This window comes from Neovison vison, chromosome 7 (genome assembly GCF_020171115.1).
Source record: "Neovison vison isolate M4711 chromosome 7, ASM_NN_V1, whole genome shotgun sequence".
Taxonomy (NCBI): Eukaryota; Metazoa; Chordata; class Mammalia; order Carnivora; family Mustelidae; genus Neogale; species Neogale vison.
This window is the reverse complement of record NC_058097.1, coordinates 100671321-100812006: the sequence shown is the minus strand read 5'-3', so window position 1 is coordinate 100812006 and position 140686 is coordinate 100671321. Positions and strand designations below refer to the sequence as shown.

General features: G+C 49.9%; 5 protein-coding genes, 1 long non-coding RNA gene and 1 pseudogene across 7 annotated transcripts; all 7 read right to left on the bottom strand.

Annotated features, from left to right (window-relative positions):
- Positions 1 to 32449: 32449 nt before the first annotated feature.
- MMP27 (matrix metallopeptidase 27) lies at positions 32450 to 42994 on the bottom strand. The gene is made up of 10 exons (XM_044257777.1): positions 42862 to 42994; positions 41891 to 42129; positions 40709 to 40857; positions 40488 to 40616; positions 37818 to 37979; positions 37518 to 37638; positions 36137 to 36267; positions 35190 to 35349; positions 34306 to 34409; positions 32450 to 32978 (listed from the first exon to the last, which is right to left on the bottom strand). Exons 1-10 carry the CDS (start codon positions 42961 to 42963, stop codon positions 32743 to 32745), a joined length of 1533 nt encoding a protein of 510 aa, XP_044113712.1. The 5' UTR covers positions 42964 to 42994; the 3' UTR covers positions 32450 to 32742.
- A 3029-nt stretch (positions 42995 to 46023) lies between these two features.
- On the bottom strand, positions 46024 to 56649 carry MMP8 (matrix metallopeptidase 8). The gene is made up of 10 exons (XM_044260608.1): positions 56405 to 56649; positions 54168 to 54412; positions 53390 to 53538; positions 53186 to 53311; positions 50328 to 50489; positions 49862 to 49979; positions 49036 to 49169; positions 48359 to 48512; positions 47582 to 47685; positions 46024 to 47419 (listed from the first exon to the last, which is right to left on the bottom strand). The coding sequence occupies exons 1-10, from the start codon at positions 56528 to 56530 to the stop codon at positions 47319 to 47321; spliced, it is 1419 nt and encodes a 472-aa protein (XP_044116543.1). The 5' UTR covers positions 56531 to 56649; the 3' UTR covers positions 46024 to 47318.
- Positions 56650 to 68177: 11528 nt separating this feature from the next.
- On the bottom strand, positions 68178 to 74435 carry LOC122913961 (interstitial collagenase-like). The gene is made up of 10 exons (XM_044260606.1): positions 74313 to 74435; positions 73654 to 73898; positions 73414 to 73562; positions 73077 to 73202; positions 72154 to 72309; positions 71875 to 71992; positions 70274 to 70407; positions 69540 to 69702; positions 68541 to 68644; positions 68178 to 68370 (listed from the first exon to the last, which is right to left on the bottom strand). The coding sequence occupies exons 1-10, from the start codon at positions 74433 to 74435 to the stop codon at positions 68261 to 68263; spliced, it is 1428 nt and encodes a 475-aa protein (XP_044116541.1). The 3' UTR covers positions 68178 to 68260.
- A 9372-nt stretch (positions 74436 to 83807) lies between these two features.
- Positions 83808 to 97292, bottom strand: LOC122912252. Of its 2 annotated transcripts, XR_006385588.1 has the most exons (5): positions 97030 to 97292; positions 95777 to 95830; positions 92929 to 93090; positions 92171 to 92271; positions 83808 to 84451 (listed from the first exon to the last, which is right to left on the bottom strand). It is a non-coding gene; the product is annotated as an uncharacterized LOC122912252 (long non-coding RNA). The 2 variants fall into 2 exon arrangements; XR_006385587.1 differs by lacking the exon at positions 97030 to 97292 and having other exon boundaries at positions 95777 to 95901.
- A 2150-nt stretch (positions 97293 to 99442) lies between these two features.
- Positions 99443 to 102885, bottom strand: LOC122913432 (annotated as a pseudogene).
- A 4083-nt stretch (positions 102886 to 106968) lies between these two features.
- Positions 106969 to 121805, bottom strand: MMP1 (matrix metallopeptidase 1). Its single transcript, XM_044257776.1, has 11 exons — positions 121795 to 121805; positions 113940 to 114036; positions 113253 to 113497; positions 113014 to 113162; positions 112650 to 112775; positions 111909 to 112064; positions 111678 to 111795; positions 109879 to 110012; positions 108301 to 108463; positions 107668 to 107771; positions 106969 to 107487 (listed from the first exon to the last, which is right to left on the bottom strand). The coding sequence occupies exons 1-11, from the start codon at positions 121803 to 121805 to the stop codon at positions 107387 to 107389; spliced, it is 1404 nt and encodes a 467-aa protein (XP_044113711.1). The 3' UTR covers positions 106969 to 107386.
- Positions 121806 to 130697: 8892 nt separating this feature from the next.
- On the bottom strand, positions 130698 to 138449 carry LOC122913960 (stromelysin-1). Its single transcript, XM_044260605.1, has 10 exons — positions 138306 to 138449; positions 137517 to 137761; positions 137278 to 137426; positions 137024 to 137149; positions 135095 to 135259; positions 134770 to 134914; positions 133832 to 133965; positions 133287 to 133446; positions 132070 to 132173; positions 130698 to 130850 (listed from the first exon to the last, which is right to left on the bottom strand). The coding sequence occupies exons 1-10, from the start codon at positions 138405 to 138407 to the stop codon at positions 130750 to 130752; spliced, it is 1431 nt and encodes a 476-aa protein (XP_044116540.1). The 5' UTR covers positions 138408 to 138449; the 3' UTR covers positions 130698 to 130749.
- Positions 138450 to 140686: the final 2237 nt, after the last annotated feature.

Below are 140686 nucleotides of genomic sequence, written 5' to 3'. Positions count from 1 at the left end.
CTGCAAACAGCCTGACGACCAGGCGCGTCGCCTTCATGGAGTGATGCTGAACTTCGGGTCTGGAGTCGCCGTCTTCTCGGGAGCCATTGTCTGCTGGCTTGGTTTGTCGTTTCTCTCCACGGGCTGTGGCCGTAGCCGCAGCGGTCATGTTTGATGACAAGAACAGGATACAGCGGCCCCAGAAGAAAAGGCTTACGATTGGCCGTGCATGTATTTTCCCCACGTCTTCAGCACACCTGTCCTATGAGGCAGCATTTCCACAGAACTCTGTTTCAGGACGTAGCTCCTTTCATTTGGGTGATTTGTCGTATTTCCGTCCCCCGGACTAGATTCTGAGTTCACGGAGTCCCATTCCACTCACCTCCGATTTCCCATCGCCACGAGAGCGGTACTCGCCGCGGAGCATGGAGCAAGTACTCAGTCTATCAGATTCGAGCAGCAGCCAGGACACCAACTGGGAGCCAGAGTCATGGTCCGAATTCCGAAATCTTAACCGCCCCCCCGCCGCAGCCCTGAGCATCCAGGATCTTTTTTAGATGTGCTAATTTGCAGTTTGAAGCAGTTTAGGTGAAAAATATAAGCAGCTGCAGCCGCAGAGGAGACGAAGCAGCACTTCTGCAGGCTGTAATCAGACGCAGGGCTTGCTCTCATTACAGCTCCCGGCTGGGCGCGGGCTCGCGGGTCCGCGCGGTGCCCCGGGCTCTCAGGACTCAGACCGTCTCAAAAGGGCTCTATGGAGGCAGGAGTTTAAATGTCTATCAGCGATCGCTGACCCTAGAGTTTTCTTTTAAAATATCCAGGAAAGGAAGGACACGTAGAGGCAAAGTTTTTTTTTTTTTTTTTTTAAATAAGTAACATTTTTTCTTTTAAAAAAACGGAAGTGTAACTAACATGTAAACTTGTATTAGTTTCGGGTGCATGGCATAGTAATCTGACATTCTCACAGGTCGCTCAGGGCTCACCACAATGAGGGATGTCTCCCTGGGTCACCGTACAACATCATTACAATATTATCGACCCCATTCCCTGGGCTGCCCGGATTGAGAGGTACAAACTTCCAGGTATGAAGTCATGAATAAATATATTGTACTTGTCTTTGTGGATTAGGGTTTAGCCATCTGCTACCTTTATTCTCCTTGGTTCTTCCTTCTCTTGCTGCTTCTGGGGGTGCCCTGAAACCCTCTCTTTTTTGAAGGGCACTTGAAACCCCCCACTTCTCTACCATATGGAACGTCACCAATAGTCCTTGTTTCTGGAGCCCAAGCCTGCAGGATGAGGGCCATTCCCAGCTTTGGTTAAGATGTTTATTTCAGGACAAAAGCAGCGCTTTCCCAAACAGGGATTTTGGGGACTGAGACTTTTTCTTCATCTCATTACCTTCCCATGCACTCCTCCAAATAGATGAATGCGTTCCTTTACTCTTTCAACATACTGCTTCCGTTCCAGAAATAGGGCACAGGCCTGTTTCCTCTCTCTTTGGTCCCCCGCTCAGATCAACACCCATCATCTGGCTGAGGACCCGGAGCTGATGACAGGGTACTAAAAAAGGCCAGGCCACTCCAGATTGCAGCATTCACGGGCTGCTGGAAGTGCTGGTGACTCAGTTCCTGGGGTCTGCCCGATACCACCATTTGCAACGCAAACTCCGCTTTATCATTACTGTTTTTAAGTCTTCGCTGCATCCCATCAGATTTGTAGGTTTTCCCACTGACTCACTGTGTCCTATTCTCAGACTTAGTAGAGGGGGGCTGTTCCTTTTTCTCTGCTCTTCAAGGCTGGAGGATTCTGAAGGTCAACACAGTGTGTTGCTGGTTGACTGATTTCCCTTGTCACATCAAGGTGTGTAGATGGTACCGGCTCTCACTATTTGGTTGTGGACTTCCTGGCCTGTGGTCTTGAGAACGACTTTTGGTAAACATGATGGTACAAGTACCAGTCACTGTGCTAAGGGAGTGGAAGGGGAGAGGAAATCTTAGAGGTGGGAGTCAGGAAGGCTTCCTGGAGGAGGGGGCTATCGGGTGCCATAAAGCTTGTCAAGGAGAAGGCCAGGTAAAGAGGACAGGATGGTAGAGGGAGGGGGTTCCAGGAAAACAGAAGAACAGGTGCAAAGCCCGACAGTGGAAGAGAACACGGCCTGTTCAGGCAAACTTGTTGAAGTCTGGCGTGACTCACTCATCACACAGGCTGGGTAAGTGAAGGATGAAGAGGCATCAGGCATCAGTCACGCTGGGCCTTGTGAGTCATGCTAAGAAGATGAGAGTGACGAGAACTACCTAAAGGTCTTAGATAAGGAATGGCATGACTAACTGTATATTAGAGAGCTTACCCTGGCCTTGATGTCAGAAATTAGAGGCAGTGGGACTCCCATAGCTGGATGCGCAGTAAACCCACAGAGAAGCTGGCGGCCTGAACTGAGGGGGAGGAATTAGATGAATTTGAAAAATGTCAATCTGGTAAAATGGACAAATGAGACATAATGCACTGCCGCTCCCATCATATCTGTAGTTAAATTATGCAACAAAACTTGATCTACCCAGTGGAATTAGGGGCTATAGCCAGGTCTTGGGGGAGCCACAGTGAGGAGTAGACAGTTTGCTTCTAAATTGACCTAGAGGTAGAGTGACCAGGTTTCTGCCACACGAGATCCCTGTCCTGCAGGTATTGTGGGACTGGACTGGACTGCAGGAGATGATGGGCAGGCCCAGGTTACTCCCTGTCTCAGCACTGATCAGAACCGACCTGAACCACTGTGACTCCTTCTAGAGTCCATGTTTTAAAAGGATCATAAGTGGAACCTCACAGAGAGGAATCAGAAAGTAAGAAGTGCTTAAAACATATCAGACAAAGAAGAGGACAAAAAAGTTGACTTTTTGAGAAGGGGGAGACACATGCTAGTCCTCCTCAGATACCGGCAGTGCTCTTAGGTATGATCTGTGCAGCTTCATAGGGCTGACCCGGGATCAGTGGCGGGACAGAAGTTCGCAGGGGATGGAGAGTATCTCCTCCGGAGATATAAGCCTGGTGCTGGCTACAGAACGGAGCAGTGAGCGCCCTGCCCTTGCGGGTTTTCAGCAGACCAGGCTGGGACCTCAATAGCCCCTTGGCTCTGAATGCATCACACTCTGTCTCCAGGGTTCCATTGCCTTTTCCTCTGTCTGTATCACATGGTTCTCTCTCTTCTAAAGGGTAACTGTGGGTGGATTTAGTGTTTGCACTAATAATCCTGAATTTAGTTGCATCCACAACGACTCTTTTTCTAAGTGAGGTAACATTCGTAGGTTTTAGTGATTAGGGTGTGGATGTATCTCGGGGAGCCGTTCTCCCGCCCACCACAAGTTCCAGGCCCTGTAGCAGAAGTAAGGACCCACCAGCGTTTCCTTTTCTTACGTGTCCTACACAGGTGAGCTCCTGGTCTTCTTCCCCTCTTCACCACTTTAGAGTCATCTTATCTTTACAGAGTCCTGTACAGATCAAAGGACACCAAATGGAAAATGGGACCATGACATGACTGGGGGAGAAGGGACATCGGTCAGAGATCCTGGTCCTGGAATGAAAGCCACAGATAATAATAAGACTTTGGGCTATTTTTTTTTTTTTTATTGCTAGGACAAAGCATGAGCATGTTTTCAGTTGGATTAGGGGTGGTGAGTCCCATCGTCTCATAGGAGCATCTGCTTTAGAAGCGTAGCATAGAAGAAGGGTGGATACTGGTGTAGAGCAGATAAGGAGACTTCTCTGCACATTTTCATCTTCTGTGACTGCCTGGTAGCTGAACTTTTATCCTCTGTTTAGGAGATTCCCTGCTTATGAGGCCAGATCAGCCTCCAGGGTTGAAACTGAAAATGCCAAGCATTTGTTTGCAAATAGGGCATGGTCAGTTTTTCCACACAAGGACAGGGGGACTCAGGTGCTGCCCATTCACTTCGGGGTGTTGGATATCCGTGGTTGCAGCTACTTCCGGCTCCCAGGGGTGGACTGGAAGACATTCTAGGACAGCATCCGCATCCAGTGGACGTGTCCTTGACAGTGCGAGCCCGGCTGACTACGTCCAGTCGTGGTGATATAACTTCCCTACGGAACAAGTTTTATGGCACATGTGGGTTTCTTGGCTATTGTAACCTTCAAGTTATGAATTCCATAAGCTACCTCACGTGTTTTCACCACATCTCCTTTCTGTTCAGTTAGCCAGAGTTTGCTTCTTATGCTTGCAACTAAATACCCTGACTGATACAGACAATGGGTTAATTTTATTAAAAATACAATAAATAGGGGCACCTGGGTGGCTCAGTTGGTTAAGCTGCTGCCTTTGGCTCAGGTCATGATCCCAGGGTCCTAGGATTGAGTCCCACATCAGGCGCCTTACTCAGTGGGGAGCCTGCTTCTCTCTCTGCCTCTACCTGCCTCTTTGCCTGCTTGTGCGCTCTCTCTCTCTCTCTCTCTCTGAGATAAATAAATAAATAAATAAATAAAATCTTTTTAAAAATACAATAAAGTGAAGGATATTGTCCAGAAAATAGGATAAAAATATGAAGACATAAAAAAATAAAGGGAAAAAATAAGAAAACTAGAGATCAAACCAGAGGAATGAACATCTAACCAAAAAGAATTCCAGAAAGAGAAAGGTGAGAAAACAGAAAGGAAGAACTTATTAGAGAAATAATAAAGGAAAATGTCTTGCTTTTGAAGGCGGAGAGTTTCTAGAGTTTCCAGTTACCCAGATACAACAAATATGCCACACCAAGGCATATTACTTTGAGATTTAGAAAAACAGATAAAGATAGAAAAAAAAACAGATTATAATCAAATGACTGGGATTCAAATGGCTAGACTACTGGACTGTAGAAGATGGTAGATGAGTGTCTTCAAAATTCTAAGGGAAAATGACTTTAATGTAGGCTTTCATACCCTACCAATCTATCAATCAAGATACAAATCAAGAGTAAAAAAATCACTTTTCTGTGTATCCTGTCTCTGGAATTTGCTGGAGAATATGGTTCAGTGAATTGATACAGTAAAGAAAGAAAAAGACATGGTATTTGGGAGTCAGAGGAGAGACTATAGAAGAGAAAAGGAAAGAGAAAAGGGAGGTTTTCGGATAAATAGCTGAGCCTCAAGGTTAGAGACCTACTAGCTCAGGATGGATGCCTTCATCCTCAGGGAGGAAAAAATCGAGCTAAATTAAATGGTTGGATGGAATTTGAGTTGCACAATTATCGATAGGCACACACCAAATCAGCTGGAACATGTGAAAGAACTTGAAATGAGTACGTAGAAAATGAAGCAATGAAAGATAAAGCAATAACTAACTTTTAGGAAAAAAAACCTTTTCAGGAACAAAAGTTGTATGTAAATGAAAACTTACTCAGCAAACTATTTTGACTTTGAAGTAGTCATTATTTACATAGTCAAAAACCTAAACTGTTGATTTAATAAAAAATTGTGGTATGAGTAAAGAGAGGGAAAGGGATCGATGGAGATGACACACTTGGAGAAACTTGAAAAGGTTGGGATCTCATGGGGTTCTCACGCAGCGTGTGCACCTTACAAGTCTGGGGTTCAGGACTGCGGTTTTCTGTTCATGAAAACTTCTGCAGAATTAAGTGGAGCAGCTGCAGACCAGGAACCAGCGCGCGGTCAGGGCGCCTGTCCATTAGCGCTGAGGCAGCCTTGAGGTCCAACATCCCCCATTAGGGGACCGGGGACTGCAGGGCCAGGCACGAATGCTGTAAGACTGTTCCTCTCTGTACTGCTGGAAACAGAATGATTCCTCACAAAACTCTGAGTCTGAACATGGCTTCGGGAGGTCCTTCCAAGGTGACATGTCAGCCAGTAGCTCATCAGTGAGTGGATACTTACTCCAGAAGGGATCTGTCTACCTGCTTTGGTGAAGGCGAGCGTCATCCTTAGTTCTACACATTGGATGGCTTCTTCCCACTCTCAGATAAGTGTGTAGATCATGACGTACTTTACATGTATTGCTTTTTTTACCAGCATAGCAGCCCTCTGAGCTACTGCTTATTAAGCCTTTATTAGACTCCAGGCATTAAAAATAGCGTAACTGCAGCTCCATTAGGCGAGCACTGCTGGGCCCATTCTACTGACAGGAGAACAGGCAGAGAGGCCTGGCCTGCAGGAGCTCACCAGTCGGTGGAGAGCAGAGCCAGGAGGATGGGGAGCCTGGACTTCTTGCTAAGCAAGTCTTGTTTCTTTCCAGCACTGTTGCTGTCTCCAGGTTTCCGTCATTGCAGCAAATTCCAGTCCTTAAGCCAGAAGTCTGGCGGAATATTCTTCAGTAGGACCCTTGCCCTCCCCACGGTTCTACCCTCTCTCCTCTCCATGTGTGTAACCCTCACTTCCTTTGGGCTCTTGAAACCCTGTGAGATCTTCTGTGTGGCCAGTCACCAAATTTACGAGTCTGGCAAGCACAGTTCTTTTTCTCAGGAGACCCAGTTCTCTCCTGAAGACTCGTCTGTATGTGACCGGAGGATAAACTCAACACCTGCGCAGGGTCGCTGACAGCGGCTGAGGGGCTGGCGGACGGGCCCACGGGTGCCTAACCCTGCATTAGCGGAGCATCTGGGCAGCACACGCGCAGACGTCCTCCCTTCCACGTTCCGGACTCGGTCTTGGCCCTATCATAGCTAACGCATTTGGATCCCTACTGGAAAGGTATGTTTTAAAATGGAAACATGGTTATTATGTCTAATTTTCTGTCTCTCTCACCCCTAGGTCTTCCAGGCAGACCGAGATTTCCACATCCTTCCTTCTTTGGAAACTGTAATTCTCTCTTTCTCTCGTTTTCTCTCGCTCCCCCTCTCTTTCTTTTCAGGCAACTAGACTCTGTCACTAGATATTATAACTGTTGGAGTTTTCTTCTTTAAAAAATTGTGAACACCCGCACTTGGATATGAGAGCAGGTATCCCGAGGGCCAGGGGAGGTTTTGTAGGGCTGTTGTGCTTTTCCATTTGTGCTTTTATGTATTTTGTAATTAGGAAAAAGGTTACATAAAAATGTGCTTTGGGGGCACCTGGAAGGGTTCAGTCAGTGAAGCATCTGCCTTCAGCTCAGGTCACGAGTCCAGGGTCCTGGGATGGAGTCCTTCATGCGGCTCCGTGCTCTGCAGGCAGACTGCTTCTCCCTCTCCCTCTCTTGCTCTCCCCTGCTTGTGCTCTCTCTCTCTCTCAAATAAATAAACAAATTCTTTAACAAGTGTACTTTATTTCAGACTGTGCTTATTAAAATGGAAGTGAACATCTCCACAGCAACACAAAAGCACCAGGTTATGCCTGAATCTGATATATTCATGTTAAGCAAATACAGACACACAGTGAAATAGCCAAATTCAGATGAATTTTTAAGCAAAACCGGGCATGTTTAGAGGTATTTATAATTGCAAATCTGATTTGTACTACACCTGTAACTCCTTTTTGTCAATAAAAAGTATTTCCTTAGGGAACCTTGGAGGGAAATTGTGAGAAGCCATGGGTGTAGGGGATGTGATCAGGTAAACCTCTTGGAATGTTCTAGAACATTTCAACATGGATAGGAGAAGATCAATGGCCCTGAGATCCCTTTAAGTCCAAGGTTTTCTAAATGCCTTTAAAAAGGCGTGCAGGGCCTGGGAAAAGAAGGAGGAGACGGAGCAGCAGCGGCGGGGGCAACGGTGGCGGCAGCAGCAGCAAAGAGGGACGTTGTATTTCCAGTTCTGAGGGATTTTCCTGTGAGGAAGATCACGTGTGGTAACAAGCACTGAACTTACACAGCAACTCGAGCACGAGATCAGGTCCCGCACTAAACGATGCTTTTCGCGGGGAAAATGCCCTCCCCGACCGCTACTAAAGTCCATCACGTTTCCTCACGGTGCAGTCATGCCCGACCAACTCTCCAGCCGAGGTCTGGAGTTCAAACCTTCTATTTAAGTGGCATATTCCAAGCTCAGATCCGTCTGACCTTGCGGCCGAGACTACTTCCTCATGTCTCTGGAGCCGGCGTGACAGAAGAGGGTGTGGGAGGCCCCCGCCTGTGCAGCCCCAGGCCCCAGTCCGCCAGGACCACAAGGAGCCCTGCACAGGGTCGTCCTCCCAGCACTGGTTTATCATGGGGCAGCACAGTGGGAAAACTCAGCAAAAGGCAGAGGCGGAGGGGGCAAGTCTTGGGGAAGCCAGGGTCCCCTTTCCATCCTGAGGGTCCTTTTCTAGAGGAGCCACACAGACACACTTGAATCTCCTGGCAGCAATGTGTGAAGTGTTGTGCACCAAGGAAGCTCGCTCAGGAGCGGCAGGAGCGCCCTCTGCCCCCTCTGTCCCCTCTGCCCAGTGTGTCCTCAAATTCCAGACTCCCGCAGGGAAAGCAAGGCATAAGCCCTGTTATTCGTGCAAACAGTCTAAGCACAGGGAGTCTTTCTCAACCATTAATGGTGAGAACCCTTCCAAAAATCTAAGTTTCTAGAAGCCAGCCAAAAGCCAGCATTGCAAGCAGAACTTTCTAGGGTCGCCGTTCAGGCCTGCGATGTCAGCTCTTTCCTGCACAGTGGTCCTTCAGACGTTCTCCGAATGAGAGGTTCTGGCCTTGCCAGCAAGGGAAGGACCTCTGGCGTTTTCGCTGCTCTACAAACTTCCCTTTCTTTCTAAACCAGAGACGATTACAGCTGGAGAATCCGTAGAAGCTGTTGTTTTTAATCCTTCAAAAGGGGCCAACTAAGCGGAGGCGTGTCCCCAGGAGCCTCACAGCTGGGTGCAGGTAAACAGCCACCAGGCGATCCCTTACCACAAGCCGACGTCTGCCTTAAGTATGTGTTGGAGCAGGAAAACACCCATGTAGAAGGCTCCAGTAAGCACTTAGAGGCAGCCTGCTGGCGTCCGGACAGGGCTAAGTGCTGATTTCAGGTCGAATACACAGTTATCACATTAAACGGTGTTTACCTGCCAGGACCCGATGGTGTCTGGCCGGCCACCTCCCTGAGGCTCTCTCTCTCTGCACCTGTGTGCTGTCTGGCCCTCTGGCTCCAGCCCTTGGGCCTGCCTTCCTCCTGGCTATGGGCCCCCGGGATAGGTCCTAACAACCCTCACCCCAATAACAACACAGTTGCCTTGTTTCTTTCCCCTTCGCATACTAGCATCTCTTGGGAAAACCAGGTAGTACTGGTTATCCAGGAAGGGAACGACGCAGGCAGGAGAATGGTCCGCGGGAATCACCGCTGAAACGCTGAGCGGGTCGAACTAGACGAATGGCCCCTTCCCAGCCTCCCAGGCACTTGGCAGAGAGAACTAGGGTATCCGTTCCTGTGTCTGCCCTGGCATTGCACACAGCCCTCCCAACCCCTCAAGACTGGGGTATAGACAGACACCCCCTTCCTCCTGGAATACAGTCTTCAGGTTACACAATAAGGTACCGTGCCCTTTCTGACCACAACTGTATGAAACTAGGAATAAATCACAAGAAAAGAACTGGAAAAAACACCATGTGGAGGCCAAACAGCAGGATCCTAAACTACTGGGGTCAATGGAAAACCAGAGAAAAGAAAAAACGTGTGGAGGCAAACGCAAATACGGTACCAGCGATCTCTGGAACGCCGTAAAGTTGGAACGTGCCTGACTGGCCCCGACATTCACAGAGATCATGAAACCAGCCATCCGTGTGATTTAACTGTTATGAACGTCCCCAGGTCGCCTTTGTCTGCTGCAGTGAGAAGCAGAACGCACCCAATGACAGCGGGGCCGCCTCCTTCAGCGCAGAGCAGCAGCCGGCACGAGTCAGCACATAGCTGAGTCCTGGGACGTGCCACCGCGCTGTGTTTGTGCCCAGAACATGCACCAAGTGCGTGTGAAGTCACGGTTAACCCGCATCTCACATGACGTGTGGGGGACCACACACAACATCCCCAGCCTGTGGGCCTCTGTAATCCGCAGGGAGGGGCCCGGCTTCTCCCCATCCCTAGTCTGGACGTAGGAAAGTGTTCAGTCTCTCATTCCCAGGATAGAATGTTCAGGACTGTGTCTTCGCTGTGATAAATGTCGACAATACAAAGACAACTGGCTCTCTGGAGAACAACACAGTCGAGGGAAGGGCATTTTTCTGAGGAAGCATGGTTTTCCACAACAGGAATGTGGGGGGGGCTGGAGTCCAGTGACGGACTCTGGAGTCCAGATCTTATCTCAGTGCTCCTGTGTTATGACAGTTTGATTCGAGAGGAATATAGCTTATTAATTTGCTCAAATAATTAAAAATGCTGATTTACAGAATACATTTCTCCCGATATTCTCCCACCAGTGACTAACTTTATTCTTCCTCCCCTACTCCTGTAGTTCTTTTGGATTTTTGTTTGTTTGGTTTGCTTTCTTGCTTTTAAAATTGTGGCAAATATCTCCTAACACGAAAGTGACCTTGTTAACAAATTACAAGTGTTTCCAGGTCCGAGAACATCGTGGCACAGTGGACCATCTCCTTCATTCCTGGAAGTCCAGGCAAATAGAAACAGAGCAGCAGGGAGGACACTGTTTACCAAGCACTGTGGGACACTCAGTATTTTAGATGAAAGATGGACACACATTTAAGACTTGTTTACATTATTATGAATTGGGAGAATTGGCCAATGCTTCGACCTCACTTGGGCAAGCAGATGAAGCTGACGTGCATGCTGTGGTCCCGTGATCACACGTGCCTGTGCTGTGGTCACGTAAAGCATGGAGAGCCAGACTACAGCGCGTTCAGTGGACAACGGCATGTGGGCACAAGCCGTGGCCCAAGGTTTGGAAAGTGTGAGTCAGGAGGACAGGGACGGCCTTGGGCTTCGGCACGTCTTGCCCTGTGGAGTCCGCAAGGATGCGGAACCTCCTTGAGCCTCAGCCCTTTTCCCAGTCAGAGGCAGGAACACAAACCTCCTTCCCATGCAGCAAGGGTTAGAGACCCTGTTCCTCATTTCTCCACTGCAGCTGCCACAGAGCAGAAACCCAGTACTGCTGAGCATCAATTGAATCCTTACCACGTGCCCAATCTATGTATATACTGAGCCCATTCTCCAGAAGTAGATAAAAACCTGGTAGGAAATGAGCCATTATTAGCTCCTTCTTTGCCAAGCAGATGGGAGCGGAGCAGCAGACTGAAAGGACATCAGATCCCAGTTCAGCGAGAAAGTCACCAAACCATCCCAACACCTAGACTCAACAGGAGATGGAAGAGGAGAAGAGCAGCAATGCTCGGAACAGAAGATCGACCACTTTCTGGAAGGTGGGACGTGCGGAGACGTGAACCCGAAGCGACGGGAAGATAGACCGTGGGGGGAGGGGCCGGCTCCGGGCAAGCGGCGGAGCAGCGGAGCACAAAACCGGAACTTTTAGAGTCTGCTCCACGGAGGGAGGGACGGCGCTGCAGAGGCCAAGCAGGGGTGAGCCCTTGGGGGCCAGTGTGATCTCAGGACCCGCGGGGTCACAGAAGGATCAGGGGTGTCTGAGTGCGGCAGAGCTGCCAGGGATGGGAGCGGGGAAGCCGCTGCAGAGACGGAGTCCAGGGGGGCTATCAGCTCAGGGTTACCGTAAACTGTGATCCAAGGCACAGTCAGGCCATTGCTCTTCGAGCAGGGACCCCACAAGTGGCAGATCCAGGAGACTCCCCTTCCTTGTCCGGGACAAGTGGCACGGGAGCACGGCAGGATATGCAGGCTCCAAACGGGGCTGTGCACCAGACAGAGCAGCTCGGTCACAGGCCGGGTGAGCACAGAGCGCGGCCGGAGACCAGGGAGACGGGAGGGACTGACGGCTTTTCTCCGAGAGCACTCGGGAGTAGGGCTCGAGGTCGGGGCTCCTCCGGTGGGACACTGGGCGGCCGCCATCTTCATTCCCGTCCTCCAAAGCGGTACGGAAAGCGATCAGGGAACAAAAGCTGCGGAGTGCGAACCTGCGCAGATCACTTAGCCCGACCCCTGGCAAGGACATGCGACAATCACTGCAACAGACACAGACGATCAACAAGAACATCCAGCCACGACCAAGCTCACCGATCAAGGAGAACTGCGAAACTCCAGAGGAGGGGAAAGCAACACACAGAATTCATGGCTTTCTCCCCGTGATCCTTCTTTTACAAAATTAAATTTTTAAATTTTTTTAACTTTCCCTCTTTTAACATTTCCTAACCAGTTTATCTTAACCTTTTTAAAAAATTATTTTTAAACCTTCATTGTTGTAGTCATATTTTATTCCTTCTGTGTACTTAACCTTACTTTTTGTATACATATAGGGTTTTTTCTTTAAAATTTAGGGATACAATTTCTTCCAATAGATCAAAATATACTCTAAATCTAGTGCATGGCTTGTTCTAGTATCTTGCCTGAGCACATTCTCTCCTCTTTCTTTTTTTCTTTTTCCAACCAACTTATCAATTCCTTTTTTTAGATTTTTTTTAAAATTTTCATCTTTACAGTCATATTCCATCCCTTCATCATGTTTACCCCTATTTTTATATATATATGTTTTTCTTTCTTTAAAATTTCGGGAGTTAGTTCTTGTAAGAGATGAAAATACACCCAAAATAGAGTGTGTGGCTCTGTTCTATTCACCAGTCTAATCTCTCTCTTTCTCTCTCTCTCTCTCTCTCTCTCTCTCTCTATATATATATATATATTCCTCCCCCCCCCCTTACTTCTCCCTCCAGTTTTGAGTCTCTTCTGATTTGGTTAGCATATCAAACTACGGGTTTTCTGGGTTCTTTGCCACCCTTTGAATATTTTATTCTCTCCTTCATATATTCTTTTTTTTTTTTTAAAGATTTTATTTATTTATCTGACAGAGAGAAATCACAAGTAGGCAGAGAGGCAGGCAGAGAGAGAGAGAGGGAAGCAGGCTCCCTGCAGAGCAGAGAGCCCGATGCGGGACTCGATCCCAGGACTCTGAGATCATGACCTGAGCCGAAGGCAGCGGCCCAACCCACTGAGCCACCCAGGCGCCCATCTCCTTCATATATTCTTATCTGGATAAAATGACAAGGCGAAAACTCACCACAAATAATAGAACAAGAGGCAATACCAATGTCTAGGGACCTAATCAATATGGACATTGGTAATATGTCAGATCTAGAGTTCAGAATGACAATTCTCAAGCTGCTAGCTGGGCTTGAAAAAGGCATGGAAGATATTAGAGAAATACTTTTTGGAGAAATAAAATCCCTTCCTGGAGAAATGAAAGAACTAAAATCTAACCATTTATTTATTGAAATAAAAAATGCTATTAATGAGGTACAATAAAAAATAGAGATTCTTACTGCTAAGATAAATGAGGCAGACAAGAGAATGATATAGAAGACCAAATGATGGAGAATAAAGAAGCTGAGCAAAAGAGAGACAAACACTACTGGACCACGAAGGGAGAATTTGAGAGATAAATGATACCATAAGGTGAAACAGCATTAGAATAATTTGGATTCAGGAAGAAGAAGAAAGAGAGAGGGGGGCAGAAGGTACGCTGGAGTGAATTATAGTAGAGAATTTCCCTAATACGGTAAAGGGAACAAGTATCAAAATCCAGGAGGCACAGAGAATCCCCCTAAGAATCAATAAAAATAGGTCCATACCCCGTCATCTAATAGTAAAACTTACAAGTCTTAGTGACAAAGAGAAAATCCTGAAAGCTTCTCAGGACAAGAAGTCTGTAACATACAATGGTAAATATATTAGATTGGTAGTAGACTTATCCACAGAGACATGGCAGGTCAGAAATAACTGGCATGATATATTCAGAGCATTAAATGATAAAAATATGCAGCCAAGAATACTATATCCAGCTAGGCTATCATTGAAAATAGAAGGAGAGATAAAGAGCTTCCAGGTAAAATAAAAACTAAAAGAATTTGTAAACACCAAACCAGTCCCACAGGAAATATTGAAAGGGGTCCTGAAGCAAAGAGAGAGCCTAAAAGTAGCAGACCAGAAAAGAACAGAGAGAATAGACAGTAACGGTCATGTTACAGGCAATACAATTGCACTAAATTCATATCTTTCAATAGTTAATTCTGAACGTAAATGGGCTAAATGCCCCAATTAAAAGACACAGGGTATCAAAATGGATAAAAAAACCAAAACCCATCAATATACTGTCTACAATAAACTCATTTTAGACCCAAAGACACCTGCAGATTGAAAGTGAGGGGGTGGGAAACAATTTACCATGCTAATGGACATCGGAAGAAAGCAGGGGTGGCAATCCTTATATCAGATCAATCAGATTTTAAGCCAAAGACCATAAAAGAGATGAGGAAGGACACTATATCATACTTAAAGTGTCTGTCCAACAAGAAGATCTAACAATTTTAATTATCTATGCCCCAGACATGGGAGCAGCCAACTATATAAACCAATTAATGAGGAAATCAAAGAAATACATTGACAATAATACAATAATAGTAGAGGGCTTTAACATCCCCCTCACTGAAATGGACAGATTACCCAAGCAAAAGATCAACAAGGAAATAAAGGCCTTAAATGACACACTGGACCAGAAGGACATCACAGATATATTCAGAATATTCCAACCCAAAGCAACAGAATACACATTCTTCTCTAGTGCACATTAAACATTCCCCAGAATACATCCTGGGTCACAAATCAGGTCTCAACTGGTACCAAAAGATTGGGATCATTCTCTGCATATTTTTGGACCATAACACTCTGAAGCTAGAACTCAATCACAAGAGGAAAAATGGAAAGAACTCAAATACATGGAGGCTAAAGAGCATCCTACTAAAGAATGAATGGGTCAACCAGGAAATTGAAGAAAGATTGAAAAAAATTCATGGAAACAAATGAAAGTGAAAACACAACTGTTCAAAATCTATGGTACACAGCAAAGGTGGTCCTGAGAGAAAAGTATATAGTGATACAAGCCTTTCTCAAGAAACAAGAAAGGTCTCAAGTTCACAATCTAACCCTATACCTAAAGAAGCTGGAGAAAGAATAGCAAAGAAAGTCTCAACCCAGCAGGAGATGAGAAATAATAAAGATCAGAGCAGAAATCAATGAAATTGAAACCAAAAGAACAGTAGAACAAATCAACGAAACTAGGAGCTGGTTCTTTGAAAGAATTAATAAGATTGATAAACCCCTGGCCAGGTTTTCAAAAAGAAAGAAAAAGGACCCAAATAGATAAAATCATGAATGAAAGAGGAGAAATCACAACCAACACCAAAGAAATGCAGACAATTATAAGAACATATTGTGAGTAACTATACGCCAGCAAATTTGACAATCTGGAAGAAATGGAGGCACCCCTAGAGACATATAAACTACCACAACTGAACCAGGAAGAAATATAAAACCTGAACAGACCCCAAACCAGTAAGGAGACGGAAGCAGTCATCAAAAATCTCCCAAAAAAGAGCCCAGGGCCAGATGGCTTCCCAGGGGAATTCTACCAAACATTTAAAGAAGAATTAATACCTATTCTCCTGAAACTGTTCCAAAAAATAGAAAAGAAGGAAAACTTTCAAACTCATTTTAGGAGGCCAGCATTACCTTGATGCCAAAACCAGACAGAGACCCCATCAAAAAGAATTGCACACCAGTATCCTTGAGGAACACAGACAGGAAAACTCTCACCAAAATTCTAGCCAATAAGATGCAACAGTACATTAAAAGGATTATTCACTACAACCAAATGGGATCTACTCCCGGGCTGCAAGGTTGGTTCAACATCCGCAAATCAATCAAGTGATACAACACATTAATAAAAGAAAGAACAAGAACAAGAACCTGTCAACAGATGCTGAAAAGTATTTGACAAAGTACAGTATCCTTTCTTGATCAAAAATCTTCAACGTGTAGGGATAGAGGGCACATACCTCAATATCATCAAAGCCATCTATGAAAAACTCACAGTGAATATCATTCTCAATGGAGAAAAACTGAGAGCTTTTCCCCTAAGGTCAGAGGTCAGAGGTGTCCACTATCATCACTGCTATTCAACATAGTACTAGAAGTCCTAGCCTCAGCAATCAGACAACAAAAAGAAATTAAAGGCATGCGAACTGGCAAAGAAAAGGTCAAACTCTCACTTTTTGCAGATGATATGATACTCTATGTGGAAAACCCAAGACTCCACTCCAAAACTGGTAGAACTACTACAAAAATCCAGTAAAGTGTCAGGATATAAAAATCAATGCACAGAAATGAGTTGCATTTCTTTACACTAACAGCAAGACAGAAGAAAGAGAAATTAAGGAGTCAATCCCATTTACAATTGCACCCAAAACCATAAGATTCCTAGGAATAAATCTAACCAAAGAGACAAAGAATCTGTACTCAGAAAACTATAAAGTACTCAGGAAAGGAATTGACGAAGACACAAAGAAATGGAAAAATGTTCCATGCTCATGGATTGGAAGAACAAATATAGTGAAAATGTCTATGCTACCTAAAGCAGTCTACACATTTAATGCACACCTTATCAAAATACCATCCATGTTTTTCAAAGAAATGGAACAAATAATCCTAAAATGTATATGGATCCAGAAAAGACCCCAAATAGCCAGAGGAATGTTGAAAAAGAAAGCAAAGTTGGTGGCATCACAATTCCGGACTTCAAGCTCTATTACAAAGCTGAAATCATCAAGACAGCATGGTACTGGCACAAAAACAACACGTAGATCAATGGAACAGAATAGAGAGCCCAGAAATAGACCCTCATCTCTATGATCAACTAATCTTTGATCAAGCAGAAAAGAATGTCCAATGGAAAAAAGACCTCAAATGGATGAAAGACCTCAATGTGAGACAGGAATCCATCAAGGTCCTAGAGGAGAACAGAGGCAGCAACCTATTTGACCTCAGCTCTACCATCTTCTTCCTAGGAACATTGCCAAAGGCAAGGGAAACAAGGGCAAAAATGAAGTATTGGGACTTCATCAAGATCAAAAGCTTTTGCACAGCAAAGGGAACAGTCAACAAAACCAAAAGACGATGGACAGAATGGGAGAAGATATTCACAAATGACATATCAGATAAAGGGCTAGTATCCAAAATCTATAAAGAGCTTATCAAACTCAACACCCAAAGAATAATAATCCAACCAGGAAATGGGCAGAGGACATGAACAGACATTTCTGCAAAGAAGACATCCAGACGGCCAACAGACTCATGAAAAAGTGCTCCACATCACTAGGCATCAGGGAAATACAGATCAAAACCACAGTGAGATACCACCTCACACCAGTCAGAATGGCTAAAATTAAGAAATCAGGAAACGACAGGTATTGGTGAGGATGAGGAGAAAGGGGAACCCTCCCACACTGTTGGTGGGAATGCAAGCTGGTGCAGCCACTCTGGGAAACAGTATGGAGTTTCCTCAAGAAGTTAACAATAGAGCTACCCTGCTACCCAGCAATCACTTAAAGATACAGATCTAATGATGTGAAGGGGCACATGCACCCGAATGTTTATAGCAGCAATGTCCACAATAGACAAACTATGAAAAAAAAAATAGACAAACTATGGAGAGAACCTAGATGTCCATCACAGATGAATGGATAAAGAAGATGTGGTATGTATACACAATGGAATACTATGCAGCCATCAAAAGAAATGAAATCTTGCCATTTGCAATGACGTGGGTGGAACTAGAGGGTATTATGCTTAATAAAATAAGTCAATCAGAGAAAGACAATTATCATATGATCTCCCTGATATGAGGAATTTGAGAGGCGGGGTTGGGGGTTGTGGGGAGGGGAAAAAATGAAACAAGATGGGACTGGAAGGGAGACAAACCATAAGAGACTCTTAATCTCATGAAACAAACTGAGGGTTGCTGGGGGGAGGGGAGTAGGGTAGGGGGGTTGCGTTAATGACACTGGGGAGGGTATGTGCTATGGTGAGTGCTGTGAAGTGTATAAGCCTGACCTGCACCCCTGGGGCAAATAAAAGATTACATGTTAATAAAAATAATAAAAAATTAGAAATAAATTCACTGCATGAGAGAGGACTAGAGGTTAGCAGAGAAGCCTCCATGGGGCACAGCGAGGTCTGAGAGTCAAGAGGGTCGCATCTGACCCTGCACGGACTCTCTGGTGGGCTTGATTCAGGATTTGCGTTCTTGGGAAAAGCAGAGAGAGCTGTTTCAGCAGGTGAGTTCATTTACTTTCATCTGAAATACGTTTGTTCCTGTGCTCCTGCGGGGTGGGGGGGTGCATTGGGGTGCAAGCTCAGCCCCTGCTGACCGGGGACCTGCGCACACGCGCATGGAGGCCGGGTGCGTAGATGCCTGGGGCAGCGGGTCCAGGGAGGCAGGCGGGGGTGGGTGCGGGGGAGAAGGCTCTGGGCCTGATTTGTAAGATGGGAGGCCCGCCTGGAGGCGGCTTGGGGATTTCCTGACCTGCTGCTCAAATGCTCTGTGGAGCCACTGCCACCTGGTGGCCGAGGGAGGAAGCACGCCTGCTGGCCTGGGGAGGCTGTGAGGTCACTGCACAGCTCTGCCGGTCCCAGTCCCAATCTGTGGTCCCTGTGCAGTCATTAGTGCACCCTTGCAAATGTCCCCGCTCTGAATTCCCGCCATCTCGCTCCTGCCCAGGGGCGTCTCTGCTCCTAGTGCCTCGAGCATCACCGAGGAAACTCCTGCAGATATATAAGCCTTTACACACAATTCAGTCTTTCTAAAGGGAAAAAAAGGCGCTTATTATATATACTACATATACATTATATAATATATATTAAAATAAATATAAATCTTTTAAAAAAGATTTTGTTTGAGATAGAGCAAGAGTGAGCGAGAGACAGAGCACAGGCAGGGGCAGCAGCGGCAGAGGGAGAAGGAGGCTCCTCACTGAGCAGGGAGCCCGACGTGGGGCTGGATCCCAGGACCCCTGGATCATGACCTGAGCGGAAGGCAGACCTTCACAGACTGAGCCCCCCAGGCGTCCCTGTTATATATTATTCTTGACCTTATTTTCTTCTCCCTCAGTGTCTTTAAAACTTTTTGAGGCAACATACAAATCAAATGTTAAATATTAAATTGAACATGGATATCTTTTTAAAAAAATGTAAAAGGATCACACAAAGTTGAAAAGATTGTGCAGAGAGGACCTGTGTACCTTTCCTCCGTTTCCCCTAATGATTCCATCTTAGGAAGCCAGGAAATGATGCTGTCACGTTTGTAGGGTTCCCGCCATCCCACATCCCCGGCAACCTGTAATTGGTTTTCCATCGCTATAATTTTGTCAATTAGAGAAGGTATCACAGTTTGTGACTTTTTGAGATTTTTTTTCCCACTTAATGTAATGCCTTGAGAGCCAGCCAAGTTGTTGTGTCTGTTAGTAGTTTATCCCTTTAAGCTGATGATTGGTGTTCTAGCCACGGAGGCACCCAAGTCTACCTACTGTTCGTCTATGGAGGGACATTTATGTTGTGTTCAGCTTGTGGTTACTGTGAGTAAAGCTGCTTTATCGCTTCTAAATGGAAGGTGAACAAAACAAAACACCCCACCCAAGCTTTCAAATACAGGACAGCAGACTGGTGGTTGCCAGACGCAGCAGGAGGAGGGGGTGGGCGAAACGGGTGAAGGCAGTCAGGAGTTCCAAACTTCCAGCGAAAAAATAAATAAGTTACGGAGCTCTCATGTACCCCATGGGGACTGTAGTTAGTAAAACTATGTGAATGTTGCTATGAGCATACATCTTAGAATTCTTCACTGCAAGACAGCACGAGCAGGGGGAGCAGCAGAGGGAGAAGCAGACTTCCGGCTGAGCAGGGAGCCCGACGTGGGCCTGGATCCCAGGACCCTGGGATCATGACCTGAGCTGAGGGCAGCTGCTTAACTGACTGAGCCACTCAGGTGCCCAAATTCAATTTTTTTTTTTTTATTTATTTGACAGAGAGAGATCACAAATAGGCAGAGAGGCAATTTCTGGGTCTGTGCTTTATGTGGGAAGAAAAAAGGTTTTAACAAATCTTCCGTGTCTTCTTGGTACCTTCACGGGCTGTGTGGCCTACACCAACCCCAGAGGAAGAGAACCTTTTTACTCACTGTTGTTGGGAGAATCTCAGGCCCGTCCCGTCTCGCATGAGGAGCCACACGGTCTCCCTGGGGATCCACCTGAAGGCTGAAATCACAGAAACCGGGTTTGCGTGTTTCCCTCTAACAGGCAGCGGGGCCACAGGAGCACCCTCTCAGCTCACTCGGGTTCTCACTAGTGCGCACACGGGCATTTTTAAATTTTTAAAATAATTTTAAATTTTTAAAATAATGCCGAAGATTCAAAGATTTAAATTCAGAAAACAGTGAAAACCAGACTTGACAGGCTGGCGGCTCAGGCAGGGCTGGGACAGCGTGAGCAGGTGTGCGCTCCCCAGCGGGGGTCCTAGAGCGCCCGGTCCTGTCACCTGGCTGGGTTCTCCTCTGGGTGTTGACCTCAGGGTTCTCCTACGGGCCAAACCTGGTCTTTTCCCCGGATAAACGCCGTGGAGAGGAGTAGAACCTCACCGGGTGCAATCAAATTCTAGAACTTTCTCTGAGGAGATCAGCCTTGTCAGGGTGCGCCCCGCCCTTTATTTATTTATTTAACACTTGTACTTTTTTTTTTTTTAAAGATTTTATTTATTTAACAGAGAGAGAAGGCAAAAGAGGGAACACAAGGAAGGGGAGTGGGAGAGGGAGTAGCAGGTTCCCCGCTGAGCAGGGAGCCCTATGTGGGGTTCGATCCCAGAGTCCTGGGATCAGGACCTGAGCTGAAGGCAGAGGCTTAACGGCTGTCAGGCGCTCCCCACCCTTTTTCCAGTGTGTTTTACTCATCAGAGCAGCTTGGAGTTAAGGCACCATGTGCTCGCCCGCAGGAGCTGGAGGACGGAGTGGGCCGGAGATGCAAGCCTTCCTTGGGCAAGCCTGGCCACGGGCTGGTCACGCCCCTCCCCCCACTGCCCGGGGCTGCCACCAGCGCCAGAACCCTACCTGTCACGCAGAGCCTGGGGGGCAAAGACAGAGGAGGAGACCCATGGCAGCCCTCCTTGGCAGGAAGAGTAAGTCAGGAATCCTTCTTCCCTCCCCAGAGGGTCAGACGGCTCCGGGACAGGAACGCGCCGTCTGTGCCAGCTGCCTGCGGAGTCGTCTGTACGACAGCTTTTGTGAGGTCCTGGCGCTTCACCCAGATTTCCCAGCCCTCGGAGCTCAGGCGGGGCTGGGGCCTTTCTGGGAAAGCTGTTTCACAACTAGCTTTAATCCCTGAATCCGGCATTTCCGACCGACGCCGCCGAGCAAGGATGGGACCCCTGAGGGGCTGGCTCGGGTGAGGGAAACAGAAGGCGCCCAAATGGGGTCTTTCCGACGCTTGCTGCTCCCTACTGCAGCCGCGGTTATGGAACCAGGCTCCGGAGCAGTCAAGGGCGGGGAGCTGCGGGGCCGGGCCGAGGCCAGGATCGTCCTCCCCGGCTGAGAAGGCACTTGGGAACTGAGAGGTGCTGGAAGCTGCTGCCCAGGCCTTGGCAGGGCCACAGGCCGAACCAGCTCCTCTCCCCACCGCAGCCCCTTCTCCCACAGCGGGGCGCTTCCTCCCAGCTTTATAGGACAAGCCCCGGGCACACGGGCGCAGGCGTTCGCTGAAGCGGCCGCACGTGTGCTGGGCCGCCTGGGCTCGTTACGGCTGGTGGGGCCGTCTGTGCAGCGCGTCAGGGACGATGAGAACGAGGCCTCCCGCCCCCCGGCACAGCCTGCCACACGCACCCGGGGTGAGGTCACGGGGGCATGAGCAGGAGGACACAGCCTCGTTGGCCCTCTGACGGGCCCTCCCTCCGCCCGCATAGCCTCAGAGGCCTTAGCAGGACGACAGGCAGGAGGGAGGCCCCCACACGGAATTATTACCCAACAGGCAGCTGCGATCCACAGGAACCCCAGGGAACCTCTGCGGCAGAAGTCAGTGCTGCTCAGACACTCCACCGGCCTCATGGGGGAGCTCGCTGGAAATGCAGGGGCTCAGGCCTCACCCTCCCCAGACTCTGACTTAATTGGTCCAGCAGAAAGGAGCCTCATTATCAGAAATTCTCTGACATTAAAAAACTTTTATTTTTATTTTTTTGTTTTTTACAAAGAATACCCCCTACCTGGGGTGAAAATACATCTGGTTAAGTACAAAATATAGTTTTTATCATATAAAAAGATAAACAATTAAAAAAACAAAAAAAAAAATGAAACCACCTTCAGCCCACATACTTTCTCAGCAAAAGATGGAGCTCAGTGCTCTGACACAGGACAGTGAACAAAGTGCTAAGGCTAAGGGTGACTGACCAAGTGCCAGGGGCTGCAGTGAGAGAGGACTGTTGATACCCTTGCCTCCTAACACTGGGCAGAAAGGGAGCCCTGTGGGTTTTGGTGAAGACCCGTCCTCTTGTTTCTCATGGCAATGTCTGGAAGCTCTGATCACAGTATCAGGGGCATCTTGATCTAGAGTTCCTTCTCAAGTGTGCAGAAGTCACAGTGGCCAAGGCTGATAGCAGCAACCCTTCTCACAGAATTATTAGAATGACAGAATTCTATACACTGGGACAAAGTCTCAAAAGTGAGGAATAACATGATATATATATTTTTTGTCACTGTGCTTACCCCTAGAAACCAGTAGACCAGTTTTAGCTTACATTTGAGATCAGGGGGAACAAAAAAAAGAAACACCCAAAATTTGACAGGAACTGAAGTGCTAAGAATTATCACCTCAGAATCCATTCCAAGGAGTCACATAAGAAAAACACATTCTCCTGCATGAAAACATTTGCCAACAGGAGAACACAGTGCAACAGGCTCTAAAAATGGCTTTTAAGACCTTTGGTGGGGCATAGTTACAACTGCTTTAAGCCAGATTAAAATATATTCTAAGCAAAGACAACCTTAGAGCCTTTTCTCTTTAATTCACATGGGAAGTTCTCTCCTAAGTTCAAACCAAATCAGCTCTGGAAGGTTTATACTTTGTTTTTTCTCTCTATAAGTGTAAAAACAAAGGGCAACACCTATTTTAAGAACCTTCTTGTCCCAAATTTTTGGCCATGATATTTTCCATTATCAGAAATTCTCTAAAAGCTCCCAGAGTAATTCTCATTGTGCATTGCTGCGGAGCCAACGCTGGTGTCCCACGCCTGGGGCTCAATCTCTGTGTTGACATCCTAATCCCCAGTGGGATGGAACTTGGAGGTGGGGTCTTTGGGAGGGAGGTGGTTTAGATGGGTCAGAGGGCAGGCCCAGTGATGGGATAAAAAGACCCCCGAGAGGGGAGCGCGCTCTCTGTGGACACTGTCAAGGGAGGGTCCTGTGACGACATCACCAGGAAGAGAACTATCACTGGAAGGCAGTTGCTGGCCCCCATGGTCCAGCCCCCAGGACTGTGAGAAATAAACATTTGGGGTCGAAGCCACCCATTTAAAAAGAGAAGGAAACAAAGAAACAAACAAACTGCGAAGTGCATGTTCTGTTTTCCAGGAGAAAAGGTGGTCCCAAGGTGCAGATGGTTCCCTGGGCAGGACGCTCCCCCACCCTTCTGCAGACGGGGGCAGGTTTCAGGGGTCAGCAGTGGCACAGGGCCCAGGAGCTCAGGCCATGAGTTCTAAGTGGCACCGCGCGAGCAGGGAGCTCAGACTGAGATGCCGCCAGTGCGGGCGGAGGGCCAAGAGACACCACAGGGCGGATAGGACAAGATTCCCAGCAGCTCAGGGAGAGGGGCCAGGAGGGGCGGGAGGGGCAGTGGGGGTCATCCTGGGCTCCAACCAAGGGCCCCTGACCGGCCAGAAGAACGGCCAGGCAGGAGTCTGAACACAAATTCTTCCTTTAACTCAGCTCATCCAGGATCTTTGCCTTCCTCTTCGTAGAAAGCATCCCCCTCGCCAGCATTTTCTTCTTAGGCCTCAGCCTTGTCTTGAGAACCAAGTAAGATCAAGAGGTGGTCAGTGAAACAGTAACTTCTCATGGTCATGGCGTCGTCCCCTGCTCCCAGAGTTCGATGCCAGGACTCGGCAGGCCAGTGTTTGGGGCTGCATTTATGACCATGGAATAGTGGGGTCCCAGGCGGACAGCTGAGACCCAGCCCCCGGGGCCCCACTTCCTCTGACAACTGCATGCCGAGGGCATCTCTGTGGACGGGCACCCCAGGTGCTACCGCCTGCCGCTCGCTGTGCCGTCCGATTGCTTAACGGGGAATGCACCACGCTCCTTCTTTCTCCTTTACACGCATTGAGAAAAGAAACCACAGGAATTGCGAAATCCAGCTTTGGTGAAACGTGTTGCAGAAGAACCAGGAAGCCTGTGCAATTGAGCTGCCGCTGCCGCAAGCCTGGGGCGGGTGGAGCCCGGTTCCTACAGGTGCACAGACCACCACGCAGGGGGAGTCTGTTCCGTGGTGTGTGCGGAACGTGCAGAGGCCCGTGCTCTGCGGGAGACGGCAGACACCGGAGCATGGGAGGGGCCGTGGGGGCTGACACTCGGCCGTGATCCTGGGCAGGCAAGCTAAGGCCTCAGAGCCTCTTCATGTGTGAAACACAGCAGCGGCCACTCCTACAGGACAAATGAGACAGCTCTGGGCAAGCTGTGTCCTGTGTTTGGAGATGGTCACCAGTACAATCGCTTAAAGTGTCCTTACAGAACCGGCTTCGGGGGACCTGGGGGGCTTGGCCAGTTAAGCGTCTGACTCTTGGTTTCTGCTCAGGTCGTGGGATCGAGGCCCCGGGGGGCCCTGCGCAGGTGGAGTCGGCTTCACGTTCTGTCCCCTTCCCCCTTGCCCCCCAACCCAACCTGTTCGTGCTCTCTCTCTCTCTTAAATACATAAATAAAATCTTACAAAAGAAAAATTAAGAAAGAAAGAAAAAGAACTGGCTTGAGATGAGTATCAGTGAAATGAAGGACTTAAAAATCACATTTTCTGCTAAGGACGGAGACCTAACCACGTGGGCAGGCCTGGGGCTCCTGCCTTGCGCCGGTAGGCAGGTTGGAAAGAGGCTCCTCCTCTGATGGGAATGTAGCGGCTGTGGGGGCCCTCGATGACCTCTACTCGTCGATTCTTGAACGGATTCTCTCTGTGGTTCCTGAAGTCCCATCCTCGTAGAAACAGTGTCAGTGAACTTAGTAATACTTACTAAACAACGTCTCAGAGACCCCGCAGGCCAGAATCCGGCTGCAGACCGTGTGCGAGGAGGTGGGCAGAGCTCCCCTCCATCACGGAAAACAGTTCTCCTCAGGAGGGCACGACGGAAGCCTCCTCAGGTGGTAAATTTTCCTGCATTAAGGACAAATATATTTATCTTCCCACGATTTTACTGAGACCGTGACGTACGGTTGGCACGGCTGACTTCGCATCCTGGACCGACCCCCACGCTGACCATCCTTTGCTTCAATCTGGGCAGCTGGGGAGCTCGTGCCTGCCTGTCCATCTGTCCCTGTCCTACAAGACGTGCCTGCTCTGACCAGGAGGGTCGGCCGATGGGCTGGGAGCGGTGGTGAACCTCTCAGGGCAGGCCGCCTGGGGACCGACCCCAGCAGGAACCCGTGCCCACGTGCCCCCGTGCGATTGCTGTGGGGCCCAAACGTACAGCACGGCTCACCTTCGGGGTGCTGATGACGAGGAATGGATTTCCAGCCGCTTCTCGTCCCTCTCTGGGTCGCCGCCCGGGGGGCCTGACCCGATCCTGGACTGGATGGACACCCCACACTCAGCCTCGCCTCTGAACCTCTGACCCACGTATCCTCTGCCTGCTGGAGCCTGGGTTTTCGCTCAGAGCTGCTCCTCCCCGGGCCGGTGGCCCAGTGAATGCACGCTCCGTTCTCCCAGCTGTCTGGGAAGAAGGCTGGCTTGCCCTTGACTCCCGTCTTGAGTCACACTGCGGCCATGAGACGGGAGAGCCCGTCCCGTCGTGGCCCCCTCAGGGCACCCCTCATGCTCTTTCTCTCGGCGGCCAGCATCACTGGCGATGCTCGGCGCTTCCCGTCCGCCTCCGGTGTCCGCAGCTGCAGGATCTTCTAAACCCAAGTCAGACGATTACCACGTCGCTTCTCTTCTTGAATCTCTCTAGCTTCTCAGGTCGATAGGATGACCTGGGAGCCCCCCATGACGGTCTCACCGCGGCTCCTCCGACTTCATCCCTTCCCCTCCGTCTCCTCCTACCCAAGTCTCTCCCCGGTCCCAGGAGCCTCTTCACGGCTACTCAGCCTCAGGGCCTTTGCATGGAACTGTTCTTCCTGTGGCACTCTTTTCCCTGAGGCATGGTTTCCTTGCTCTCTCCTTCAGATTTTAGGACTCGGGTCTTCACCAAGAGCTCCACGTAGCTCACCCCAGACATCCCACACGTGCGCACCGTACTGAGTATTAGTGACATGTCAATGGGAAAACAGAAATCACTGAGTATTGGAAACGGGGGACTGACTGCAGCAAATTCATTCAAAGAGCGATGGAGGAGGCCGAGAAGCCAGAGGGGACAGTGAAGAGCCCAGAGGTGAGAGAGGGACCATATCACCTGGCCAGAGCAGAAGCTGGGGCCCTGCAGACGCAGCCACCAGGAGAGACACTGCCGGCGACGAAGGGGAGACGGTCCTGCTCTCCCGCCGGCCCCTGGAGGAACGCACCCAGAGGCGGCCCAACCTGCAGGGGTCCCCCCCAGTCGCCCTGACCCGGATCCTGCCCAGCAGGGCCCAGCCTGCTCCAGGATGTCTCTGAGCTCCTGTCAGCTGGACATACTCCCAGTTTCTGGTTTGTTTGTGGTTTCTCTACCATGACCAGCACCGGGGGCGCAGGAAGCCTGGGGCTCTGCGGTTGGGAACACGCCAGCATCCTTGGCTCTGGAGCAGAGCGTGGCACTTGGAGGTCCGCGGTGAACGTCCAAGGGGAAACGCGGGCCTCGCAGACCAGGTGACGGGGTGGAGCAGGCCCCGAAGACAGGCCTGTCGAACTGATGAGACTGAGCCACGGTCCCGCCACCAGCTGGGTGTTACGTGAAAACGAGAGCCGCCTTTGCCGAAACCCGACTCAGCACGCTCTCTAACACGAGGCTCCCAGAAGGTCACGTTCATCTTGAGAACCCTGTAGCGTGTGATGCGCTTTCGTATGTGACCCTTCAGACCCCGGGCTCCTACTTCCTGCGCACTGTCCACGCCTGAAACCTTGTTTCTTCCTCGCGGGTTTGTCCACTTGAAGTCTTCCCTCTTGGGTTCTTTTGCTTTCTAAGTTTTAAAAATAGTTCAGGAAATCTGAAACACTGAACTCAATTTGTCAGAGAATAAGTAAATAAAACAAGCTTGAAAATAAGTCTTGTACTATTTATTGCTAATAAAATTGAACACCATAGTTCAGAAATAAATAGACAAAAATAGTTTATCAACTCTCAGGATGAAAACCAAGTCTGGCTTTATGGTCATTTAAGCAGTAAAAGCCACACAAAACTTTGAAGTGTGGTCACACAGAGACATTTCTCTGTTCTGGAAACTTCTCCCTCTGAGGGAGTCTTCATTCGCGGTTGCCTGTTCTGTCCAGGCTTTCCTGATCTCCTCTAGTGAGTCCTGTCAGGGAAAGTTGGGTTTTTGTTTCCCTGTGGAAACTTTAGGTAGATAGTTGTATCTGGGACTTAGAATGCACACTTAGCACCAATGACCCTGGGACCAGCTTGAGAAAGTTAGAGGTATTTTTTAGCTACTGAACTTCCTTTTTAGGAAGACAAACAATACCTGAAGACAAACAAGGGACTGAATTTCAGCCTAAAGATAGGTCATGTGTTTAAAAGATCTTCAAGACTGAAAGAAAAACATTCTTCCATTTCCCTGTGGAACAAGGGACTCATTCAGCTGAGCGTGGACAGAGGGTCCGACCTGACAAACAGGGGACGACAGCTAGTTCCTTCTTCGTCTGCAGGCGAGAGGGCGTTCCAACGCCTTCTGTCTGTGTGAATCCACTCGTGTTCCCTGTCCGTGGCTCAGATCTCCAAAATGCATAGCTCTTGTCCACACGGTCCTGTCATGTTGCTTTTGAAGCTCTTTCTTTGTTTCCAGACCCGATCCCACCCTGGAGAAGACCGGCTCACACAGCAAACTGAAACAAAGTCTGCCCCTCTGGTCAATTTGTTCCCAGTAACTGGACGGCACGGCTGGGAAAGAACTGCTTCCTGCTTTATTCCAGTTCGGGGAAACTCTGAGATCGGCTTCTCATATTTCCCATCGCTTGTACCTCAGGATAAATCATTCATCTCCCCTAGTAACGATGGCGCATGCTTGTCCAGCACGTGCTCTGCTTGAAATCCTAATGTCACCCCTTGTCCTGAGCATGGATCTCTTCCACAGGTGGAGAAACTGATGCACAGAGAGCTCAGGAACTTGCCCAAAGTCCCACAGCTGCTAGGTGGACAAGGTGGACCATGTACCTGAGCCGTCCGGCTCCAGAGCCCATGACCTGCCCAGCCTCCAAGCATGCCGAGGGAAATCCAGATGCTTTCTGCATGAAGGAAGTGAGCATGTATTCTGTGCTCTTGTCTGGGAGCAAAACATATCACTTAAGCTGCTTTTCCAAGAAAGCAGAGGTCTTGATGGCACCAGGAAGAGAACAAATCAAAGTTAGTTTCACTGCTACACATTCCAAAGGAAAAAATAATAGGAACGTGGGTTCGTCACAGAAGACAAAGCGGGGAGGGAGTTAGACCGAGGAGCAGGGGCTGAAGGCCTGGACGTGGCTGGGAGGGGGCTTGGCTAAGGGACAGTTGGCTGGTGGAGGGTCTTACAATCATCTAGGGTTTTGGAAGTCAAGTTTACTTATGTTTCAAAGGCTGAGTGATATCACCTGACCTCTGGGTTATTCTTATAAATGTCTAACATAGCTCTCATAGTCAACGTGTATTCCTCAGAAAACCGTGCTTTTAGATGTTCCATTGGGTGTAAAATAGGATTGTTTTTATAATTGAATCGTGTCCTCTCCTATGGATCAATATTTTTCCTGAAAATCGCAGAGAAAGTACCTGCCTGTAGCAAATCTGAGTGCAATTTCGGATGCCCCTCCAAATTATAATATCACAGGCATTTATGCCACAGACCTGAGAACAGACGCGAGGAAACAAAAGATGGTCAAACAGCAATTGAGGGTCGACTAAGCACTACGCCCCACTGCTCTTGTTAATCAGTGACACTGACGCAGAATTAGCATATAACACAATTCACTGATTTAGTGCAGTCTGAACAAATATACTCAGCAGTGTCGCCACTGCCCCAGTCATGACATAGAACACCTCCGCCTCATGTCCACAGTCGCGACGCAACATCTCCAGCCTCATGTCCACGGTCATGACAAAGAACATCTCCAGCCTCACATCCACGGTCGCGACACAGAACATCTCCAGCCTCATGTCCACAGTCATGACAGAACATCTCCATCCTCACGTCCACGGTCGCGACACAGAACATCTCCATCCTCACGTCCACGGTCGCGACACAGAACATCTCCATCCTCACGTCCACGGTCACGACACAGAACATCTCCAGCCTCACGTCCACGGTCGCGACACAGAACATCTCCAGCCTCACGTCCACGGTCGCGACACAGAACATCTCCAGCCTCACGTCCACGGTCGCGACACAGAACATCTCCATCCTCACGTCCACGGTCGTGACACAGAACATCTCCAGCCTCACGTCCACGGTCATGACAGAACATCTCCAGCCTCATGTCCACGGTCATGACAGAACATCTCCAGCCTCATGTCCATGGTCGTGACACAGAACATCTCCAGCCTCATGTCCACGGTCATGACAGAACATCTCCAGCCTCACGTCCACGGTCGTGACAAAGAACATCTCCAGCCTCACATCCACGGTCGCGACACAGAACATCTCCAGCCTCATGTCCACAGTCATGACAGAACATCTCCATCCTCACGTCCACGGTCGCGACACAGAACATCTCCATCCTCACGTCCACGGTCGCGACACAGAACATCTCCATCCTCACGTCCATGGTCGCGACACAGAACATCTCCAGCCTCACGTCCACGGTCGCGACACAGAACATCTCCATCCTCACGTCCACGGTCGTGACACAGAACATCTCCAGCCTCATGTCCATGGTCATGACAGAACATCTCCATCCTCACGTCCACGGTCGTGACACAGAACATCTCCAGCCTCATGTCCACGGTCATGACAGAACATCTCCAGCCTCATGTCCACGGTCATGACAGAACATCTCCAGCCTCACGTCCACGGTCGTGACAGAACATCTCCAGCCTCATGTCCACGGTCATGACAGAACATCTCCAGCCTCATGTCCACGGTCGTGACACAGAACATCTCCAGCCTCATGTCCCTTCACGTCCAGTCTCTGCCCCTATGCCCCACCAGTGGCGAGCAGTGATATGTTTTCTATCATTTCTCTTCTATCTTTTCTAATTTGTGATATAAAGGGAATCGTGTGAGAATGAGTCCTCTGTGTCTGGCTTCATTCACTTACCAAATGCTTTTGGGTTTCCTCCTTATGGTTGCACGTGTGGTTTCCCATCGTCGGGATGGATGGACCACAGTTTATCCATTTACCGAGTGACGGACACTTGGGTCATTTCCAGTTTCAGCTGTCATAAAGAAAGAAAGCGATCACTGACATTTATGAACAACCGTTCACATGAACGTGTTTTCATTTTTCTCCAGTAAGCATTTAGGAATGGGGTCATAGGTCACATGGCAAGGAAATGTTTAGTGTTACAAGGACTAACCCAACTCTTTCCTGAACTGCCTGTCTAATTTTTTGTTATCACTCCAAGGGAGTTCCAGTTACTTTCAGTCTTTTTGAACCATTCTACTGAGTATGCGGCAGTCATTGTGATTTCAATTAGCATTTCCTAAAGGATTAAGATGTTGAACATCTCCTTATGTGTTTATGCCACTCAGATAGCAAATATTCTGGCCATTTTAAAAAAAGGGAGTTGTTTGTCTTCTTTTTGGGTTATAAGAATCCTTTCTATATTCAGGATATTTAATTCATCAGGGTTTTCTTCTATGGTTCATGCTTTTTACGTCCTATCTCAAAATCTCTGCTTAAGGCCACAAAAATTTTTAAATATTTTCTTCTCAAAGTTTTGTATTTTTGATTTTTCTACTAGAGGTCTGTGGCTCCTTTTGAATTAATTTTTGTAAACCATGTGAGGTAGGGATCAAGGTTCTTTTTTTGTGTATGTATAAACATTTGATTATTCCAACACTATTTTTTACACGACTGACCTAGTATCTACTGTATTGTAAGTGTTAAGCTGTACTCTTTAAAGTTTACTTTCTATTTCAAATATGCAATAACTCTTTCCTAAATCCCTTTCTAAAGGAATCTGGGAACAATGAACCCAAGGTAGGGAATGCGACTGTAGGAATTCCCAAGATTTTTCTATGCGTATTTTCTTTTTTTTTTTCCAATTTATTTATTTTCAGAAAAACAGTATTCATTATTTTTTTTACCACACCCAGTGCTCCATGCAAGCCGTGCCCTCTATAATACCCACCACCTGGTACCCCAACCTCCCACCCCCCCGCCACTTCAAACCCCTCAGATTGTTTTTCAGAGTCCATAGTCTCTCATGGTTCACTTCCCCTTCCAATTTACCCAAATTCCCTACTCCTCTCTAATGCCCCTTGTCCTCCATTCTATTTGTTATGCTCCACAAATAAGTGAAACCATATGATAATTGACTCTCTCTGCTTGACTTTTCTATTAGCTGACACCTACTCAACCTATCACTGCATCAGAATCAAGTTCAACTGACAGCTCCCCTCTTCTGGGTCAGAAAAATCATGAAGAGCTTAACCAAGCTTTTAGCTGTAAGGGTGGAAAGGTAAAATCTAACCATTAAGAATTTAGAAATTCAGCAAGGACATGGTATAACCAAGAGGACAGGAACTTCCCATCTATGGGTTTCAGCTCAGGTGAAAGCCAATATTTCAAACACGGGGAAGAAAAGTATATATTTCTTGTATACGAGATCACTGTGTATAAAATCTGATTTTAAACTCTCTAAGAAATGGTTAAATGCACTGGCTTATGCTTGGGAGGGTGGAGGGAACGGTACTTTCCTTCTCCTACTGGTTTCCTAAGTGTTGGGGGACCACCTGTCATGTAAGAACTTTAGTATCTTTCTAGGCTCTCTCTTCCCTTTGGCAGGTAGAATAACTTATTTGATGGTGAATTCAGGAACAGAAATGCGGCACATGCAGCTCTAACCTCTTTCTTTCTCTCTGGGCTCCAAGCAACCTGTAGAAGGCTCACCTTCTTGTGGACACCTGCTTCTTTCCAGCTCTCCCCACGACTTGTGTGCAAGTACATCTTATTCTAGAATTTGATATTAGGAAACTAGCTTATCCATAGGTACATTCACTAATGTAAGTTTTATCAGTAAAAAAGGTAGCATTTTGCTGTCCGACCTGAGCACTATTTCTCGGTGGGTTCAGAATAGGGGTAGGGAGGAGGGTTCCGTTTGTAGGGCCTCCAACTGCACAGGTCCAGACAAAATAGGTGCTGAAGATTGGTTTAATAACGTCTGCAGTATTCAGTTATAAGACACACTCCCTTCTTCAGGTTCACAAAGCATAAAATAGGATTGAAGCACAGTGAGACTTTGACACATCACAACTTCCTGTAAAAAGCATCAGGCAGCTCAGGACACCCACGGGATCTTTGTCCAACAGATACCCAGAGTCAGGACCGGCAACGTGGGTGACAGAACAGCTCTGCTCCACTTTGAAGCAGAGTTCAGATTAAAAGACCTCTGGTGGTTTATTTTAGGTCTATGAATTTATTGATAACTATAGATTTTTTTTCAGCACATGAACAAAGCTGAGAATAAGCAAGTACGAACTCTTATGATAACACATCTCTACTCCTCCTGAACGGACTTCTTCCTCACTGATACTAACATTGGATGACGCGTTTAATGGCTCTTTACACCGAAACCAGGAATTGATTTTCATTATTCTGGTGATGTTCTTTGCCTTGGGGTCATATTCAAATTGCTTTGATCCACGGAAGAAATAGAAGAACCCTAGAGAGAGAGAATATCATTAGTTATCTTGTGCAACTCTGTGACAGCTCCACACTTGTTGACTATAGGCATATATAGAAAAAATAATTGCACATTAGGGAGAGAAAAGGAACTTGTGTATTACTGAGATCCATTTTACTTTACTATTGTTACATGAGAAATATTGTTAGTTTTATTTCCCCAAGGAAGAAGCCAAGGTCTGAACATGAATGTCAAGGGGCTTACCCCTTGTCTCGCAGGACTGTGGTTCACACCAGAGGTTCTCATACTAGGTTTCAGAACAGTGTCTTAGCAAAGGGGGAGGAGAAGGCCCCTGTGGGTTTGGCCTTGGGCCCTATATCCTCATTTTCCTCGAGTTGTTCTGCTCTGTTTTAGGTGTTAAGGTGCGTGTGAGATTTCACGGCAATAAATGGTGGTGTCATTCAGGAAACTTTTTAGGCTCTGTTTACCCCATGTTCTAGGGGGTTATCCATGGTCTAAGTCCGAGGCCATCACAGCGTTCTGAGCACCGGGGTGCTTCTAAAGCTGTAGACTTCTGCTTCTTACCCACAGTCCTACATCCGCCTCAAAAACTCTGAAGGATTTGTCATTTCCCATGCAACCCCCACGTGCACACATTAACTACACACATGCTAGTTCGAGAGTCACTGTCCAGTTCATGTGCTTAGTCATTTCTCACACTTAAAAGTCTCCGGGGGTGTGCGGGATGCCTGGGGGGCTCAGTCGTTAAGCGTCTGCCTTCAGCTCAGGTCATGATCCCAGGGTCCTAGGATCGAGTCCTGCACAGGGTACCTTGCTCAGCGGGGAGCCTGCTTCTTCCTCCACCTCTGCTGTTCCCCTGCTTGTGTTCTCTTTCTCTCTGTCCCTGACAAAGAAATTCTTAGAAAAACAAAATCAAGAACAACTCTTCAGGGGGTATGTTTCAGGGGCTATCTTGGATCAATGATAAGTAAAATTAATCTTGGTACCTTTTGCAGAGATTTGAAATAGTATAACAGAACTTAGAATTGGAGCTCACTAATCAGGTTTGTGAGAACGCCAGCCTGGGTGGAGTTTATTATTATAGGTACCCGGGAAGAGTAAAATCACATTAAAAGTTATATGCAACTAATGAATCAGTGAACGCTACTCAAAAACTAATGACGCACTATATGTCGGCTAACTGAACATAATAAAAAAAAAATAGTGCCAACCTCAAAAAAAACCCAAAAAACTAAAAACCAAAAAACCCAACCAAGGAAAATGGAAGCATTTTCACTTCTGTCTATGTTCTCTCCCCGCCACTGAGGTCTCCTGAGTACCCACAGGTTTAGGCAGTGATGCTCACCTTTATGCTGGAAAGCAGCATCGACTCGGAGACCAACTCCTGGGAAGAGCTTCACCACCCTCCGTGGGTACCCTCTGTCCATGCTCTGGGTCACTTCGTCATACCTGCAAGCAGGGATTGGAAACGTTCCCAGGGGATCTTTGCTCTGGGGAGCTTAACCGTTCCACTGCCCCAGTTGGAGTCAAAGGGGGATGTGGAGAGGCAGCAGCCCCAGTAGAGGAAAACTAATTCCATCAATGATGAAAACATGTCAAAGATTGTGTGTGGCTGAATCACCTGTAGTGTCTTGAAAAGAAAAAACGAGGAGTGGAAACAAGCCACGTCCTTCGTCAGACTGATGCTATTAAATCAGAATGCGGGCTCACAAAACAGACTCTGCACTACAGAGATCACACGGCTGGTCACCAGAGGGGAGGCGGGCGGGGGACGCGGAAACAGGAAGGAGAGGAAGGCGGGCACCTGTCGTGATGAGCACCGGGCGATGAGGGGAAGTGTCGAATCGCTGTATTGTACCAGAAACCAACATGACACCGTATCATAAGTATGTTGCAATTAAAAAAAAAAAAACACACAAAGTAAGGCTCAGCTTGCAGCTTTCCTAGATTTTGACAGGGTATGTTTGTATTATCGGCAATTTGGTTGGCATCACCTGTATTATTTTTTTTAATCTTATCTTTATTTATTTATTTTTTTATGTTAGAGAAAGAGCTTTGGACTCCCGGAAACATTCTTTTGTTTGGTGAATGCCATCTATCTGGGGTGGGCTTGAACATAAATGATTTTAGAGGACTACAGGTGAGTTTTATTTCTGCCCATGTTAAAGTGATGGTGTGTGGATGTTTTCCGCAGAATAAAACGAAGAGGTCGATTGTCTGCACACTTACCTCCAGCACCAAATGCCCACAAAGAAGTAGGTTTTTCTGGTGCTGTGGTCGCAGACAGCCGCGTCAATTTTCTTCACGTGTCTTGGAAAGCCGAGCGTATGGATGGGTTTGGGGTAATCTGGCAAGACAGCGTATCCTCTGATCACCCAGAAGTTGTCATCTAGGAAGAGAGAAAGTGATTATCTTCTCATCTGCTACCTAGAGGGAAAAACAGGAGTCCTACGAAACTCGAAAATAACTAGATGCCTCGTTTCTCGGGACTCTGCCATCTCCTGTCCCGCTTATTCTTACTGCCTCCTTCCGCTGCCTCCATCATTCCGACTCCACGCGCCACACGCGCCGACAGTCAAGCAACACGCTCACTAGTGTGCCACTTGGTGATGTCTCTGACTCTGACAACCCAGTTAGCTTCGCTTGTACACATTCTCCTAGATTCCAGCCCTCGGCTCTTCGCAAAAGCAAGTAATCTGATGAAATCCATATAAAAACAGCATTGAAAAATGTAAGATTCCAGGCAAATTTGAATTTCAAATGAACACTGGCTGACTTCTACTATAAGTATATTCAAATATTATAAGAGACCTGCTCATAATAAAAAATTGTGTGTTTTATCTGAAATTCAAGGTGTCTTGTATTTTTATTTGCCAAATCTGATAATCCTAGTAAAAAAGGGATATAAAAGAGGGCTGGGTTCCCTTTATTTGGCAGAAAAAAGATCGTTATTTTAGTTTTTACCACACAGGTTTCTTTCAGCTGTGGTGTAGTTGGGACAATGTTCGTTTTCACAGCCACAGAGAACCCTGGATAGTTTTTCTTTCTGATAGGAACCCACGGCCAAAGAACTCTCCATTTGCCTCATGCATGGATTTTGTGTTCCTTGCCCCAAACACCCACCGACCGGTTCACGTATCCAGAGACAGAAGAGAAAGCGTGATGGGCAAAGTTACCTTTAAACACTAGAATCTTATCATTGGGGCTCTCATATGCAGCTTGGATATCTGCCGGCAGGGAGGGCCAGAACGAAGAGATCAGTTCAAATTCAACGTCCGCAATGTCGTAGTAAATCCGCCACACATGCCTGTGTTAAAAAACAACAACAAAAAAGCACTTTACACAAACAGTGTATATTGTGGTGGAAACACTGTAATCTAGGCTTCTCTTTTATTGAATTCATTAGATTCCCCTCAAATAATTTAGAGCATGCACACACTTCTCCTCAGCCGATGTGGGTGGTTGTGAGTTCACGGCTCCTCTGTCACTACCTAGGTCAAGACACGCCTGTGAGCTCGCTCTCCTGGGAACCGAGAGTAGAAACCCGCTCAGAAATCTCAGTGTTCAGTGCTCAGGGGCCACGTTTTTGCCAAATCAGCGATGCTCAAAGTTCCCAGGCAACAGCAAGCATCTCAGAAGAAGCTTTCAGTCTGACATTCGCTAGAATGAAGACTTGTGAGCATCGTGCGGTAAGATATTTCCTCAGATGTTCCCCTTGGGCAATAAAGTTCTGAGTCTATGAGCAAGACCAAAGAGCCCTTCCTGCCCTGGGCTGCCCCTCTCTGACGTCCGGGCCAAGCGGCCTCAGCACCCATGGCGCGGAGCATGCCATCCGAGGGCTGTCTCGCTGTGGGCGGAAGGGGACTGATTTCAAATATTCTCTCCTTGTGCCCCTATGCTTGTGAGATGGTCTGTGTCCCAATACTGAGTTCTGAAAACGCAGTCACGGTACACACAGACGATGGGCCACGTTGCCACTGCAGCCCAGTGAGCTGTCCACGGGGAGAGAGGAGTGCTCCCACCCCGGCGACCGCATCCCTGCTGCCCCGTGAAGGAACGGTCTGCTCATCCGTGTTTCCCAGCTGGCGCTCTCGCTGGAAAAAAGACCTAACTTTTATCATCTGCTGCTTTCCAGGGTGCAAATGCCCCAACCATGGCCAGTTCCAGGCTACAGAAGTGATGCGAAGTGGTTTGCAATCCTCCTCCAACTTTAGCCATTGGCTCCAGAAATGAAATTGGCTCCGGAAATGGTCAGCTCCCGCACCACTGGGATGGGTGTACGGTTTTAGTGAAGAGGTCACTGAAAATGATCCTACTTCGCCTTCTTATACAAGGGCAATTAAAAATTTGCTTAACAACTCTTAAAAATTAATTTATCAAACAAGGAGGAGATAAATACACACAGTAAAGTATTCCACAGAGTATGGACAGTTATAAAATGAAAAGGAAAAGGAACACATTCTCCCCCATCTCTGTGATTTCCTCCCTATTTACCTCCAAATCTTTTGAAAATAAAATATTCATAGGAAGTTGAGGTATTTAAGGGAATGGGTTTACCTGCCTTTAAAGAACATTACTTCTCTGCGGAAGGTGGTGATAGCGTCAAAAGTCAAAGAAGGGTCACAGGCATGGGGTATGGTGGCCTCCTTTGGCTTAGCAGATGTCTTAGGTAGACTCCCTTTGATGAGAAAAGAAAGGGCACCGTGAATTCAGAAGGCATGTGGAAATACCTAGAGAAGGATCTTACCCAAGTGGGTGTTTTCTTCATGGTGATATTTCAAGAAGTGATTTTTTCACTTCCTTTCTGGAAATCTTCCTACTGAGTTCACCTATATTCTGATTTCTGAGGTTGCTCACCGTAGATGGACTGGATCCCATTGATATCGTCCTGAGAAAGCGGGTACTTGTTAGGATCCAGGGAGACGTAATTTGGAAACATCAAAGCTGTTCGATCGTTGGAGTGAGAGAGTCCCAGTGCGTGGCCAAATTCATGGGCAGCCACAAGGAACAAGCTGAATCCTTAACAAAAATAGGAAAGACATGGGTATATGGGTCAGTCAAAAGGAGAATGGTTGCATCTGAGGTTAAGAAGTAACCAAGGGGAGAGAAGGAAAGGCTGGCCATAGAGTGGATAATTGGTCCGTGTGCCATCATTTATCTGGAAGTATTTCAACACTAGTCATACCATGGAGAACTATGATCAAGAACAACAAGATGGCAGGAAACAGGTGTGTGAGAAGCAGATATTACTACAGAAAATAAAAAAGGAGAAGCCACCAGTTTTGGGTTGTTGCTGGGTCATACTGTGTGTCTGATCACGTTTATCCTACTTGTATCCTGTGGATGTCCTCCCTGCTGTAGGATCAAGTCCTTGCCATCGCCCTCCACAATCTAGTCCCTGCCTTTGTATCAGGCTCATACTTTGTTTTCATATTTCATGAGCGAACTGTATGCAATCATTTTCATCTCTCATCCGTGCCATGTCCCTTCTAATCTCTCTGTCTACCCAGAACATCATCTCTCCTACCCCTGTGTGCCGAGCTCTCTCACTTGTTGCTCAGGAAATCCCTTTAGAATCAGCTCGTGCATGAGGCTTCTCGTAGGCAGCCCTCCTCTCCTGGCTGAGTTAGAGGCACCTTTCTGCGTTTCCACAGACTCGGTGTTGAATTCTGCCATAGCACGTGACGGACTGCCCTGACCACTTTCATAAAGTTGTGCGTCTTTTCAGGGACTGCGTCTTAGCCACTGTTTCTCTCCGGTGACTGCCAACCTGCCTGTCAGTAGTGGGCACTCATAATGGTGGCTGGATGTCCAGGGGTTTATTTGGATGAAAGAATGCTTGGATATGCCTCCTACACACCCATACTGGAAGTCTCTGCATGCAGGCGAAACTGCCCTTTTCTCTGTCTCTCCCACTAGCCTGTAAGGTTCGAACCATAAAAGACTGTCCTTAGACTTGCAATTCAGCCTATGGACCCTAAAGAAAAGGCCGAGCCTCTTTTGATGGAGCCTTGTCCGATGATGCCGGCACAAACGAGCACAGAATGACCAGGGATTATTTAACGGTCCTTTGGGTTCTGTGCTCTGGCCTCGACTGGTACCTCTCGTCTGGCTCACCGTGTCGCTGGGTGTGCTTTTGGACAAGATGGGACAAGGGACTCTTTGAAAAGATAATTCAAACTCAAGTCATCTCATGACTTTCAAACCTTTATGCTGGCTTTTCAGACACTGCGTGGTCTGGACCCTATTCACTGTTTCCGCCACAATCCTGCTGCTTGAGTCGGTCGGGCTGCGCTTTCAGGAGCGTTCTCCGGCCAGGTGCCTGCTTAGCCTCCTGCTCAGTCTGCCGCCACTTCCTCCCCTGACCTGTGTTCCCGTTCCCATTTCTTCCCCCTGCTCCTACCACTTTGCTATCGTTTCCTTTATCCCGGGGTGGGTCACGCTGATTCAAATGCTGCTTGAGATTGCGTGTGCCCTAGGCTGTAAACCCCTGAAGGTCAGGGTCGGGTGTGTGCTCCAGCTCTAGCGCAGAGCTGGCTCAAGGCGGCTGTCTGGTAAAGGATTTCTGATTGACGTCGTTTACCGAAATTGTGGAACATCTATCACGTACTGGTTTGCCGAAACTACGGGACGACTCACAGACTGTCTGGACTTGTTCAGGACTGAGCTGTGTGATCAGAGAGACCACACGTCAGGAGAGCCGTAGCCTCTGCTCTCCTGGGACCCTGGAAACCAGACCCCAGACCCAAGGCAACTATTGTCAATGACAGAAAACGAAATAGGGAGAACCCCGAGTCCGCGGAGCCTGCTCCCTTGTGGGATACACGTATTTTTACTATAGTCAAGTTTTGTTTCTTGTCTGTGAAGTAGTAGAAAGTTTCCTATTTTCTAGGAAATGAAATGAAATCAACTCATTTGGTCTAAAGGCATGGGTTGAGTAAGGTTTGGGGTCCAATTCCTCGGCAGGTGGGCAAGTGTTAGAAGAGGAAGTTCATGCCTCTGAATCGACCTTCCAGGCACCGCGAGCCCACACACCATCCTTCAGTCACAAACTCAGAATCCCAGCCCCTAGAGTCTTCTTTCGTCCTGAAGCCACAGGTGACTTCTACCCTTGCTACAACACATAGCCCACGCTGACTTGTAGGGTGCCAGTCCGGCCTCGCAGCACACAAGGTCATGAACCTGTGAAGGCCTGGAACTGGTCTAGTACAACTCTGTGGTCGGTCTAGCACAACTCCAGGGTCTTGCATGGTTCCAGGCACAGGGCAGACCTTCAGGCGCTGTGGGCATTTGCGTGCGTGTGTGACCACGCAGAGAAGGCCCGGATCCGGAAAGGATCAGTGTCTTCACGAGGACACTGCGGGTAAGGCCCTGATATGAAAAGCACCGTTATCTAATAGATACTAAAGCGTCCATCAGTGAATATGGAAACTGTGGGGCAACTGGGAAGTAAAAAGCAACTAATTGCGAGGCCATTTCAGGGATTCTTTAGAACGAGATTCTGCTCACGCAGAGAACCGGGCTCACCTGCTCCATCCTTGGTCCAGTTTTCGTCCTCATCGAAGTGAGTGTCTCCGCCCAGACCCAGACCCGGAGGAAAGGCATGTCCGAGGACTCCCAGGGGGCCATCAAAATAGCGAGGGCACCGGCCATGCACTGAGACACAGGTCACAGGGGGAGAAAGGTCAGCCTGTCCAAATCTCCTGAGACGGAAATAGCCAGACTTTTCCCTTTGCCGGAAACCTTACCTCGGGTCCTAAAGGCGATCATGATGTCTGCAATGCCCTTGAAAGTCTTGGTGAACGTCAGCGGGGTCACTCGGCTCCACACCTCAAGGCCGCTCCGGATGGCCTCGTCCACATCTGCCCGGGCCATATCTGGAGTGTAGTTGACGATTCTTCAAAAATTACAGAAACAGATGCGTCGGTGACGGCACATGCATGTAGACACACAAAGACAAAACGATCGTTTCTTATAAATCATACACAGCGGTCACGGATAGTGTTGTGCCGCGCTTGTGTTAGTATTTAAACAAAGTTTTCCATATGCTCTGTGACCCGATCCTGTCATCTGCTCGTGCGTTGGGGAGTGGAACAAGACGTCAACAAACGAGGCTCAGAGAGGTTCTGTGACTTCCCTGAGATCACATCCTGACCGGGGAGCGCCCCTCTCCGGGGTGGGCTTGTGGTGCAGGTGCGGAGATCTGCGTTCTCGGCGGCTTGAGGGCATCAATCTCATGCTCGCGTCATATGCAAAGAGTCTCCCTTGAGAGCTTGAAAGACTCAGTTACTTGGGAAAAGACTTCCCTCTGGCTTTCATGCCCTGTCTTGCTAGAGCTATGATTATTTTAAATCCTAAGACTCAACACAGTGAAGGAAGAGCTAGGAGACGTGTTCTTCAGGGCCCGTGGGAGGGCTCGAGAGCCACAGTCACGGCCACCGGCCACGGACTCGGGTGGGAAGCACACCCCACCCTCTTTCTGCCAGTGAGCCGGCCCCTCCCCCCGCCACGCCTGGGGCGGACTCCCCGCTCCACCCGGGCTCCACTTGAGGGTTGAGGACGCTAGCCCGAGGCATCTCTAACATGAACTGGCTGAGGCCCAGGCTCTTCCCATCTTCTCCCGAGCACGCTTGAGCCGTCGCGCCGGCCGCGGGTCGTGCTCCTGGTCCTGAGCCTGTATGCGAGTGGCCCAGGCGGGAGAGTGAAGCGAACGTCCAGAGCCAGTCTGCTGGGAAGACTGGGGGTTGCTTCGATAACCTCTGTCAGTGTCTGTTTCAGGTGGTCCCAGCAGGGCGGCCGACATCCCAGCGTCGCAGGGAAGAGGGAGCAGATGAGATCAGTGACCTAGGAAGTGCTTGGTAAAATAAACTGTTACAGTCCTGTAGTTTGGGACCAGGGCGCTGCGGGGAGACCATACGCGCAGGTGTTACCTGTATGTGAGGTTGTGTCTTCCCCATCCTGGGAGGGTGTAGCCGTACTGACCCACATCTGGCACTCCGCACCTTGGCGTCCTCATGATCTCCAGGGTGCGTGAGTCGAGGTGTCCAGTCACCGTCAGTCCAAAAAATGCTTGCATTTCCCGAATCTTGCCGTCTAAGAGACTCCCGTTCTTGCTTTGGACAAGAGGACTCCCTTCTCTTTCAAGAGAGTAGAACTGGTTGAGATAGGCCTGATCCAAGAGAGAGAAAAAATAAAGGAGGACACAAACTACAGGACAGCACATCTGTATCTCCGGGTAAAACAAAATCACCTGAGATCCTTTTTGGCAGTGGGTGGGAAGCAGAGTCAGCCTGCCTTTCCAGCTCCCCACGAGTGGCTGAGCCTGTGGGACCAGGGTTATCCAGCCCACGCAGCCCACACAACTCCACGCCTGCAGGGAGGACCATCGGCGGGTTCCATGTGTTAAATGATCGCACAGCTTAGACACTGCTGCTCACCCCTGCATTTGGGTGTTCCCTTGAAACAAATTCTAGAAGAGATACGTGGTTGTTCTTTTTGCAGATGTGGTTAATTTAGCCAAATATGGCAAATTGACTGGACTGATTTTTAGAGGGAATCTCCAAGGCCAAGTATTTCCAACGCATGGAGGGGTAAGGATCTAGAGCTGGAGTTGGGTCCCCCTAGCTGGTATGGTATTTCTGTGGAGAGACCCCATTTCTCCCAGGGCTGTTCCCTTTCTCCCCCCTAGGTCTCCGCCGGGACCCATGGCTTGAAGTGGCAGCAAATCTCCTTTCCTTTCACACCCCCAGGTTCCGCCCCACACACGGTTACTTGGTGTCCTTGAGTTAGGGGAAAGTACCACAATCTTTTGCAGGAATTTGCTGTCTTGTTAGGTTCCAAGGCAACCAAGAAAATGAATTTTTTATCGATAGCCCTTATTAACATATATTGAGACACATACCTGCACCAGCCGCGCGTTCTCGTCGGTGTCCATCTTTCGGTCTATAGGAAATGCAGAAGAAAATGTTACAAGGAGCGAACATTGAAGCAGAAGGCTCTTCATTCCTCTCTCCTTTCTGCCGAAGCCTGTTTCTGTTTCCACGGAATTTAGAAAACAAGAGTAAGACGTGGCATGACTTGGCTTGTATTGTCATTTAATTAATACCAGAAAAGGACATTTGCCATGAAGTATGTCAGGATAAGCCCTTTCCCCTTAGGTTAACTTGATTTTGCAATCATGATCTCAGTTTCTGAGGAAACACAATCCCTCTTGATTACTGAATTGAATGTAGTAGGGAGCCGGCCTCCAAGTTACTGTTGTCCTTGCACGTTGGAGCTCTTCTTCTCTTTGACATTCTTGAGAGTTTATAAAGTAATTTTCTTTTGAACGAAATGCCAGGATATCTTGGCTAGAAAGGTATCATGAAAATACAATTGAATCCGGAGTCAGATTGCCATAATTAACTAGGATAAACAGCCCATGTTTGCTGGGCACCTGCGGCACCTGCTATCAGCCTGTCACCGTAAACCGAAGCGTGAATGAGGTGCGGTTCCCATCTTGTTGGGAGATTCAGACACGTACAGACATTAATACCAGACAAAACTGAGACGGATGGCAAAATGTGCACGGAAGATTCCAGAGCGGAGAAGAGCCAGAGAGAGGGTCACTGCTGATGGGCGTGCCCCAGCGGCTCGGCTAGGTGGGGCTTCCAGTGGGTCCTGAAGAAGGAAATGGGTAGGATGTGGATGGCACAGGGGGTGTGCGGAGGGAGCCCATAGGAAGCAGGTAGCTCGGCAGAGATGCCCTTTGGGAGGTCTGGCCAATTAGAGCCAATACACTTGAAGACAGCCAAGGGAGATGGGGGCGGGCGCTGGAAAGTGTGCAAGGAAAATGAGTGTTTTCAATCTTCTTGTGCCTAAGAATGTCCCTTATTCCATCCTGACACCTGATCGAGAGTGTACTGAAGTAAATTTTATTTCGGATGTTAGAGACACTCTTACTGGTTTTCTAGAATCTAGTGCTGCTGCTGGGAAGTCTTTTATTCTGATTCTTTATTTTTTTCTCCTGAAAAATGTTGGAAATATTCTCTTTATGCAGCTATCCTGAAATTTCATACTGAAGTCTCTTGTGGTTTTCTTTTTTTTCTTTTTCTTCTCCCATTAATGTTGCTGGGCAGTAAGCAGACCCTTTCACTATGAAAATTTCCAGAAAAATTTCCTCCGTCATTTCTTTGGTAATTTTTTCCCACTCAATTTTCCCTTCCCTTTTCTGGAATGCACATCTTTTGGACCTCATTGATTGAAACTCTGTGCTCCAATATTTCTTTCACTGCTTTCTGCCAACATTATTTTCCAGCCCAGTTGTGTTTTTAGTTTCCAAGAGTTCTTTCTAATTCTCTGAATGTTTTATTTATTTTCTTGCATTTTGTTAGTGGTTTTTGGATGTAGAATATGCCCTATCTTTTGATAATGTATAGTATTTTTAAGTGTATCTTGACATTTTGCTTTGCTCCCAGAAATGTCTCTATTTCTTCAAAGTTTCTTTCTGGGTGCCTGTTTCTCATATTAGAAGATTTTTTTTTTTTTACATGTTTGGAGACATTGTGTGTTACAGGCACCAGGAAGGAGGACGGCAGAGTAAACAAGTTCCCAGTGTCTTTCCAGAAGCCCACACGATACTCTGCGTATGCATTTTGGCAAGAAATTAAACACTGGCTGCATCTTCCAGCAGGGGCACAGAATGTATTCCATTCGTTGGATGTATCGTGACCACAAGTGAAATTGGGGTGTTGTCCCAACAAAGGAGGGGGGAGAAAGTGTTAACAGAGGTCAGTGTCGGTATCTTAAAGTCGTCTTCCTGGGGCTGCTAAAATCCTCCAGAGAAGACTTCCCCAGTTTCCCAACATTTTAACTTCCCATCAACAAGATGCAGGAGATATCTCTGGCATGCCTTCTGCCTTCTTCCCAAGTGTTACCTAGACCCACCCGAGGCAGGAGGGAACGGATGGGCAAATACCCAGCCGCCTATCCCTTCCAGATTTCAACAAAGAAAGGTGTTGGGTAGGCTTCTCAGGAGGTCCAGCTGGCATCGAGCCTCTGTTGCCTGTCATAGAACCTCGACAGCACCCTTGTGTTGGCTTTTCTCCTCTTACTCACTCTGCCCGCTGCCCCACTCCTGCTTCCTGGGAACGTGTCCCCAGTAAAATAACCACACCAAGGTCTGGAGTTTGGCTTTGCTTTTGAAGAAATTTAACCCAAGGTAAAAAGTCATCTCATTACTTAAGTTCTGAGCTCAGATTCTTGGAGCTCTTGTATTCACATAAAATGTCAGTGTAACAGCCAGAAAACACCACACAAAGAGGACTTTTAAAAAGGAGTAATTTTTGAGTTGTTTCACTTCTTATTGTGGTTCGCTTTCAAGGACTCTCTGAAATATGGTTAAAGAAATACTATGAATTCAGTTCTCATCTCAACAATGTGTATATAGATGAGGTTTGGGCCAAGAACCTAGCATAACTCGCCAGTGTTCTGAATCTCCCATCTTCATGCCTGTAAAAGTGGACACAAGATGTCTCAGAAAATAGCAGAGTCTGAACTTGACTCCAATGTTTGCACTTGTTACATTGATGCAATGAATGCCTTCTCTCTCTCTCTCACTTTCCCTAGCACAGTACCTGGGACATGGAGGTGACGAGTTATTATTGAATAAACGAATGAGTGAATGAATGAAATGATAGTATATCCAAGTTTGTTTTCTCATCTCATAAAATAAATTGAGAAGAAAATGTGCTGACATATTTGAGGGAACCTGTGAAGGAAATCGAGTATTTCCAAAGTATTTTGTGAATGGAAATAGTTTTTAAAAAGTTAATGTCAATGTTATAATTCTGACAAGAAAACAAAGAACTTCAAATATAGTGAAATTTGCCATTCGTCTCTCTACTTTATATGAACTAGGCAGCAACATCTTCAGAAATTACAGATCACTAGTTACTCACTTAATATATTTATTTCGAACCCAGTAATTTTTGAACCAGAGTAAGGTACTGAATTACTAAATTATCTGTGAGACTTAAAAACAGAAAAAGGAAATAGAAAGTGTTAGTAATACATATATTCTACAATTCGCTTACTTAATGAGTAATAAGCTGCATTATAGTTTAGCAACTGCAAATATTACATTTTAATGATTTTTGATATCTGGATTAGTCATTATGGTCCCAGAGCCCTAAAGTTCTTGACAGAAAAGAACCACTATCAAAGGTATCCATCGCCGCTTAGTTTAATGTAATGGGATTCACTGAATTCTGTGCCTACTGCTGTTCTGTTTGTGCAGTAAATCTTCCTGGGGGGAGAGTGTGCCCTCCTGTGTATCCCTGGAGAAGAAGAAATAAGGAACGGCAGGTCCCTTCACTAGCTCACTTGGACTCACTTAGACTCTAAAAGGACAGAGTAGGGCAGAGACAGAAGAGAATGTGGTACCTCGCCTTTTCCTCCTTGTTGGGGAAGGTGACAGAAACCCTCACAGAGGGTTCAACTTTGTCCTTTCCTGTTGACTAAGCTCTCAGATATCCCAGGACTGCCGGAAGGAAGCACCGCAGGCTCCCGCCCAGCTTGCTCGATCCCAGTTCTGGAAGCTGCACGTCTAAAACCAAGCTGTGGGGAGGATAACATTCTTTGCTCTGAAGGTCCGAGGAGGGATCTTTCCTCGCCTCCTCCTGGCTTCTGGTGGTTGCTGGCCATTCTCAGCTTGCGGGTGCGCCGTTCGTGGGTCTGTCTCTATGTTCGCGTATCTCTGTTGACTTCATATCTGCGTGGCTCCTCCTCGTGCGAGGACCCCAGCCCTTTCGTCCAGCCTGCTCCTGCGTGACCTCCTTTTACCTGATTGCTGCCTTCAAAGATCCTAGTTCCGAATAAGGTCTTCTCATAGGTACCTATCACTGGCTTCAGCCTCTCTTTCTGGGATGACACAATTCAAGCCACAACACGGATCCACAGTATTTTTTCCGAGGGTGGAGAATAACACTATGTTTTCAGTAAAGGCGAGAGGCACTGTTCATGCTGTTCGTGGTCTCTACACTTCCCCAAAGCCCAGTGCTGAACTGCATAGAGCAGGGAAAGGAGATTTCGGTTATACACAAGCATTGCAAAAGTCAGGTAAGCGGTACTGGTAGAGTGGATATTGAGGTGACAAGGAAGCTTCATCACCTCTCGAGATGGAATCAGAGGAACCTGGAGACAACGGGTGCTCCAGATGTATGTTCCCAGAAGGCAGGTTCAGTGAGGACAGCGACAGCAAACAGCATTACTTATGTTAGGAAAAGTATAAACAGGATGCAGGAAAATGGCTGTACAAACTGGGCTTTCCCTCTGCAGAAGCAAGGGGGTGCAAGCAGGTGTGACGTGGCTCTGGCTTTCTCAGCAGTTCAGCCATCGCTGGCTTCTGTCGACCCTGATGACCCTGTGAGCACCAAGGTCGAAAGCGTAATATCTTGGTCCACTGAAGAAAAGGAAGACATCTGTAAAAAAAAAAAAAAAAAAGTATTGAATTAGCTTTTAGATCTCAGATGTTTTCAGTTGTTTCGAACATAACATTTAAATGCAAATGTGCTATTTAAAAATTTAAACAAATTTGTTATTATTATTATCATCATCATCATCATTATTATTATTTTACTTACGATCCTGCTGGAAAACTGCATCAACTCTGGTTTCTATTCCTGGAAAGATACTCGCTATGGCTTTGGGATAACCTGGTTCCATGGATTGTCTTTGGTTATCATATCTGATGAAAAAAAAAATCCCATGTTTTAAAATCAGTAAAGTATCTGACGACAACAGTTTTCTTTAAATTACATATACTTTATGAAGTGTCCTCACACATACTTTCTCATTCGGTCTTCATAATGTCTTATGTCCTGGGCCTAAGAATGGCGGACTTCTCTACCTAAGGGTACAAAATCCCGTTTATAGAATATGCGGTAGCATCAACACTGAAGCAGGCTTCTGATGGCTGGCATAATGTTATTTTCTGAAAGAAGGGTCTGCTCTTCTGAGACTTCCTCGACGGTACACAGTCAGTCTCTCTTCCTTTCACCCCCTGCCCACACCCAGTAGTGAGGTAACAAGTCCAGTGTGGCCCCCACATTTTGTGGGCTCTCTTGAGTGTGTTAGAATTCATCTCCTAAGAATCAGTTTCTTTCTTTGCCTCCCTTCCCGGGGCTTTTTCAAGGTTTGATTTGTTTCTGGACATAGAATCTTCAATACCATCGTGAAGACTTTTTAATTTTATAAAAATGACACTTTCCAAAGCCATGGCAACATCGATCATTTTGTGAGAAAGAATGCCTATCCGAGATCACCCAGGTTTTAGAACCTTCAGACAGCTGCTTGTTAGTGGTCTGTAGACAGTAAACAGGCAGATGTCCACCTCCAATGGAAGCAACAGTTTGCCTTACCTCCAGATCTGGTCATTTACGAAGAAGTAGGTTTTTCTCCTGTAGTAAACAGCTGCATCGATCGCTCGGACGCTGCTTGGGAAGCCGTAGTCTGAGATGTCCCTGGGATAACCTTGCTTAATGTCATAGCCATTCAGAGCCCAGTACTGGCCACCTGCCAACGAGTCGGGCCACACGTTAGATAAAGTTTTCTGCTTCTGCAACATCATGTGGTATCACTTCTTGGTCTTCGTGTAAATTCATCACAGAAACAACGGAACAGAAGTCTTGAAAAGACCGAGGCAGTCAAGTTCATTGGGCTGTATCAGCCCTCGTGGTTCCCCAGCCCCCGCTAATAACTCTGAGCTTGACGAGCAGGGCCTCCTGGCTGGGGACTCCATCAGGTCATGAGCCTTCGAAGCAGAGATGCTGTTACAGCCACGGGGGCTCGGACACTGTTAGTCCTGGACGAGGAGGGTGGGATGGGGTGGGAAAGCAGGGCTGAGGTTAGAAGAGTTGCTCCAGCTCCCCGAGCAGTGAGTGGCCGGGTCCCGACCCAGCCCAGGTCTCTTGAGCAAGTCCAGCCAGGGTGACATGCCGTCATCGGCTCAGCTCCTCTCAGCCCGGAAGGGACCACAAAGAAATCCTCCCCTCGCTTCGGGGACAACGAAAACAGGGTGAAAACTGTAGGTAGTTACCTTTAAATAGGAAAACAAGGTCCTCGTCCACATCCTCATAGGCTGCTTGTATGCCGTCGGGTAGGGACGGCCAGAAGAGGGAGATGAAGTTGAGTTCGACTAATCTCAGCTGAGGGTGTCTCCTCCAGAAGTACCTAGTGGAGCACAGGCTGTGAGCGGGCAGCGTCCCCAGACCCCTGCGCCCACCCTGCTGACACTGCAGGGACCGTGGGACCCCGTCCCAGGGGCAGTTTCTAGCACCGTGGCCAACATGCATGATGCTGTTCACCTCCGGGGTGCTTCCCAGGCTTTAGGGGAGCTCCTAGGAGTGACCTTCTAGGATCACATGTGCCCTGTCCCCCTGACACGCCCCGGCAAGGCTCGCTCTTGTTCCTACAGAATGCCGAGATTCTTTCGAGTTTTCCAGCAAAAGCAAAAGAGTAAATCCACCCCTGATCCCACAGTCACTAAGCAGCCCGTGGAAGACTGAAAACCCCAACCCGTGAGGTGATCTGCCCCAGCGCATCCTGGGCTCAGTCCCTTTCCCTGGACTGAATGTGGGCGGGAGTGGATGAGGTTTTGGTGTCTGGTAAACCCACGGGCAGTTGGAGCCCGGGTCCCCACGCTCTCACCCACATCTGAATGTTTACGTGTGTTTGCGGTTTTTTTTTTTTTTTTTAAATTTTCCGGGACATTTCGAGTTACTCAGAAAGCACAGCCCACAAGGGGCTGCAGAAGCCCAGGACCCAGAGGAAAAGGCGCGATGTGTCCCCTGGGGACCGATTAGAGCCAGCTCTAAGTCACGCTGGTAAATTAAGTCCAAGGAAGAAATAGTCCAATCTTATACTTGTCTTTGAAGAACAGTATTTCTCCACGGAGGGTGGTGATAGCATCAAACGTCAGTCTGGGGTCGCAGGCTGTGGGTGTGCTCGGTCCGGTGGGTTGGATGGGGTTGTTTGAAGGACCTTAAAAAAAAACAAAACAAACTTTTTATCAGCTTCCGTCCAGTGTGACTGCTGGAGTATGTGGGACGCTCCTCAGGAAGCGGAGGGTTTTCACAGGACGAGAAGGCCTGCCAGACCCTCCCACAAGGGATCAAAGCCACCGTACACGTGGCCCTCTTCAAGTTACCTTAAACCGGAACGGTGGTTTTCAGAGATGCTCCAGGTTCAATAGTGAAGTAAAATAGTTCGAATTCCGTGCCTCCCCCTCCCCACATGCTGCTTCAAACTCCTCATCCCGTCCCTCTTCTCAAGGATGCCCAGACAAGCCGGCGCCTCCCCGGGTGCCCGGGGCTCTGGCAGGGACCTCACCGTAGATGGCCTGGATGCCATTGATGTCGTCCTGAGGGAGGGTGTAGGTGCTGGGGTCGCGGAAGGCATAGTTGGGGTACATCAAGGCTCCGGGGTCCGTGGAGTGCGCGAGCCCCAAGGAGTGGCCAAACTCATGGGCGGCGACGAGGAACAGATTGTAACCTGAAATGCAAGCGTGCGTGGCAGGCAGGGGCTCCACGTGGGGGCAAGGGCGGGGACAGTAGGACCTCGGGGAACAGGGCCTCCAGGCCAGCGGAGCCGAGAAACCGCCTGCCCTGCCTCTCTCCGGCATTTCCCCTTCAGGCACCTGAAGAGATGGATGCATCAAGGTAGGAGCTCGGGGTTTGGGTGCGGGAAGCTCCTCATCAGAGGAGTCTGGTATTGCACGGGTGTGGACCAGAGCCCGAGAGAAGGGACTGGGCAGGGCAGGGGGCTCTGTCGTCCTGTGGGGCTCCACTGCCTGCTTCAACCCCCCAGGCCCTCACCCTTCAGTTAGAGAAGAGCCCTGCTGGGTCACGACCAGCCCCAGATACAGACGGCCCTGGCTGGCCTCCCTGACCCCTGTCAACCGGCACCAGCTCCTCCCGGACTCCTAGTTCTCCTTGCAGCTTCAGGGACCTTCCTCCTTCCCCCCTTATTGGAAAGAGACACACTTGCTCCTCCCCCCAGCTTTAGCTTCCAGGAGCACAGTGCCTTCCCCAGCTGGGAACCCGACTTCCAAGGCTCACACTTTGGTCAGACAGAGCCCAAGCTCCTTGGCCGAGAGCAAGGACCCCTCACTGGCCCGGCGGACACCTGAGGACTTGCTGTGAGAGGGGAACTCTTCACTCCGGCCATCCCGCAGACACAACATGCCCTGTCTTCCACGCTCACCTCTTAAAAAAGAGCACTTTCGGGAGACAAACCATAAGGGACTCTTAATCTCACAAAACAAACTGAGGGTTGCTGGGGAGAGGGGGGTTGGGAGAAGGGGGGTGGGGTTATGGACATTGGGGAGGGTATGTGCTTTGGTGAGTGCTGTGAAGTGTGTAAACCTGGCGATTCACAGACCTGTACCCCTGGGGATAAAAATATATGTTTATAAAAAGTAAAAAATTAAAAAAAAAAAAGAGCACTTTCGACATGCAGGGCCGTGCGATACGATTCAGTCCTTGCCACATTTGAGTCAAGTATTTAGAAATATTTCTGCAGTAAAGGGACTGAAGCCCACAGATTTTGGGTGTGTTGTTAGAGGTCTTGCAACCGGTAAGCAGTCAAGCTGGAGCCAAATCCAGGTTGATGGCAAGACCTGTGCCCTGACGACAGCGCCCAGCTTCCTGCTGACAGCTAGCCTGCTGAAATTCTACCCCTGCCCCAAGACGTTCTTTCTTGACCCTCACATCCTTGCATTTTTGCATTTCTGAGTGGATCTCAAAAGCCTCTCTGAGTGCTGGAGCACATTGTGAGGGACTCTGGGGTGGGTCCTGCAGCACAGCTCAGAAGGGGAGCTGTAGCTCAACGACGTGAGTGGCGCAGGACAGTGAGCAGAGCGGCCGAGAAAGAGAAACAGAGGCTGCTGGGATTCTGAGCAGAAAGTCCTCACTTCCGGCTGAAACACGAGACAGGGGTGGCGTGGGGCAGGGCAGGGAGGGATTTTGGAAGGGAGGTCTGGGGGTGCCGTGTGAGCAGACAGAGGGTGGTCGGGAGGCACATGGTGCGACGTGGGAGCAGTGTGTGCGCAGCATGGCTGCTGCAGGGGGGCGGGAAGACAGGACAAGGGATGTTCACCAACTCCCATGAGCCCTCGATGCCAAGGAACGGCATCCAGATGTTACGTGGTCCAGAAACATAATACTGGAAGTTTACACCAGAGGGTATCGTGGTCCACCACGGGCTCTCCCAGTGTAAATTCTGCTGCGGTGCTGGGAAAGCTTGGAGCAGAACTGGAGGTATACAGCCCAGGTGGGAATCTGGGTCACTTAGTTCAGGTAAGAGGGGACAACCACGTGCACCAGCGGGACGGGCAAGAGGAATTCAAAGTCCTGCAGAATGTTCTTTATCTTTGGCTAATCCCACGCCTAGCGCAAGGACTCAGGCGGGCAAATGCTCACAACACAGACTGAGAAAAAGGAGGGAGGAGCAGGCTCCAAGCAAAGATTCAAGCTTCCTTTCCTATTTTCTAACGTGTTCTTCCTTCACATGGTCTGACTCTTCTCATGGTCAGTCTTCTCCTGAGAGGGGCGGTTTGTCCCATAGGAACAACCACCAAAAACGAGCTCCATGAAATGAAACAGCTCAACAAAAAATAGGGTGGCTGTTTTCTGAGTGGGGTAGTTTTCTCAATGAAGCCGGTTGTTTCTGGATTTCAAAATAAGGACCTTCTCCAAACATCATTAAATTTCAGATTATTACAAAGAAACAGAAGTCCTGAAGCAGCGGCCCCCAAGCTTGTGAGGGTTTAGATAGCATTTTAGTTCTGTGAGCCACGTGCTTTCCATAGCAAGTACTTAGCTCTGCTGTTGAACCATGAGAACAGCCATAGATGGTACAAAAACAAGAAAGGGCGTCCCTGTTTCAATAAAACTTTATGCGAACAGGACAGGGCGGGATTTAGCCACGGTCTCTAGGTTTTCGATGGCTGTCCTAGGAAAGCAAGGTGAATAATTAGCCTTTGGGCTTTTTTAAAACCTAAATTTACTTAGCATCATGAGATCTCAAAAATTTAGAACGATCAGCCCACGTGAGTGTGAAAGGTTACAGTAACTCAGCATGTGTGTGTGTGTGTGTGTGTGTGTGCGCACGCACACGCACATAAGGGGCTTCTGGTGGGGGGAAGCTTGATCTGGAGCTGCATGTTGACCCCATCCTGGTTAACTTACTGCTGGAATTCATGGTCCATATTTCATCTTCATCGAAGTGCGCATCTCCTCCAATACCTTGGCCTGGCTGGAAGGCGTGAGCCAGGATCCCATTGGGTCCATCGAATGGAGAATTGTCACCATGATCTGAAATAAGACAGTTTGTCGCGTCCCTGCCGGGTCCCGGGTTAGCCAGGAGGGACAATCTGAGCACAACGAGCCTACCTCCTTGGACAAAAGCGATCTTGATGTCTGCTTCTTCCTGCGAGGTCTTGGTGAAGGTCAGGGATGACGCGTTGCTCCACACTTGAAAGGCTTTCTTAATAGCCTCCTCCACATCGGCCTCTGACAACTGTGTGGTGTACTTAATAATCCTTAAAAATGAGAACATGGGAGCAGGACTCATGGTTTAGAGGCCGGCTGCCAGCAGACCATGGTGCTCCCTCTGGGAGGGAGCCGTGTATGTGACGAACCAGCCGTGGGGAGAGTCTGGGGCGGGAGGGGGACGGGAGTTGGGGCTGCAGATAGACCTGCCTCTGGACAGGTCATTCCTGATCTTTAAACTCAGTGTCTTTATTCCTAAGAGCATCATGAATAGTAGCTCGTAGAGGGGTTGAGGGGATTAAGGACATGCTAAGTATTCAGCCCAGATCTTGGCAAACCACAGTACTGAACCAATCCTGGGTACCGTTGCTGTGATCAGGAGGCACGGAACTGAGGTTGGTCTGCCCAGCAACGAGTGAGGCTGTGTGGGGTCCTCAGTGGGGTCCATAGAGAGACCGCCTAATGTTGCCCTGTCCTCTTGAGACTGCTGGGGGAGGAGGACCGGAGCGTCAAGCTGTGGGGGCGGAGAGCCCGTGGGGTCTTTGCTCCTTCACACCAGCTCTGGCCGCCCCGGGGCAGGGAAACCTGTCTCCCACGTAACCCGCGTCCTGGGACAGCGGCCGGCCTGTCACAAAGCCTTGACAAACACCCCTGTCGGGCTCTGGGCTCGAACGTTCACCTGTAGGTCAGGTTGGTTTGTTCCCACTTGGGGTTTCCAGGGGTCAGCATGAAGTCCCCACTGTCGGGCACCCCGCAGCGAGGTTTCCGCATCACTGCCAGCGTCTGCCGGTCCGGCTTCCCCGTCTCGCTCAGCCCGAAGAAGCGCTGCATCTCTTTGAGCTTCTCAACGATCACGCTAGGGCTGTTCTGCCTCTGCGACCGCAGGCCTCTCCTCGGTAACTGGTAGAACTTTTCTAGGTAATCCTGGGCACAGACAGACACGGAAGGGGCCCTGCTGGGGCGCCGCCGCCCACTCCCCGGGCATCCCACACATTCTCTGCTTCACCGCGGACTCCTGACTGGCTAACGACCCGCGGGAGGGCAGCACGGATTCGGGGGCCACTCTGAGAGAGCAGGGACAGGACAGCCCTTCCGTTCGCGTTCCGGTTAGTGTTGATACACAAAAGCAGGTATTTCGTCAGGGACGAGGCCCACGTCCCCACGCGGAGGGCTGGTGCGCAGGCAGGAGCCTGGCTCCTCGTTACAAGGAACAAGGGGCGCTGGTGCGCGCGGATGTCTGGGGTGTTAGCTGCACTGAAGCGGGTTCTCTTTTAACCGTCTTCCTGCTCCTGTAGAGAACGTTCCTTCCCCCTCACTAAGACACGGGCGCGCCCAGATAAGGAAACTGCCAAGGTGACAATGTGGGTCCCCACTGTCCCTGAGGCTTCCCAAATGAGAACTGATGGTGTCTCAGGAAGAGCAGTGCCCTCGTGGACACTAGCCTTTTCCCCATCCGCCACCTCTGCAAGGGGCCACCCTGCTCAGGCCGCAGAGGTGGGGGGAAGGGGCTACGTCAGTGGTCTCTCTCGCCCCAAGCGGCCTGGGAACACCTGTCACCGGGCAGGTGACACAGGACAGGCACTTCTGTGCTCTTCCCACCTGTGGGACTCAGAGGCTTGGGCTCCAGTCTTGGCTCTGCTACGGTTTTTGGTCACGTCATTTAAAGGGCTTAAGATTCACTTTGGTCTCTCAAGTGCGAGTAGAACTAGCTCCTCACAGGGTTGCAGGGAGGAGGGACAAGGCGCCCAGGGGGGCTCCCCCACACGGCCAGCACTGGCGGAGCCCTCGCTGTTGGCCCCGGGGTTATTACTATTCCCACTGTGAGAGGGATTTAAGAAAGACGGAAAGGACAAGACAAAAAGAACAATGCTTTTCTACAACTGCGGTGCCAAGGAAAGGACGCGTGGCAAATCCGTGACAGCATTCCCTGGTGTTTCTTCAAAATTTGGCCTGACTTTCGTGTAATGATGAAAAATAACTAGTGGTTTTGCTTTATAAACATTTATGAATGTGTATTTAGAAACAGAATCTGGTATAGGAAATCTCATCGTACCAGGAACTGACTTCTAGTTCCTTCTAAAAGCCTGTCCTTGCGCTCCTGGTTCCCCTGAGGTTTCTGGCTGCAGAGACAGTCGGTACAGAAACCACCAGACATGGAGGACCCGGGTTGCATATAACGGATGGGGAGAATCTTAGGTGAGTGAGAAAGAAAACCACTTAGTTTTATAGTTAAAACCATTCCTTCTTGAATAGCACGGAGGACACTAGGATGAGGAAGGGAAAAACGAAGGGCGGGTTGGGGGGGTCAGTGGGAAACGAAGCATGAGAGACTACGGACTCCGGGAAACAGGCTGAGGGTTTTGGAGGGGCAGGGGTGGGGGGATGGGCGAGCCCGGTGGTGGGTATTAAGGAGGGCATGGATGGCACAGAGCACTGGGGGTTATATGCAGACAGTGAATCATGGAACACGACATCAAACACAAATGACGTACTGTATGGTGACTAACATGCCACAATAAGAAATAAAATAAAATAAAATAAAACCATTCCTTCTCAATGGCTCTCCAGCTAGGAACCCTCCAGATCCCAGAAATGAGATGTTTGAGCTCAGAGTACCCACATACCTTCTTTCAGGCTGATTTAATTAAAAAGTAGAAACAAGGGGCACCTGGGTGACTCAGTGAGTTAAGCCTCTGCCTTCGGCTCGGGTCATGATCTCAGGATCCTGGGATCAAGCCCCGCATCAGGCTCTCTGCTCGGCAGGGAAGCTGCTTCCTCCTCTCTCTCTGCCTGCCTGTCTGCCTACTTGTGATCTCTCTCAAAAAAAAAAAAAAAAAAAAAAAAAAGTAGAAACAAGCTACACAGTTGCCTAAGAACCAGCATGTCAACCACCGACCCACCGGAGAGCTCGCTTACCTGAACGACTTGTGTGTCCATCTCTTGTGCGTCCGCCTCTTCTGGGGACCCCCCAGGGACTGGGAAGGCCTGGGAGAGCTGCACGGACAGGAGGATCAAGAGAAGCAACGTCTTCTGACGGAACATGGCCTTTTCTGCAAACGCTGCCCTCCTGGCCTTCCTCCTGGAGGGGTCCCGTCCGCTGTGGGTGTTTCCAGCTCCCCAGATAGTGGGTCAGTCACTGCTCTCTCTTCTGGTGCCTTATAAAAGCCGCCGCATCTGCAACAGTTGCCCCATCGGGAATGTGAAGCAACACAGGTTAATTACGCTCCGTCGCTGTTGCAACGTTCCCGTGATTTAGTCCTCCAGAACCGGCTGGCGGGGGGCAGGGGGGTGGGGGTCGCTTTCAACAGAAAAAATAAGCGCAAATTGCTATTCTTTGCTTTTGGGGTTTTGGTTAGAGACTTACTTTTGCACAGTGTGGTCTAGGAGAAGGCACGGGGGGTTACTCCTGAAGGAGACGGTCAGCCGCTATCTGTGGCTTCCGTTTTCTAGTCAGGGCCATCGCCGGGGCTGTGTTGGTTCATGGAGGGGCATGGCTGGGTGAGCCGTCATTAGCCTGGGACCCGGGGGCCCCATTCGAACGGCTCTGCACACAGCCACCCTTGTTGGGAGGAGAGCGCGTCTGGGTCGGGGGTCGGCAAGCAGGGTTGGTGTGGGTGTCCTGGGGCAGCTGCTGGGGATGGAGTTCCGGCCTTTGTGGATTAGAGAAGTCTGCGCGCTGGACGCTCCATGGGAAGGACAAGGAGAGCAATGTGGACGGTGACAGTAATAAACAATCCGTCACATATTTATTACGTCCTGGACATCACATGCCATGCATCTGTTATAACCTCACGCGGCCTTGGGATGCTGGCTTCCTCTATTCCGCAGGGGAAATCACCTCCAGAGAAGGGAGAGGACTTGTGCGAGTCACGGGTTAAGAAGGGGGCAGTTAGGATTCAGCCCAAGTGTGGTGTTCGGCGAGCCAGAGCCATCAGGCTCTCCCACCGGGGCACCCAGCTGGCCCACGACGGAGAGGGTTTTTAGACTAGGTGGCTGCCCTGGTCAGGGACCGGCGGGGCGGGATTAAAGTCCTGTGCCTTGGTCCCCCTTATCTGACTACGTGCACAAGACGATGTCACTGAATGGTCTTCACATGTGCTCACTTCTGTACCTTTACATGTTCTGCAAGGGCGGGTGCTTTGGGTATAAATGTGTGCCTCAACGTGTGTGACACAGACATGTGTTAGCACGTAAATGATGCCTTTGAGATGCTACGGTCAGTAGTTCAGGTCCCTCCTGGTGTGTCTCACGTGCTTTCTAAAAACGCAAAACACTCCAGGTGCTGTCATAAGGACCAGATTCCTGGGGGTAAGTTAGTGGTTCAGGGCGCCGGGGGCTCTGTCATTAAGTGTCTGCCTTCGGCTCAGCTCATGGTCTCAGGGTCCTGGGATTGAGCCCTGCATCGGGCTCCCTGCTCAGCGGGGAGTCTGCTTCTCCCTCTCCCACTCCCCCTGCTTGTGTTCCCTCTCTCTCTCTCTGTAAAATAAATAAGTAAATAAAGTCTTTAAAAAAATAATAGCAGTTGAGACAAAATGCTGTAGGAGTCTGGAGGAAAAAACTATGTTGGGGGAAGGTGCAATCAAGGAAGACTTCCTGGAGAAGGTCGACTTTGAGCTGGACCTTGAAGGGGAAATGGGATGTGGACATGCTGAGATGGGGCCATCCATTCCCTGCACGCATGCGGACGCCCCCCGCTTCCCCGCCAGGTTGTCCAAGCTGCCGTAAGGTCGTGATCGCGGCAGCCGTCCCTGGGCCCCAACTCAATCATGCTGCGACTTCCTCCACTTTAGGTCTTCAGTGAAAACACCTCGTCCGATTGAAAAAGAGTGTGTTCACCTTGGTCTACCCTTAGTTACGCTGATGCACTGGCTTCCTCACAAGGTCATAAAGGCACTTTCTTCCGAACATAATGATTTAGACAAGAACCCAAGGTTGGTGCGGTTTCTGTAAATGTTGTATTGGACAGAACTGTCCCAAAATAAAAGTGGAACTACCAGACCTCCCAGTAGCCAACTTCTGGGCATTTAGCCAAGGAGGAAAACAACAACAAAATGAACAAACAAGAGCAACGTCTGCCTCTGGGGGACGCGAGGCTGCCGGAGGGGAGGGGGGCCAGGGAGAGAGAAGAAATGGGGACAGGACGGAGTGAGAGGCCTGAGGAGACAGGAAGAGTGTAGTACCTGCGTGTGGGGACAGGTGGCGCCAGGTCCTCCGTGGTGACTGGAGGGCTCCGGAGCAGGAGGTGGAGGAGGCCGTGGGCGCGTTTCCAGAGCCTCCAGTTCCTGCTTTCCGAATCCTTTCTTCACGCCAGGCCACCGCGTGCCCGCAGGCGTCTGCTCCTCCCGCCTTCTGATGCCCGGAGCCCAGGGCCCTCAGGCCCTCTCGCCTCTGAAAACCTGCTACGGGGAAAGGATCAGTCCCCGCTCAGGGCCGCACCCCCTTCCGTCCCCTCCAGCGTGGGGCCGCCACACACCACCAGTCATGTACACTTTAGTATGAACTTAGGGGCTATTTGCCTTCTGAGTCATCTTAAGAGAGAGAATAAAAGCAAATGCTTTATTAAAAATGAAGGCTTTGTTCCATAGAACAGGAGTTTTGGACCAAGTAAGAAGATGGAAGAAATCAAGTTTTGGACGGCATGAGCCAAGGCAGGATCTTTAGTTGGGGAACGCCACCCCCTCTGACAGCAACCTGGCCCAGTTATCTGCTGTGCTGTCCCACAGCAGAGAGACCAACTTGGATTTCTATAGCTCGGCTTTGCTTTTAAGGCTCAAGATTTAGTTGCAAGATTTAGTCTGTTTTCTGTTTAATTAAAATAAAGTGTGGGGGAGTCCCCGGCCATGTGAGATGGGTATAGGCAGCTCACCAAGCTGTCTGGACGTGTGGACGTGTGCCTGAATCCTGAAGGGGGAGTCAGAGGTGACAATGAGGCCTGCGACCCAGCGGGGGAAGCGGGGTGTGCCAAGCCTGGGAGCATCCCCAGGGATGACTCCCAGAAGCGAAGGGAAAATGCCCCATGCATCTTGCATGCTTGAACTCAGCCCATCAGGACGGGGGTTCCCCGTGACCGAGTCGACAGGGTCATTACTGGGGTCGGGTCAAGAATTCGACACTTGAAATCACACTACCTGGGCGCAAGTCTTTGCTCTGCCGCTTCTACTCATGCAACTTCCAGCGACTCCCCTCGGCCCCTCCGAGTCTCCCGTGCCACCCCGCTGACCCCACACGTTGGCGCCTCCCTCGCGGGCATCGGGAGGCTGGGCCAGAGCCAAGCCTGTGTGAACCCACCGGTGTGCCGTCCTCTTGGTGGGATGGAGGCGGGGAGGCCGTGTGTCCATTCTGCGGGCCGAGTTAGCTCTGCTGAAAGCTCTTCTCCCCCAGAAAGAGAAGTGCTCACGGACAGTGCTCACAGCTCCCACCGCCTACAGGACCCAGTGCAGCTGCTGTCTCGCGGGCGGCCGGTGGGGGCGGGTCCGACAGGCAGATGAAGCCCATGAGCGGGTGTGGTGGCCCCCACGCTGGCGGGGATGGGAGGGGGCGCTGCCCTGAGCAGTGACCCACCTCTCTGGACCTCGCTCATTAGCTTCCGAGTTCCCGTGTCCTCCCCTCCCAGCAGGAGGGGGCTGACGATGGCCCGTCCGCGACTGTCCACCAGCCAGCCTGGCCGAGACGCCCGAGGACAGACCGGGAATGACGGTCATCTCCACGCCAGGCTGCTCGGGCTTCGGGAGACAGGAAGCTGCCCGTGACTTTGCAGAGTTGTGTCTCGTCCCCAGCCCGTCCCTCCGGCCTGTGCTGCGAGTCTCACTGTTTATGTTTCCTGAGCCGTGAGTTTTCACAGTCGGCCCCGTCTCCACGGTCAAGCCTCAGGCCCGCGGCACGGAAGGACGTCCCCTCTTCCCTTAGGGGACAGTGTGCTGTGGCGTCCGTCCTCCTGGAGCCCCCGTGAGTACCCTGTGGTGGGTCCAGGCACCTCTCGGTATTTCGACACCAGAGCCCCGCCGTGCACCGCAGCCGGGGCTCACGGCGCTGCCCCGCCAGCTCCGAGCCGTCCTCCAAGGGGTTCGTGCCGCTCACCGCACAGTCCACCGGGCCCTGCTCTTTCTTGCCTCTCCAGCACTTCCCAACCAGCTTCTATTTTTAACCTGAAATACCACAAAAACAGGCCATACAACCTGTGGCTGGCCAGCCCAGGGCCCAAGCCTCCTGCGGCTGCTGGGACGAGGCGGCTCACGGTTCTGCAGGCGGACGTCGGGTATAGGTCTCCCCAGCGGAAGTTGAGGTTCCTACGGGCTCTGCGTCCCGCTCCAGGCTCCAGGGGGAGAACCAGCTCCTTGCTGTCTCCAGCTTCTGGGGGGCCGGCGTGCCTGGGCTGCGGCCCCTCCTCTAGCGACAAAGCCAGCGAGGGTCGTCTCCCGGCGCGTCTCCCCGCCTCCCGCCCTGCGCTGATCGCTGTCAGCGGGCGCTGCGCGTGCCGGGGCTCGCGCGATTGCATGGGACACACCTGCATCACCTTCTGCTCTCCGCGTCCTCCACCTCCACTGCACCTGCCCAGGCTCCTTTGCCCCTTGAAGTAACTATTCACAGGCCGCGGGGAATAGGACGAGGTCCCCCGGGTCCTCACTCTGCCTATGACAGGCAGTCATTCTCGGTGGGAAGGGAGAGGCTGGTCTGGACATGTGCGGAGGGTCTGCGGTCTGCCTGCCCCAGACTCCCGGGACGACGGGCACATGCTGTGGCCTCCGTTCTGACTTTCAGCACCAGCAGGTATCGCTCGACTATTTACTCAACACCCGGTGTAAGTCGGGTGTGGTCCTAAGTGCCTTTGTGAAGTCCCTTTCAGGAAGTCTCCCGAGTCTGAAGCAGGAACAGGATCAGAGAGGTCAAGTGAATGATCAAGGTCACACAGCCAACAGGCATGTCAGGTAAGGGGATGGGGGGCCTATATCGTAACTCTAACCTGAAGCCGTCTCCATTAAAGCTCAACAAGGTCACAGCCTGGGGTTGACCTTTCACCCAAGGAGCTGCTGCTTTAAACATCACGCTGAGGTCACCAGAGGACTATTCTAGGTCATCTTTTTCCCGGATTCCCAAGTGCGATTGCCGAGGACACGGGGATGGAGAAGCCTGAGAAGGCTGTGGTCACAGGCGGCCACTTTCTCTTTCGCACGTGGGGCTGACATCTGGAGCCCCGGGCTGGACCTGTGCTCCTCCCTTGACCCTGGACAAGCTCCACGGTCTCCGCACTGCAGGCGCACATCCCCGAGGAACCCCGCCGCTGTGAGGTCCGGCACACACCCCCGACGCCTCGGTCTCCCCAAGTGCCCCAGCAGGACAGCAGCACCACGTCCTAGGGACGCCGGGAGGCAGGCATGGGAAGTGCCCAGCCCACGGCCTGCGCGGTGTAGGCCAGCGGCCGGACGGTGGCTGTGAGACCCTCTCGTGGGACGGCGTGGGCTCCGCCGAGACAGCAGATGACAAGTGGTTCATAAACCGACTTACTTTAGACATCATGTGAGAGTCTAGTAATACAGCCCTGCACACGTTTCTGTGAAAAAGAGCAATTTCAAACACCCAGAAGGATGACAAGGGAATGGGATGCCCCGTGGAGGCGAACACCGTTAGTGTTTTGATGTCTCCGTGCAGGTGTTCGTAGGGATGAAAGCTCGTTCCTGGATACAGGTGAGGTGTTCGGGACTGGTGTCCCCGTGTCAACTCAGACACCCCGAGGCTGGGCTGGCAGGCGAGTGGTGTGACCCACGTCCTGGGAGACGGGGACCTGCCCAGCGCTGAGCGGGTGCTGGGCTGGGCCATGCGAGGCCAGGAGGGGGCGCTCGGGGTCCACGGGGCAGCTGCGTGGCCGGCGGCTGACAGAGCAGAAACCACGCGGGCCACATGCCAGGAGGGAACGAGGCAGCTTCGAGGGACCCCTGGGCACCACCACCAGCCAGCGCTCCTTGGGTGCGGCTTGCCGCAGGCGAGAACACAGACAGAGAAACCTTCCCGAAGGGCCGGAGTCCCTCCACACCAGGGACGTCCTCCATGCCCTTAAAAGCACCTTCTTAATGTCCCATCATGAGTCACAGTTTTAGAAGGTGACGGACAGGCCACGTGTGGTCGAATGGGTTTCCTGCATGGCATGTCCCACCGTGGCTCGGACCCATCCGGAGGCCACAGGACCGTGCACCAGCCCACTGAGCTTTGTCCCTGCCGAGCAGCTTCTCAGGGAGTTCAGGGGATGGAGGAGGGCAGCTGGACCGCCTATGGGGGATGGGAGATGCACCCCAAAGTCCGGATGCATCACCGTTTGCTGCGGAAATAGAAGGAAAAGCTTCATCCAAGGACAGCTGAAGACTTGCTGACCACCTGCCGTCTGCAGGAAGGAGGCCTCGTGACCCCTGCAGGAAGCTGGTGTCGGTGCAGGGAAGGGAAGGACGGGGGTGCCGAGCCCCCAGTGTCTGTGGCCTTCCTGCCTGTCTTCCCGCTCCTCAGCACTGAGCATATCGGGACAACGGCCTCGGGGAACTTTCTGCTCAGGCCCCTCTGTCCATCCATTCCTGAGCTTGGTGCCCCCCACGCAGCGGGAGTCACACTGTCCCTCGGCTTTTCCTTGCCCCAGTGGTGCATGCCCAATCCGGGGGCCTGCACCCTGGCTGGCTACCCCTGCTGCAGCACTCTTCCCCAGCTGTCCAGGGGCCCTGCCCCTGCTCCTTCCCAGGCGTCCCTGCCAGGGCCCCTTTGTCTGTGAGTGTCAACCCGACAGCTGGGGACAATGGGGACAAGCTTCACTCCCTTCACCCTGGGTGCGTCCCCAGAACATCGCCGTCTTCCCGCATGCTCTGTTTCTAGATTGTATTTACTCTTGTCTGTCTTCCCTGAGCGGAAATCCCCACAAACACAGCTCTTGATATTTTGCTGATGAATCCGAAGTGCCTAAAACAGAGCGTCACGTACGTGGTGTTCAAAAAGTACTTTTTCTTTTATTACAATAGAGAGACTACTTAATATGACATCTGCTCCGTGGAAAATCCGGGCGATAAAAACGTATGTTTTTATATTTTCATATTTAGAGAGAAAAACAAGCATTCAAATATCAGAGGTGTATGACCCACAATATTGATGGTGTTTATTGTCGGGTGATGAGATTACACACGACTTCTGCTGTGTTCCTGGAATGTTTAGGGTTTTTGAGGCAGGTGAATGTTTTAGCCCAGAAGAGCCCCACATCACCTGCACTCACAACTCACTGTCCATAACTACCGATCCGACCCCAAACCACTGCACTGGGCTAGACTGCGACCCTTGCATGTGTCCAGCAAGACCTGGAAACATGTGGGGAAGAGTAGAAATCACGAAAACGTGGTGAGAGCTAGAACCCATCTCTGTTTGACCAGATAACACGCAGGTGTTCTCCAAGACATTAATCTGATAATCCACGTTCTTCCTCATAACCTGTGATGCCACCTCTGTCCTCCCGAGGGCATGTTTCTGGACTCGTACTTGGTTCCGTTAGCGTCTGTCTCCCCTTCTGTATCAGCCCATGCCCTGATGTCACAGTGGCTCAGTGACGTGTTTTCATGTCTGCTGGGACTCCCTCTGTCTTTGTTCTTTGTCAAAACTCTTAGCTCCTTGTGTGTATTTGTTCCTTTGTAAAAAAACTTCAAAATCAAGTTTCCTAAATAATCCCATTGGGATTTAATAGAAGTTTCATTACATTTATAAATTAATTTGGGGGAAATTTTCATCTTTGGAGTGTTAGATCACTCCATACACTTATATGGTGTTCGGATTTTTTTCCTTTATAGGGTCTGAAAATTTTATTTATGGGAGTCTCATTCTGTTTTCACTAGATTATTTCCTACATAGATCGTAGATTTTGCTGTAGCTGTTAGTACTTTATTTTCTATATTTTATCTACTTGTTTGTTGTGAGAGTATAAGAATATAAAGGATTTTGATATGTTGATGTTATGTTTGGAAACCCTGAAATGTCTGTCCTGTCCAAAGAGTTTTGATTCTTTTGGGCTCTTCGTGGTAAGGAACCGAACGGTCTTCGGATAATGGTAATCTGGGCCCTTCCCTCTTAACCCTTCCACCTGATGTGACTTTTACCTTCTTTGCCATTGTTATTCCTCTCATCCTGATTCTCGGCCAGACTTCAGTACTGTGTGGACCAAGTGCCAGTGATGTAGGCAGCCTTGTTGTCTCTGCAGTGTCAACAGGACGGTGACTCGGCTTCTCCATACGCACCGAAGGAACATGCTCTCTCTGGAAGAGTTCACACGAGATTGGAACGATCAATTCCTTGAAAGGGACTTCTGACAAAACAGACAGAACTGTCTAGGCCAGTGTTTGTGGGAAGATTTGCAAACCACTGTTTTTGTTTACAGTAAATAAATTTAATTTAAATTAATTAAATTTAATGTAACTATCTTAGTAGTTACACAATGATTAAAACATCATTTTTCTATTAGTTTCTCTTTTGTTTCTATATTTTTGAGATACTGAATACAGTGCAGGGTACACATGTTAAGGGCACACAATTTAGTGAATTTCACAGGTGCACAGGTTCATGTGACCCACAGCCCATGAAGAACCAGAACGTTTCCATCACCTTAGCAAGTTCTCTGGGCTCCTTCTCACCCAATCCCAATCCTTCTTCAGAGCCAACCACTGCCCTGATTTCTTTCCCTATCCATTACTTTTCCTAATCATGAAGTTCACATGCATGGAATCAGGAGAATGAACTCTTGTGTGGAGGACGGTTTTTAGATTAACCTATGCTGTTGTGTGTCCTAGTAAATCACTCAGTTCCATTTGTCTATAATACTAAATTGTCTGAATGTGTCATTTCCAGATTTGGGCTCGTATATCAAGCTATGAACCTTCTTAAACAAGTTTCTTGTATGCTTTTCACTTATTCCAGGAGAACAGGCAGAGGAGGTCATAGGGTAGGTAAATATTTAACTCTGTAGGCAACTTCCCTATCATACGAGAGGCACAAATATTCCAGGTCCTCACTTGGTGTTGTCAGTCATTAATAGGAATAAGTTTAGAGGTTTTGTAGTAATACGTTACAGGAATTTTACTTTCTTGATAATTAATGATATGAAGTACTTTTTTCATGTATTTATTGGCCTTTTTATCTTTCTTTATGACTAGTTTGATTTGATTATGGCTTCTGTGCATTTTTAATTGGATTATTTGTCACGTTATTATTGATTAGCAGGGACTTTTTATATATGCTGGGTCAAAGTCCTTTGTGAGATATGTGTATTACAAATGTTCCCACAGAACTATCAGGTTCCCTGGGCTCTGCAGGTGGGTTAAGGCCTGGGTCCTGGCTTGTTCTCTGTGAGCTGGACCAAGATAGACTCAAGGCCACTTGGGGCAGCGTGTTTGGTGAGAAGTCAGCACAAACCACTGTCATTTCCTTTCCTCACCGGCAGGGCCTCCCCCACTCGGACCACTCAGACATTCTGTCTCCGGCTCTGGGCATTTCTGGGGGCTGCTGCTATGTCTGACCTTCTGGGGTTAAGAGAGGACGGGAGGCCGGGGTCCTCTAGCTGCCGGTCAGGCTGGTGACACACCTGTTGCTGGCCTCCCAGCTCCGCTGCCCTCCTGCATCCATTCGGTCTTAATGTATTAACTTTGGGAGCCCTCACTTGGTTCTTGAATTACATCGATAAGTCAGACAAACAACACAAAACAACAACAAAGCTGAACCCAAACGATGGCCCTTGTTCTCATGGACCCTCTGCTGAAGGGGGCTGCCGGGGGGTGAACACTAGAGGCGATGGGAGGGTCACTGTCCGTGTTAGAAGGTGTTAGGGCTCCGGGTTCATGGCAGAGTTGTACAGGACAGTTTGCGAGTATGTTTCCGTCTATGTGGCAGGGAGGCGTATGGGGTCATACTCAAAGAAGAAGCCAGCAAAGGTCTCACTGGGGAGGACGTCTGAGCAAAGCTGGAGGGGAGGAGCCCGACGGAACCAGGCAAACCTCTGAGGGAACCCCAGTGAGCAGGCGTTGAGGCCCAAATACCCCTCACGTGCTGGAAAGCAGCAAAGGAGCCGGTATGCCTGGAATGAAGCCACCAAGGGGGGATACTAGAGAAGGAGGACAAAGGTGACAGAGCTTGTAGGACCTTATAGGGACCTAAGCTTTTGCTGTGTGTGACATAGGGTCACTGCCCTGGCCTTATCCATTGTCTCTTGGGGTCCTGATGTTTCCAGGCCTGCCATATAGACACCAGTGATATAGCAATGGGGGGAGAGAAGGGACACCAGCAGAATGTGCTTCCCAGAGCCGGCCCCCACTTTGGGGGCCACTGGGCCTCCCTCATACAGGATGCCTTTCCTCCCCCATGCCAGCTGGGTCTGTCTGCCCACTCAAGTTTTCTCCCGTTTGTGTCTGATTCTAGAATGCATTTACCAACCTCCTCTTACTTCTGTGGCTTTGGTTCAAAGGAAGGAGCTCACACACCTGGCTTGGCATCTTGCCCAGAGCTTCTCAGCGTGCATTTATTCTCACGGGAAACATAAAAAAAGTAATAGTCAACAACACACAGTACACAAATCATTCACTCTAAAATCAAGGGACTCTTAACCCCAGAGCTCCACCAGAAAACCCATGAGAAATGATAAGTATGAGCCAAAGAGACGATTTGCCTCATAGTCATTCTTCCTCAGCAGCATGAGTGAGGCCCTGTAAACGTCCACCTGCACAACATAGCCTGGAACCCCCAGGTGTTCTGGAGGGAAGCTCCCTGGGGGACAAGACCATCAGGCTGATCTTCAGCGATGAGCTCTGAAGTTGATGGAGCTAGCCAGGAAAACAGCTGAGAAGTTTTCACCGGGTGCTCCCGCCAGGACCTAGCCAAACTTCAATAAGTCTCTTCCATTACCATCATCATTTTTTTTTTTAAGTGGCTCATTTTTATTTTTTTCTTTTTATTTTTTAAATCTTTTTTTTTTAAAGTTTATTTATTTATTTATTTGACAGAGAGAAATCACAAGTAGATGGAGAGGCAGGCAGAGAGAAGAGAGGGAAGCAGGCTCCCTGCTGAGCAGAGAGCCCGATATGGGACTCGATCCCAGGACCCTGAGATCATGACCTGAGCCGAAGGCAGCGGCCCAACCCACTGAGCCACCCAGGCGCCCTCTTTTTATTTTTTAAAGTAAGCTCTGTGCCCAACACGGAGCTTGAACTCACAACCCAAAGACCCAGAGTCTTGCACTCCACCAACGAAACAGGCCAGGCACCCCAGTCCCTTCCACTATTTGACTTAAAGGCCTAGTTTGAAATGGAAACAAGAGAAGAAGGTCAGTAACCAGCCGGTTCCTGTCCCGTAACGCATATGCCATGGGAAGTGCTAGAAATTCCGTACATGCTACCTTCCCACGCACTTGCCCTGTGAATTCCCCTACTCAGAGACAGAACATTTGAGAAGGTGGTTATTATGAGACGTCTAATCCCTTCAAACAGCAGAGAATAGGGACAGACTATGAATAGGGACAGACTACTTCCGCTGTGGAAGCCTGAGGACAGACTATGACCTCAGCACTCCCTTAATGCTAGCTAAATAGTGAGAGTCCAGGAGGCCAGGCCGTCTCAGGAACGCAGGCTGCGGCCAGGCCGAGCTTAAACAAGATGGCGCCCAAGCGTCCCCGTCTCCGCGTTGCCGAGAGGTGAATGTCAAGCGCTGAAGGAAAGCACCTCCCCGGAGCTCATGAGGAGTATTGCTTTTTCTTTTCTCCTTGGGGAGAGTCAGGCCTCATTTATTTCTACAGTTGAACCAGCTGTTGATATTCAGGATAGTCAAAATTCGCTTTGTGTGAGGATCAAATTTGTACTGTCTTTTTCCACGAAAGAAATAGAAAAATCCTGGAAATGAAATGAAAATGAAGATCGTATTTGACAAAGATACAGTGGTTTTGCACATGAACTCGTGAAAACAATATCCATTTTCACACACGCAGTTTGCTTTCATGTCTAAGGAACAGCTCGTGTGTCATTTCTATGGTGGGAAAAAGGAGAAACTGGACGGTCTTTACCTCTTTCTTGGAAGACAGCGTCAACTTTTTTGCCGATTCCAGGAAACCCATGAGCTATCTCTTTGGGAAAACCTGTATCCATAGACCGTGTGTTTTCATCATACCTGGTAAAAAAAAATTAATAGAAAAATAAGAACATGTGATTAATGTAACAAAAATAAAAAAAAACACTGGGTGTGGTGCAAAAACAATGAATTCTGTTACGCTGAAAAGAAATAAAAAAACACTCAATATTAAGCGGTAAGTCATTGTTCTGTGTGGTTTGAGTGCATGGATTCATTTAATCTTCCCTACAAATCTGAGAGGTGGGGGCTGCCTTAATTTCTAGTTTGGAGAAAACTGACATTGGCTTTAAATAGTTCTGAGGGGGCCCATCACCAGCATGAAAATAATGGGAGCTTTTAACTGGAAAGGGTCCCAATTCGACAGGGTTATGGGAGACTGGACGCGACAAGACCTCTCCCAGAGTAGCATCAACTAAAAATCTGATTCAAATTTCATCTTGGACTCCACTCCCTGTCCTATCAAGGAGAAATACTGCAGGCAAGAAGGTTCCTTTTGGGTGCTCTCCTTTTATTCTCCTTTTAAAACTCCATCCCACAAGTCCCTTGCCTTCCAAGGACAGATACGGTGAGGTGACACCAGGTAGGGGACTGACACCAGGTAGGGGACTCACAGACGCTCAGTCTGGCTACGTACATCCACCATGGGAGGATGGAGGTACGGCACCATCTGAGAACAATTTTATAGATTTTATTTATTTGAGAGAGAGAGAGAGAGAGAATGAGTGAGGTCAGGGAGCAGCAGAGAGAGAGGGAGAAGCAGGCTTCCCGCTGAGCAGGGAGCCCGACATGGGACTCGAACCCAGGACCCTGAGATCATGAGCCGAAGGCAGATGTTTCACCGATGGAGCCCCCCAGGCGCCCTGAAAATGATTTTAAAAGGCAACTCTCCTTCCATGGACGGATCTGACCCTGACTTCCAAGGGTCCGTCGTTACCTCCAGTACTTGCTGGCAACAAAGAAGTACGTCTTCCCGGTCTCCTCCTCATGAACAGCAGCATCGATGCTCTTCACTGTGTGCGGGAAGCCCAGGGAGTGGTAAATGTCCTTGGGGTAGCCTCGCCTCATCTTAACTGCATTGAAGGCCCAGACTTTACTATCTGTCAACCAAAAAATCGACCATGAAAACTTGCCTGGGACTCTGGAGGACAGTCGGCAGGGTTCCCATGCTGGGAACGAGCAAAGCAGAGAGAGTTTGATTCCCCAGGGAGGTGCCCCTGGGCCAGGCCTCTCTGCAGCGCGGTGGGCCCCCTTCCCCAGCGCATAGCGCTGGGGCCGCACGTGGTCAGGTGGCCGGGCCACATGCACTCCTGTGGGTTAGCGTGCCTCCCTGGACGTCCCTGGACGTCCCTGGAGGCATGCTCAGCTCTTGGCTGGCTTGGGTCCTGACGGAGGACTTTGTGTGTGTTTGTGGACCTCCTCCAGCATGGGAGCTAGTCTGTCCCTCACAAAGCTGGGGCTGGTCTGCACAACCATATGCCATGCTCCAGCTCCTGCAGAAAGGTCATGGGACACTTTCCAGGTGCATAAATCCTTCTGAAGCTCACAGCACGCATGTTAGATCTGCTTCAAGAGTCTTGACTTATCTAAACAGCCCCCTTAATGTCCAACCAAAGCACCTGATGAAAATGGAACTCAGAAACACTGACCCCCAAACCCCAGAAGCTTTACCTTTAAAAAAGAAGACTTCGTCTCTGCTAGCAACCTCGTAAGCAGCGTCAACTCCCCTTGACAGCGGGACCCAGAAGTCAGTGATGGCACCGAGCTCCCCTGTTTTGTAGAAGGGTCTCGTGCGTAGGAAGAACCTGGTTTAAATGGAAGGGCCGGTCCAGCTGGCAGGATATCGCTGGCCCATCTCCAGCCTGTCTTCTCCGGGAGATGAGTCGCACATGCCCCCGGGTCCATGGTGACAGGCCGGGCCTACATGGTGGCTCGTCTCACAGAAGTCCCCGTGGGAGCAGACAAGAACTGAGGTTAACAGAGGGGCCAGCGCTGCTCCGAGCAGCCCGGGGAACGGACGGTACACACGTCCACACGGGCAGACGGACAGTCACCAGGACCACGGAGCCCAGACGCAAGCACCCCGCGAGCTCCCAGCCTTGGGAAGGACTGGAGGCCACCGCAGGGGGCAGGGTCCTCCTCGTCGGCCCCTCAGCAGCCTGGCCCATGCTCGCATCCCACGGCAAAGTCGCCTGCAGTGTCGGCCCCGGGCCCCAGAGAGCCAGCCCAGGGAGCACGCTGGGCCGGCTCTTCCCTCCTGGGCTCCAGGCTACACTGCCCAGGCCTGGTGTAGACCGCTGAGCGGTGGTGTTCAGAGGAACTGGTTTGTTCTAACTCACTGACATTTCCCATCCTGGACACGAGACGCAAAAGGGACTAGAAGACCATGTCTTGCTGCATCACCGACAAGTCTACAACCTCAACAAGGGGAATTCTGTCTGTCTGCCTGACCACACAGATCTGCATGTGTGTTAGTCGTAAAGGAGGGCCTCACTACGCCTTTTATTCCACCAAGTTTCTGGCAATTGAATGACTTACCTGTGATATAAATATTCTTACTCTTGTTTTATAGTAATTTCTGCACCCGGCGTGGGGCTTGAGCTCATGACCCTGAGACTGAGAGCCACAAGCTCTTTTCATGGGGCCCGCCAGGCCCCTGCTCTGTGATTAAAAGTTTTGAAGGATCAATCATTTCATGTAAATGCATGGTTATTCAAATTAGAAATTACAAATATATTACTAAAGAAACATACGGAACGTTCAACAAAATATCAGAACACCTTAAAAACGTACGTCAGTGTTCATGGTAATTTTAAAAATCTTTTTATCTATCTATCTATCTATTTTTAAAGATTTTATTTATTTATTTATCAGGGAGAGAGAGAGAGGAAGAGAGCATGCACAAGCAGACGGAGAGGCAGGCAGAGGGGGAGAGGGGAAGCAGGCTCCCTGCCAAGCAAGGAACCTGATGTGGGACTCGATCCCAGGACCCTGAGACCATGACCTAAGCCGAAAGCAATGGCTTAACCGAGAGCCACCAGGTGTCCTGCCTTTTTTTTTTTTTTAAAGATTTTATTTATTTATTTGACAGAGAGAGAGAGAGAGAGCGCACACAAGCAGAGGGAGCAGCAGGCAGAGAGAGAGGGAAGCAGGTTTCCCAATGAGCAGGGAGCCTGATGAGGGGCTCAATCCTAGGACCCTGAAATCATGACCTGAGCTGAAGGCAGATGCTTAACCCACTGAGCCACTCAGGTGTCCCCCACTCTTTTCACCTGTTTTTAAAGAAGTACAATTCTCCACGAATTTCGGTAATAGCATCAAATGTTAACTTGCTTTCACAGGCTTGTGGTACTTGACGTTCTCTTGGCTGGATGGGATTTTTGGAAGGTCCTAAAACATAAACACAGGTTCTGGAGTGTTGGCTTATTATAGTAACACAAAATCACTTGGAGTGAAGGCTCTTTCTTAAAGGACAAAGCTAAAAACTCTTTATTTCAACCCCACATACAGAGCCCCGATCACCAGTCCAAGGTGCCCCCCTTTGTGCTCACCGTAGAGGGCCTGAATGGCATCGATGTCCCTCTGAGTCAGCAGATTATCCCCATAGTAGTTGTAGCTGGAGAACATCAGGGACTCAATGTCACCGTCGTGCATAAGTCCGAGGGAATGGCCCACTTCATGTGCTGCGACGTGGTACAAGTTGAAATCTAAAGACAGCAGTAAGACATGTTTGCGGGTCCTGGAATGCACTTCCGAGGAACCCCAGCAGAAAACAGAAGTTTCCAGATGACCACAGCATTGCTGTTGGCTTTGTGCAACATTGCTGTGTTTCTGGTGGTCTGGGTCTGTGTGGGGTAGTGATGCATGCGTAGTTTAATCAGAGAATGGAGAGGGTTTTAATGATTCCAGATACCTTGGTTAAAGTTTGAATTTCTGAGATGAGGGCTAGTCTGATTCATGGATGAAGTCCGCCAACGCAGAAAAATCCCATTGGTCAACAAATATCACAAAACAAGGTAGAAAGTGTTACACACCAGAGGCATAATAGTATTCTATTAACATTTATCATTTCTTTCTTGCTCACAAATATTACATTATTCCTGATTTGAAAATTTAGGTAATATAGGAAAGTACCAAGAAGAATTACCTAAAATCACTTCACCAAAAATAACCATTTGAAAATTTTGGTATGGGATTGTATATGGGACAGTGTGATTTAAAACGTCCCATTTTTCCGAGTAACATATTTTGTTGGTAAAAACTACTTGCAGAAATAATATTCCCCTACAGTTTTAAATATACGGACACAAGGGAGTTACCATTACCTTTCTAAGCAATTATAGTTTTAATAAAAGCTTGTGTTTAGTAAAGTATTTACGGCTGACCACATAGCTGGCTCGCTTTACTGAAGGGATTCTTTCAGATAAAATATTGACCTATGAAAGCAAAACATAGGAAAAGTTGGTACACTCACTTCTGAAATCTTTGGTCCATCTTTTATCTTCATCAAAATGAACATCTCCTCCAATGCCTCCTCCCGGTGGGAAGGCGTGAGCAATAATGTTTCCAGGCCCGCCGAAGGGGTTGTTGTCGTTGTGATCTGTGAGAAACAGCGTGGCAAAGACAAATTCCTGTTTCTATCCAGCTTCCTCAGACGGGAGGAGAGAGGACAGTGACAAGGAGCCCAGCGGCATTCTTCCCCTTCCGGCCGGTAAAACCCACAGCCCGTTAGGAACAGGAACGCTCCCTCCTCAGCACAGTGCAGGGGGAGGCCAAGTTCAGGATGGTTTTGGGAGGCCAGAAGCGCTTACCTCCCCTGACAAAGGATATCATTATGTCCGCTTGGCCCTCAAAGACCCTGGTGAAGGTCAGGGCAGAGGCATTACTCCAGAGCTGAAAGGCTCTGTCAATGGCACTGTCCACGTCTGCTCTCGGCAAATCTGGTGTGTAATTTTCAAGCCTTAGAACGGAATAAAACAGAGACGTAAGAACTCATGGCTCACAGCTCTGCTGGGAGACGGCGCCCTCGCACTGGTGCCCGATCTGCTTACCTGTAGGTCAGGTGGGTGTGCTCCCAGCGGAGGGTCCTCTCACCGAGGGCGTACGGAGCCACGTCGGGCACCCCACATCGGGGCTGCCTCATCAGAGTCAGGGTGTCGGCGTCCACCTTCCCCGTCACCTTCAGCCCGTAGAACGCCTGCATCTGCTTCAGCTTCTCGGTCACCAGACTGCTGCTCCTCTGCCTGCCGGACCTGTTGGTTCCAGTCCTCAGGTGGTAGTATTTCCGCAGGTAGTTCTGATCAAGAGAAAAAAACATGGAACACGGGATGTGAAATCTTCTTTATTTCTTCTGGCGAATCTTCAGGATTTCTCTGTGGCGGCAGAAAACTCTTTCGTCTTGAAGATTCAGTGCAAAAAGGGAAAAAAAACCTGTCTGCCGGCGCCCTAATCCCACAGGTGACTGCTGGCGTGATGGCCGAGTCTGGCTTCCCTGGGAGCTCGGTGTGCAGGCAGGCAGGGCTCTCTCTCTGGACCCCTCTACCTCTGTCTTCTAAAGGACAGTCTGTGGGTGGGGAAGTCGATCTTTGCTTTGGTCATGTTCTAGTCACCCTGGAAGGAATCCCACCCTTGCTTGAGCTTCTACTCTTGACCATGGAAAAATGAGAATGTAAGTTTCCTGCCTTTGTGGCACGTGGCATTCAGCACTTACCTGGACCAACTCCGTGTCCTGCTCTTGTGCTCCCGAGCTCGTGGCGGGGAAGCCATGGGACCCCATGCCCCAGAGCAGCAGCAGCAGCAGAGGGAGGGGGAGGCTGGGCATGCTGGCCCTCATGCTCCTGCCCTGCCCACAGCGTCTGGTGGCTCCTGACCTCCTGAGGCAGGTTTCGGGTGCAGCCTCTGCCTTATGTAGGGCCCTGGCATCCCCAGAAAAACAAAGGCTCTCTGACTCACCTCTGATGAGAGGGGCTACACCCTCTTTTTTGCAATGTGTGGTCTCAAACTTTCAAAACTTGGGACATAAATAGATTAATCTTGCATCTTCTCTTGTCTTTACAATCTTATGATTATGATCAAGCAGGACATCCCTAAAGGGACACACCTCATCCCACACAGTTGTATTCTCAAACTACTTAGGTAACTACTGTGCCATCTTAAGAGTAAGGGTGGCTCAGTGGGTTGGGCCACTGCCTTCGGCTCGGGTCATGGTCCCAGGGTCCTGGGATCGAGTCCTGCATCGGGCTCTCTGCTCTGTGGGGAGCCTGCTTCCTCCTCTCTTTGCCTGCCTCTCTACTTGTAATCTCTGTCTGTCAAATAAATAAAAAATCTTAAAAAAAAAAAAGAGTAAGCCTTACTATGTACGCTAGAACATACAGCTTGGAAGGCAGTCCATGTGCTTCTAAACAATTGGGTGTCACTGCTGGTTCCACCGGTCCTGCCCCGCTCCTGCGTGCGGGAAAAACGGCTGTCAGTGTGTCTCCTCCTCTTCCGCTTCTACCCTCCACGACTGGCTCTAGGAATCACTGGCTTCTCCATTTTCAAAGAATTTCCTCCTGTTTTTTTTTTAAGATTTTATTTATTTATTTGAAAGAGAGAGAGGAGTGCGGTGCTGAGGGAGAGGGACAAGTAGACTCCACCCCGAGTGCAGAGCCCGACGTGGGGCTCGATTCCAGGACCCCAAGATCATGGCCTGAGCTGAGACCAGCAGGCGGAGGCTTCACGGACTGAGCCCCCCAGGAGCCCCTCCTCCTGCCCTTTCCAGCTTCCTGATATAATTTGTTTTTTTTAGTGACCACACACTGCCTAAATCACAAATCAGCCTGAAGGGCTGTTGTTGAAGAGAAAGTTGCCGGGTCCACAGGGCGGGTGTTTTATTAACTTGTTGCTCAGTTTCAATCCTGCTTTGTCTGGCTCCTGGGACACAGGAGGGTGGCTGTGCACGGGTCCCAGGTAGAGACGTGTCGGAGAGACCGGCGGCTGAGGGTCATCTTCTGCCAGAGGCTGCTGCTGGGTGCGTGGGACCGGACCGTTACTCATTCTCTCGGAGCCCTTTCTCCCTGCCACGGAGCTTGCGCAACACTTTCTATGCCTCAGCTCCTATGAGCGCAGAGGAGGAACGGGTCAGCGAAGGTTTGTGCTGTAAGAGACGGGGACCAGGAGCCACAGGTTCAGAGAGACGGAGACATTGATCTCCTGGGAGACGCCTGGCGCCTGAGCTCCCTGACCTTCACCAACACTGTTATCTCTCAGTGTCTCATCGCCTGGTCCGGGCTCAGCAAGAACCTGCCAGTTTGTTCCAGCCAGAATCTCCCCGAAACCTTGATGATTTGTAGCATCTCGCGCCCTCCCCCCACCCCCTGCTCTTGGGCCACACACGGCCACTCTCCCGCACCACATTTGGAAGTGACCTCCTGCTGGACCCGGTCTCTCTCCTCGTCATAATAGCTGTGAACACTCATGAAAGAAATTGAAGAAGACACAAAAAGATGGAAGACCATTCCATGCTCTTGGATCAGAAGAATAAACATTGTTAAAATGTCTATACTGCCTAGAGCAATCTATACTTTTAATGCCATTCCGATCAAAATTCCACCGGCATTCTTCAAAGAGCTGGAGCAAATAATCCTAAAATTTGTATGGAATCAGAAGAGACCCCGAATCGCTAAGGAAATGTTGAAAAACAAAAATAAAGCTGGCGGCATCACCTTACCTGATTTCAAGCTTTATTACAAAGCTATGATCACCAAGACAGCATGGTACTGGCATAAAAACAGACACATAGACCAGTGGAACAGAGTAGAGAGCCCTGATATGGACCCTCAACTCTATGGTCAATTAATCTTCGACAAAACAGGAAAAAATATACAGTGGGAAAAAGACAGTCTCTTCAATAAATGGTGCTGGGAAAACTGGACAGCTATATGTAGAAGAATGAAACTCGACCATTCTCTTACACCGTACACAAAGATCAACTCAAAATGGATAAAAGACCTCAACGTGAGATAGGAATCTATCAGAATCTTAGAGGAGAACATAGGCAGTAATCTCTTTGATATCAGCCACAGCAACTTCTTTCAAGATACGTCTCCAAAGGCAAAGGAAACAAAAGCGAAAATAAACTTCTGGGACTTCATCAAAATCAAAAGCTTCTGCAGAGCAAAGGAAACAGTAAAAAAAACAAAGAGGCAACCCACGGAATGGGAGAAGATATTTGCAAATGACAGTCCAGACAAAGGGTTGATATCCAGGATCTATAATGAACTCCTCAAACTCAACCCACACGAAACAGACAAACACATCAAAAAATGGGCAGAAGATATGAACAGACACTTCTCCAATCAAGAAATACAAATGGCTATCAGACACATGAAAAAATGCTCATCATCATTAGCCCTCAGGGAGATTCAAATTAAAACCACATTGAGATATCACCTTACACCAGTTAGAATGGCCAAAATTAACAAAACAGGAAGCAACATGTGTTGGAGAGGATGTGGAGAAAGGGGAACCCTCTTACACTGTTGGTGGGAATGCAAGTTGGTGCAGCCTCTTTGGAGAACAGTGTGGAGATTCCTCAAGAAATTAAAAATAGAGCTTCCCTACGACCCTGCAATTGCACTCCTGGGTATTTACCCCAAAGATACAGATGGAGTGAAAAGAAGGGCCATCTGTACCCCAATGTTTATAGCAGCAATGGCCACAGTCGCCAAACTATGGAAAGAACCAAGATGCCCTTCAACGGATGAATGGATAAGGAAGATGTGGTCCATATACACTATGGAGTATTATGCCTCCATCAAAAAGGATGAATATCCAACTTTTGTAGCAACATGGACGGGACTGGAAGAGATTATGCTGAGTGAAATCAGTCAAGCAGAGTCAATTATCATATGGTTTCACTTATTTGTGGAGCATAACAAATAGCATGGAGGACAAGGGGCGTTAGAGAGGAGTAGGGAATTTGGGTAAATGGGAAGGGGAGGTGAACCATGAGAGACTATGGACTCTGAAAAACAATCTGAGGGGTTTGAAGTGGCGGGGGGGTGGGAGGTTGGGGTACCAGGTGGTGGGTATTATAGAGGGCACAGCTTGCATGGAGCACTGGGTGTGGTGAAAAAATAATGAATACTGTTTTTCTGAAAATAAATAAATTGGGAAAAAAAAATAGCTGTGGAGTAGACTCGGATTCTAGCGCTTGAGCTGGTGTCCAGCTCTGGTTTCCCTGAGCGGTGGGAGGGGTCCTGGAGAGTGGGACCCCCGAGCGGGTTCCCGCGCACCCCCCGCGGCTCCACAGGTGGACGACTTGGAGAGCCGACCAAGTATGGATTCACTGAACAAAAGCAACGGGTCCAACAAGTTGGCCGTATGATAAAGCAGGACTGAGGCAGGAGTGACCTAGAAAACTAAGAACAGAATGGAGAAGAACTGTGTGGGTCTGGCATCTGTCCGAAGCAGAGACAAATCCAGCAAAACAGAACACAATCTGTTTCCTAATCGGAACCCGATTCACAGAAAAAGGATCTAGGGCAGGAAATAAACACACTTCAGAGACACACAGCAAGCAAGTCATCCTCTGGGTTGCGGTGTGGCTGGGATCACCCTGAGCACCGCACGCACCTCGACCCCATGCAGGGGTGGGGGCTGGGGGTTGGGTTCTCGCTCGTCTCTGCTGAGCCACAGCATTTCGGTTCAAGCTCCTTCCGGAGGAGCCACCCTGGAGAGCAGGTTGGTTCCCACGAGAGCTTCCTTCTCTGTGGCTGATGAGCTGTGCTGCGGAACGGCTCACCAGTTATGCTGTAAACCACACCGGGTGTGAGACGTTCCCGGCACGCCACAGATGCGGTGTGACGTCAAAGCCGAAAGGAAAGGACTTTGGCGGGCTGTACCCACCCTTAAGTACCGGCGCTGCATTTGAAACATCCCCAGGGAGCCCGATGTGGGGCTCGATCCCAGGACCCCAGGATCACGACCTGAGCCGAAGGCAGATGCTTAACCACGGAGCTGCACACACGCCTCTCTCTCTAGGATATTTTAAGTAATTAGTCACCCCAAAGAGAGCAAAATAAACCAGGATCTAATCAGACAGTGAAGTATTTTTGCAGATTGGATCTGGGTCTTGACCTGAGTGCCTGCCGGGCCACAGCGGGAGGGACTGTAAGCGCTCCTCGGGGAAAAAAAAAAAAAAAAAAAGAAGTGATGAAGGGTAGAGAGACAGAGCAGTAGCTTGTGAAGGGGAAGGCTGAGCCCAGAACGTTGTTTCTCTTAGGATGAAAGGGCATGAAGGAGGCAGGCAAGAAAGAGAAGTCCATTAAGAAGAGATTGGTTGATTTTTCTTGGCTGAGTCAGCTTTTGTATGAGAAGAACAATACTAAACATCTGTAAGGCTTTTACAAAATGAGCTTAAACTTGTCTGTGCAGCAATCCAGTAGAGGACTGGATAGATGAGGAAGCCAGCTCCTCACGGGAGCAGGGGGCATGCCCGCGATTGCACAGACACCACACAGTGCGCCCCGAACAGGCCCCCGAGCTCTGAGTGCAAATCAGGGAACAGCGCGCTCATCTTGGCTGTTGAATAAGCTGTGCAGCAGAGAGAAGAGGGGGATGCTGCCTTCCGTACCTCCCTGTAAGATGGATCTCCCCGTGGAGACTGGTTCCTTTGCTAGAGAACAGGGACAATAAGCATAGTAATATCTCCCAGAAATGTATTTTGGGAGAATCAAGAGGAATCATGTGTATTTCTCAGTGCTTATCACACTGAAGCGCATTGCTCAGGGAGAGCGGATTCTTTCTAGACTCGAGAGAGCTCTGCTGGGAAATAACTTACTGAAGCGTTCTCACATGACCGAAGGGGAAACATATCCAGAAAGGCTCAGTTGTTCTCTTGGAGCAAACAGCTGGGAAGTGATTGAGGGATGGGTGAGATCACTCAGAGATTTCAACTCCTTAAAGGAAATGTGACTTACATTGTTTCAGCAATGAGACAAAACAAAGTATTTTTAGCTGAACCACATTGCAAACACTTTGAATTGAGTCTTCTATAGATTTAGGAGCTTTGTCCAAGAAGAAGCCCGGTGGCCAAGTGTTCCTGACTGTGATCATCACCACTGTGAGCTGAATACAATTCGAAGAATGACTGCTACACGGGCATGTTTCTAAGGGCGATAAACTGTGCCCCGAGTCATGAATCTTGCATAATCAAACTTGTGGTTTCGCTAATGACAGTGCAATACCGACCCTGTAATCTTGGTAGGAAAGCTTACCGACACATTTACCAATCAGCTTCAGCTGTAAATGACCTATTACTTATCAAGTCCAAGGACTCTCCCCCAAACAGCAGTGTTTCCTGCTGACTCGGCAGGGACCAAGTTTGCGGGAGTCTCAGGTATCAATGTGGCAGATAAGCAAACCCATTCCAGCCCTGCCTCCCTGTCCCCAGCCTGGGTGAGACGAGGTCTCTGCCCCCAGCCTCAGGCATCATCTGAGCACAGGCAGGGGCTGACAAGACCCGGGGAGCTGTAAGGTGTCAGTCCACCGGACCGCGAGGGATTGTGGTTTTAAGCCCTTAGGCTGCAGAGTTTTCTTGTTATACAGCAATAGAGAACAGAAAATCTCCCTTGATTACATCTTTTGGAGGCTGCGTCATTCCTTCTCCTGCACACGCACATTCGTAAGGTGTGTTCCCCGGGCTGCTGAAGACATGTGACGGGCACACAGCAGAGGGGACGCTGGACCAGCTCTTCCGATGTACATTCTGCGGGTCAAAAAATGCGCTTGCTGCTGTGATCAAATGATTGTCAAACAAATGCATGAAAGAATGTGGCAAATGAATCATGACAAAGACAAGGTCAGGTGTGATGTGAGCTTTGTGGAGAGTTTGGACTCAACTGTTTCATATCCTGAACGAAGTTTCCTGCTCTTCATGATGGGTTCACAAGGGAAGCTGCAGATGGTCGCCTCCAAAATCGGGACCAAAGGGGCCTCTTCTTTTCTTGAGTCTCAGCAGACATCTTCGGAGATCCCAAGCATCACATTTCCTCTAGCCCCTCTGTGCCACTGCACACACCGTCCCTGCCCAGGGGACGCCCTCCCTCCCCTGCCCTGCGGCTGGCGACCCCCACTCTCCACTCTCAGGTCCAACGTCCTTTCCTCCCCAGGATCACGGACCTGCTTCTGCTTCACTCAGCGATCCTTTCTTGGCCACCCGCTTCATGCCTGTCGTGGCGCCCTTGAGGAGATGAGAACGGTAAACGATTTGGGGAGGCTGCAGCCTGACATGGGGTAAACCGGACAGGTGTTACAGTGCAGTGTGACAAGTGTTTTGGGAACATGATGTGCTTTTCCCTACTGGATCTTGGGGCTGAGGCCCTTGTAGGCGACCCCACAGCTCCATGAGCTTCCCCATTATGGCCACAGTGCTGGGTACCCAGTCACCAGCTCACTTCTCCGTCCCCCTGTGGGGCATGTAAAGTCTGGAGGGCAGAGTCGTGTCCGCAACGTCCCCAACCCAGTGCCCGTGGTGCAGCAGACCTCACAGGGCCTGAGTCCTTCGGGGGTGCAGGAGCGAGAAGGCGGAACCCCACCCAGCCTCGGGAGGCTGCTCAGCCAAGCCCTCGGCTCCCACGAGGAGAGCGACACGGCTTCTTCCTGGACCAGCTTTCCGCTCCTGTCCCTCGTGTCTGAGACATAAACACCTCCCGCCAGGTGTTGAGTCTCACGCCAGGGTTGGGATGAGACGGCTCTGAGGCTCCTCTCCTCTCTCCGGTCCCCCAGTGACTTTTCAGGTCGCTTTCCACTGTGGCCCTGCACGGTGTCCCCCTGGTCCCCCACCGAGCCAGACCTCTCCTCGCTGGTCGGCTCCGGACCGGGGTGTCTCTGTGCGTCCCCAGCACGGCTCACAGGTTCTCGGCCACACCTGCTCCTACCGTCCGTGCCTCCTCTTCCCTCTCCTCATCCCTCCCTCTGTCCCTCTCTCCCTGACCCCCTCCTCTATCTCACGGTCTCTCACCTCTCTCCTCCCTCTCTCCCCGTCTGGCTCCGACTCCTACATTTCCTGATTTCTCTGCACAGGCGTATTTGACACATGGACCTAAGGACTGTGAGAATGTGTTGTCACTCATAATCTCCTCAGCTCCTCGGAGCGCTGTGTGACAGTGCCGCGTGGTGCCCGGTAAGGAGGCCGGGAAACGCAGAGAGAAAGGACAATACCCCAAACCACCTACGGGCTTCCCTGACCAATTTTCCCTACTTCAAAAATATGCCTTAAGGCTCATGCTGGACACAGTTGCGCGTCTGTTCTTGTCCAGGAGTCACTGATGAACGGAGCTCCCGGGGGGGGGGGGCGTTCTGCCTCCAAACCTTTAGCAGGACTGGATTTTGACCCGAATTATCTGGATCCTTGTTACTGGCCGCGACCCCACCTAACATCGCCCTCTGTGTTACATAATCGTTGCTGATTCTAAAATTACCACAGACTTAGAGGTTAATATGTTACTTATTTTAGTTTCTGGGGCATGAGAGTCTGAAAGCAGCTCAGCAGGGTTCATGCGCACAGTCCCAAGGCCCTGGTTGGCGGCGTGCCCACCTGGGGCAGGAGTGCGGGGACTCTACTCCCAAACTCGGGCTGTACTCACTTGATTCCTTCCTGCCTCGTTCCCACCATCCTACGGCAACTTACTGATGAGCTCTGGCCTGTTTGCAACCTCAGCAATTCTCTGTCTCCCCGAAGCCAGAGGCACTCCATCCTTCCTCTAGGGGAAGGCGTTCTTCCAGATCCCGGAACCTGCTGACCAGAGGCAGGGGTCCCTAAAGCATCTGCTGCACCGCCCCCCCGGGAGCCCTCATTTACTGACCCCAGGGCTGGTCTTGTCCTGCTGTGGGGTCCAAATCCATCTCCCTGCCTGGATAGCCCAGTGTCGCTGAGTTCCTCCCTGTTGCGGGGCTCTCCAAGGACCCATCCTCAAACCTCACTGGCTCGACTCCGCTATGTCTGACCTCAGCTTTGTGCCCCTCTGGATGTGCTTGGCCCCGGGCTGCATCTCGTCAGTGCCTGCATCTGGAACCATTTCTTACTCTAAGAAATTGGTTGTGCTTAAACGGATCACAAGACTTACTGGCCCCTATTGGGAGACGCTTCTGTGCAAGAGGCTCTCACGGATAAGGTGGACAATAACCCAGGTGTGGCGGGGTGACAGGTCTTCTGCAGGTCAAGCAGGTAGAGGACAGTGAGGTGGGGAACATGAGCACCAGTGTGTGGTCAGACAATGGTGAGGACTGTCCCCTCTGCCACTCTCCAGCCGAAGCCCTTACTGCGCTGTCTCTAGACACACGGCACGGGCAGAGGTCAGAGGACACGGCCAACAAGAGGATGTGCCTGTGAGCCAGACAGCAAGTCGAAGCTGATGGAGATTTCAAGACGAAGATGTAAGAAGGGGGTGCTGTTGTCTGAACCAGGGTGGGTGGAAAAAGGGACGGAGAGTCCAGCGAGGCCACATACACTAAGGAATGATGGAATTGCTAGAGTCAGGTCCCTCCTATCTCCAGGAGCCTGGAGGAGGCCGGTCAGCATTGCTGAGCCAGAGTCTTGAAGTGCGCACAGGGTCATGTGCCCAGCACTTGGCCGCAGGCCCCGAGGGTGAGCAGAATCGATCTTGTCTTGGTGCCAAGGGTCCTGACCATCTGGGAAGGCTGAGGTCCACAGAATGAGGAAGGGCTGCGAGGTCGTGCGGCTATCTCGGGGAAGCACAAGCGCAGCGAACTTGCGTGGCTCTGAAAGCAATGACATTTATTAGTGCCTGATGGGGACAAAGTGAAACGAGCCTGCGAATGGTCTACTGATCTAGCATCAGGAAGCAAGATGTTGGGAGCCGAGTCCTGGTTGACCGTGTGCCCGTTGCTGACCCCGGGAAAGGCTGTCCTTCAGAGCCTCCGTTTCTGCGGCAGGTAGACAGCACTGTCCACTGCAGCTCCGGCCAGAACCAGCCAGTCCTGCACAAGGGATGCACCTTGTACAGAGCTGAGATGGAGAGTCCACATCCTCCTTATCCCTCAGCCAAATGAAGACATTCAGGAGCCCGGACACGTAAGAGAACCATTTTTGGAAGCGTTTTCCTTGCCAACATCTCCCCAAGACTGTGCACACTTTGCCCTTCTCACCTCCCGTTGTTCGAGGTGGAAAACACCGACGCTACAGTCTCTCCGTCCCATCTGCCCCCCAAACCCCGCCCGCCATGGCAGGGTGTGAGGTTGGGGTTAGCCGCCTCCCACCTTCACGGGTCTCAGCCAGTCGTGGGATTCCTCGCTCCTTCCCACAGCGCCTGACTCCGTGCAGCCCAGGAACGAGGGCAGCTTGACCAGAGGGGAGCGGCACCCTATTTGGTGGACAGAGACAACATACTGAAGAGAGGTAAAGGCTGTAGCTTCCAGGCCCTGGTGGACATCCAGCCTGAAGGCTACAGGATCATTCTGACTGCGGAGCCGAACCGCAGAGAGGACGCCCTTGGGGACGGTCCTCAGATGTTTCCCTTTAGTCCGCGAGCCACTGGGCCCATCCATACCCAGATCATCCCTGGAGGCTGTGGTCAGATTTCCTTCCTTCCCTCTGATTTGTTGTGTCATGTTAGTCACCGTACAGTACATCATCCGTGTTTGAGGTCGTGTTCCATGATTCACCGTCTGTGCGGAACACCCAGGGCTCCGTGCAGTCCGCGCCCTGCGGACACCCACCACCGGGTTTCTGCCGTGTGGCCGCCTGTGCTGCTGCTGTCGGGGTGGCCTGATCAGGGAGCTGCTTTTCCAGCCCTGCCCCCTCTCCGCTCCCCGTTCCATGCTGCAGCTTTTCCACCGGGGCTCGCTCTGAAACGGCAGATGAAAGGTGATGCACGTTACATTGTTGTTTTCAAAATCAAATACTGGTTACATCTGGGTGTGAAACGAGGCTCAGGGACACGCTCATGAGTGCACAGCACAGATGGGCAGACTTGTGGGGGTTGGCAGCCATGCTCCCCTCCAGGAAAGACAGCAGAGGGTTGGGAGGGAAACACTTTTCAGTGAGTAATGTTTCCCCTCTTTGGACTTCGGGCTGTTCGTGTGGACTCCACCTCAAGAATCTCACATAAAATATTTGAAGGAGAAATTTAAATAGTACCTATTTTTGCACAAGAAAATGCTCTTGGTTACATTGGTGGTCGTAATAAGGATTTCTGACTCTGCTCGGGCTCCCGACAGGACGGCGCTGCTGTGTCCTGGCATTAGATGAGGCAGAGCACATCTCCTTCGGCCGATGACGTGAGCCTGGAAGCATGTTTGTTCCAGGCCGTGGGGTCTTAGGAGCCGGGGAGGAACGTAGCAACAACCCTTTCCATCTGTGCAGTATCCCCCCGGGGTGGCTGTTCCATCCCCTGGGTCTTGAACGGGGACAGCCTAGAGTAGAAATCCCACCAGGGCCCGTGATGGGCTTTCAGTCTTACCCAGAGAGACTGGGGAGCCGGGTGTTCCCGCGGCGCGGCCCAGGATGAGCGACACACGGGTCGGAGGACCCAGTCCCTTGCATTCTCCCCCCTGCAGCCTCTCCGCGCACCCCCACCTAGTCCCAGAACTTCACAGATGTCCCCCACCTCCCACAGCTTCATGTCCCGTGTGCTGCGCTCCATGACCCTCCATCTAACGGCCCAACGACACCTTCCCTTGGTCACCTCAAAGGAATCGCTAAATTAGGAAAATGAGCTGGTTCTTCCTCACTCTTACCATGTCCCCCCAAACTGCTCCTCTCCCAGGCCCCCTTGACGACCCTAGATCCTCGGCTACTGCAGCTGCTCAGGCCAGAAACCCAATCATCGTTCTCGTTCCAAACCCCGTCCTTGCCCTCCGGACCAGCCTGCTGCTGAGTCCGAATGACGCTAAGATGACACCTTAAGTCCACGGTGTGTCCCAATCTCCGTCACCTATGAGCATCCTTTGACCTGTCCTCCAAGGCCCAATACCACTTCCCTCCAGTTCTCTCCAGCTAAAGAGCTCATTTTACCTATGCCCTGGATCGTGTCGCTTTTCTGCTTAGAAACTCCTCCAACGGGGCGCCTGGGTGGCTCAATGGGTTAAGCCTCTGCCTTCGGCTCAGGTCGTAATCTCAGGATCCTGGGATGGAGCCCCATATGGGGCTCTCTGCTCAGCAGGGAGCCTGCTTCCTCCTCTCTCTCTGCCTGTCTCTCTGCCTACTTGTGATCTCAGTCTGTCAAATAATTAAATAAAAAAAAATCTTAAAAAAAAAAAACAAACTCCTCCAGCAAACCCATGATGCCCTTAAAATAAGACCCGGCTCGTTAATACACAGGACACAGCGGAGTCCTCCGACCTGCTCATGCCACACTCTCCCCCGACACACAATCAGGCACCACTTTCTCAGATCCTGGAACACACCAAGATTTTCCGCCTCTTAGCCTGGACATTATTCTGCATTTCCTCCTCCCAGAGGGAGGACCCTCCTCCCACCCACCCCACCAGCTGACGGAAGATGCTCTTCTCCCCTTGCACTACTGCCCCAGGAAGGGGGTTCTTGAGCAGCCGGACTTCAGCGGGCAGCTCCCCCCGCCCCAGCACCACTCTCCCTGTCACTGTGCCATTTCTTTAATAACATCCTCATAATTATCTATCGGTTTGTGTTGGTTGTGCTTGATTTCTTACTCCCACCAGACGGAACTCGAAGAGGTTGGGCTCCGTGAGTCTCTGTCACTGCCTGACTCCTCATCCTTGCCACTGTGTCCGTCATCTGAGTGAATCGGTAGGAGAGGGAGCAAGTTCCTGGTGGCCCCCGGTGGGGTGGGAGGTGCATGACTCCGTGGCCACAAGCCTGTCCCAGGTTGGCAGGTGCTCACAGTCTGTGACTACTTGGCCACTACCACCGAGAAAACGGGAAGCAGAGAACATTCTACTGACGAGCGAGGAGGATAGGAGCAACTGAGCTTCTAGGGCAGTGAAGAGGCACCACTGAGAGAACATTTGGATTAAAAAAAAAAAAAGGTGGCTGGATTTCAGACTAGTTTTGTTTCATGTAAGTGAGAACACACACTGCACGATTTGCTTCTTAAACCCAAATATTCTCGAACTCTGTTTCCCGACTTTGTCCAGACCCAGTCCTACAGGACTACTGTTGACCAAGCTCGTTCTTCCTCAGATGTGTAAGGAATGTGTAAAGATCTGGAGGTGGAAAGAACGTCCTGTGGGTGAAGGGACAGAGAACGGGGGAGGGCGTACGACCGCCCCTGGCACCGTCACGGAAAATGTCCTCCTTCCGCACCACTGACAGAACTTCAGGGAAGGGCTCAACCCACACTATGGCCATTGTATTAAAAGTGAATTATTCTAGGAAGAAGGAATGGGTCAAAATTAAAAATCTTTATTAAATACCAAATAAAACACCCACGGAGATACATTCTTTGACTGGTGCCCGCCATTGCCTCCAACTTCCATTCAGCGTGATCCAACAGCAAATAAAGGGGCCCAGATCAAAGCTCCAGGACCACGAACATGTCTACAGAGCTCAAGCTCTTTGGCCACTATACAGAGGGGGAAACTCATCATTTGGACTTATAATTAATTAGGCAAATAATTATTATATTCATTTGAATCAATCTCCTTTTCTCATCTAACAGTACAACCAGCTGTTACTCTTCAGTGTGCGTGTTATCGTCCTGGCATTGGGGTCAATGGAAAACTGTAATGGTCCTCTGAAGAAATAGAAAGATCCTGGAAATACAGATGAGGGAAATAATGAGAGATCTTCGAGTGAATCCATTCTGCACCACACATAACTCAGAACAAGAGCGAGCTAGTGCAGGATGGCACTGATCAGTGGCCGCACACGTGTGCCTCTGTGCTATGTGTTTACATGATTTGTGGCATCTCTCCTTCCCAGAAGAATGGGAGAGGTCACTAATGAGAACAAAGTGAAAGTTAGGGAGAGTTTGTGGTTTCCCCAAGGTAACACCTCTAAGGAAAGATGGAGAAAGAACTTCATCTCCTCAGATTTCAACGCCAGAGCTCTTAAAACATTAGATTATGCAGTCTCCAAAGTAATAAAACTCTATGGTATTTTAAATACTCCCGCTTTTTCTGCATCAATTGAGAGGACCATGTGGTTCTTCTCTCTTCTCTTATTAATTTGTTCTATCACATTGATTGATTTGTGAATGTTGAACCATCCTTGTAGCCCAGGGATGAATCCCACATGGTCATGGTGGATAATCTTTTTAATTGTGCTGTTGGATCCTGTTTGCTAGGATCTTGTTTAGAATCTTAGCATCCATATTCATCAGTGATATTGGTCTGAAATTCTCCTTTCTGGTAAGGTCTTTGCCTGGTTTGGGGATCAGGGTAATGCTGGCTTCATAGAAAGAGTCTGGAAGTTTCCCTTCTGCTTCAATTTTCTGAAACAGCTTCAGGAGAATAGGTGTTATTTCTTCTTTGAAATTTTGGTAGAATTCCCCAGGGAATCCATCAGGTCCTGGGCTCTTGTTTTTTGGGAGGTTTTTGATCACTGCTTCAATCTCATTACTAGATATCGGTCTATTTAGGTTGTCAATTTCTTCCTGGTTCAATTTTGGGAGTTTATGGTTTTCCAGGAATGCATCCATTTCATCTAGGTTGCTTAGCTTATTGGCATATAACTGTTGTTAATAACTTCTGATGATTGTTTCTACTTCCTTGGTGTTAGCTGTGATCTCTCCCTTTTCATTCATAATTTTATTTATTTGGGCTTTCTCTTTTTTCTTTTGGATTAGTGTGGCCAATAGCTTATCAATCTTATTGATTCTTTCAAAAAAACCAGCTTCTAGTTTCATTGATACATTCTACTGTATCTCTGGTTTCTACATCAGTGATCTCTGCTCTAATCTTGATTATTTCCCTTCTTATGTGTGGAGTTGGTTTAATTTGTTGTTGATTCTCCAGTTCTTTAAGGTGTAGAGACAGCTGGTGTATTCTGGATTTTTCTATTTTTTTGAGGGAGGCTTGGATGGCTACGTATTTCTCCCTTAGGACTGCCTTTGCTGTATCCCATAGGTTTTGGACCGAAGTGTCTTCATTCTCATTGATTTCCATGAATTGTTTCAGTTCTTCTTTGATCTCCTGGTTGATCCAAGCATTCTTAAGCAAGGTGGTCTTTAGCTTCCAGGTGTTTGAGTTCCTTCAGAACTTTTCCTTGTGATTGAGCTCCAGTTTCAAAGCACTGTGATCTGAGAATATGCAGGGAATAATCTCAGTCTTTTGGTACCGGTTGAGTCCTGATTTGTGACCCAGTACGTGGTCTATTCTGGAGAAGGTTCCATGTACACTTGAGAAGAATGAGTATTCTGTTGTTTAGGGTGGAATGTTCTGTATATATCTATGAGGTCCATCTGGTCCAATGTGTCATGCAATGCTCTTTGTTTCTTTATTGATTTTCTGCTTAGATGATCCAGCATCTGTTCCTGATTAAAATGCTTCAAAGTATAGGGATAGAGGGAACATTCCTGAACTTCATAAAATCTATCTATGAAAGACCCACAGCAAATATCATCCTCAATGGGAAAAAGCTTGCAGCCTTCCCGTTGGGATCAGGAACACGACAAGGATGCCCACTCTCACCACTCTTGTTCAACGTAGTATTAGAAGTCCTAGCAACAGCAATCAGACTACAAAGAGAAATAAAAGGTATCCAAATTGGCAATGAAGAAGTCAAACTCTCTCTCTTCGCAGATGACATGATTCTTTATATGGAAAACCCAAAAGACTCCACCCCCAAACTACTAGAACTCATACAGCAATTCAGTAACATGGCAGGATACAAAGTCAATGTGCAGAAATCAGTGGCTTTCTTATACACTAACAATGAAAATACAGAAAGGGAAATTAGAGAATCGATTCCATTCACTATAGCACCAAGAACCGTAAGATACCTGGGAATAAACCTAACCAAAGAGGTAAAGAATCTGTACTCGAGGAACTACAGAACACTCATGAAAGAAACTGAAGAAGACACAAAAAGATAGAAGACCATTCCATGCTCTTGGATCAGAAGAATAAACATTGTTAAAATGTCTATACTGCCTAGAGCAATCTATACTTTTAAGGCCATTCCCATCAAAATTCCACCGGTATTTTTCAAAGACCTGGAGCAAATAATCCAGAAATTTGTATGGAATCAGAAGAGACCCGAATCGCTAAGGAAATGTTGAAAAACAAAAATAAAACTGGCGGCATCACATTACCTGATTTCAAGCTTTACTACAAAGCTGTGATCACCAAGACAGCATGGTACTGGCATAAAAACAGACACATAGACCAGTGGAACAGAGGAGAGAGCCCAGATTTGGACCCTCAACTCTATGGTCAATTAATCTTCGACAAAACAGGAAAAAATATACAGTGGAAAAAAGACGGTCTCTTCAATAAATGGTGCTGAGAAAACTGGGCAGCTATATGCAGAAGAATGAAACTCGACCATTCTCTTACACTGTACACAAAGATAAACTCAAAATGGATAAAAGACCTCTCAACATGAGACAGGAATCCATCAGAATCCTAGAGGAGAACATAGGCAGTAACCTCTTTGATATCGGCCACAGCAACTTCTTTCAAGATACGTCTCCAAAGGCAAAGGAAACAAAAGTGAAGATGAACTTGGACTTCACCAAGATCAAAGCTTCTGCACAGCAAAGGAAACAGTCTACAAAACAAAGAGGCAACCCATGGAATGGGAGAAGATATTTGCAAATGACAGTACAGACAAAAGGTTGATATCCAGGATCTATAATGAACTCCTCAAACTCAACACACACGAAACAGACAATCATATCAAAAAAATGGGCAGAGGATATGAACAGACACTTCTCCAATCGAGACATACAAATGGCTATCAGACACATGAAAAAATGTTCATCATCACTAGCCATCTGGGAGATTCAAATTAAAACCACATTGAGATACCATCTTACACCGGTTAGAATGGCCAAAATTAGCAAGACAGGAAACAACATGTGTTGGAGAGGATGTGGAGAAAGGGGAACCCTCTTACACTGTAGGTGGGAATGCAAGTTGGTGCAGCCACTTTGGAGAACAGTGTGGAGATTCCTCAAGAAATTAAAAATAGAGCTTCCCTATGACCCTGCAATTGCACTCCTGGGTATTTACCCCAAAGATACAGATGTCGTGAAAAGAAGGGCCATCTGTACCCCAATGTTTATAGCAGCAATGGCCAAGGCCGCCAAACTGTGGAAAAAACCAAGATACCCTTCAACAGACAGATGGATAAGGAAGATGTGGTCCATATACACTATGGAGTATTATGCCTCCATCAGAAAGGATGAATACCCAACTTTTGTAGCAGCATGGACGGGACTGGAGGAGATTATACTGAGTGAAGTAAGTCAAGCAGAGAGAGTCAATTATCATATGGTTTCACTTACTTGTGGAGCATAACAAATAGCATGGAGGACAAGGGCAGTTAGAGAGGAGAAGGGAGTTGAGGGAAATTGGAGAGGGAGGTGAACCATGAGAGACTATGGACTGAAAAACAATCTGAGGGTTTTGAAGGGGCAGGGGGTGGGAGGTTGGGGGGACCAGGTGGTGGGTATTGGAGAGGGCACGGACTGCACAGAGCACTGGATGTGGTGCAAAAATAATGAATACTGTTACGCTGAAAATATTTTTAAAAAATGCTAAAAAAAAAAAAAAAAGAAAAATGTAATGCTGGGAATTACACATGCTGGGAATTATAGCAACCTGATTCAGCCTGTTCAAAAGCTCCTATGAATTCTGTATCTTTCAAAATAAATTTGCATTTCATTAATTTCAAAATAAATAAATAAATAAATAAAAATTTAAAAAACAATTAAAGTATAACAAAAATACTCCCGCTTACTCCACTAGGTCCTAAAGTGCAGCATGGGGGCCAGTTGGATCCAAGAGAATCAGGCCAACCGTACAAAGCCCCGGAGGCCCACTGGCCACTCCATACGCACCAAAGTCAAGTTGTCTTAGTGATACGATCATGAGCCTCATGTGTTAGGATCCTCAGACCCTCCCATCTCCCTGCAAATTCTCTTAGAACGAGCACAGCTGTTACCTTCTCATCTGCCCGTTACCAGGGATCAAATTTTGTCTATCTCAAGGACATGGGAAGACTATTATTTTTATTAGCAAATGAATTATTTAATGTAGGCAATGCGTGACTGCCACAGAAATCCAGGCAGGCCTGGATGGGATGGGAGAGAGCAGGCAAGCGGATGAGAAAGGAGGACACCTGCTGTCCGTAAGTTCAGCTCACACCTGGTTGCATGTTTATAGCAACGTAGTGACCTGAGTCACGTGGTGTGAGAAAGCACCCTTTGGCAGTATGGGCAGGTATGAAGCAGAGACTTGGAAATTATTCAGGAAAAACAAAATTTAAACTCCAATTACAGAAATTAGAAAGTTAAAATGTTCAGAAGTTTAGGGTATAAGATTGAGTGATTTGAAAACCGTTCGGATTCTCCACGTGATTTTGATTTCATAAAATGCCCCCGAGCATCCCCATTGGCAACGAAAGGAGTGCCTCCTTACCAAAGTGCTGAAATATGGCGTCAACCTCCGCAACCCTGGGAAAGTCATCCGCTGTCAGTCTGGGGAAGCCTTGCTCCATGGACTGGCTGTTTTCATCAAATCTGTACCGAGTGAAGGAAACACAGCTCCATGTCACGCACGCCGTAGTGTTACTGCCCGAGTGTGGGATCCCAGATCCCTCTCAAGTCAGGGGAAACAAGTGTCAAACATTTTTAGGACTACAAAAATTTATCACTTTCCTGGACGATAAGCTTAGCACAGAAACCGTTTTCTCCAGGGACCAGAGTATCAGGCTGTGCCACGGGGGTTCTCTCTACACATGTCTGAGGTCAAGTTTCCAAGCCTCGACCCAGAGGCCTGATGCCTTCCTGCCAGAAATGCATGAGGACCACAAGCACAAGACATGGGAAGTGAGTTCGTCATTTGGCTGAAAAGCTCCTGGTTTGCTCTCGCACCTGCCCTGTGGACCCTGTCTCTACAGCCTGACACATCTGCACTTCCCATGGGGGCCTGGTGTCTGGACCACAGCAGGTGGCCTCTCCTTATGTCTTCTGGGGTCTGGATCTATGACCCAGTACCCAGCCGTTCTGAGAACTCTTTATTATATGGGAGAAGCCGAATAACGGTAAGTTGTCTTCTTCACAATCAGAAGGTTGGAAGTTAGAGCAGGGTAGAGGGTGGGAGTGGGGAGTTCCTTCAGGAAAGAGAGTAATTTCCCTAACAAGGTTTCATACAAAGCCATTCCATCCAAGTCTTACCGCCAGCATTTGTCCCCTACAAAGAAGTACGTTTTCTTCTTTTCCTTATTAGAAAAGGCTGCTCATCAATTTTCCCCACAGTTGCAGGAAAACCCAGGGTGCGGATGCCTTTCGGATAACCTGCTTGTACCTCCGTTCCTCTCATGGCCCAGAACTGACTTCCTATTGAAAAAGGAAAGCCAAGAAATTTTAGTGAAGACTTGTGGTTTTAGAAAAGGTTTTAGTACATTCTTGTGCAAAACCGGAAGCCTTGGTTTTAATTCCAACCACTAACCCAAAGCCCAGGCGATAGCCAGTATTTCACCAATATTCCCCGAGTGAGCGAGTGAGTCAATGAGCCGTTAACTCTGGTCCCTGCCCTTTCTGGGTCATATGTTTATTATCTGTAAATACGAAAGTTTATTACAGTTTATAATTATGGTGACTGGTCCTGGTCACTGGTGACTTCTTAACCTAAGTGTCTAACGTGAAGCTGTTCGTGTGTCTGTGTCACTAGGTCGGTTGCTTACTGGACACTTTCCCTGGGATCTCGTGGTCACAGGTCCGGACTGCGCTTCTTCTGACACCTTAGGAAGCCACCCGGAGTTCAGTGACTTGGGCAGTGGGACCCCTCAGCACTGCCCCCTCAGCATCTCTGCTTCTCCTCCTCACACCTCCCCTCCAGGCCAACCCCGAACCCCCGCCTCACGTCCCGCCGGGCTGACATGTCTGAAATGCCCGTCGCGGTGCGGCTCTCCTGCCTCACCCGGGTGAGGCCGATCCTGTCCGCCCGGCTCCCACGCGGTCTCCCCCGCGGGCAGACGGCGCCTTCTGCCCTAAGACCTTTCCTACCCTCTACATGCTCAGCTCCGGACCACACAGCAAAGTTCTCCTTCAACACGCATCCTCAACGGCACCTCCTCCTCCACTCCACCTCCTGGGTGTGCGGCCGGGCTGGACCCTCCACCCCGCTCTGCCCGCGTGTCACACTCCCAGCTTCATCTCGGCCGCCTTCTCTAGAACAGGAGCCTCGCTCGGGCTCGCCGCCCGCCGCCCGCCAACGAGCACAGTGCCCGGCTCGTCGCAAGACCACATAAGCGTCGGGTGAACTAACGGCCGAGCGCCGCGCTTCAGAGCTACACAACCCTTTGCGACATCCGGCACAGCGACACAACGTTTCGCTGACTCCTCATAACAGTGAGATTGTCAGAAATACCTAACTTTGAAAAATCCCCACACAGGTTGAGGTTTAACCATCTTCCTCAAAACTTCAGAGTCAAGGGAAAAAATTAAAAATGGAATTTGAAAAAAAACCATGAAAAATGAACAAAATTATAAACACTACATATCAAACCCTGTAGGAATGAAGCAAAAGCTGAGAAAGGGGTATTTGTAGGTGTATAAGTTTACACCAGAAAAGAAGAAAGGGCTACAAGTTAAGGACCAAGCTTAAGGTGTAAAACACAATGGAATAAGTTCAAAGACAGCACAGAAGGGGCAACAATGCTGCAGACAGAAACAACTTAAATAGACCATCAAAACACAACAGAGAGGATTAGCAAAGCTGAACATTCATTCTCTGAGAGGATGAATAAAATCATTACACATCCTGTTGTCCCAGAGACGGGTAAAGAGAGAAGCATGAAGATTCAGGATTAGGAAGGACAAAGGGAGCAAAACTTCAGCAATAATGAAGATAAGAAAATAACACTCAGAAAGTTCCTTACCAGTTGACTTGAAAACACACCAAGTTAATACATTTTTAGAAAAATATGCCAGCAAAACTGATTCAAGAAGTAACAGCAGCTCAAAGAGGAGATTAACTGTGGGACAAGTGGAAACAGCAGTTTACAAATCTGATACAGGAGCAGAGAGGCCCTGTCTGTCCCATTAGCTACTGAACCCATCCTTGCGCTGACACTGCATTATTTCATCCGCCCAAGCGCTACGATGCAGGACATTCCTCCTCATCTTCTTCTCCAGGAGCATCCTGCCTATTCTTTTTTATTTTTTTAAGACTTTATTTATTTATTTGACAGAGAGAGAGAGAACAGAAGTAGGCAGAGAGGCAGGCAAAGGGAGAGGGAGAAGCAGGCTCCTCGCTGAGCAGAGAGCCTGATGCGGGGCTCGATCCTAGGACCCAGGACCCAAAGGCAGCTGCTTAATTGACTGAGCTACCCAGGACCCCATCCTGCCTATTCTTGGCCTTTGCTCTTCCATACAAGTTATGGAACTAATTTGTCAAGTTCTGTGAAAAATATTTTGGCATTTGAAAAAAAAATATTTTGGCATTTGAATGGAAAATTCCTTATGTATCCAGATGTGTCTATCATTTGTGTCTATCATTTCTATATTACATTACTATTATTATACTATACTACTATATTACATTATTATTGTTACATTTCTGTATTAGTTATTATTATTTTTCCATTCATGAACATGAAATAGCATCTATTACTTAGGTCTCATTAGATATTTTATTTTTTTAAATTTTTAAAAAAAGATTTTATTTATTTGACAGAGAGAGACAGTGAGAGAGCAAACATGAGCAGGAAGAGTGGGACTGGGAGCAGGCTTCCTGCTGAGCAGGGAGCCTGATGCGGGGCTCGATCCCAGGACCCTGGGATCATGACCTGAGCTGAAGGAAGACGCTTAACCCACTGAGCCATCCAGACACCCTCTCACTGGATATTTAAAATAGAACTTATAGTGTTCTTTGTACACATCCTATTTAAGCATCAACATTAGGCCTTACAGTAATAAACTAAATAAAATAAATTTAATTTAATAGAGAAAATTCATGTCTTGGTTAAATTGTTGTAATGGAAGTTACTTCATCAAATTAAAATTCTTGCACAGCACTTACCTTTAAACACAAAAAGGGTATCTTTGCTTGTAACTTCATATGCAGCATCCAAGCCTGAGGGTAGAGAGGGCCAAAATGTAGAAATCAAATGAAATTCAGTTCAAGGCTCCAGTCAGATCTGTGCCAGAAATATCTGGAACACACAGAAATTAATTACAATTGTTTTTCTCCTTTAGATATGTATATAAAGGAACATATTCTCGCTCTTTCAAACAATGGCAACTCAGAAGTTGGTATGGGACCATCTTCCTTCCTGTGGTCCCAGAGTAATGAAATTCATGACCATGTAATTATTACACTTTAGCAGTGTTCAAAGGGAAGGAAAAATTCCTCCTGACCTTCAAGATCTTCCAGCTGGACAAAGAAGTAAATTTACATGACACAAATTAATGGGAGAAAAAAAACCCCAGAGTTTATTATGTGCACACAGAGTCCCGTTACGAGACTGAGACCTGAAGACATGACCCGGGCGGGCAGCTGTTACACTTCCGAGGCAGAGAGCGCACGGAGCTGTGAGGCACTGGCAGGACAAAGGAAACATAACTCTGGGAGCTTCGGTTGCTAGGGAATTGTAAACAGACTTGGGCTGGCAGAGCCCAGTAGTAACAGATCGCAAGGGCTGTGGACACGGCCTTCTTGCTCTAAATGCCCCATCTCCAGTGATGAGGACGTGTCTTTACCTCCTGGCACAGGGAGGGCAGGGCGCCCTACACCTGAACGTTCACCCCCTGCTTTCAGGGAGAGAGAGGACGGTCTCGGTGTCCCTCCTGCCCAGGCTGGCTCCTGAGTGACTTTCATTTAAAATATTCGAGATGCCCAAGTGACACATTTTGGGGTGGCTGTCACTTGGCCCCAAAGCATTCTAAAAGTCCATCCATGATAGATATATTATGCACTCATTAACATTTTTGAAAAAAGTAGCAGGAAAAATACACCTATTTATGTTTGTATGGGAATAGAGTGTTTTTGTAAAGGGAGAAAGGGTGGGTCGAGGTGGTCCCCCATACGGGGAGAACAAGGCTCTGCAGAGGTCAGATGTGGGAGAGAGATTTTTCTTTTCACTCTGTCTTTTGGTGCTATTTGAATATTGTGCCAGAAACACTTTTTCTGAAATTAATTTAAGTAGTAGCATTTGTCAGCAAAGGTAAAGATACACTTCTACTTCTCAAGATGCACCTGTGCCTTCTGAAACAGGAAGGGGCTGATGGGATTTAAATGTAGCAATTACTCATTCACTAATTCAACTCACTTACCACGTGGGCCAGGCCTGTTCCAGGCCCTGAGGCCCCAAAAGTGAACTGCACACATAAGACCCCATGCCTTCATCCAGCATACGTTCTAGGGACCCAGAATCATCCTTAACACAATCCGCATTATTCTAAGGAGATGATAAAATGCAGCAAGAGCCAGATCTGAATGGATCTGTTAAATGTAGAGGAGATATTCTCTCAAAATGTTTCTGTTAAGTCTCCATTCTCCCTTCTAAACATTGAATGTCAGAAGAAGGAGAGGGAAGTGGAATCTTCTGGTCTGACCTGTCCTTAAAGAAGAGGATTTCTCTCCTCAGGGTGCTGACTGCATCGAAGGACAAAGCAGAGTCGCACGTGGCTAGGGTCTCCGGTCCTGAAGGCACAGATTCCGTGGGCACCACGGGATCACCTGGGGAGCCAGAGGGTGATCCTGAAGGGAACAGATGTGGGGAGGCAAACAGAAGGACTGTGACACTGTAGTCCACGTGAGTGCTTTCCCAGCGCTCTCAGGGGCTTGAGAGGAACTGCAAACGCGTCGTGCCGTGTTTTCAAGCTCTCCCGAGGACCGCCATTGGAACATTTTCCTAAAAACATCAGGAAGGAGTAGGCACTGTTTCCAGCCTCGCTCACTGTACAGGGACTGGACGCCATCCACGTCATCTTGAGAAAGGCGGAAGCGGGCCAGGTCCGTGTGTGCGCTGTAGACTGGGTACATCAGAGCGCGGGGGTTGGCCCAGTGAAAGAGACCCAGGGAGTGGCCAAGTTCATGAGCAGCGACCAGGAGTAAGTTGGTTCCTATGTGAAGAACCGTAAATGTTCAGACCTCACAGCTGTTAGTTCTATAAACACACATGTAAGAACACATGCCAGTCATCCGGCCTACCCTCAGAACACCGGGCATCTCCTTATTTGTGGATGGGTCTGCTGACGGGCGTAGGCCCTACTTAATCATTCTTCAAGGTTGACTTGAAGTCAAGATAATGAGAGCTACTTACCATATTCCTCCTCCCAGGTCTCTCTTTGATCAGGAAAAGCTGGTCACTTCACCTATAGTGACAATGATAAACAGTTTCCAAAAGATATCTTTTTTGGAGGTACCAAGACTACCATGTCATCATGTGTGAATCTTCATTGTCTCTACAAATACAAAGTCGGTTATTGTTCAGATTTAGTAACATGTGCCAGAGGTAACCTCGTTTGAAATTAATCACAGAGGATTTATGTTATTCCTCAAACTCTTATGCAACAAAAACTGGTCATTTCCTGTGGGGATTTAACCAGAGTTGTTCTTCCTCCTTTTCAAAATAATCCAATAATTTTTGATGGTTAAAACCCTTTCCAGGAGTAGGTGCCAAAAGGATAGACACAATCTTTAGATTAAAACAGAAATATGTCCAATAACAGTTTTCTGCAGCCCAAGGGCAGCTGAATTCAGTTTTTCTTTATATGATAAACATTTTTATTGAAATTAATAGTAGAATTAATTTAACGAAACCTCCAAGTAATTATGCAGAACAGAATAGTTGTTTGAATAAAACAAGAACATTTCTTGCAGCACAAGTTTTTTACTCTCAGTAAAGATGCTCTTTGCATTTGCATTAAAAATTCAAACAATCTTGAAAATACCAATTTTCTCAACAGTGTGTTTGTAAACTTCAGGCACCACTTGAAAAAAAAAATAACTAAAATGTAGTTAGCTTTAGTCATTGTGTTTAAACCTAGTAAAAGCTTCCAGAATTAACTTAGGAAGAAAAAAAAAGCTCCTAAGCTAGAGATAGTTACAGGTTTACTTAAATAGAGGACTTAACAATTTCCTTTATTTTCCGACATTTTCGCTGATATTTTAAGAGAAAGAGTCCAATGGAAAGACAAGAAGAAACCCAAGGGCACGTTAGGTTGTAAGTGATTCAATGCAATCCATTCTACCTTTATCATTTCCAGTTAAAACCATCAAAAGCATTCTGAAAATGCCCATTCTAAAACCTCCTGGGGACCCTAAGTTGTGGAAGTGAGATGGAATGGTGCCTCCAGGTTTGCGCTTGCTGGGAGGAAGAAGGAAACACAGACCTAATTCCACATCGTGGTCATTAGTATGTTACCTTTACTGCTCATTCTGAATGATCCAGGTATTCCTGGACAGTGGTAGACACTACTCCTGCAGCCGTCCCGAGAGGTAGGTGACCCACCTGACCGATTCTCCACCCAGAGTTCATCGTCGTCAAGTGAGCGTCTCTTATGGAGACTTACTCTTATGCCAGGGCCGGGCCGGTAGGCATGCGCCAAAACATGTCCCGACCCATCAAAAGGGCTAAAGTCTCCATGATCTAACAGAGAAAGTGTGTTTATTGGAAGGATAGGTAATTCGGATCTCTTTGGAGCACCCTCCCCCAATAGCAACTAGATAAATGGATGCATTTCACGGTTTTTGTGGGTTTTTTTCCTTTGTTTTACTTCTAACTGCGAAGATCTTTATGTCAGCCTCTCCGCATCAGCCCTGGAGAGGGTCAGTGGGGTCACCTCCTGCCAGAGGAGCAGGAGGTGCTGCCAACAGCATCTCTTGGCAAATCCAGTGTAGAAGTCATAATCCTTTAAGAGGAAAATTGAAAAAGTTATTTTCTCCTGTGACAGTCATTAGTAAAATCTGGGTAGTGTGTGAAAACCTCTTTCTCCCATTACCTGTAGGTAAGGTGGGTTTTCCTCCACTTGGGCATGCCAGGAAGGTGGTGAAGTCGCCGACGTCGGGAACGCCACACCTGGGCTTATGCACCATCTCCAGAGTGTCTGCGTCCAGCTTCCCCATCACCTCCAACGTGAGGAACTTCTGCATTTCTCGGATTTTCTCAGTGAGGGGAACACCATCCCTTCTAAGAGATGGTTTCACATCTTTTGCAAGGCTGTAGTACTCTTCGAGGTATTGCTAATGGGGTAGTAAACAACAGAAACTCAACATAATAATATAAAAGATCAAATTGACCTTATTAACTAGTTCATGAGTTGTCAGCAGCCCATCTAAGACATGTAAAGGAGTTCCATCCAGCTATAGAACAGGAGAATTTTTTTTTAAAGATTTTATTTATGTATTTGCCAGAGAGAGAGCACAAACAGAGGAAATGACAGGCAGAGGGAGAGAAAGAAGCAGGCTCCCGCTGAGCAGAGAGCCCGACGTGGGACTCGATCCCAGGATGCTGGGACCATAGCCTGAGCTGAAGACAGAGGCTTAACCCTCTGAGCCACCCAGGCGCCCCCAGGAGGGGTTTTGAAAGGCAGAAAGGGGGTCGAAATTTATACTGTTAATATAGACCCTGTTCAAGACTGATGTAGGATAAATTCTTTTGCCTACACATGACAAGTAATGATATGAAAATTATTACCTACAATTATTTGAAAATCAAAATGAGTATGTCTGTCCTCCCTACTGCAACCAAAGAAATTCTAAAGCCAGAGACGGTTCATGCATTTTTCCTTTGCTCCCCTCATTTGGCCCCAAACAGCTGCTAGTGTCTTCTTACATGAGCTGGAGGGGTTCGCCGCCCTTCCTGCCCCTTGCTTCCCTTCTCCGTTCAAAGCTACCGACAACCCATCTCCAGCACTTGCCGGTTTCCCGGGGCTAACTCGTTCCAGCACAGGGACCACCAGTCCAAGCCTCCCCCGGGTTGCGGGACGAAGCTGGCACATTTGTTCCCGCCCCTGGGACGGGCTGTGGCTGCGGTGACCGCCCTCACCAAGTACCTTCACAAAGTCTGCGTCGGAGTCCTCCTTGCTCGCGGCTCCACTCAGTGGGTATGACGGGCAGACACAGCAGCACGGACAGTGAGATGCTCCACTCTCCTGTCCTTACTCAAGAGAACACCTGCTGTCAGCTTCCGTGTCGCCCCTCGGTGGCTGTCCTTTATAAGGGGCCGGGGCTTTCTCTGAACAGCATGATTCACACATGTGTTTTCTTCCTCATCTGAACATCAAGAACACTCACAAAAATGTAGCGTGAAGCCGTCCCCTTTTAAACATGGATGAAGAGAGGAGGACTGGTTTCCAAGAACTGGTGTCTGTGTTTGCACGGAGGAGCAAGGGCGGACTCTTCACCTCCGTGTGTGTACTGAGACACGGCCGGGCGGCCTGGCCGAATGGTGCCCGAGCAGACATTTCGAAAGCAGCCGTTTCCTTTTAAAAGACTGGATTTTAAACTCAAGTATAAGCAGGTTAGGAACGCGTGGATAGAACTTTGGTCGAACGGTGGGCGCTGTGCTCCAGAAGATCCTAGAAGAGAGGCTTGGTTTCTGGAGTTCCAGACCTCGGCCCTTTCTGATTTTCAGACGGATTCACCGTCCCTGGGGAAGGAGGGCACCGAGTGGAGGAAGCGGGTGCTGGAAAGGAGGCTCTGCTGAGGAAGGGAGCAGCCCACGGACCATCCCGTCCTGTCTGCTCCTTCCGAGTGGACGCCAGGCACTCCGGAGACGCAGGCTCGCTCACAGAGCCACCCCTCAGAGCTCATTACCTCGCAACCACTCAGGTCGCATATTAGGCTGAAAACCACATCCTACCTTCTTCTTTGCTGCTTCTTCTTCTTCGCTTAAAAAACATGTTTCCGTCCTCATCCTCATCGCCCCCAGCCCCAAGTGCCCAGGAGGGGATGGGTGGGGACTGGTCACGGAGAGTGATGTCCAGTGCTCGCCGCCACCACTCACCTCTGCACGGCCACCTCACTTTGCCTCTCCTTTCCTCAGCCCAGGGCGGTGTTTCTCGCATCCCAAGTCTGCAGTAACTTATTTCTGCAAAATCCGCTTACTAATACGGAGAACCTGAAGTCTCTGTAGAGTCGCGCCCCGATTTTCCCTCACTCCAGAGAATTAACTCCACCGTGCCTGAAGGTCGTGTCCCGTTGAAGCCACGGGACGGTCAGTCCCCGAGTGTGCATGGACAGTCCCTTGGCGGAAGCGGGCCGACGGCACGGGGTGGGCTTCCAGGGGAGGCGGCTCTCAGCCACAGGGTTAGCTCGGGCACGGCGGCGTGGGTGGCCCTCGGCCTGGGCGGGCAGCTGGACAGGGAGCGAGGCTCTCATTTTGGGGGGCCATGGTTTCGTGGTCTGTAAAAATGGGGTGGTCGGGGGCTCCTGGGCTCCCTGCTCGGCGGGGCGTCCGCGTCTCCCTCTGGCCCTCTCCCCTCTCACGCTCGCTCTCTCACCTAAATGAATAAATAAACAAAACTGGGGCGGACGCAGCCTCCCTCACGGGCCGTCCTGCGGGCCTCCGCTGGGGGCGGGGCTTCTCTTCGCGGCTCCCGGGTCTTCCCGGTGAAGCGTGTCGGCGGCGCGCGCGGGCAGTGCTCGCCCGCACCCAGCCAGCCCGGGACGCCGGTCTGCATCGGAGTCACCGCCTTGGCGGTGTCAGCCCGTCCCGCTGACGGCTCTCGCGGTGCGGGGACAACGCGGCGGGGATGACGCGGCGGAACCTGGCGCGGGAAGCGGCGCCATGGCTCTGACCGACATTAGGAGCGGCTCTCGCGGGAGCGAAGCGGCGCATGCGTGATCCACACGGACCCGGCGCGTGCGCGATCCACACGGACCCGGCGCGTGCGCTATCCACACCGACCCGGCGCAGGCAGTTCAGGACGGGGCGGGCGCGTCGGGCTGGCCCGGAGGGGCTCCAGCTCCTCACGTGGAGCACATTACAGGGCGCGCGCGGTCGGGCAAGTGTGAAATTGGTCCTTACAGAAAAGCTGAAATGTTTCTAGGTACAAACCCTGGGCACCAGGCCCTTGATGCTTAGAACAACCCAACGGGGTAGACTCGGAGCAGGAAAATGGCTTACTGATTCGAGGCCGGCGGCTGCCAGGTGGGAAAGGAGGACCCAGGGTGCTGACCATCGCGCGCACCTGCGGGCCTCCTCGGTGAAGTGTCTGCTTTCGGCCCAGGTCATGGTCTCAGGGTCGTGGGATCGAGCCCCGCGTCGGCTCCCTGCTCCGCGGGGAGCCTGCTTCTCCCTTTGCCGCCGTTCCCCCTGCTTGTGCCTGTCTCTCCCTCTCAAAGGAGCAAATAAAATCTTAAAAAGAAATAAAAAGATGAAAACCCAACTTTTGTAGCAACATGGACGGGACTGGAGGAGGTGATGCTGAGTGGAATAAGTCAAGCAGAGAGAGTCAATTATCATATGGTTTCACTTATTTGTGGAGCATAACAAATATCATGGAGGACAGGGGGTGTTAGAGAGGAGAAGGGAGTTGGGGTAAATTGGAAGGGGAGGTGAACCATGAGAGACTATGGACTCTGAAAAACAATCTGAGGGGTTTGAAGTGGTGGGGGGGGGGTTGGGGTACCAGGTGGTGGGTATTATAGAGGGCACAGCTTGCATGGAGCACTGGGTGTGGTGCAGAAACAATACTGTTATGCTGAAAATAAATAAATAAATAAATAGAATCCTAACCATTACTACTTACATTTTTACCCAAAGCCTCTTGGCTTGTGAACCTTGGCTCTCTCCCACGACTTTCTCTCACGTTTCTGGACACTTTCTGTTTGTTTTCCCTCATTCTGGAGACTGACGCCTGAAACTGCCTCCAGCTCACCCTCCAGCTTCCGCTCTCCTCTCAGCCCTCTCACTGTCCCGCTGATCCAGGCTCCTCCTCACAGATGGGAAACGAAGATTCGGAAAAGCCCGGGTCGTTTGCTTGAGACCTCGGAGACCTGCGCGGTGGAGCAGATCTCACACTCTCACGAGTTCGCTGGCCAGCACGTTCTCTTCAAGACATGGACTGGGTCTAGGAAAAAGGTCTATTTCCGTTTGTCGTGGTGTTAGAGGCTAAATTCTTCCCAAAGCCTCTAACTAGAAAATCTAGGTCTTTGCTTAACACCAGAACAAAGCACAAACCAGCGAACACTCTACTTTTCAGAGCGTCTGGGCCGTAGAGAGTTAGCGACATCCTCAACCGTTCCTCCTGCGTCACTGCGCGCCGAGATTCAGGGCGGGTTGTTTTGCTGCAGGGGAGCAACCGTGTCAGACTCCGTCGCCGGGATGCGTGCTATGCCTGGTGAGGTGACAGAAGTCGGCCATCACCTGCCGTGGTTCACTTGGTTTCTGCACAGGCCAGTGCCAAGCTGAATGGGGTCATGAAAGGGATCCCCATCCATCCCTGTGGCTTTTAAGTCTCCGAGGGTCTGACGGCTCATTGTAGTCCTTCAGAGGTGGTATGGTTTTTGTTGCTTTTAATTGACTTTCTTGACAGAGAATGTAGGGAGGAGCTTTTCCAGAAACTTCCAGTTGATCCTTCCTGCTCTAAGCCTCTAACTCCAGCAGTCAGCCAGCCAGGGGGAGAGTCTGACCAGAGAAATGGCCACAGGATGGTCCATGGGCCCACCGGACCCGGCATGAGCTGCAGTCAGAGCCTTACTTACCTCTAACTTTTATAAGACTTCTTTCTTTTTTTTTTTTTAAAGTTTTTATTAAAAATTTTTATTTAAATTCTAGTTAATTAACACACAGTGGAAAAGGAATTTCAGGTGAGGAGCTCCTAATGTCACTCTTGTCTTTTGACTTTCACAGTGTGTCTTTGGTGGATGCTCGACTGCCTTGAGCGAATGAATTTCTTTCCACCAAAGTCCCAGTGCGGTTGACCAGCCCACTCCCCACTTCCCACAGCCCCAACCCTCTCGTGCCATCTACGTGTCACGGCCAGCTGATGGCCCTTTGCTCCTCAGCCATCTCTACTTCTTCGTCATCAACGGCAGAGAAGAGTCTTGGTATCTGTGATGACGCAGTGATACCAAGGGTCCTCTCTACCCCACTCCCAGCAGAAGCAAGCTTAACCCGGCGTTCTTAGAAAGCGGAGCCTGAGGCATGAGAGCCAGAGAGAGGGCTGGACGGAGGGTTGCGGAAAGCAAAACAGGGAAAGGAGGGGAGACAACGCAAAGCTGGATTGCTGGCCAGGCAGAGACGAGAAACATCTTGCTTAGAGTGGGACCAGCTGAAGACACACTTGAACGGCGTCGTAACAACATCGCTCTGGGACAAGAGAGGGCGACGCATTTACTCCTCTGTGTCTCTCATGTTAGTAAGACAAGGGCTCCACCCACGGCCGGGCTTCTCCCTCACAGGCTGCCTCTGCGTGACTTCTGAGTGAGGTCAACAGCAGAGCTGGACCCGCAGCAGCAGAGGCGGCACCTGAGCCCTGGAGCGGGAAGCATGGGCCCAGGGAGGGCAGCCGGAAGGCGAGAAGCTGGCGTCAAAGCTGGAGAGAGCGGGTTCCTGCTGCTGTGGCTGGGAGGCCCAGAGGTCGGGGGGCGGATCGGTCGCGGTCATGTTCACGGATGTCTACGGCTCAGCAGGGACTCTGTTAGGTACAAAACCAGCAGACATGCCTGCGAAAGTGCAGCAGAACTTACGAAAACCCCCAAATGTAAGAAGTCAAAGTGCATCGCCTGTGAACGAAGCGCAGGTGCCGGACGCAGCAAGGTAGACGCAGGAGGATATAAACCTGATCTCGTTCCGTTCCAGAATAGGCAGGTTTCATCTCAGAGGTTCAAAGTCAGTGTGCCGGTTGCCTCTGGGGAACAGAACGGTAGAGAACGTGGCTGGCTGTGTCTCCAGCCCCCGTCAGCACCAGCACACGCACTCTCCTGCTACTCTGGGGGGCTGTGGAGGCAGCTTGCTGTTCCCACTTGTCCCGTTTCTTTGTCCAGTGGGAGCCGTATTGCCCGGGAGCTCTGCCTCTCCCCCAGACCGGACCTCAGCTGAGGATGGATCCACCCTGAGGTACAGACGCCTGGCCCCACGCCTCATGGTGGGGCCGACCATGATGCAGGCTTCGCTCCAGAGCCCTTGCTCATGAGATCGGAGCCATCTGAGACCACATTCTGTAGCTGCGGAATGCTCTAGAATGTTTTGCCAATCTTCTCCTGAGAACCCCGCCGCCCAGTGGCCCCACCAAGGTATTCCTGTTTCAGGCTCTGAATCCCATGGGCTGGGCAGAGAGTGTTGAGCGGGACCTCGAGGCGCCGCTGCACTCCTTCATCCTGGGGGAGAGTTACGTGGGCTGTTCACGTTGTCATAACTCAGTGACGGGACTCAGTGACTGACGTCTGCACATTTCTCTGTACTTATGTGACGTACACTTCAGTATCAAAATGTTCATTAGAAGAGGGGACACTCGGCCAAAGGAGAGGTGACACTTCTTTCCAAATTCTTGAGTCAAGAGCTGCTTGCCTCGGAACCGTGAGTACCTTAAAGTATTCGTATTAGGAAATTCCGCCCACACCATGAACACGCCCAACACCCACCCCATGGGCTGAGCTACTACTGGGGACCCCGCTGACATTAACATTCCCCCAGACAAGGCATGAAAACCTCCATAAAGTAAAACTAGGTTGTGCGGCCTTAACAAAATCCTGACTCTTGGTGGTCTAGAACCACCACAGTTTACTTCTTAAGCAAACTCTACTGAGGTTCAGAGAATTGTCTTGAGTCGTGGCCCTAGAATTCTGGTTTCTTCCATCTCGTGGAAGCTCCCGCTGGGCTTCTGCGATCCCCATGGCAAGGTGGGGCCGCCAGAGAAGTTTGCACCAGCGGTTGCATGTTTCCATCTGGGGCGATACAGGTCCCCCACCATGGCCCAGTCCCCTCTCCTCCACAATGGCAGGGAGTGGGACCCCAGGACAGCAGAGCCCCTGACGTGCTCAGAGGGAGAAGTCTCTACCAATAGCCAGTTTTGGAATCTTTACACGGGACCCAGGAAGTAGGTTTTAACCTCTTCTACAGGATGTAGATTCCATGGAAACGGGGGAATAGTCCAACTTTTTGCATATCCTAGCTTCCCACGTGAATATTCTACATATTTGTCTATTCCCACTTCAAATTTGAAAGCTAATCTCTGGAAGTATGTCTTTATCATCAGGAAATAATCGTGTAATAAATGTACTAGAAAGTATATTAAACAGTAACGACACAGAAGGCTTTATTTGAAACACAGGCGCTTTATTTTCTGTAATCAAAGTTGTTCCTTGCATATGAGGACGGTCTAGTGGCTGCTTCTATGTTCGGGAGTTGTTTCTGCTCTGGTCTGCTGTCTTGAAGAGCTGCACTCCAGGGTCAATGTCAGGGTCCTATACTTTGGAAAAGCTTTTTTTTTTTTCTTTGCAAAACTGGCCCATTTGAATCCACGAGCCGTAAAGCCTGACCTTTCTTAGCTCAGCTGTGGGGCTGAATTACAGGAGTGTGTGTCAGGTCGCACTCCTAGGCGTAAAGAGTAAGTGCAGAAGGAGGTATTGGGATGAAACACTTAATAGCTCTGATTTCATGTAAGCAAATGGCTCTTCAGGATGACGCCTCCTTGGGCTCGACGTGTATTTCTCTGGGGCGACAGTCGGTCATCTCCGTTAGCAGTGGAACCAACTATTAACTCTGTCGATACTCAGAATCCTCTGGGTCCGAAGATCGAATTGGTACTGCGTCGTCCCGTGCACGATGTAGAGGAACCCTAGAAACAAGCAGACGAGACTCACTACTCTACCCACATGATTTCAGGTGGGACCTGAATTCTGGAAAAATCCTGCCATTTGTGAGGACAAATATTTTGGGCCCTCGCTGTTCCAAATAGCAGCATTGACACTGTTCTGTGACAGCGAGGTGGAGGAAAGAAATAGACACATTCACTTACCGTGTTTCTGGAATGCAGCATCAACTTTATGGCCAATGCCAGGGAAGTCAGCTGCGATCGCTCTGGGGTAACCTGCGTCCATGGAACGCTTATACTCGTCATACCTGGTCCAAACAGTGATTGAAAGTGTCAGAACGTGCTAAGTGTGTAGACTTCTCAAAGGCATTACGGGGACTTTGGTAGCGGGACTCTTACAGGAACTTTCAACCCCATAGATCTTGTCTAGTATAGGGGAGGGGGAGGTAGGACGCGGGGTGAAGAGGAGATCTTTAAGGTCCGTGTCAATGCCAACAACTAATTCTAATTCTCCAGGAGGTGCCGCCCATTGTCCTGCTAAGGTAAACTGCGGTGAAAGATACACTCCTGTTGGCAGAAGGGGCTCCGTGAAGGTAGACGCCCCCTCCTCAGCCGTCCTTTTCCAAATTCAGCCCCACGTGTTCACTGCATCCCCACTGCGGGGGCTGCGTGACGGTCGCCAGCCACAGACTTGGCGGCTGGACTGCTGGGCAGCCATTCACAGAGACGGCAGCTGGCCAAGGCCGTCGGAGAGTCATTTGGCTATGGTTCAATCTAGGAGGTTCTCTCTAGCTAGAAAGAGGTGCTGTGCAAACATGTTCTATGCTCAATCTTTACCTCCAGTATTTGTTAGCAACAAAGAAGTAGGTTTTCCCGGTTTCTTCATCAGAAACAGCAGCATCGATGTTCTTCACGGTTTGAGGGAAGCCGAAGGATTGGTAGATGTCCTTGGGGTATCCGTACAGCATTTCCTGTCCCTGAACGGCCCAGTACTGATTACCTGCCAATCAAAAAAAAAAAAAAAAAAAAGGATGGAAACACTTTTCCTGGACGCCAGAAGACAGCGAGCCAACTCCAGCGTCCTGGCCGCACATGAGCACCTGAGACTGTCTAGGGAGATTCTTACAGATACCGACGCTAGTATCATATACCAGATCACTTAAATTTATATACACTTTGAAGTTTCCTACGTCATTTGAATCTGCAGTGAGCTTGGAGGGCGACTGGCCTGTGGGGCTGAGGGTGTCTTCCCAAAGCCATTTGTGGCCTCGACCAAATTCTTGCCCGTGCTGCGTCTGGTGGCAATACGGGGCTCCCTGCTCTCGCAGCCTGGGGCTGGGCACAGTCACACCAGTGGTTTCCCAAAGGCCAGGGGGTCGTAATGACTCACAGGCCGTAACGACTTGCAACCTCTGTAAATAAGAACCACCGTGTGTCACTAGAATACGGCGCCAAATAGCCAGTGGTTGCTGGCTCCAGGTCTGTGTGTTCATACTCAGTAACCCACGTCACATAAAACGGGTTTTAGATCTTGAAGCCAGGATGATCCTCACGGCACAAATACACCCATTTACCCCTTATGAGAAAGCGGCTTGAAATTTTGTGCCTCTAAAATCCTGTTTAACTTTGTGATAGAAGGGCCAGAAAGCCTGTGTCAATGTTTTCTGCCTGTCCAAAGCGCAGTCAGTCCTCCGGCGGGGTCAAGCACTCGAATGCTTGTGTGTACGAGGCCAGACATCTGTCTGCAGAAGTACCGGCGTTTGGCACAGTGTCTTCCAAGCCAAGAGCCTCTCACTGGATTATGTTTCATTCTGACGGAATAAGAAAAGTCTGTCCCACTTGATTCATGGTAGGGCTTGTCGTATTTTAACGTACAAATTGCCTGAGAATCTTGTTAGAATTCCGGAAGGGCTGGAGTGGGAGCCGATCTCGTGGATGGCCCTTGAGCACATTGTGCTAAGTGAGAGTCTGGGTCTCTAACAGACACCCCCGGGGTTGTCGATGCTGCTGGTCTGAGGACCCTACTTTGACAGCTGGCTCCCAGGGCGGCCTCTCCCTCCCTCAGGAGACCCACTGGTATGAAAATAGACTCCAGGAAATCTGGACACTCCAATGCTTCTGTGTCATCTGCTCTATTCTGTGGGTCCCAGAGTAGGTATGTAAGTAGTTTGCAGAGAAAATGCTTTCCTAAGCCAGGTTCGTGGCCCTGCAGAGCACACGCAGATACACTTTTTATCTACAATCACTCAGAAATGCACGGGGCAATGCTTAGGTAAGGGACTGGACTCCCTTCGGTGTGGGAAGTGAGAGTGTCAGATTTTCCAAAGGCCACCGAGAGAAAGCGGCCGGAGCTCATTCATTTCTCAGCCCCCAAACGGCAATCCACAGAAATGGGACCCCCGGGGGAAGCGTTACCTTTGAAAAACCGGATTTCATCTCTCTCAGGGAATTCATAAGCAGCCTGAAGCCCACTCGGCAGCTCCGGCCAGAAAGTAGAAATGAAATTGAGCTCAACTTCCGGGTAGAAGGGATTTTGGCGCATGTAGAACCTGATGTAGAAAAAAAAAACGGCAAAGGTTTTGATCACCTGGATGCAAGGGGGTGCTGCACAGCCAACCTCGAGAGCATAAACAGTCACATGTAGCAAAATCGGTGCAAAGGGACGGGCGGCGCATGAATTCCGCCATCGAACTGCTGGCTTTGGCGCCGTCTGGAGCCGGAGCTGGACACCCGCGCCGCAGCCCACTGCTGGTTGCCGACATCCTGTGCAGACGGGGCAGCAGGGCCTCTCCCCTGCGCCTTACACCCCCCGACCCGAGAACCTGGCACTCTCACTTCAAAGATGAGAGATCAAGGGCGGCGAGGGGAAGGGAGCTGTTTACCGCCACGTTTGTGATAAGACAGAGGCAAAGGTTAATTTTAGACCCAGAGTTGGCAGCCACTCCATTCCTCCTCCTCCGGTTGGATCTACAGTCCACGGGGGACACGGAGGCCCCCGCTGGCGGAACCTGCTGGGCGGCTCCGATCCCACCTCGACTGCTGGGAGACCCGGGCAAGGCTGTTCTGGTCTCTAGCCTCCCACGGCTTCCGGACGTGGTCACACATGGGAGCTCAGTGTCCTTTCAGTTCCTGAGAATCCTAGGCCTGTGTCTGTTCCTTGGGGAAATCTCTCGAGTCCTTCCTTGCTTTGAGAGGCATGTCCTGCCCTACCAAGACCTTTCCTTTCAGACACACTCTTTCTGTAGCCCCTGCCTAGCTCTGAGCCACAGCTGCTAGGGTTTGCACCCAGCCTTATCCTTCGTAGGGGGAGGACGGCAAGCATCTGGAACCAACGCCTTCTATTCTCGCGTGGATCTGACCACAGACGGAGTGACCAAACCATGCGGACCAGACTCCAGGAACAGCCGCTAAGACGTTGAGCCCATCCGAGCCCCCTCCTTTCTCTGTGCTGATGCACCGGCCCGGCCTCCGTCCCCATCCCAGGGACAGCATCTTCCAGAAAAGGACCTTCCTGCGCACGGTCCTTTAGGAATCAGGGTGGCACAGGCAGCAGGCCTGGGCCTTGCATGTGAGGCGATCCTGGCATCTTTGAGCCCCCACACTGCGGAGGGGGTGCCAGAACCCTCCTGTGAGGAGAGAAGCCTGCGGGGACCCCCCGTATGTGCTCGCGGGAGGGTCCTCGTGAACTCCAGGAGGTTTTCCCCATGGTGGCTCCTCCCTTCTCTAGGTCTCTGCAGGTCATGGGCTTGGGCTGGGGGCATCCTCAGTGGGACAGAGCGGCTACACAGCCCTGCTCAGCATCACGGGCTGTTTCTCCTGAGAAGGCCCCTCCTGCGTTCACGGCTCACCGTGAAGAGCGGGGTTGGCGAGGAGAGCTCGGGGTGGGAGTCAGAGCAGCTACTGCCCCGTCACCAGAGAACTCTGTGCCCTGCAAGGATCTCTTTCCTTCTCCCTGCTTTACTTTACTAATCTGTGAAATGGGATTCTATCCACTGAATTTTCTACTTCCATGTTATTTTTGTCTGAGAACCGAACAACAGAGTACATGCGGGGAAAGGCTGTTAGGGGCTCATCGCACCGCGCCGGTGTGTGTAACTGCTTGCAGGTCCTTGTAATTCTAACTGTACGTGCATCAAAGTGCAGGATGAACACTGTGTGCGCCCATGGCCGCGAGAGCCGTGTTCTCACAAGCACAAGGCACAGGGATGTCCTACCTGTCTTTAAAGAACATCAGTTCTCCCCGAACAGTAGAGATGGCATCGAAGACTAGGTTACTGTCACACACTTGTGGTGTCTGGGGGCCTGTTGGCTGGACGGGATTGGGAGAAGGTCCTAAAAGAAAAAGAGATCTGGGATTAGTTCTGCCTGTTCTCGCACAGCTTCTTAAAGGAGGCAGCCAACGGCTGTTCTAACGGCCCCTTGTCCCTAGTTTTCTGTCCACTCACCATATATGGCCTGGATGGCATTGATGTCATCCTGAGACAGCTGGACATGGTCTTCGTACATGTAGTTGGGGTACATCAGAGCCCCGATATCAGTAGAATGAGAAAGTCCAAGGGAATGACCCAACTCATGAGCAGCCACGCGATAGAGGTTGTAATCTAAAAGGTCCAATAAAGCCATTAATGACTGTTCACAGTGCTCTCCGTTGAGGGACCTGGCATGAAAGAGTTAGAAAGCCTTTTCCCCAAGGTGGGAGGACTGGAGGCTGTTATTGACAGGGAAGACACAGGCTAAAACCCAAGCTCTGTGTGTGCACTGATACAATGAGAAAGTAAGCTCGGCCCATTCTGCGGTGCGCGCAGACTGGTCTGGTATGAGTTCCTGAGTACTAGCTCACGGAGACGCAGTGGAGTTCTGGTAATGATTTTCTCTTCCCATCTACAAACTCATACATGCCTATGCTGGAAATTTCGGAAAATACAATCTCTCCTTCCTTAATTTTCATACTCTTACTAACATTGTTAAATTGTGGTGTGTCCTTCTAATAAAAAAATAATTCTATTGTAGATGCCTACAAGAAAAACATTAAGATTTTCAACATTGTCTTAACAGAAATTTTGGAGCAGGCTGTTTGCAGCCCACAAGCCTCCTTTACAAATGCATTCTTTCCGTTAAGCCAAACAGGATTCCCGTGGAGCAAGAAGGGACGGGGAGATGGGGAGAGGCCAGATGAGTTGACTCACTTCTGTAATCCTTGGTCCAGCTTTCGTCTTCATCAAAGTGAGCATCTCCTCCAAGATTCGGGCCTGGTGGGAAAGCGTGAGCGAGGATTCCATCGGGTCCGTCGAAGGGAGAATTGTCATAGTGATCTGCCAGAAACAGAATCCAAGAAATGTCCTTCTTGGTTCCCAGTCAGGCTAACCCAGGCGAGAAAGCACTGGCTTGCTGAGAGGACCACAGACTTCCACCAGATGGGATCTCGTTTCCCCCCTTAAACCTACAAAGTCAGCACCACTTCTGAACCAGCTCCTCCAGCCGCAAAGATGAAGGGGTTTGGGGCACGTGGGACTTGGGGTGAGCGTGCTGCGTGGGGCCAGAAGCGCTTACCTCCCCTGACAAAGGATATCATTATGTCCGCTTGGCCCTCAAAGACCCTGGTGAAGGTCAGGGGTGAGACATTACTCCAGAGCTGAAAGGCTCTGTCAATGGCACTGTCCACGTCTGCTCTCGGCAAATCTGGTGTGTAATTTTCAATCCTTAAAATGGAATAAAACAGAGACGTAAGAACTCATGGCTCACGGCTCTGCTGGGAGACGGCACCCTCACGCTGGTGCCCGTCTGCTTACCTGTAGGTCAGGTGGGTGTGCTCCCAGCGGAGGGTCCTCTCACCGAGGGCGTACGGAGCCACGTCGGGCACCCCACATCGGGGCTGCCTCATCAGAGTCAGGGTGTCGGCGTCCACCTTCCCCGTCACCTTCAGCCCGAAAAATGCCTGCATCTGCTTCAGCTTCTCGGCCACCATACTGCTGTTCCTCTGCCTTGGGATTTGCTTCCCATCACTCTTCAGGTTGTAGTAGTTTTCCAGGTATTTCTTATGAAAGAGAAAATTATTGAAATGCTGGATGGGAACTCTTTCTCATTTCTCAAGAATGGCAGTGAGAAGCCCTAGCTACAGCAGAGAACCACTTCTAAAGACCGTGTTTCGATTTCATGGTGGAAATCCTGACGGGTGGAGACGAGTCCCCAGTAGAAATCTCCCTGGCACTAGGGAGCACGCAGTCCAAATGACAGTTCATGGGGACATCTGCGTACGTCCCTTAGCTCCCACTCACCTCCAGCTGGAAAGGGAAGAGGAGACCCTGTGCATGGCTGGACAGAGTTTTGGGGAAAGAGCCCTTTCTACCAAAAATTCCTCTTTGGAAGAAATCCACCCTTCTGTAAAATCCTTTACACTACGACTGCTACTCAGTACTACTGAGCAAAAATGCAAATAAAGGCTCCTGCCTTTGTGCTGTGTGAAATTCTGCTTTTACCTGAACCAACTCCGTGTCCTGCTCTTGTGCTCCCGAGGTCACGGTGGGGAAGCCGTGGGACCCCACGCCCCAGAGCAGCAGCAGCAGCAGAGGGAGGCTAGGCATGCTGGCCTTCATGCTCCTGCCCCGCTGGAGGACTGTGAGGCTCCCCACCTGCCGTTCCAGCACCTCGGTGAGGAAGCTCCCTCTTTATATACAGTTTGGTGCTTCCAGAAAGCCCGAGGCTGGCTGACTCACACTCCATAATATCCTCTTTGATTAGCGATGAATAGCTCCCGCGATTATCAGAAACGGTGACGTCTGCAGATTATTTAGATTCTCTTGGTGTTGCAATCTTATGATTAATACCAAACAGGGTGTGTGAGAAGGAGGCACAAGACAGTTGTTTGCCTCAGTCCGTTTCTACCCTGATGAGCATCGTGTAGAGGGTCCATGAGCCCTTGGAAATGGAGGCTTTGCTCCTTGATCCTGCTGGCCGTGAGGTGCGCCGGGTGGCCCCCAGCCCCTGATACCCAGGCAGAGGGCAGAGGGGCTGACCTGTGGCTGTGCTGTGTGGTTGTTCAGGGCCCGCACTGCCCAAGTCCGCAGCCTTGAACGTGCTTGCCATGGGGTGGTTATCCCGGCCTTCTCTGCTAAGTCTCCCAGAACACCTTCTCCAGGGTCCCACAGTTGCTCTCTACCTTTATTCAGGCCCGGGGGTGAGGACCTTGGCTGAGAAACCCCTGCCCACAAGTGGGGCATGTGGTAATTCACACCCTGTGTAGACTCTGCACACTGGCATCATGGGACACACAGGATCCTTCTCTGAAACCTGTCAGAACGTACCAGGGGAGGCTGGGGCTGGTGGCCCACCAAGTCTTATTGTCTTATTGGGAGTCTGCTGTCTTATTTTTCTTAAAGATTTTATTTATTTATCTGACAGAGAGAGAGCAGAAGCAGGGAGAGCAACAGAGGGAGAGGGAGACGCAGGCTCCCCACTGAGCAGGGAGCCCTAGTCAGGGCTCGATCCCAGGACCCCGGGATCATGACCGGAGCCGAAGGCAGACGCTTAATGACGGAGCCACCTGGGTGCCCCAAGTTTTGCCTCGTTAGAGGCTCTCCTATCTGTAAAATCAGGGTTTAATGGCTTATTATTTTCCATGCATGTCAGATAAATTTATGACTATGAAATGAAAACTGTGCCTTTATGTATCCCTGTGTCATATTAGAGTGTTTTTTGGGGGTGACCTTTCTACCAGTGGTGAGAAAAGATGATTGAAATCTGTGGCTTCCTCTACTCATGCCCCACCCTCCTGCCTAGAAAGTGTTGAATGAGATGTAAAGTCCGTACCACTTGCCTCCCCGCCAGCAGCTGCCGGGCCCCCCGCCTTCCCACCGGTCAAGCGGGCTTTCTCACCTCACCAGCTTCCGACACACAAAGCACAACGTCTTGTCCATAAATATTGCTTCAGTGTATTTTGGATTGGTGTGGAAGGGCTCATTTCCTCCTTAATTGTCTGACCGCAACTTCCTCATCAAAGCGGAGCAATTCGTGAGTTCGAGACAGTAAGAGGAATTGGAAGAAATTCTCAGGAGGCTGGCGTCCTCTCCTTGCCCCCCGCATCCGCGGGAGCGAGTGGTACAGTGGGGGCGGGGACCTCAGGGCACCAGTGACCGAACTGACTTCAGTGCAGGCCACGGAAATCCTGCCAGAGCCCCTCCACGCTAGAGCTCGCGGTTAAAGTCAAGGGGTAGACAACACACCCTAACTCTTGGGGAGTCTGGCTGGTGCAAGGAGGCTGCACCCCAGTCCAGGGGGCGGTGGGAAGCCAGGTGCCCACGGTAGCTCGAGGGCACGTGAGCGTTGGGGTCTGGGCCTGGAATTACAAGGGAGCCCCGGGGAGAGGCTCTTCCGACGTCCCGCGGGGTAGGGCTCTGCACAGACTGTGGTCGGCGTGTCCTCCAACGTTTGCGGACTCCCGTGTCCTTCAAACAAACATTTTGTTTGTCCACAAACGCAATCCCTTTTGGGAAGCCAACGCGTAAGCTGATGAGAGCAGAAGTGCCCTCTGGAAAGTGGGAAATGGGGCCTGAGCGCCCTGCCTCCCTCAGGGAGGCCCCACAGGGTCCCCCGTTCCCTGTCCTCCAGCGAGGCCCCCGATGTCCGATGTCCGTGCAGTGAAATGCGGGAACCCGGCATCCGGCCCAGCAGCCCGACTCCCAGACGAAAAGATGCGAACACAGAGAGGTCGCCCGCGGGCCGGGGGTCACAGCTCTGCAGGGCCGGGGTGTCGCGGCCTGGGGAGAGCGCGAGGAGCTTGGCTCTTGCCTTCTGCTCCGGGTCTGGGGGCGCAGCTCTGGCCTGAGAGCCACACGCATTTCCTCGCAGCTTCAGGAATGTGGCCGCGGGTGCAGACTCGTCACTGAAACAGCTGTTTGTGCAGTTTCCTCCCCAAAGGACAAGGGATTTTTTAAAATTAAGCTCTGGGTAGGCAGCCGGCCTCAAAGACTCACGGGGTCCTGAGTCTTGAACTTCCCAGGGAGGTGCTGAGACTCCGCGATTACCGCGGGCGCGTGCTGCGGCCCGAGCGGAAGGAAGACAGAACCGTCTCGACCGAAAGCTGGCGGTCAAGTCCTGCCGGGGTCCTGGCACCACCTGAGCTTCCCACGGCTCCCGAGAAGCTCAGAATAGTTCGGATGGCGTCGTCTGCTCCTCAGCTTCGGAGGCTTCTTCCCCGGGGGCTCCGTCCATCCCTCTGGCCCCCGCTGGCCTGCAGTTTGGCAGAAATCACTCCTCCGTCCTGTGCTCCCCGGGAGGACGGCGGACTCAGGGGAACTCAGACTCGAGACTGCGGTGGCCTCCACGGGCTCCTGACTATCTCCAAACAGGCAACGTGTTTCCAAGGTCCTCTCGGTCACTTCACGTCGGCTGCTCCGGGGAGCGACTCAGACGTGCTCGTGTTTTTCCATATTAAGTTCCGTCCCGGAAGAGCCATCTTGCCTCACATTTTTCCCACACTTGGAAATTCAGCCTTTTCATTTGATAACTCAACAGCAGTGTCAGGTTTTTTTTTTCTCCTAGTTTTTTGGTCCTAAAAGTCTTGAAATGACCTTCAGCAGAACCTTTAAATATTTAATGCTGTTTTGCTTGGGGAGTCACGTGAAGGACGGCTTTGCCCCATGCGGTATGTTCTCCTTACGAATGGCCAACCAGGGCCAACCAGCGTGTGTGTGTGTGTGCGTGTGTGTGTGTGTGTGAGTATGTGCGCGCGCGCATGCATACATCGGGGTGCACCTGCCGTCCTTCCGTCGTCATGGCTACCTTCCAGGCGGAGATGCCTGACATCGTCCCACACGGTCGCGTGCGTGTACCTCCAGCCCACAGCCTTCATGGTGCCCTGTCGCCAGATGCCACACACCGGCTCTGGGTAAGGGACTTTGCCCCCTACCAGAGAAGGCGTCGTGGGACGCGAGGCTGGTTCCACGGGCTCTGTCACGCCACAGCGGCGTCTCCATACCACCGCCCAGACCTCGCATCTCAGAGGATCTTCCTGAACCCTCATGTCCCTGCGTGTCTGACGCCGGAAAACCTCTCTTCATTCTAACGGGAGGTCAGTGTGGAAAAGGCAGGGAGGTGGCGCAGCCCGTCTGTGTGTAGGCTGATGCCCTTCTCGCTTTGCTGTCAGGAGCTCCTTGCGTGTAAATGTCTTCCCTCACGCTGAGAACTGGTCGGCTCTGTGGACCACATTGATGACCGCAGCTCCCCAAACATCTCTCTGCTCTTCACCGTCCACCTTATTGTTGAAGCTTGACCTTGACTTTGATCCCTGGCCCCGGGCTCTCTGCGGTGACATGAACGTCCACCGTGGGGTCAAATGGCTTCCTCGGTCTACGGTGCCCCGACCCTGTCTGCATTGTCTTGGACAGACCCTCCTCTCCTTGGCTCAGGAGTCTCCGCACTTTGCTTTTTCTCCCTGTACTTTTTGATCGCCTCCTCTTCTCGGCGCGGTCTCTCCCTTTTCCCTTCCGGAATCTCTCCGTTCGCTCAGGCCCTGCACGGAGCCCTCGTCTCTCACCTCTGGCCACTTACTACCCAGGGCAGGGCTCTCTCCTGCTGCAAGCTCAGACCGCAGCCTCGGGACTGTTCCTCCCGGAACGCAGGCCCCAGCCTCCGGCCGCCGGGATAGCTCCACCTGGAGGCGGCATCATTTCCTTCGGAGCTGGACTCACTCCTCACTGTTTAACTTCCTACCTGGAACAGAGCTTCCTAAACCACAGACGGGGGTTCAGACTACGCCTCAACTACAGAGCCTGTGACTTGGTCTTTCTAGGTCTTTTTTTTCTTTTAATTGGCTTCAGATGTAGAGGTCAGTGACTCATCGGCCGTGCACAACACCCAGTGCTCCTTCCATCGCGCGCCCCCGTCATGTCTGCCCCCAGCCACCCCATCCCCCTTCCCTTCCCCTCCAGCAACCCTCAGCTTGTTTCCTATGATTAAGAGTCACTCATGGGTTGTCTCTGTCTCTGTTTCCATCTAAGCAGTCTTTCTATGTCTTGATTTTCCCACCTAAACCTGCCCGTGCCAGGCAGGTTTCAGAGATGAGACACAGATCGGATGTACTGAGTCCAGTGCCTGGGACACGGTGTGCGGAAATGGCATCAGTCCAGTAATTCGTTTTTTGAATAAAATCCTTCCCTGGTTTTCTTTTTTAACCAAAGCAGATGGCATGTGGAGAACGTGCCGTGCTCAGGCCCAGAGTGATGTCTGGGTTCTGCTTCCCTCTCTCCCGCGCCGACCGACTTATACTGCTCCCCACATGTGTGCTGCACCCGGTTCTCCGCCCTGTCTGGGGTCATGACCCCTCTGTTCTGATGTCACAGAGTGCTGCTGTCCCTCTAGGTCCTGGTCAAGGGCCACTTCATCTACAACTTTCCCTCTCTCCTCCGCACTCTGAGTTTTCACAAAACATTCCTCTTTCTTAAGGCAGTTTTCATAGTTTCTTACCTTGACTTGACTCCCCTAACGGAATGCAAATTGCTGGAAAGAGGGCTGGCATTCTGTGTGCGCATTTCCATCCACTTTCCAGGGCACACCAGATTTGGATACAAACTTCCTTGATATGGAACATGTTAGGCTAAATTCGATGGGATAGAAAAATGGACACATTCATACTTTGGAGGGCGTCTCTTCTTTCGGAGAGATTTCTCTCACTTTGAGTTGGCTGGGAGGAGCCATAGCCACTCTGGGGACTGAAATGGTTAAACCCAAGGACCAGAGTGAACTCCGGAAGAGATGGGAACGCTCAGGTCACCGCAGCACATGTGGGTAAGAACACACCAGTTACCTATTCCCTGATTTTTCTATAAAAAACTGCCTGCGTATCAACTGAACTCAGTCTCGTTTACTATATCGGCGTGATAGGCCCCCTGCTAGGAATTGCAAAACTAATCAGATCCAAGTTTTGCTCTCAGAAGGGAGTTCTCGTGAAGAGGTTACAGCTTGATTGCTGTGAAATCATTTCTCGAAGTAGCTGTTAAAAATCGTAGGTGTAATTTATATTATATCAGTGAATATTTATGCAGGCATAGATCTCCAAAAATTTTATGGGAGATAACAGAAAAAATAAGATTTGAAGCACAAGGATATACTTTTCAGCCAGTGTACCCAGAAATCCACTAACGACCAAAACAAATCCAATCACGGTCTCTTTTTGCCACTCACGTCAGCTCCCCTCTCCTAGTTCTGGTACTCAGTTCTGAGAAACCAGCACTGGTAACACATCTGGTCGTGTTGGTGCTAGCAGCTTCAGTGGGTGTGCTTGGAGAGACAGGTGGAGGGGGCACACGGGGGCTGCGTACTTAGACATGTGTCTTGACTACCCTTCAGTAAGCCCCCTTGGAGGGTCTCCTGCTGGGTCCCGGGCAGCTGATGAGAGTGAAGGGCTCCCCAGCCATTCTGCACACTAAACCTCGAGTATGGGTCGGTTGGGATTCGGTGCAGCGGGAAGGACATGCAACTTGTCCACTTCAGGCTCTTCTTGCATCACACGGCAGAGAATTTCGGAGATTCACTCCATTCCAGGAAGGCGGGCAGTTTGCCAAGTCCTTGAATTACCACATGAAATAATTTAATCTCAGGGATCAGTTGAAAGGTCATCAACTTCTGCTTCCCCATTTTAGCTTAGGTGACAACATAACAGCCGTTGTGCTGGGGAAGCATCAGACTATTTTCTAAAAGAATTACATGCGATCAGGATGGAACCTAGAACTCTGTGACTGGCTGAGCGCTAGAGAGGAGTTAGCCTTACTGTTTCCAGGTGCGGTTGTCCCTAACCAGCTGACTCCGACGTAAGGCACAGAGGTGCCTGTAGCTGACTCCTTTCAGCCCGAGTCTGCGGCACCCTGAGCCTGACGTGGGCTCCATACAGAAACTCTCCTTAGGTGCATGTCCCAGAACACACGGCTTTCAAGAGGAGCAGGAGGATATGTACACATATGGTGGAGAGGGCATAAGGGTTTTTAGAGAAATCTACCCCAAAGGAAGAACCAGAAGCTCTTAGAAGCTTCTATCCTAAAAGCTACACAGCTAGAACATTGGGGTGTTTTCTTCCTTGGCCTTGAGCTCAGCCTGAGGTCACAGAGCCCCATCAAATCCCAGAGTCCTCTGTTCTCCTCCCTCCCAGGGCCCTGCTGTCCAGGTTGTAAGAACAAATCTGTGTCCTTGTTTATACGGAGGGTTAGCCCAGGCTCTGTATAAAGGCGGACCAGTGTGGACTGCATATTTTATAGGTAGATCTATATGGATCTTCATGACTCAGAATCTATAAACATGCATATGTGATTAGCTTTATATGCATAAATACACTTAGCACAGTATCTGCAGAAGAGTGCATACATGCAGTTCTACGGGGAACATATGTCATTGGATGATACATTGGACGGGATGTAAAATGGTATTTTGTCTCATAACGCCCCCTGAACTGACCAAGAACAGTGTGTTCCAGGTTCAGAGCTGTCTTTAGGACTGCAATCAAAAGTGACTTGATTAAAGGCAGTATCTCTTCCCAGCCTCTGGAAAACCTGTGGTCATTCTGGGAGGTTACATGATGTGTCTTCAACCAAGAAGGGAAAGGAAAATGTTTGGAAGGAAATGTTTGAGGGACAGTAGCAGTTTCCTTAAACTGGAAAACGGAACATTGGGGCAGTCCCCCCAGGCTTAAAGACCAGCACTCCCCATCCTGCTCCTTGGAAGCTTCTGGGGGCGCCTGTCCAGTGGGGTGAAGAGGCTGGGTTCCTTTGGCCTGGATGCACCCAAAATCCGGGGGAGCAAACATGGAAACACACACTGTCTTCTCCAAGGCGCCGGTAGGTGGCGCAGCGGAAGTTTAAACCCTGTCCGCTTCCAAGGTCAATGTGCATTCGAACACCAACGTTTAGTCACCTAACGTTGGCTTGCTAATTGCAGCCAGCGAGGATGGTTACCTTCCTCGTACCTGGGGAGGGCATGTGTAAGAGAATTTTCTGCCACCTCCAAAAGGTGTGGTAGGAAAAGTACAGAATTTTGAGTCAAATGACATGGGTTTGAATCACAGCTGAGCCATCTTGGCTGTTACCACTTGCAAAAAGGAAACGTATCAAATGCCTAGCCCATGGGGTTCTGATGGGATTGAACTGGTCGGTACCTCGTAAAAGGCATGACTGCACGTGGTAATTATCCTTACCTCCTCCCCCTTGAGACGTGTCCACGATCAGGGGCTCCACAGCGATGTAAGGAAACCGGGGCTTCACAGACATGAAACTCAATTTCTGGGTCTACAGTTAGCATTTTCTAGAAACAGAAAGATCAATTTTTCTCTTAGAATATTAGCCAAAATACTACGCATGCATCATACATTTAATTGGCTCCCGTCGATCTGCCCTCCAGAGAGTGTGGTTTAGTCGTGGACTGATGATATGCAGACACAGAAACGGGACCCAGAACCGGAGGCAGGATTCTGACCATGAAAGAAATCGCCTTTTTGCGTAAAGCAGATTTGAATTCAAAACTCGATGTTGCAGCTTTTTAGACCTGTAGCCTTGGACATGTTAATCTTCTCGATATCTCATTTTCTCCCACATAAAGCGCAAACAATAATACCGAGGTTTCCCAGGACAGCTTTAGGGCTACGTGAATCCCCAAATAAAAATACACGTCATGTTCATCTTGTAATAGCTGCTCGATGAGCATCTGTTCCTCGTGAGTGGGGGAGACACCTGAGATCATCCACGTTAGGCATCCAGCACTGGCCATGAGGAGAGTGAGGTCCTGTAATTTCCTGTGTTTTATTTCTTGGAAGCAGAACTTTTGCCACTATGAGTCCTGATGAGAACACGGCAATATGCCAAACATGGCTAATAAGAAACCATCGATAATGTAGATTAATAGCAATTCTTGAAGAAATTGTTGCTATGCCAGGAGGTACAGCACGTCACTGGCCATAGAGGTTTTGGCTAAATGCCCATCATAAAAGCCATTGTGGTGAGTGACTCCTTGACTAGTTTGGAAGCTCGCCCACGAGGCAGACACGCTATACAATGTTTCACCCTCCCCTTTGGCACGGGCTGCACAGGTCTCTAATCCCACACGTCCAGGTGGCAGATTTCTCAGTTGCATAGACCATGGCCAGGAAGTCATGTAAAACACATACTCATCTTCGGTTTTATCTTGGGGAAGTGGACCAGTTTCCTCTTCGTCACGGAGGAGCTTTTATCGATAAATACAGTTACGTTCTGAATCAGCTCTTGCTGTCGGTCTGTTCTGGGTGCGATCCACCCCCAACCCCGAAGTGGCTTTTCCCTATTGACTAACAGGGATCAAAGGACACTGGAACTGTGGATTCTTTGGTCAATCTGGAAGGCCAAGGCGCTTCTCCCCCAAACGCTGTGCCCCCAGTTTGAAGCACATGAGAGCCACCCCTGAAATGCTTGATAAACGCACTGTGCCTACAGGAGGTGATGCTCGCTGACGTGACCAGGTCGGTTGGTTGTAGCCTGATGACTTCCACAATGGACGTACTGCTGAATTACGCATGGACTGAATCCATCAATCAATTAATCAATTAACTAAGATGTTTGGGGAGTGTTTTCTCCGTTCTTATATTAATGGAAATGTAATGCTTTTAGTTATGTAATTCAAGTTGAATTCTTCTTATTCTTCCCTCTATGATGTAACTCAGAAAAAAACATCTTTTCTTCACTGTAGTCAAACCAACTCTGTGTGATGCTCCGCAAATGTTGTTGGCCGACCTATCGCCACAGCACAAACGTGATGTTCCCTTTCCCTCCACGCTCAGCCTGCTAGACTCTTGCTGCTTGTGGAACATCTAGGATCAAGCATTGCCTCCTTCCTAAACTCATTCATTCATTCATTCATTAAATAAATGCTTATTAATAAGCAAAGGTTAAGAGGCAGGTGCCATGCTGGACACCGGGGACAGTGCAAGGAGGGACGTTTGAGGACAGCGAGAGCACACTGTGGGTCAGTGGGTGCACAGAAAAGGAAGACTGAACACAGCCGGAAGGCAGGATGTGGAGAGCAAAGACACACTCACGGAAACACAGACCGTAGTGGGACCAGCTGCTGCTTCTCTGCTCACAGACTGTTGTCTTCACCTTGACAGGACATTCCCTGCTGGGACCCCACAGCCAACTCTGCATATTCTCTGAAGGTCTGTGGTCTGTCAGTCCACTCCCCACATATGTCCAAACCAAGAATCATTTGTTGGGGGTTAATTAGAGTAGAATCATAGTAAGGAACTTGGGGAATCTCAAGGAATAGAATCTCAGGACAGCCGTCCTGAGAAATGGGAAGATTCAGGCTCTCTCTGTCTCTCCCTCTTGTTCTCAGTCTGAGCCTGAGTATTTGCTGGTTTTCCTTTTTCTGCAGACTAGCTTTGCTCCATGGATGATGTTTCCCTGTAAATCAGTCTGTGCAGGACTTTGAGGTCCAATGGTCTTAATTCTAGTTTCAAGCTTTGATGATCTTATAAATCTTGTCCCAACATGGGGACAGGGGGGCTGGAGGAGGCAGAGAGCCACAGCCATACCCCTTTCTTTGCTTGAGGGGCCAAATCTGGCTTTGCTTCTTGGGTGGACCAGCCAGAGCATTCTTGACCCCTAGTCCTTGAGGAATGGAAGCCCTCCTGTGGTCTCCAGCCTCACTCTGGGACCTGGATGAAAATTCTCTCCAGACACCTCCCTCCTCCTGGTTCCCTAGCCACTTCCTACGTGACCAATCTAGATTACTTTCCTCCTGTGATTCTCTATTCAGTCATCGTAATACCTTAATCCTTTCCCTTCCTCACTCACTTCTCCCTGACCTCCTTCGAGCTGCCGAGACACTCCCCCACCCACCACCTGCTCACCGCTGGGTCACCTATGAGGGCTCCCACGCGCCCGTCCCAAACTGTCCGTGCCGCCAGCACACCACGTCCTGCCCGCTGTGTCAGACACGCTGATGTGACTGTAGTAATCCCGGGCTCTCACTGAGAGCAAGAAGAGGGAATCCACACTCACAGGTTCTGACACACCCGTTCTCCTGCTGGATTGGACGGACGACCGCGAGGCTTCGGGTCAGTGCTTGGATGGGAACAGACGCCTCGAATACGCAGCCCGTCTGGAGGCGAGCCTCGGACCGGCCCAGCAGATCCTTCCAGCCCCGCCCTTCCAGCGGCTCCGTCCTTCCCCTTCCAGCCCCTTCTCTTGTTCTCCCTTCCCCGGCCGTCCAGCCTTGCCTCTCCTTTCAGATGCGCCCAGAAGCCTCTCTCTCCCGTCCTCTGCCACCGCACTGGGGGAGGGGCCCCGTCTCGTGCCTGGAGCCCTGCAGGAGCCTCCCAGGGGCGCAGTCAGTCGGAGCTGGGGGTGCCCTTCTGGTCCACACTCACCCCGGCTCGGTCACTTCAGAGTGAAAACCGGCCTCACCTTGGCCTCCACAACCCCACCTGCTCCCACCCCAACCCTCCCGCCTCCGCCCGTGGCTTCTAGACCTCCCACCCCCTCCCACCTCCTCACTTCACAGCCACACGGAGCTCTGTCACCCAGGGCGGCGAGGTCCCTCCTTGGTGAGGCGCAGGCGGCAAGGACAGGCCGTGGAGCGGTCCCACGAAGGACGCGTTCTGTGCCGCGAGGAAGGAGATGGCGGGGAATGGCTGCCAGAGCCGCGTCTCCCCACGGGGCCAGTGGGTTCCTTTGATTCGGGGTTAGGAGGAGTGTTCAGCATGGGGCGCCGGGCCACCGTACGTGGAGGTGGGCACAGGGCGGTGCACGCGGACTTGGGCAACATGGCGACACATGCGTTGTGTGCGAATGAGGCCTGGGCTCCTGTTGGGCGGGGACGAGGGAAGTACAATGGGGTAGAGGTGACTGTCGGACACGTCATGGTCCCTCCGTGCAGCTCTGAGTCGGCGGTGGCGTTCACGCTGCTCTAGAGAGATGGGCTTAACATCCTCTTGACAGTGGGGGTGGGGCAGCGGGAGTCTTGCTGGTGACAGTTTGATCTCAAGAACACTGTGTGGCCTGGTTCAATCCAGCAAAGGCAACTCAAGAACCTGCACTAGATCCGGCAGGACTGTCAAAGAGCACTGTGAGCTGGACGATGGATTCTTGTCCCTGGTTCGGTCAGGCTACTTGCTGGCCAGCTAGAGACGGTTCCTGGCACCCCCCCTTGTTCCCTTACGACCCTTATGGGGCTTCCCACCCACTCCTTTGTTCTAACAGCTCTCAGGAAGCTCGGCCAGACTGTGCCAAGGCAAGGGAGACCGGCCCAGCTCACGGGGAGCAGTCAGGGGCTGGAAGTGACGTGCTGTGTCCCGAAAGCTGCGTCTCGTCGTTCTTCTTCCAGGGAGGAAAGCCCCGCGGATTCTGCTGCGACCTCCCCCACTTCCGGCCTCCTGCACTGGCCATTCCCTTAACTCTCGGTTTTCCCTTCTTTCCAGAGCGTATGTTCTTCGCACGTGCGGTACAGGGTATGTAGATTCTATAATTCTGGTTCTTATCTGCCTGCCCCGGGCATGCAAGTCCTAAGAAGGGGACATCTTTGATCTGTTACCTCACGTGGTCCGTGTTGTGAAGGGTGAGCCGCAGGGAAACCAGCCAACGTCTCCTCCCGGGCCTGCCCTCCGGTTCGCCCCAAGGCAGCGGTGTCTCGCCAGGCGGGAGACCCCAGCGCGGCAGCATCGCGGCCTCCCCCAGCGCCGCAGGATCTTGACCTTCTGAGGCCTGCAGACTGCGGTCCCGTGACTGCCCTCATGCGTTTCTCGCTCCCTCACGAGGATGTAACCTGCGGCTGACGAGTCACGTGGCTGCTGCGGGCTGAGGGCACGGACAGAGACACACCTGCGGCACGGTCAAGCGATGACAGATGAGGGCTTTGTGGGGGAGCGGACGCACGGGGACGTTCAAGGACGACATTGTCACTTTCCGATGTGCAGCCTCTCAGGGAAACTGAATGGCGGGCCTGTGACAAGTCGGTAAAATTATTTTCAGGCCTTCAGGAAACTCCCCGTGACCTCACTCACAAGTCATCTCAGCCCCTCAGGAGGGGCAACATGCGGATCGTTTACGACTCCCCGTGTCCCTTCCTGGGGGGTCGGGCTTTGCGGTGATTTCTTAATGGACGAATGCCATCGACGCTCCATCAGCAGCTTTCTCGAACGATGGTGGGACTACTGTATTGGTAGAAGGCCTCATGCCTGTGGGCCTGGATGGTCATGAGGTCCTCCAGGGCCTGCTTAGCTTTCCCCGTCTCCACACGGGGAAACAGCAGCGCTTGCAGGAAGGCTCAAGTCACGAGTCTGACTTGTGCGTGTCCGTGCCCTGCGCCCCTCCTGGGTCAGGCCTGCCGACCCGAGACAAAGCTCCTGCCCCATTTCCTCCATTGGCCCTCGCTTTGCTCCCTTCCTCCTGCCATTAATGACATCAGTGGGTCAGTTCATGTCAGTGCTTGGAGTAGGGGCCGCAGAGACGGTCGAACATAAGCCTGGGATCAGGCAAGTGCCTAGACCCCTGGCTCTGGCACGTCCTGTCACCTTGACCCGAGGACAGGGCTCAGTCCCTCCTAGTGGCAGCAACCCTCTTCGTGAAACTGCTTTAATACCATCCGCCTTGTAAATGAGAATTAAAAGAGAGAATATATGTAAACTATTTGCTTCCTTTCTGCATTAGAATAGATCTGGAGTTTCTTAATGTCGAGGGCAGCTTTATTTTTCATGCTTATTAGCACAGTTTTACTTGTATCATAATTAACATTGGATTTATAAACCACTTACATCTTCAGCTTTCAAAAGACTTGACATTCCACTCGCCCATCTTGCTGTTCCGTTCACTGATCCAGGAAGTGTGTGTAAAATGATTACAATCACTTTCATTAGCTCTTTGGTTAATGTTTAATGGATTCACATAGTGAAAATTTGAAATAGCCTGAAACATTTAATACTATTTGCATTCACAAATATTTTCATCAACACTTCACAAATTACGATTATGTTTTTGAAATAGACAATTCTTCCAAATAATCCAAATCTATTAGTGCAGACTCGAAATCAAACCGAGTATTTCTAGGCACTTAAGAAACTCTTGTTAATATAGCGAAGCCAAGAATTGAATTAATTCTACTGAAACCCAGGTTAGCAAGCTAAGCACTTTCCTAGAGTGAGCTCCCGCCAGTGTCTTCTATGTGAGGGAAAGCTGCTGTGTCCAGTTACCACCGCGACGTTTCAGCACCTTCCATGTGTCCTTCCCAAGGCCACTCCTCACAGAGGGCTCAGCCCAGCTTGTGTGACATTTGGCTCCTGAGACTCTGGAGACGGGGATTCTGTACCGTCTTCATTCCGTATTTTCTCATCGGTGTGACACCCACCGCTCTGGCGGTCTCCTGCCCAGTTCCCATCTAATCCCCAGCTTCTGCTCTCATCCCCTCACCCCCCGATCCGACGGCACTCCCTGTAACGCGGCCGTGCTCCGCATTTCCTGGGCAAGAGAAGTCAAGCCAGTTCTTGAACATCATCCTGGGATTCAGCAGCATGTCACCGCGGGGCTGGACTTGCCCCAACATGGGCTGCAAGGCTGGTCCCTGGAGCTCGGCCTCTGCTCGGTGTCAGGGAACATGGGTTCCCGGCCGGTCAGTGCACACACACACGCACACACACACACACACACACACACACACACGCACTCCAGTCCTTCTGGAATGAGATGGCTTGGGGTAAAGGGCAGCAGGGAGCAGTGGCAGGTGGGTGGTCCCCCGTCGTCCCTCGTCACTGAGGATAGCGGGGGGTGCGGGAGAGGCCAGGAGTCAGACACAGACACAAGAACCTTGGCCTTGGGGCTATGGGGATTTAAGCTGCCGGACTGAGCAGAATGGACGTGCCCTCTTTGAGGTGGGGCAGGTCGTGCATGGCACACGCCCAGCTCAGACCGAGTCCAAACTCAGCAAGGTAAGGCCGTCCCCACTGGTTTACTGCCCGTCGCTCTAGACAAAACCAGAGCATGGTCTTGGGAACCAGGAAGAACGACATCAGCTCCCGACTTGGCTGTGTGCAGCGTGACCACAGCAGAGTCCCCGAGTCCCTCTAAACTTTCACTTCTGCCCCCGGCGGAAACAAGCCAACAGCGCAAGCCACCAGTAGGGGACCGAGGAAATTAACGGTTTCGGAGAAAGTGGCCAATAGAAGAACGGCGCCTGCGCTAACGAGGAGGGGACGCCGCGGAGTTTCAGGTGGAAAGAGTGAAGAGCACGGGGGGGCGAGGTTCGCGGCCGCTGGTCTCACTTCAGGAGACGCAACGCGCTAATGTCCACGTGTGTACGGGCGGCTGGAGGGTTGCATCTGCGTGTGCTCGTTCTCCCTGGACTGTGCGCTCCATGAGGATGGGGCTGTCACACCAGCCCCTGAGGAAAGGCACCAGCTGGTGGGGACAGGTGTGAGGAAAACTGACTTCTCACCGTGTTTTCTGCCTTTCAGACATGTGGCCACTTAGTACCCCTGCAAAAGCATAATCCAAATAAATTCAGGGAATTTATAAAACAAAGAAATGCTCAATTCCGACCAAAATACTGCCATGTATTAGAGTTCTGTTTTACAGTCTCCCACACGGTCTCTTCCATGCTCGCCGTCCTAAGGACGGTCTAAATGCTGACCATTCACAGATGTGTATCTCCTCTCTTTAAAACAAAATTGAGGTACGATCGACGGACCCCACTGGGTTTGTTTGAGGTGCACGAGGAAGGACTCCGCCTGTGTCCACGCTGCACACAGGCCCCACAGAGCAGTCCCCGGAGTTTCCGCGTCACCGTGTTTGAGTTCAGACTCACTCACTCATGGCCTCGTTGGGCATCTCACGGACGTTTCAAAACTTGGCAAACCTCAGCCATTCTTCCCCATTCTCACCCTTTCCTCACAAAGCTCTGTGTCTCCGAGCTGTCCCCTAGCCCAGCACATGGTGCCATGGTAGGTGACGTCTGTCCTCCTGCTCTAGGAAGCTCTCTGGGAACGGTGCGGTTTTCCCTCTTCTTCGAACCCTCTGCCGAGTCCTGCTGTCTTCCGTGTTCTCGTCTGACTCTGCAGTGTGACCGCTTTTGCCTGAGCTGTGACCCCCTCCCCCGGTTCCCTGGCCTCCCCTCCAAACCTCCAGGGCCATCCCCTCAGAAGTCCTAACACGGCCCAGAGCCGGTGACCGTCCTGCTAGCCTACCGAAGATGTCGATGGTTTCCCCTCAGCACCTGTTAGGTTGACGGTCGTACGCATGTATGTGTGCTCCTTTGCATACGTTCTTTCTCACTGACTATGACCTTGATGAGGGTAGGGGCTGTGTCCGTTCACGCAGGGTCACTAGGGTCCTATGCCTACACCCCAGCACGGCTTGGCCTGGCACTTGGAATACGGTGAGTGCATCATCATCATATGAACGGACCCGTCGGGGCGTGAACGAGCTCTTACTGTGTGGCAGGTGCCGTGCTGGGCGCCTGACCTAGGGCCATGAGTCTCTCTTCGCAGCAGCATCTGACCATGGGCTTCGAGCATGGACAAATAGAAAATGAGTACAAGAGGGTATTTCCAGGTGTGCATGGACGTGAGCAGATCTGCTGCTAGGGCAGGCGGGAGGGCCCCCCGAGGGGCTGTCCGTGGAAGGAGGAGACGAAGAACAGGTTTGGTTTCCTCCACCTGACAAAGAAAGCCTATGAGCGAGGTGATCTGTGACAGTCACAAGATTCTGCGTTACAGTGTTTTCTCGAGCCTGCCCTGCTCGGGGACAGCTGGCCTAGGTCTTCCTCCCAGGATGTCTCAGGAACACACAGGATGTGTGGGAGGTGGAAACAGGGACACTGGCTGGTAGGACACCTATGGAGGGCACATGGCGCGTCCTCTACTGGTCCTGACAAGCCCATGGGGCGGCAGCCACCATGGAGACCTGAATCCTAACACACGGGCCCAGGATCTTGGCCTGCCTCCGATCTGGTCCCCACTGCACCCAAGGTCGTGGGGACAACTTCTTCTCAAAACAAACAAGATGATGATACAACTGACCAATTCTCTTTATTAAATAACAAGTACATAGTCTATATACAGTAGCTGGGCTGGGCCACGAGCGCTCTCCCCTCCCCCGTGGGGGCCCCGCGGGACGCAGCCCCCGCTCAGCGGCTCGCCCCGATGCCCGACACCGTGGGAAGCAGCCGGCAAGTCGAGGATGTCGCCTGAGCGTCGTCCCCACGCACGGGAGAAACGGACCGTCTGCGCTCGCGGGGACTCCGGGCAGGACTAGCAGCAGTGTCCCGAGCCGTGGGGTGCTTCTCGGCCTCTCAGCAATTCAGCCAGCTGCTGCTTGCCAGGGTGTGGGTGACTTTCATTGCGTTGGGGTCAAACTCCAACTGGGAAGGTCCGCTGAAGAAATAGTAAAATCCTGGAAATACGGGAAAGGGAACCTGTGAGATACTGTTGCAGATAAGCCAGCTTGGCAACACCCAGAATGCAGAATGCCAGGCGATGAGAATTCCGGTGCTTATAGGGTTTTACTGGGTGCCGGATTCCGGAAAGCGTTTGATTGGGTTGTTTTCTCACGTCTTCCTTCAACAGTCCCATGAGGGACGTGCATCTAAGTCCGCCCTGCAGATGGGCAGGGGGAGGGGCGTGCAGGCTGGCCCAAGGTCCCTCGCGGAGGACAGGCTGGTGACAGCATTGCCTTCCAGCTCTGTCCGACGGCGAAGCCAGGCTCCACTTACCACGGTATTCTGCTTCCAACCAGGCAAAATTCTCTGCTTCTTTGGGAACCATGAACTCTTTATTTTCTTTTTTCCCAACAGTCCTCCTCCCCTTTCCTTCCCTGAGGGTCCCTTCCAGACCCAGAGAAGCATGGAAACCCCTTGAGAACACCAGGGCCCTTCAAGGCTCGGCCATCCTGGTGCTCAGGACCAGTAAGGACCACCAAAAAGGACCACCAGCCTCCACTTCTCTCTCCTCGAGCAGGAAAAAGATACAACTGGTTTAAAACCCCGGGTGCACAAAGAAGCAATGATTTGCAACTGACTGGCGTGGGCAGCGACTGACCACTTGGGGACATGTCACTGGGAATCAGTAGTTATGGCAGGATAGGGTGAGGGAAACGTCACCACACCGCGGGAGGGGACTCCTCTGCCCGCAGGGAGATCTGAGAGCTCAGGTCAGGACGCAGGGAAACAACCCTGAGCAGTTTGCTGTTTTCCGCGCACACGAAACAGAGATGAGTGCCCACCGATCACATCCATGTGCTCTAGAAGTCATCATAGACTTGGCACGGAATTGGTAAGTAGCGATTTGGGGGAAAGAGGAAGGAGCTGCTTAGAGAAAACCTGTCATTACACAGGGCACCTGGGGGCTCCGTCACTTAAGCATCTGACCCTTGGTTTCGGCTCAGGTCGTGATCTCACTCACGAGATCACGGCCCCCACTGGGCTCTGCGCTCAGTGCAGTGACTGCTTGGGATTCTCTCTCCCTCTGCCCTTCCCCCACTCTCTCTCTCTCTCAAGTAAATAAATAAGTCTTATAAAAAAAGAAAATTTGTCATTAGAAATTAATCCAATTGTCCCTCCGATACCCTAGAAAGTTCCCAGTGCCCCGTGACCAAACAAAAAGTATCTCCTCACCAAATGCTTCAAAAGCAGCGTCGACCTTCGTGTCCACCCCTGGGAAGTCTTCCGCTATTTGCCTGGGGAAGCCCGGCTCCATGGATTGTCTCTTCTCGTCAAATCTGCACCCAGTAAAAGAAACACAGCACGGCATTGCACAGAAGCCATGTGACCAGAAGCCCTAAGTCATGTCGGGTTTACTGTGGCATTCTGGTAAACTTTCCAAGTATCGTAAATGAACGTCAAGCCGGTGAGACACTACAGAAATATGGGACTTTAATGGGACTGCAAACACAGCTCTTAAAACTGTCTCTCCCCTGAAGCAGAGGCAACATCCGGATGTCTCAGATGTCTGTTACCTTCTCGAGGCTGGATGGAAAGAACCTAATCATCTTTCTATCACAAAGGCTTGAAGGTACGGACAGATGAGTTGGCTCATTCATCTCAAATAAACGAATGTCAAATTCTCTACCGTATGTGGCTTGTGCGTGTCCTCCCTACCCTGCACGTCTGGATTTCCTCCAGCAGCCTCCTAGGGAAGGGATGGTGGAGACCAGGAAAGCACAGGGAATGTGTTGTGGGCTCGTTGGCTGGACCATGGTTGGTCCTGCCAGTCGTCGGGCAGATGGCCCAGGCATCGGCGTCTGTGTGTCCTGGGTTCTGGCCGTAAACCCGGACCACTGCTGCTCACTGGCCTCTTAAAAACAGCACTACTGAGCGGGTGCGGTCGGGGGTGGCCCTGAAGCATCATATGGCGAAGCTGGAAGCATGAGACAAACACGCAGGGAGGCGGTGAGTGGACAGGCAAGGAATGCTAAAGTGTGGCCCGGATTCCCAAGGCTTCTTTTGAAACAAAACACAAGCCCATCTGCATTTGGAGTCCAGCTGGGAAGCTCCACCGGGTGGTGGGGCTTGAGGCAGGACTTGAAGAGGGCGTGCACTGGCCAGAGGCAGGGGGCGGGGTGCAGAGGTGAGAAGAGGCTGTTCAGGCACAGGGGGGTGTGGTCGCAGGGGGAGCTCCGGCCTGCGGCTCCCGGGCTCAAGCTGGGACCGAGGCAGAGGCCCCTGGGACCACCTGAGACCAGCCTTGCTGCCTTTGAAAGCGAGTCTGTCCTCGTCCTCCGTACACTGGGCGGGGCGGGGGTGGCTGGGCTGCGAGTGACCTGGGGGTATCCTTGGAAGAGGATAATTTCCCTGCTGAGGCTCCATACAAAGTCATCCCAGCCCCGTCTTACCGCCAGTATTTTTCTCCTACGAAGAAATACGTTTTCTTCTTTTCTTTATCAAAAAGGGCCGCATCAATTTTCCCTACGGTTGCAGGAAAACCCAGGGTGCGGATGCCTTTGGGATAACCTGCTTGTGGCTCCGTTCCTCTCACGGCCCAGAACTGACTTCCTGTTAAGAAAAGTCATTTGGAGTCTTGCTGAATGTATGACAGTTAAGCCTTCGAGTTTTAAAAATACTTGTCAGCACCTTTGATTTTCAGAGTAAGGATTTAATCCCCAGCTCAAAGTGGATTTTTCACAAAAATGTGCGGATTGAACAACTGAACACAAATGCAAAGAGGGAATTTACAACTCTGAGTGATTTATATCCCTACTTGCATTTTTATTATCTGTAAAATATAAATAAAATAACACCAGACCCAGCTGTTTCTTCAGAACTTAGAGTGACGAAGGAGACACAATTTGTCAGAGTAGAGAAAACTGAAGTTCTATTTACTTTTCCTGCAAAGGGGTTTATTTCAACGGGTTAGAAGAAATTAATGTTTCATAGTTACCTTTAAAAAGGAAAACAGTGTCCTTGCTGGTGTCTTCATATGCGGCATCCAGGCCTGATGGGAGCGACGACCAAAACGAAGAGATCAAATAAAATCCAGGTTCAAGTGTCCTGAGGGATTTGCGCCAAAAATACCTAAAATATGTAGAAGAGGAAATGAAAATTGAGAAACAGACCTTCACCTTTAACGTGTTTTTCTCCCTGTGGTGCCTAATCCACCCGCCCCACCCCCTCGGCTGCCAGGCTCCAGGGCGGGCAGCAATCAGGCAGGCTGTCAACGGGAAAAGATCGTTTCTCTCGGGACGCTCGCCCCCGGCCTCCTGCCCGAGGATTCTGGCGTAAGATCTTCTAGAGAGAAGGTGGCTACAGCCCATGCAAACCAGTGTGGGCATCACAACGCTGGTCACGTTTTCAGACGGACAGACTGGTGTGTGTATGTGTGCGTGTGGGTGTCAGTATTTGCTGAATGACTGTGGAAGCGTCTACACGCGTCCTCGATGGTGGGTGGCGGCGGGAGCCGGTGTGGCGAGGGAGACTGGCTCCTGGCTTCCCTCCCACGCGCGCAGCCTGAACGTGTCGCCACGGACATAGTCTGCAGCCGTAGATGAGCCGGTTAAGGATCATGCCCTCCCGATGCTATCTTTAAAGGAAGCAAAGATAAAACTCTAATTCTGAGGTTCGACCTGAGCCTCTGGAAAAGCAAGCGTGGCTTATAGCGACAGGAGACAAGCACGGGAGGACAGGCATCGAATCAAGCCTTGGAAAACGAGCGGGAAGCTTTTGGGGAAACATGGAGGGTGAGTCACGAGAGCTCAGTGATTTGAAGTTCAGAGAAAACGCTTTGCTCTCAGAATTTAAAATCTCCCTCAAGTCTCCGTTCTCCTTACTAAACTCTGAACGTCAGAAGAAGGAGAGGGAAGTGGAATCTTCTGGTCTGACCTGTCCTTAAAGAAGAGGATTTCTCCCCTCAGGGTGCTGACTGCATCGAAGGACAAAGCAGGGTCGCACGCGGCTGGGGTCCCCGGTTCTGAAGGCACAGATTCCGTGGGTGCCACGGGGTCATCTGGGGAGCCAGAGGGTGATCCTGAAGGGAACAGATGTGGGGAGGCAAACAGAGGGACTGTGACGCTATCGTCCATGTGAGTGCTTTCCCAGCGCGCTCAGGGGCTCGAGAGGAATTGCAAACGCGTCGTGCCGCGTTTTCAAGCTCTCCCGAGGACCGGCCCTGCAAAGCTCCGTGCCCGGATTGTGCGGCCTCGCTCACCGTACAGGGACTGGATGCCGGCCACGTCATCTGGAGAAAGGCGGAAGCGGGCCAGGTCCGTGTGTGCGCTGTAGACTGGGTACATCAGAGCGCGGGGGTCGGCCGAGTGAAAGAGACCCAGGGAGTGGCCAAGTTCGTGAGCAGCGACCAGGAATAAGTTGGTTCCTGTTTAAGAAATCATAAACAACGGTTACTTGGTGCGAATCCATGGACGTCCTCACACAGGTCAGCTGTGTGTTCTCTCGTTTTCTCCCTGGAGGCACGCGGGGCTTCCTTTGCCTGGTGTGTGGTTAACGGGCCCACACTTCACGGCAGGCCAAGTGTTTTTCAAGGCTCTTTCTTGAAATCAGTCTTTGAGACAAAATGTCCAGTCATGTCCCCACCCCGCTCTCCTGTCTCAGGATCCTAGCTGAGAGCCAGCTCCCTTTTCCTGTGCTCTGGAGGGGGCCCAAACGGCTTGTGTAGCTCATCCATAAATGTTTCTCTTCATTTGTTAATGAAAAGCTAAACACTGTTTCAACATATTAGTGTTTGCCAGTCATGGCCTCGGTTACATGAATCACAATTTATTCATCTCGATTCGGGAATCCTGAGACAACCACGGTCCTAGATTCCCCATTGGAATGCTGCCTGCATAATTTTCCTCCCCAAGATTGTTACTATCAAGCACATATTGAGTCTGGAAGTATATATATATTATATATAATATATATTATATATATATTATTTATATATATTTTATATAATATATATATTTAAATATATATATATATTTTTTAAAGATTTGGAGTGAAAGCAAGCACAGGCAGACAGACAGGCAGGCAGAGGCAGAAGGAGAAGTAGGCTCCCTGCCAAGCAAGGAGCTCGGTCCCAGGACACTGGGATCATGACCTGAGCCGAAGGCAGCTGCTTAACCAACTGAGCCACCCAGGCACCCCTGGGTCTGGAAATATTAGTAAGGATCATTGACATAGGGTTTGCAAGATTGGTCTCAAAGATAGTCTAATCATGCTACCGTTTGCCATGAAAGAGATCTGGGCCACACAAACACTGGCTATATTTACATTTTTTTCCTTCATATTATTAAAAATAACCCAGAATACTGAAAATCGGAAGTCATCGGGTAATTATATTTGACAGGCTGAATTTACTTTTGCAAGTGTTATTTGTGTAACTTGTGATCCTAGTACAGTCCTCATTAGAGGCTTTGCAGAAAGAAGTTGTTAATTCAGTAGAATCACAGAAATTTACCGAGCACTAACTTCACATTCATACTCCCTATGGAGAGTCTGTTTGAGTTTTGATTATAAACCCCAGTGAATTTCAGAAGCAGTATTATTTGTTTTAGCCAATTTTTTGAGAACTTTGGAAGCCAATCCTCAAAGTATACAGTTATGAACTGACAAATATTCTTCCACCTAAAAAATCTGGACACTATATTAGGGGGCAAGTGCTTTCCCTCAGAACTAGTCTATAGAAACTCTTGTTAACCTAGAGATAGTAAAATGCTGATTTACGAAGAAAACCTAAAAAGGAACCTCAGTTTTTGAAATTTAACTCTCATCTCCCTTTTGAAGAGTAAAGAAGAAACAGCCCCCAACTGGATATAAGCAATATCCAGGGCACCGTCCCTTGGGTATCTGCCACTCAATATAATGAGAGAATATTCCCGAGGATGGTTCTGAGCTCACCCTAGAAACACAGTCATCAAAGAAATACTTACTGATGTCCCCACACTGTGCTTACCAAGACAGAGAATAAACTTTTCAGACATGTGCAAAATAGTTAAAACAAAAATACATTCTACTAATTCTCGAACTATTCAGGAAGTATGGGACACCCCACTTCTTGAAGATTCTGAGCTATTAAGAATTTTCTAAATCTAAAGAAAACCCCCACCGACGTCATCCCGAGAGATGTGTAACCAACCTGAAGTGTCCCTTGTCCACTGTTCATCGTCGTCAAAGTGGGCGTCTCCAAAAATGCCAGGGCCGGGCGGGTAGGCATGACCCAAAACATTTCCAGGTCCATCAAAAGGGCTAAAGTCTCCATGATCTAACAGAGAAAGTGTGTTTATTGGAAAGATAGGTAATTCAGATCTCTTTGGAACACCCTCCCCCAATAGCACCTAGATAAATTGATGCATTTCATGGCTTTTGTGGGTTTTTTTTCCTTTGTTTTACCTCTAACTGCGAAGGAGATCTTTATGTCAGCCTCTCCGTCATCAGCCCTGGAGAAGGTCAGTGGGGTCACCTCCTGCCAGAGGCCCAGGGCTTTCTCAATGGCAGAATCAACAGCATCTCTTGGCAAATCCAACGTATAATTTATAATCCTTTAAGAGAAAAATTGAAGATGTTCTTTTCTCCTGTGACAGTCATTAGTAAAATCTGGGTAGTATGTGAAAACCTCTTTCTCCCATTACCTGTAGGTAAGGTGGGTTTTCCTCCACTTGGGCATGCCAGGGAAGGTGGTGAAGTCGCCGACATCGGGAACGCCACACCTGGGCTTACGCATCATCTCCAGAGTGTCTGCGTCCAGCTTCCCCGTCACCTCCAACCCGAGGAACTTCTGCATTTCTCGGATTTTCTCAACGACGGGACTACGGTCCCTTCTTCTAACAAACGGTTTCGTATCTTTTGCAAGTTTGTAGTATTTTTCCAGGTATTGCTAATGGGATATTAAGTAAAGTTTTTATGTCATACTTTGATTTTTAGCCTTTCGTAGTAAAATGCAGCTGCTGACTCAAACTATCTGCAGTATCTGTCTGGTTTGCAGAAATCAAAATGAGTGTCCTGTTCAGCTGCACTCTCAGTTAAAGACTCCTTGCTTCTGTTCTGCCTTTGTAGCCAGATAATGTCTGGAACCTGGTCTACTCCCAAAGCAATGAAAATGAAGCAGAAAACCAAGATAAATGTCTTTTAAGGTAAAAGAGGAACACAGAGCACATAGGCTTCTTTGGGTGTAATTCTGTATTTCAGGCCCATTTATTAACTCCCTCGACTTTCTACTTCACGCATCTCCCGGAGACCTGCCCTAAGAAGAAAGCTGGACAAACCCATGCATCGAGACACGACACTAGCAACATAAACACCAGCTACCTGTACATTGGATTAGACGTCCCAGTGGGAGATACATTTAATTCCACTCTCTATCTGTTACTCGAGCACCCCGGGCCCCAGCAAGTCCTGGGAGGGATGGAGCCACCAGTCACCTGAACAAGCTCGGTGTTGTCCTCGTCCTCTGCAGCCCTGTCCGCTGGGTAGGCTGAGCACACAGCCACACAGAGCAACAGGAGAGCTGGAAGGTTCTGCATTTCCACGGGCTCTTCTTGGCTCTAAGTCGTTGTGGTGCTCTCTGTCTACCTTCTCCTGGGTCCGGTCTCTGGAGCCCTGACTTTTATAGGGTGACAGAGGTGGGTTAGGTCGCCCGCAGCGTGACTCATGATTGCTTTCATCCGAACGACAGCAGGACCATGTCCAAAAACTCCAAATCTGAAGTAGGATGATATAACCTACTTTACTAATTTCTCTCAACCCTTCCAATTTTGCAAATCATAACAGTGATTAAGCTCCAGGAAATGCTTCCTGTCTTCGTAAGAAGAGAGCTGGGGCATTTTTTTTTTTTTTTTTAAATTCTGGGGAAAAAAGTGCCCGGAGTTTACTAGACCATTTGTGTTTGTGTGTTTGAGAGGAGAAATAAGCTGACTCGGTAAAAAGTCAAAATTGGTTAGAACATATGAAATGCGATCTTATTTTAAGAAAAACAGGCTTAAAATCAAATACAATGAGATGTAAGTAAATGACAAGCCATGCTTACATCGCTCAAGTGCACACTGTTAGCTTTTGTAGTAACAGAAGGAAGAATATCTAGAATAAGGTTGGAAGGGAGAGTCTGTGTTTTGAGCCCTTGACTTGAAGTCTGTGTCACTGGTTTCTGGTTGGATTTGTTAGGAGAAGGCTCCCGGGCAGGACAGAACTAAGACCTCGAGGGAGGAGGTGTGCCCTTTCTCCTCCGGCTGGTCTTCCTTCTGTCCCAACCTGGGAGCGGGTCGCAGACCTGCAAGCACCGCCCCTGCGAGCCGGCGGCTCGGAAGGAAGCACCTTGTGCCAGGACCAGCTTCTCCGTCATCGTCCCTGCGGCTCTAATCGCGGTCTTTCCCTCTCTCTCCCTCCTCCCTCAAATCATCACAGATACTTCGAACTTCTTTTTTTTAAATATTTTATTTATTTATTTGAGAGAGAAACAGAAAAAGAGAGAGGAAGGGGAGCGGCAGAAGGAGAGGGAGAAGCAGGTTTCCCATGGAGCAGGGAGCCCAATGCGGGGCTCGATCCTAGGACCCTGAGATCATGACTCGAGCCGAAGGCAGAGGCTTAATGACTGAGCCACCAGGATTGTGGGTGAACTTTGAACTTTAAAACAAAAGCCACCCTTAGTTGCCTCCCCCAGGGTGCTTACCTGTTTTCTCTTCTCTTTTCTTCCCTTCCTCGTCCTTCCTTTTTCTTCCTGTTCTCGGCCCCGCAGAGCGCTGGTCCCGCCAACAGTGCTCGTAGGGAAGCCTGCGGACATCCCCAGGGGAGGGAACTCAACGTTTTACCCTCCTCCCGCCACCTGCCCCTCTTCCTCACCGACCTTGCCTCCCTTACCCTTGGAAAAACAGAGCAGAAAAAGAGAAAGAAATTAAATGGGAAAGAGCCAAGTTTACACTTACGAAACGTCTTAAGTGAACATTTTTTATTCACCACCATGCTTTGTTTTTTCTTTGCTTATTTGTTTGCTAAAGAGCAGAACACTCGGGAGTGAGAAACTCAGTGAAACGATGAAGAAAAATGAACACTTAATAAGTGCAAGTTTTGTTCCCTGCCTTTGCATTTCTTGTGCGTTTTCCTTCTTTCTCAGTATCTTTGTACGTTCTGAATGAACACCAGAGCGATCTCGTCCAGCGCGCGTCACAGGTCCAGTGAGAAGTCTCTGCCTGGAGGTGACCAGTTGTCTGAAGCCTGGGGCTGTGCGTCAGGGCTAAGCATCTGTTTTTAGACTAGAGTCTATCTAAAGACATCTCTTCCTTTAGGGGAAAGGATTTGGGGCTTGTGTCGATTGAAATCAAGGGGAAATGCTTGTCCATCCTGATGTGAGGGTAGCCAAGGGGGCAGAGTGGAAACAGGGCTGGTACCGGGAGTGAGTTCGGGGAAGGCTCGAAGGATGGAGGCAGAAGTTGCTAGGGACCATGGTCTCTGTTCCTTCTGGACTAATGTTTTCCCTGCAAACATTTTCTCTTGGATCATGTCTAATAAAACATATTTCAAGTTCAGAGGGAAACATTACAGATACCATGTTTATTTTCCCAGACATTCAAACACAATTGGAAAAATGGGCCATGTTGTTGCTCCTGGAATAAATGCAGACTTTTCTGGAAGTGTCGTGCCTAAGGAAGAGGTCATTATTTATTTTTCAGTGGCACCTCGGACCGCCTTGTGCAGACTGTTCACGCAGAGCTGGAGTGCGATGTCCCCTCCCTCACCGTAAATTCTCGGTTTTCCCCGGGCTCCTAATGCTGAACATGGCACCCGGAACCCAGCATAAACTGCACACCCT

Coding starts and splice junctions, on each gene's coding strand:
- MMP27 (XM_044257777.1), bottom strand. CDS start 42,963: ATGAAGAGCCTTCTGCTTCAATGTTCGCTCCTTGTAACATTTTCTTCT. Junction 42,130..42,861: donor AGAACGCGCGGCTGGTGCAG/GTATGTGTCTCA, acceptor CTCTTGGATCAG/GCCTATCTCAACCAGTTCTA. Junction 40,858..41,890: donor AGACACAACCTCACATACAG/GTAACACCTGCG, acceptor TAATTTTTGAAG/AATCGTCAACTACACTCCAG.
- MMP8 (XM_044260608.1), bottom strand. CDS start 56,530: ATGTTCCGTCAGAAGACGTTGCTTCTCTTGATCCTCCTGTCCGTGCAG. Junction 53,539..54,167: donor CAAACCAACCTGACCTACAG/GTGAACGTTCGA, acceptor CTCATTTTTAAG/GATTATTAAGTACACCACAC. Junction 50,490..53,185: donor ATGGACCATGAATTCCAGCA/GTAAGTTAACCA, acceptor CTTGCATTTCAG/GTTACAATCTGTTCCTCGTC.
- LOC122913961 (XM_044260606.1), bottom strand. CDS start 74,435: ATGAGGGCCAGCATGCCCAGCCTCCCCCTCCCTCTGCTGCTGCTGCTG. Junction 73,899..74,312: donor AGGACACGGAGTTGGTCCAG/GTAAGTGCTGAA, acceptor TCTCTTGATCAG/AACTACCTGCGGAAATACTA. Junction 70,408..71,874: donor TTGTACTTCTTTAAAAACAG/GTGAAAAGAGTG, acceptor CATTTAAACCAG/GTTCTTCCTACGCACGAGAC.
- MMP1 (XM_044257776.1), bottom strand. Junction 112,065..112,649: donor CTGGACCAAGGATTACAGAA/GTGAGTCAACTC, acceptor TGGACCTTTTAG/ATTACAACCTCTATCGCGTG. Junction 110,013..111,677: donor CTGATGTTCTTTAAAGACAG/GTAGGACATCCC, acceptor TTTCTACATCAG/GTTCTACATGCGCCAAAATC.
- LOC122913960 (XM_044260605.1), bottom strand. CDS start 138,407: ATGCAGAACCTTCCAGCTCTCCTGTTGCTCTGTGTGGCTGTGTGCTCA. Junction 137,762..138,305: donor ACAACACCGAGCTTGTTCAG/GTGACTGGTGGC, acceptor ATATCCCATTAG/CAATACCTGGAAAAATACTA. Junction 134,915..135,094: donor CGGCATCCAGTCCCTGTACG/GTGAGCGAGGCC, acceptor TGTTCCCTTCAG/GATCACCCTCTGGCTCCCCA.